The 144,179-nt window shown below is 37.1% G+C and overlaps 5 protein-coding genes and 1 pseudogene across 8 annotated transcripts; 4 read left to right on the top strand and 2 right to left on the bottom strand.

Annotated features, from left to right (window-relative positions):
* LOC132095927 (E3 ubiquitin-protein ligase TRIM21-like) overlaps positions 1-3,335 on the top strand; it is a 5,609-nt pseudogene extending 2,274 nt beyond the window's left edge.
* A 25,038-nt stretch (positions 3,336-28,373) lies between these two features.
* On the top strand, positions 28,374-58,181 carry LOC132096838 (GREB1-like protein). 3 transcript variants are annotated; one of them, XM_059502479.1, is made up of 33 exons: positions 31,434-31,499; positions 32,443-32,602; positions 33,704-33,880; positions 34,106-34,282; positions 34,920-35,096; positions 36,497-36,619; positions 37,147-37,263; positions 38,663-38,803; positions 39,707-39,817; positions 40,259-40,399; positions 41,152-41,337; positions 41,527-41,829; positions 43,070-43,198; positions 43,890-44,024; positions 44,109-44,306; positions 45,347-45,527; positions 45,617-45,806; positions 46,963-47,099; positions 48,061-48,400; positions 48,482-48,597; positions 49,550-49,800; positions 50,314-50,840; positions 52,168-52,270; positions 52,351-52,506; positions 52,786-52,931; positions 53,099-53,260; positions 54,099-54,303; positions 55,035-55,203; positions 55,289-55,495; positions 55,584-55,725; positions 56,375-56,575; positions 56,838-56,976; positions 57,952-58,181. In XM_059502479.1, the coding sequence occupies exons 2-33, from the start codon at positions 32,446-32,448 to the stop codon at positions 58,113-58,115; spliced, it is 5,808 nt and encodes a 1,935-aa protein (XP_059358462.1). In that variant the 5' UTR covers positions 31,434-31,499; positions 32,443-32,445; the 3' UTR covers positions 58,116-58,181. The 3 variants fall into 3 exon arrangements, with proteins under 3 accessions (XP_059358461.1, XP_059358460.1, XP_059358462.1); XM_059502478.1 differs by lacking the exons at positions 31,434-31,499; positions 55,584-55,725; positions 56,375-56,575; positions 56,838-56,976; positions 57,952-58,181 and adding an exon at positions 28,374-28,618 and having other exon boundaries at positions 46,966-47,099; positions 55,035-55,489; XM_059502477.1 differs by lacking the exons at positions 31,434-31,499; positions 55,584-55,725; positions 56,375-56,575; positions 56,838-56,976; positions 57,952-58,181 and adding an exon at positions 28,374-28,618 and having other exon boundaries at positions 55,035-55,489.
* Positions 58,182-63,205: 5,024 nt separating this feature from the next.
* LOC132096836 (phospholipase ABHD3-like) lies at positions 63,206-76,634 on the bottom strand. Its single transcript, XM_059502476.1, has 9 exons — positions 76,355-76,634; positions 73,839-74,002; positions 70,066-70,248; positions 67,301-67,346; positions 66,724-66,836; positions 65,505-65,678; positions 64,551-64,599; positions 64,303-64,468; positions 63,206-64,157 (listed from the first exon to the last, which is right to left on the bottom strand). The coding sequence occupies exons 1-9, from the start codon at positions 76,514-76,516 to the stop codon at positions 63,976-63,978; spliced, it is 1,239 nt and encodes a 412-aa protein (XP_059358459.1). The 5' UTR covers positions 76,517-76,634; the 3' UTR covers positions 63,206-63,975.
* Positions 76,635-82,032: 5,398 nt separating this feature from the next.
* On the top strand, positions 82,033-92,106 carry LOC132096835 (RNA-binding protein RO60-like). Of its 2 annotated transcripts, XM_059502474.1 has the most exons (9): positions 82,035-82,291; positions 84,527-85,113; positions 85,906-86,126; positions 86,207-86,353; positions 86,538-86,675; positions 86,757-86,873; positions 88,051-88,167; positions 88,375-88,518; positions 90,651-92,106. In XM_059502474.1, exons 2-9 carry the CDS (start codon positions 84,546-84,548, stop codon positions 90,801-90,803), a joined length of 1,605 nt encoding a protein of 534 aa, XP_059358457.1. In that variant the 5' UTR covers positions 82,035-82,291; positions 84,527-84,545; the 3' UTR covers positions 90,804-92,106. The 2 variants fall into 2 exon arrangements, with proteins under 2 accessions (XP_059358458.1, XP_059358457.1); XM_059502475.1 differs by lacking the exon at positions 88,375-88,518 and having other exon boundaries at positions 82,033-82,291.
* Positions 92,107-92,831: 725 nt separating this feature from the next.
* Positions 92,832-136,223, top strand: LOC132096834 (parafibromin). Its single transcript, XM_059502473.1, has 17 exons — positions 92,832-93,007; positions 94,051-94,156; positions 94,371-94,440; positions 94,526-94,588; positions 94,742-94,794; positions 94,870-94,958; positions 95,364-95,577; positions 96,324-96,422; positions 98,718-98,796; positions 99,174-99,238; positions 121,629-121,686; positions 127,281-127,316; positions 127,651-127,738; positions 134,304-134,465; positions 135,441-135,541; positions 135,631-135,772; positions 136,033-136,223. Exons 1-17 carry the CDS (start codon positions 92,877-92,879, stop codon positions 136,067-136,069), a joined length of 1,593 nt encoding a protein of 530 aa, XP_059358456.1. The 5' UTR covers positions 92,832-92,876; the 3' UTR covers positions 136,070-136,223.
* Positions 106,782-112,646, bottom strand: LOC132096833 (beta-1,3-galactosyltransferase 2-like). The gene is made up of 2 exons (XM_059502472.1): positions 112,144-112,646; positions 106,782-108,055 (listed from the first exon to the last, which is right to left on the bottom strand). The coding sequence occupies exons 1-2, from the start codon at positions 112,214-112,216 to the stop codon at positions 106,818-106,820; spliced, it is 1,311 nt and encodes a 436-aa protein (XP_059358455.1). The 5' UTR covers positions 112,217-112,646; the 3' UTR covers positions 106,782-106,817.
* Positions 136,224-144,179: the final 7,956 nt, after the last annotated feature.

Below are 144,179 nucleotides of genomic sequence, written 5' to 3'. Positions count from 1 at the left end.
TCTGAACAATCTACCCATAATTATTATTTTTTGAGTCTCCAAGCTTGACCAATATCCATTCCTAATAGTTAAACATTTCACTATTTTGGTAGAATGCAAAAAACATAAAAATCATGTAACTCTTTTTCCAACACTTTTGAAGCCAAAATGTTACCCCATACCAGGAATGACCCACATGCTAATAGTAATGCTAACATTTAGCTGCAAGCAGCAATTAAGGGGGCACCAAAACAACTGCAACAATGAGTAATTAAAGACATTTTAAGATGATTTTATTAAAAAATCATAAATAAAAGCACTATTAATATGACTGGTTTATTCACTAGTTTAATGGTTTATAACTTATAAAATTTACATGGGGTGTTCAGTGCAAGGTGACAATGACACACAAAGTTTGACATCATGTCATGAAATTCAATGATTCGTTAAACACAAACCGTTTCATCTATCGACACAAAATCTGAAATAAATTTGGTGAAAATCTGACCAATGGACTAGGAGTTGTGTGTAAACCATAAGATGGTGCTCCCCTGATTACCTTTAGGGCATGATGCACATACCAATGCAAATGCATTCATAAAATACAGCATAGCCATTTTTCATATTGCCCAACCACTAGGTGATGCTGTGCCAAAGCTATGCAGGTACTCTCAGGTCATGGTTATAACACACACAAAGTTTGGTCTCGATACTCCAAAGCATTGTGGAGATATAGTCTCAGAACCCTTTTTAATTAAATTTAATGACAGAAAATGTCTCTGAGTGCAGTTGAATTATCTTGAGCCAAGAAATCAGAGCAAAATAACATTGTTTCTGTCCTTATGGTTAAAAAATTATTAGCATAAATGTGAGTGCAAATTTGAACTGTTGGTGTAGCGCTAGAATGTTTGAGTTAGAGATTCCAAAATTGCTTTTTTGTATAGTTGAGACTGTCCTCTCTCTGAATGCCCAATTTCATAACTTTCCTGTAATCGGTTCTATGGGCTGCCACATGCAAAATCCCATATCATAATCATGAAAGCATTAGAAATGTACTTATTTACTGATTTGGTGTCTGAGATTATGCAGCCTTTAAATTTTCCTACAGAGGCTTTTGGGAGAAAAACAAAGAAAATTCCAGCAGGGAATTCAGGAGAGACTGAATCAGCTCCAAGAGCTGAGAGATGCTGTGAAGTCTCAAAAGGTGAGTTTGACTTTGATACCCATTGAAGCTCACTGTGTCTTTCAGGCTGTGTGATGCAGCAGTAAGTGCTGATTGTGATGTGTGTTTGACAGCACTCTGCACAAGCAGCAGTGGATGACACTGAGAGGATCTTTACTTAGCTCACCTGCTCCATTGAGAGAAGCCGCTCTCAGGTGATACAGCTGATCAGAGTTCAGGAAGAGGCTGCAGTGAGTCGAGCTGAAGGACTCTTGTTGCAACTGGAACAGGAGATTGATGAACTGATGAGTAGAAATGCTGAACTGAAGCAGCTTTTACACACAGATGATCATGTCCATTTCCTGCAGGTAACAGAGACCTGAAACACAAAACAATGGTAGTGAGTCTTTTCTTTAACTTGGTCTCATTCACAAATTATTATGGGGACTATTTCATATTTTTACATGCAGGAGAAACATTTCCACCTAAACTGCAAACTACTCCTGCTAATATAATTATCATCTTACCATGATTATGTGCTTTTACATACTTTTGATTTCAGTTACATTAGAACTTAGAATTGTATATTAAATTATGCATTTTTTTGGTGAATCTATGATAGAATACTCCGGGACTTTGTGAAAGATCCAAGTGCAGCTTTAAATAAGAGTCACGTAAGACAAAAGACTGAGAGCACCAGCACAGGGTACAACAAAAGACATATGCCAGAAAAAACCCATCCAGAAATATGGAATTACATTTGTTTCAATATTAATAAACGAAACTTTGTAAAACTGAACGTAACTTTTTCAGAAACTATCAAAAATATGACATTACAAAAGAAGAAAAACACAATGAAAATGAAAAAAAATGAACTCAGTCGCACAAATTTAACATGCTCTTCAAATATGCTTCATTCTTTGTTAATTTTAAAAAATTATTATTTACTCATCCTCATGTCGCAAACCCATATAGCTTTTAATTTCTTCTGTAAAATTCAAAAGATCTACAGTATATGTCAGAATTCCTAGGCTTCTTTTTGAATAGGGTTTTGTAATTAATGAGTAAAATAAAGGTCTGTGGTAAATACAAACTGGTGATACTTGCATGTTTTGCCTTACAACATAAATTACACACACATTAACAAAGTTTAACCTAATTGTGTTTTATCTCGATTAGATTCCTGCCAGCTCACTCTGGATTCAAACACAATGAATCGATTCATCCGCTTGTCTGAAGAGAACAGTGTGGCAACTTGCACCGACACACCCCAGCATTATCCTGCTCATCCAGACAGATTTGATGCTTGCGTGCAGGTGTTGTGTAGAGAGAGTGTTTGTGGACGCTGTTATTGGGAGGTTGAGTGGAGTGGGAGGAAAAGTGTATGTATATCAGTGTCATACAAGAGCATCAGCAGGAAGCAATTGTTTGGATTTAATAATCAGTCCTGGAGTTTGTTCTGCTCTTCCTCCAGTTACGTATTCAGGCACAATAACATAAAGACCGAGCTCCCTGTGTCCCCCAGATCCTCTAGAATAGGAGTGTATGTGGATCACAGTGTAGGAATTGTGTCCTTCTACAGCGTCTCTGACACAATGAGCCTCATCCACAGAATCCAGACCTCATTCACTGAGCCTCTCTATCCTGGGTTTGGGTTTAGTAGTGGATCATCATTGAAACTGTGTATATGAGGAATGCTGCATATGTCTCCTTCACATACTGGATAAAAATTGTGATATAAGAATGAAGAATGCCTTAGCTACTGAATTTTTTTGGGATGACACAGCCTTGTATTTTAAAAATACATGCAGATAATAAGACCTTTTAAAAATGTTAAAGCAAACATATTTTAATAGTTACATTTATGTTCATGCGATTCTGCTGTTACATAAATCTTATCCTAAACCCCCAGCAGTGGGCATTCTCACTGTTTAGTCCACATTCCTCCCACATATAATACAGTGATAGACTTAATTTGGTATCACTTTGTGTTTGGGTCAGAAACACTGTGGGTGTCTTTTGGTGTCCTGTACATAAATAACTCATTTGCCATGATAACATAAAAATGACTATGTTATATTAGGCTAAGTTTTTATATTCATAACAAAAGCATTACTTGGCTTTTTAGATTTCTTAGTTTTTTGTTTAAGAGAATGCATGTTATTTTGCTATGTCCCATGCACCGCTCATTAAATTTGAATGATAGTAGAATATTGTCAAAATTATAAAAAATTGGTTCTCCTATTAATATTTTTTTAAATAACAGATTAATCAGTTGGAGTGTTTTGATAATTTGGTACACTTTTTTTTTTTTATTTAATAAAAAAGAAGAGTTTGTCCATGGTTCTCCACCCTGTTGTTTTGGGAAATCCACCCCTTTAAGAAAAGGCCATCCCCTTTAGTGACATAAGGACAACCATTTTTTGTCTCTTTGGTGGAGGGAATTTCAATTGGATTTTAATGTTTCTTAACCATTTCATATTTTGTTCTGATTTTTGTGTCCACCCCGTCATGTGATGGTCCACCCTGTCATCTTGATATTTTACAATAATCTTTGAAATAATAATTCAATCATATCTATGTAATCCAGTGTGTTCAATAACTAGGAGTTTCTTTAAAAACACATGGTTTACATAAAATATTTTATTTATTTATAATTTTGAAGCAAAAAAATAACCCTGCTCAAGAAAGAGACATCATACCCTTTTCACCTGATTCAAACTTCTTTGTGCGCTTGCATCCATAATTAAGACTCAGTCACTGACATTCACATGATTATTTTGTTTAGTGCACAGTATTTATTTATTTTATGCATTTATTCATTTTCCATAATAAAGCACAGTTCACAACTTGTAAAGTCCTCAAAAACATTCCACTGTGTTAAAGAAATGACCACTGAAGGAGAACGCCTTAAATCAAAAATAAAATAAAAATCTAATAACACCGTTATTTCACTTTATTGTACAATTTAAGAATAATCTGATTGAGTTTATTTAAGATCATGCATTGTGATTTTAACTTTTTTTTATTTAAAAAAAAAAACAACATGAAGAAGGGTAAAGGATGCACATTAGTTGTGTTATGTAATGTGTCTTTTTGCATTTTATACATTCTTGTGCTGCCACAAAGGCTGTGGCTGCACATATTTGACTTGCTCTCTGCTTAAGGAACTGGCTTCAGCTTGAGTTCTGGTTTCAATTACCATTTCAAAAGACTACTGATGCATAGCAGATGTTTATATAAAGCAATATACATAAATGAAGGAGTTGGAAAGATGGTAATTCGACTGACAGCAGAGAGTGAGAAGCAGCTGATTGCATACTTCAATTATTTGAAAGATTACGTGCTTGTTGCTCCCAAATTAACCTTCGTTAAATGAGAGGCAAGTTTTACCATTTTTGTTAATATTCTCGATCATTTGCACAGACCTGAAATTTGCTTCAGTTAAAATATTGCACCTACCGGAATAATGTTCTTTGCCAATGCCAAGTCCTTTCATTCTGTGCCGTGTGAGCTCCAATCCAGCATGGACCCTCTGGGTAACTTATGTTGCCATTTATAGTTTTAACATTCAATTAAAAGACTCTGCATTCTGCATTTGAGTCCTTTCCCTTTCCTAAACTCTGCATGTGACACAGCAATCTGGCCACTAGAAGACTCTTCCCACCTCATATCTTTTAGGGATCAGATGACCCGGCTTGTCTCATGACAGCAGAAACTCAGCCTTTTATTATCCTTTTATTTTATCCTGTCCTTTTATTATCGAGAGATCGATGTTATTCTCCCCTTAAACTGTCAACTAGTATTTCATTTTCACACTTACACGGGTCACAAAAATCTGAATTTAGCTCTTTGTGTGTTCTTATTGGTGGATTGTGTGCAATCGCCGTAATATTTAATTTTTAAAAGCTATAAAACAAGAATAAATTCGTTTGTTGTGAGCTCGTGACTCCAAACGCTCGTGATCAGAGCGGTGATTTATCTCTCGTCTTTCTCACTTATCTCTGGCCAGACATCGATTATTTATGAGCCCTGAGCCGGTAATAATCAGATATGTTGGTTTAGCTTGTCAGTGTGAATTAAATCTAAGTATTTATTTGTATTTTCAACCGATTTAAAAGAGAAACTAAGGGAGTCTCCTCCCTTTCAGTCCGGGAATTGCACCTGTAGGGGCGCTATTTCTCTCAGACAATGGAAGTCTAAGCACATATACTCAAACAGAGGGACAGAGTGAGATGAGATGTCTGACAGTTTTTTAATGTTCTGTTATCCAAACAGTGTTGTAAAGTCGTGAAACTATGCATATTTCCTCAGAATGACTTGTTATCTGTATAAAAAAATGTTTTTAAGTGTTTGGAAGGTGCAATTTAAAAATAAAGGACAATTAATGATAATGTGGAGTGTGACGCCTGTACTGGGAAGAACTACAAAGCGGTCAAGTCCTGTGTGGAGTGTCTGAACTCTTACTGTCAAACTCATCTTGAACAACATGAGACTCTCTTTAAAGACAGGAAACACAATCTGATGGATCCCATTAGACCAGGGATAGGCAACTCCGGTCCTAGAGGGACACTATCCTGCAGAGTTTAGCTTCAGCCCTCATAAAAACTCACTTACCTGTATCTATCCGGAAAACACTGATTGCCTTGTTCAGGTGTGTTTAATTAGGGTTGGAGCTAAACACTGCAGGACAGTGGCCCTCTAGAAGCGAAGTTGCCTATCCCTGCATTAGACGACTCCGTGAGATAGATGATCTATCTCCCATAGTAACATGCACAGAAACAACTCCCACTAATGACCCCAAGAACAGTTCCTTCAGTGTAATGCATTAAAGCACGCGCACACACACACACACACACACACACACACACGTGCATGCTGGTACACCTATCATAATGAGGACTTTCTATAGACATAATACATTAAATAATGAGGTAATGCTATTTTCTATCCTTTAACCTCAACCCATCCCTTAATATAACCCTCACAGAATACTTCCTGTATATTTACATTTTAAGTAAAAATCTGCTATGCATTTTGCAGTCTCATGCACTTAGAAAGCAGTATTCATTCACAGTCACAAACTAACAATACAAATGAATTGTGTTTTATCCCCATTAGATTCCTGCCAGCTCACTATGGATTCAAACACAGTGAATCGTTTTCTCCATTTGTCTGAAGAAAAATGACAAAGTGCAGAGAGTGTGTGTGGACGCTATTATTGGGAGGTTGAGTGGAGTGTCACATAAGAGCATCAGCAGGAAGGGATTGTTTAATGAGTCTATATTTGGATGGGATAATAAATCCTGTGGTTTGTATTGCTTTCCTTAAAAATTCATTCAACATAACGACTAAAATCTCTGTGTCCTCAAGATCCTTCTACAGCGTCTCTTGACACAATGAACCTCATCCACAAAATCCAGACTACATTCTCTCTATCCTGGGTTTGGGTTTAGTAGTGGATCATCAGTGAAACTGTGTCATTTAAAGATGAAAGATTGTATATGTGTTAGATCGGGAGAAAAAGTATGTTTTAGAGTCTCTTGTATGTGTAATTGAAATACAGAGTAAAATTAGACTATTAGACTATTATTAATTATGTATTTTCTGGATGACACGGAAATTACACATATTTCTTGCAAAAATCATATAATTAAAGTTAATACCTTTTAATTGTTCATACAGTTTCTGAAAGCCGTTACACCTTGATCTAAACTTCCAGCAGAGAGCGCTGTATTCCCGTCTGTATGAACAATCTGAAGTGAAGTGTCACCTAATTAATGATGAACTATTTTTCCTTTTTAGCTTTTTTGAGCAATTATTTCAAGAACACATGTACCATTTTTTGTCACTGATGCTGCCTTCTTTATCAATATAAAAAATATTTTATTAAATATTTTTTTTCAGCACATGTAGGCAGAGTTACAGAAGAATAATGAAGATGCAAGAAATAAGGAGATTACGTTTTATTTATTTAATTTGAAAGAAAAAAAACAGTACGGTAACAAAGTAACACCAGTGACACAATGTATCACAAGTGACATACATGAGACCTGATAAACTGTTCTTCACTGGTGTTATTACCCATAAGGAAGGTAACACCAGTAACAATTTTCATGAAAAAAAATGCATTTTACAAAATGCTGCTGTCAATTATATAAAATAATAAAAATATATAAAATATATAAAAAAATTATATAAAAATAATAAAATAACATATTTTCGTCAAACGGCAACACCAGTGACCACTGTTTTCATTATATATTTTATAATATTTACTCAACATTTTGTTTTATTATGCCATTTATATCATATATTTGATAGTTATGAATACATTACTGTATTTAATTGGTAGAATATATATATATATATATATATATATATATATATATATATATATATATATATATATATATATATATATATATATATATAATTTCACATAAATGGCAGTGAATAGGTTCTTTTCATTGCTATTAAAGTGAAATTACTGAACTAAACATTTTGAATGCATTTCCAAGTAAAGCTTCGTTCACGAATAAACAGTTTGTCCCTGTGTATTTCACGGACTGGATGTTTTTGGCAGGTGTGCACACTTAAACACAAATGGAAGCCTACGTGACGTGAAGGAACATACAGTCAGTGCTGGTGACGTCACGAGCTCCGAGCGGCAGGCAGTCAGCAGCGCGCGAGCCTAGCTGAAGAGAAATGCCCTAAAGCGGAGCGGAGAGAGAAGAACCCGCGCATCTGCTCAGAGAGATCGGTAAGTTAGCACATATTCAAAAACTGTATTTAATATCCCCGTGCGTGATACATGTTAGGTCAAGTTTGCGTCAGGATTGATGCCAAACTAATTGAGTTCGGTTCATTCTTAGGCTGCTGCTGTGGATTGACAGCTCGACTCTTCTTTCTGAGCTCGGTTTACTAAAGTGCAATGAAGCTTGATATGTCTAACTTGATCAGCATCATGTCTATCTGAAAACACTTACTGTACAGATGCTCACAATTTGAAAAGATAAATATTAGTACAAGCTACCGCAAACGTTCCTCAAATACTATTAATGTTGTTAAACCTGTATGCTTTCTCAATGAAATAATCTTAATGTGAGTGAAATAATGCACAGTTTATAAAACGATCTTGTGTTTTGGAGTAATGTGTCAAATTAAACCACACTGGGGGTCATAAAGTTGCTGTACAAAATAAACTACAAAATACAAAATATACTAGCCTGTTTTCAGGACATTTGATGTGTTTATAAATACAGCAGCTGTCATTAATATGTGGGTATGATAATAATAGGCATATCAACTATATATACAGGCTATGGGTGAGTTTCAATCAGGGTTCCTATGGGTCTCTAAAAAATCTTAAAATGTCTTAAAATTACTTGAATTGAATGTAAGATCATAAAAAAAAATCTTAAATTGTACAAGGAAGTCTTATGATTTCAAGAGGTCTTACATTTGCGCTTAGAAATCCTGCAGCAATCCTGTCAATAAGGATTTTTTTTAATAATAACAAAAATAATTCCAAGACGAGGAATAGATGAAGATTTTTTTTGTCTGTAATTACTTACCATATTATTTAAGACTGTTGAAAGCTGTAAAACTAAAAAATCAGCTTGACATAGCTGTCAAAAATTGACATAATTTTTTTTAACAAGATATTTGGTGATTTTAGTCTTGGTGAATGTCATATTCTCCAAAATAAAGGTTGATTATTAGCATCGATGGTCCCACGAAGAACCTTTAACATTCATTGAACTTTCCCATTACACAAAAAGGGTCATATAGTGGAAAAACATTCTTAATATTATTAAAATATTTTTCACACTAAAGAAAAAAAGACCTGCTAATATAGAAAGGTTCTTTAGGGAACCCGAATGGATCTTATACTGGATTGCCACAAAAGTTTTTGAAATTTTGAGTATTTTATTGTGACCGGTCACCTTTTCATAAAATAAAACTGACAATTGTTAATCACCTTTTAGCTTTTGTCCAATTAGCCTATTTTATGTATTTGCCATAAGGCCATAAAACTAATTATAAGCAAAATGATTATTATAGAAGATTTAGTATATATTGTTTAAAATAGATTTGGATGAAATATATCATATTACACCAGTACTTCTGTCACTTTTTGATATGTTGTCTTATTTGAGGTTTGCAGCGCAACACCGATAATGGTCTTTCTATTAAATCCTTTAACACTAGATCGAGAATTGGACTGGATCCAGTTTTGAGTTTGATCGGACTGAGCATACTGTGTGTGACTAAGTCACGAACTGGACTGAATTATATCCTCTAGAGGTTTTAAAGTGTCATATTCAGTCAGTGGTCCTCAGGGAATCCTAGGATGCATTCCTGGTGCAGCACCTATAAACCAGTCTATCTTGACCACATTCCCATCTAAACTGGACATTCATCTGATGTCCTTCGAGGTCCCATGACCTGAAGGTTTAAAGGCAATGTTTTGGTCACATTCCTGTGTCCTCAGTCTTTCCCACCCCCTGAACATTTCTGCTCAGTGGCCTTAGAGGTCACAGACACTTCGGAGCCTAAGTAAAAAGCCAGCTATGAGAAAGCTGGACTCCCAAACATGCATTTGGTAATGAAGCTGAAAGTATACCTCAGAAAAAAAGGCCAAACTGTCAGCTGTTGGTGCAATCATGCAGTTGACTTTGGTCTTCTTAATAAAGTCAAGGTGAATGAAAAAAAAAAAGATGACCTAGCTGAAAACTATGATGCAATACGATAAAATAAAAGTAACTTTTGGTGACGTCTTCATGAACAACATGTGTAACCAAATGTGAAATTCTAGAGTAAAAAATATGTCCAATGAGGAAAAAACAAGATCTAAAAGAAGATATCACAAGTGATGAAGTAAGTTATTACAGCTTAAAGAATGATTACATAGAATAGATAGTGATAAGCATTTTTATAGTTCACAATCAGTTTTTTATGTTTTTGAAAAAAGTAATTTATTATAACCTAATATTGTGAAGTACTGCTACAATTTAAAATAACTGATTTCCATATTAATGTTTAACATTTTTATTAATTGTATTTATTAAATGAATTCATTTTTAATTTATTTTATTTAAATTTTATTTACATTTTTATTTAAATTTAGTGCTTTATTCCTGATGCAAAGCTGAATATTCAACATCATTACTTCACTCAGTATTTCATGAAGAATATTTTTGTGGAAACTATATTTTTTATTTTTTATGTTTGTATCAGACAGATTTTTTTCCTAGCAAATAAATCTAGTAGGCAACATGGAGAAAGACATATGGTACTGACACATGTCACAATAGAAAGCTGGTTGAAAATTGGCAAAGTTATGTTCATGTCGTTGCAAACCTATAGCACTTTCTTTCTTCTTCTGTGTTCTGGAGAAGAAGAAGTCAAACACGTTTATGATGACTAGACTGTTTAAGAAAGCAGATGTTCACTTTAAACACGAGTGACTGCTTTATAAGTTTCTTTACTAAAGCCACATTCAGTCAAATTATTTTAAAAGCTACTTTACAAAAATGTGCTCGAAAGTGGTATGATTTATTCCCAAACAGCTTAATAAAGAATAGTCCTTTACAATCGCCAGCATGCAAGCTTCTTTAGGTAGGCCTCTCTGAGTCATGAGAGGAACCGAGGCTCAAGTGAGGTCAGGTTTTAATCATGATGGCATTGGTGTGGTATTACGTTATACACTCTCAATGCAATCAGGCTTTAGTGGTAATTCAATCTGGTTCCTCCTGCTTCTAATTTACCACTGGGGTGATTAGAGAGCCAGACCAACTGGCTAAGCTGCCACTTTTTCAGCACGAGCTTAGAGCTTATGAAAAAGTGTGAGTCCTTGTTTGATTGGCTGAAAAGACGAGGTTTGCTGGGTGGCCTTTTGGTGCTGGAGGCATGTGCTGTTGTGTCCCCTGGCGGAGCCTTCAGGTCAGGGGTCTTGGACGGTGACCATCTGGACCTTTAGGGGGTGGTTTCCTAAGATGCTGCCTTTGTTTGCCCAAAACAATTGGAAGTTAATCTGGAGGAGATAAGAATAGCCTCTGTTACATTGCCGCCATCGGCCAGTCTTCATGTAGTGTGTGAGGAGACATCTCTTTCTGCTTCTGTCTCTCTCATGAAAGAGGTTTTGACTGACTGGCTTCCCTTTTATATAAAGGGATGGAGGAGATGTTACAGAAACAGTGCTGCTTTCCAGGAGTCAAGGTTCTGGTTCAACTTTAGTTTGGCAGCTGAGCTAGTCTTGATATTTTTAGGCCTCAGTATCAGTTTATATGCATTTATTCAGAAATTACTTGAAATTGTGTTTTTTTCCCCCTCAAAAGTAAGAAAACGCCAAATGTAGGGTGGGATCTTAGTTATATCAGTCAAGGTTGGGGGTTCGATTCCCTGGGAGCACATGATAAGTAAAAATTATATCCTGAATGCACCGTAAGTCGCTTTGGATAAAAGCGTCTGCTAAATGCATAAATGTTAATTTAATTGAATTTAATATTACCTATACACACTTATATTATTGCCTTGAATCTGGGTTTGAATCAGTTCACTGAAACTGAGTTGAACTGATTCTAATGAATCATTGTGAATCTGTTGTAGATATTCAAAACATTATTAAGTCCAGCGCTAACTATTTTCACATACTGTAGGAATAACTTCCGTTATTCAAAGCATCATGTAAAAAATTGCTGAGTATATCTTTGGCAGCTGAATACTCTGCATAGAGTTGTCTTATTGTTCTTTAATAAGGCTCCAAGACATAATCTTCATACACATGCTTTTGAGACGACACTGCTCTTCCTGAAGCCCTTTTATCCCGAGTTTAAATTCAACATTTGGCTCACCCATGTTTCCAAACGAGTGATTGGAAGGAGAGCCAAGGATTGTTTGCTGTTTGTTGATTGCCAGCGAGTCCTTGGCTCTAAAGCTCGTGTCCAGGGTTATACATGAAACCCTTTGTCTCTGTGGGCCAGAAACCTGCAGGGAGCACACAAAGGTCCTGCTGAAAGCTGCTTGACATCTCCCACACAGATAACACAGCTCAATGTGACTTAGACACTTCATTGTTGATTGATTTCTTATTTTTAGTTTTCCTGTTACCACGGTAACTGTTTTACAAGTCCTTTCAGTCCTTCGGTGATCTTTCCTTCCTTCCTTCCACTCTTTTTTCCTTGGTCGTGTCACGTGTCATTGCTCTTAGTATGTTTTGACATGGCCATGTGTGTGCTGAACTTCTTTCTGTCATAACAGAAGGGGTTTGGAAGAAAATCTAATAAAAACTGCAATGGATATCAATAAAGTCAAGAGAGGCTGGCTTTCAGTGTCCAGTATTGATCTGCGTAACACGATGATCAATGACTGAACAAAGAAGAGCAAAATCAGCATGCAATTAAGTTTCTTAAATCACCATTAAAATGATAGATGCCGTTGCTCTAATTTCTTCCTGGTGTTGATTTATAATATCACTTTTCAGGCAGTTAATCAGGTGATGCTGAATGCTTGGAGTTTTAGTTTTTAAATATTATTATTATATTCAGCCTATTATAAGCAGTTATTTAGTCCAAACTGAAATGCAACCCCCTCCCCATAAATTGTGATCTTTAATGCAAGCAAAATACTGTATATCGGTCTATCAATAACCATATGTTTTCCAGTATAGACTACTATTCATAAGTTTGTGGTCATTAAGCTTTTTTTTTTTTAATTGTTACTCTCAATCTCCATGGATGCAATAAATTGATTTACAATGATAAACATTTATAATGTTACAAAAGATTTATCTTTCAAATAAATGCGTCATGGTTTGTGCAAAAAAATGTAAATAAACATAATATTAGGAAATGTTTCTTTAGCATCAAATCATCACATCATAATACAGCTGCACATCACAGGGATAAATACACTTGAACATATATCCACAAATAAAACTATTTCTTTTTAAATAACTACACTTTCACAACATTATTAATTAATGCTGCCACATAAGACACTTCTTTCAGAGACATCAAAAAAAAAAAATCTTACCCTCAACATTTTGAACAGTCGTGTAGAAATGAATGCACTCAAAAGAGTTAATTTTTAAGAGCTTATTTTGCTGTGGTCCTCTGCGTATCTGTTGTCTCTGTGCTGCTTTGGCCACTAGTGACGTGTGCAGATGGCAATATAAAAAGATGCTCATCTAGCTGTTAAAATCCCTCCTGTTGTTTGAAACTCTTGGAATAGATTGACCTCGACTCAGGCAGCAGGTGCTTCTTTCTCTAGACAGACATCTTGGTCTAATTTAAGCAGCATGTTTCAGTGGATTTCACTTGATCCAGGTTGAAAATAGCCACATTGAGCCCTACAGTGAGCCCTTAAAGTTTGCTAGCAGTGCTGGATTGAGCAGATCAGGGACCAGGTTTATATGTTTCAAAAACCTGTCTTGAAATATAAATGTGGGACATGTTGCATCGAGACCATTGTGAATGATAGCAGATCTAAAGGAGCACAAATAAATGCTGTTTGGCTGAGAGCAGGAGAAGGGAACTGATCTGTGCAAGTGCACTGTTACAGAATGACTACAGAATGCTGCAATGAGCAGTCAAAATCAGGATATTTCTGTACTAACCTCCAAGTCAGAATTAAAGGGATAGGAATGTTCAAAAAAGTCATGCATGTTTGGAATGACATGAGGTTAAATACATTTTTGACAAAATTGTCTTTAAAATAATAATGTGAACTGGAAAACAGTTGTTTTGTTCTATTTTTATATAAATAATAATTTGGTTAACGTCTCGTTTCCTTAACAGTATTCATTTGTGATTTACCTTACTTTTTTTCCCGGCACTTTAGTATAAAGACCAATTCTCACCAGTAGTTGCTTATTATCATGCATATTACTAACATATGCTTATAAAGCACATCTTCTGCATGACCATATTCTACATCCCTAATCCTACCCAATACATAAACGTAATAATATCTTACTAACTAATTATGAGTTTATTAAAGCAAAAGTCGTAGTTAAATTGGATCCTAAGAGTAAGTGTGACCCATTTTTCATATTTTGAAAGAATATGTATTAAACTCTTAACCCTTCCAAACAATCTTCTCCCCTAAAGAGTACAGGAATCTCCTGAGATACAAACATTTAAAATGTGTTTTCTAGGGATAGCAAATTTGGCTGCTTACCAACATCGAGAAGATCTTTAATTTTTTCCACAGTCATTTATGAATGTAGGCTACTGTATATAGGTTGCATATACATTTATGCATTTAGCAGATGCTTTTATCCATGACTTACAGTGCATTCAGGCTACACATTTTTGTTTACTAGTATGTGTGTTCCCTGGGAATTGAACCCACAACCTTTTGAGCTGCTAGCAGTCTGGGCCTGGATTCGACAATATCACACAATTGGATCAATGTAGCTAATTTTACAAAAGATCACGTCCCCTCCCCCCTCTGAATGGAGATGTCAAAGGTTGCTGACCTCTTGCTTTCATGTGCATTGATGGCTTCTCGGGAGGTGGGCTGCTCCCCTCCAAAGCCCTTCACATCAGCTAATATATCTTTGTTTGGACCTTTGTTTTCTTACATTTTGTCACCCTGTTTTTTTTCTCCACATGGCAGATTTTACTGTAGAAGATAAAGCTGCACCAACAGAAATATAAATTATGTGCAGCAAAGGACAGAAACGGTTCTACTGGATGTTATACTTTATTCTAATGATGTAACTTTTAGTAGTAAAACAACAACAATATATAAATAATGAGCATATAACATGTCTATGTTTATGAGATTTTTTTTTTTTATAAAAAGTAAAAAGTACTAAAAAGTATTTAGTAAAATGTCTATTTTCACCTTTTAGTTAGCTATGTTACCTGCATGTGTGACAAATTATTTATTACATTTGTCGCATTAATTATTCATTTATTTAAATAACAAATATGCCACAGTCTCTCAACTTAGAATTGGAATTTTTTTATAGGTTTACTAATATGATTAACAAAATACTTATTTGAAATGTCATTTTATATACTAAAACTTTAGTAAAATAAGATAAAATAACAAATAAAGATTAGCTAAATTAAAAATTTTAATATGAAGTTTACTAAAAACTATTAAATAACAAATAACTAAATATGAATTCACTATTTAGAGGACAAGAACCCCAGCATTACTATTTAATATTATTACTCTCTCTCTCTCTCTCTCTCTCTCTATATATATATATATACCGTGTCTTTAGTAGTTTTGGCTCTGATGTAGACTACCAGGTTGAATATGTGAACTTTGTGCTCCAATGTTTACGAGGACATCAGATTTCAGCCATGAATCACAGCCCCAGATGTTTTGGTGACTGGGCTGAGTTTGTTCAGTTTAAAGGGAAGGAAGAGCACAGAGGATAGTGTTGATGTGATAGGGTGCCGATACATGGCACAGATGGATGTGCGTCTCGTCGTCCTGTCCTGGTTATCCTGGGTGCTGATGAACAGGACGGCCCTTATCTGCAGCAGATGGGTCCTGGACCTCCTCCTCTCCTTCAAAAGGCTGATGTTTTCACCGCACACAGCTTATCTGCACCGGCCTCCAGTCATTTGTTAGGAAACATGTCTGGAAACAAATCCAAGGGTCTGCCAGCAGCTCGGCTTGAAGGAAGACATGTCACGATGAAGGACGAGGAGGCTGTGTGTCAGCGCTGTGCCACACAGCTGCACTTCTTCAACACTTCATTAGCAACACTGAGCTCAGCGTTTGGGCCAGGAGCATTTAGATAAATCATCAAATATGCACTTGTCTTTCAAAGACGTGCATCTATGTTGCTAAAGCTCCAACCTGTCCTCCAACCAATACGCTCATATAGGTCGTTTGTCCAAATCCCTGAAATATGACCCATCAGGGCGTATACTACAATTGAGCCCCTATCGGCAAAAGGTCGTTTTCATATTAATGTTTTGTACTCTTTTATTTGCACTCTGATTTGCGTTTCGTGTAGCTCAGTTGGTAGATTATTGCGTTATACCTTGATATGTAATCATGCTATCATGGGTTCGATCCCAGAGAACGGACGTGCACGTAAAATGTATATGCTCAATAAATCATAATTTAGCATGATTTCTGTGAGGGGTAGGTTTAGGGGTGGGGTTAGGTGTGCTCATTCGAACAAATAAGCCACCTAGTAAAATATGTACGAATTATTGTGAGATTGGTGTAAAAACTCCACACATTGCATTTAAATAAACGTGCATTTTGATTGGTAATGACGTTATACGTCATTTAATGACGACAGACGCAACACGAAACTGTCATTATTTTTACGCCCACTAGAGGCCGCTTAACTTTAAAACGTAAATATAGGTCGTAATAAGGTGCTTATATGGTCGTTTTTTGTTGAAGGACAGGCTCTAATGCTCATATATATATATATATATATATATATATATATATATAAAATATATTATTTTTATGCAGTATTTCTATAAGATATTGGAGTTTCTGTCTATCTAGCTGGTAAATTGTATTGTCTTCAGAACTTTAAAGTTTGTCTACAAACTTTACTATCTAGTCAATATAAAAATGCCTATGGAGTTATAAGGTTATATGGTCACACTTTGGGGACCGGTTCTTACTATCAACTTAATAAATTACTAATTTGCTGCTTATTAATAGTTAGCAAGGTAGTAGTTAAGTTTATGTATGGGGTCGATTAAAGGATCTAGATTATGTTCATGCAGCATTATGCACTTTATAAGTACTAATAAACAGCCAGTGTGTTAGTAATACGCATGCTAATAGTCAGCTAGTTAGAATCAGTCCTTAAATGTATTAGTTTTCATTACTTTTCTAAGTCTAGTTACCACACTTTGTAAAAGTGCTTATGAACATATTAATATATAATATTTAAGCACAGGTCAGAATATATGTTTCATTTTTACTGAATGCCAAGGTAACATTAGCCCATTACACCAATATTTCTTTTTGAAACATAAAAGTAGACAATTAACTTGCATCTAATAAGCGTTCTGTGTATATAAAATCACTTTTGTGAACTAAATTTGTTGCGAACACCAAAATATATTTTTGGTCTTTGAGCCAGGTATGAGTTATGAAGCTTTGTTTATTTTATTATACTTTTCCAAGTCTAGAAATCACATTTTTATATTAGTTTTATTGTAAAAGTGTATTTTTCTAAAATACCCATGGAGTTGTATGGTTTTATTAACTGGCTTGACTTTTCCAGGTCTAGAAATCACACTTTCTTTATTTGTTAAGTTTTATTTTTCGTGATCTATGGCTCTCTGGCTGAGAATTAAATGGTTAAATTGAAAAACAATTCTCATAGAAATCTCATAGACTAAAATGAAAGGAGGTACCTGAAGCACATCTAGAGATAAGGATATCATAGGCATTTGAGGGTGAGCTCTTTTGATGTCATAATGTAAGTAACCACCTTGCAAGCAGCTAGCATTGTGCATTATTAACTCTCATGGCTGTGTGTTATAGTTCATGCTAGTATGTAATTCTTCTCTCACCTGAATTGACCTTTATCTTGGCTTGTCTGCTCAAGTACATGCAGCTCACTTCAACTGAAAAATTGCAGGGAAGATTAACATGATTTACTTGTCTTTATAGAGTACAGAGTGTTTTCATGAGCTGTACCTTTTGTGGAAACCCGTTACTGACATGATATAATGCTTTTTATGTTATTATTACTTGATAGCATTTTTAAATTTACTATAATAGTGCAACTATCTTGCACTCTGCATTAATATACCTCCCGTTATCAAACACATGAACAGATACGGCATAGGTGTTTTTTTTTCTTTTTTCTTTTTTTCTTTGCATTCTTTGGAAGTACTGAATAAACCGGACAGACTTGGAAATGCTTCAGGAGATTCCTTCACTGAGGTGATAAACCTCATAAAAATCACGCTCTGTGACTGGTTCTCTTTCCACACGCTGTTTTGTTTCAGCCTGGAGCTCTGTAATGTTTTAGCATTCTTCTGACTCTTCTGCGATCTGCATGGAGCCGGTTAAGCCCAAGGTCAGATGAGGTGAGGGTTGGGGAGCAGGCTGGCCAAAGTCACGGTGACCACGACCCAGTGGTCTCCACAATCTAGCTGAGAGAAAAAGAGAAGAGCACTGGCTCTGAATCTTCCTCTGATCTCAAAAGAATACTGTCCCTGCTGATTGCATAAATGGATTCTGGATGAAACAGAGTTCAGTCTCTCTGTATGTAGCATACAGACTTTATTCAAACCACAGAGAGACACACATTTGGCCGAAAAATGCACAATGCATTCTAACAACCACTCAGAAACACTGTAGCTACCACATACATAACAACGCCTTACAAAAACCTATAAAAGAGGGGGGGGGGGGGGGGGGGCGTTATTAAGTTTGATTTGGTGAGGGCTACCTTTATTGATGGATTTGTGATTTGACTATTGTTATCTCTAAGAGTTGAATACAGTAAATACAAATCCACTGGACTCTTGGAGCTTCTGTGTTTTGGCTGGACCTCATCTGACCTCAGGAAGCATCCAGATTCGTGGCCCTGCTGCTCATGATAAGAAAAAGGGCAAATATTTACCCGTGAGGAACATATGCTTCTGTCTTGATGGACGCTTTTCCTCAGATAAACTCTCTGTATGCCACATTAGAAAACTTCTTTAGACCTGCTGCTGCCAAATAGTTGAATATTTGAGATATAATGGCATGCGGCATGCACATGCAGTGGGGCAAGCATTTGATTTCTTTAGCTGCTTTTTCTAGTACAGTGCGGTGCAGTCAATGGTCTTTAAAAGAGTAGTTCACCCAAAAAATTATAATTCTGCCATTTACTCACCCTCATGGGTTTCCAAGATATTTAGAGAAATGTTTCAGTTTTTCTTTGTTTTGTCTTTATTTTAATAAGTCAATGATAACCAAACCTGTTTGGTTACGTTCTCCAACATTTTTCTAAATATCTTATTTTATGTTCCATAGTAGAAAGAATGTGATACAGGTTTGGAATAACATTAGGTTGAGTTGATGAAAAATCCAAATATGAAGCTTTGGTTAGTCTTTGAAACACAATTTAAGATATTCTTAATGAAACATGAGAGATTTCCCATCACTGAAAATCCAAAACTTTGACAGTGTAATAAAGATATTGTAAACATAATCCATATGAATCGAGCAATTTAATCAGAGTTTTTGATGAAATACGGCCACTTTACAGGATGAATAGATTTGCTCTAGGCTTTATTCATGTGTAAACATTGATCAACGCTCATACACAGAGCATCAAATATGGTCAATGGCTGCTTGTACAAGGTTGCTTGATGCCAGTGTTCAGTAAATGAAATAAAAAAGGCATTAAAGTAAAGGGAAGTTTTTAAACAGTTCTTATGCTGTTTCATATGAGATTACATGTTAGATGTAATTGTCTGAAACCCTGGTGTAACATGGCTTTATGATCGATTACACAAAGCACATCTAGAGTAGACTTTTCCGGTCTAATTTGAGAGTGGTCTGGCTGTTCCCAGCTCAGTTGATTAAGAGAATGGGTTTGTGTCTGTGTCAGCACTGGACAATAGATTGAACCTGCCTTTGTTACATCAACAACAAAAAAAGAAGCAAGAGGATTTAAATTGTCAACCCTATCACCGTGTGCAACTCACTCGGCTATATCAGCATGACACTACTGTTACCCACACACACACAGCAGTCCAGATGTGGAAGAGGCTGCCTGGGATCAGGAAGAGGAGCATGATGGATACAGTTGAGCGCTCCACAAGGAAGTGGGGAGGGGGCGAGGACAGGGGTCTTTCCTGAGAACATTAAAGACCCTCATTGTTCATTTGTCACTCACTCATTCAAGGTGGCTTTGTGACTCTGAAGAGGGGAAAGCGCTACTTCTTTGCTCCAACTTACAGATGTTTTTATTTAAATTGACTACAGGTTGATCTGTTCAGTCGTACAATCATTAGCTCTTTTTTGGTGGGAATAGACTATATGCACATTTCATGTCAGAAATATTGTGACTATTCTTGAGATTTTGCTCTGAGCTGTTAATTGATTGGAAATTGTTTATTTATGTGGCTTTGATTAAAATCATGCATCCATGTATTTTTGATGACAGCAAAATACTTCATTTTAGTCAAGTAAAGAATGTTTTAAAAACATTGCACATCGAACAGACATTTACCATTTAGTCTTTTTCACTGTTGTCACAGAGGACTAATGAGAGATATAAGAACTTATATAAACTTAAGAGCTTAATAAAGTGTATCATGTGAAAACTTCAAAAGTTAGAACATTTAAATCATGTTTGACTAATGTTTTTACTCATTGGAAACTGGAGATGCTGTTCAAATTAGATGCATTCCTACAATGTATCAGAACTGTTACAGAATATTTCAAAATGTATATTTAGTGGTTCATGGTAATTTTCCATTATAATACATTCAGATTACTTCAGATGACATCTAATGGTTACTTAAAGTTAATCTTTGAAATCAAAACGCTTATAATTTCATAATTATCTCAGTAGACATTGTTTGACTAACAACCACCAACTACCAACACTGCATGAATTCTACATTAACATGTGGTTCCAACACTTTGGCTTTGAGGAAAAGGTGTAAAACTTTGGTTGACCTTTTCCAATTAACCAGATGTGCAAAATCAGTCAAGGGTTAACTCAAACAGCGCTGGAAATTGTTTTCCCACTTTTCCATTGTCGAACTCTGTACTAAAAGTGATGAAATACCCTTGTATTGCCATATATAATGTTTGTAATTTTCTTTTTTGAAACTATCACAAACGTTAAATGACAATACAAGACTTTATTCGCATCTGGTTGAACGACATGGTGAACTGTCCTGACCAGCGCTGCCATTCCTCGCCTGAATAATGATGGATGAAGCGTCAAAGCAGGAGGAATTGTGTCAGGAAGCACATCTGACCTCTCTTTGGCCCTTGTCACCTGATAACACTTGTCTGTTTTGATAATATGTGCTTCATGTGACACTGGGCTATTAAACAAGAACCCTTTTTGCACTGTAACAAAAATATCTGCCTATAAATTCTATTTAATCTTGAGAACAAGAGCAGGACAAACAAACCATTAGGAATCAAGAGTGAATGAGTGAGCTTACCGAATGTTTAAGCCAAAATGCAGTAAGGAGCACTTTTACTGAAACATAAACACTTAAATTTGTCTATTTCCAAATGTCAGCCAGTCATCAGCACATAAAAGCAACCATTTAAAAAAATCATACACGAAAAATGAAATGCATATAACCCATTAGTAGAACTATTATTGTCCCTAGTGAATAACAGCTGTGGTCTGTGTTGTAAAATGCAGGGTTGGGTTCATCGTCAGGTCTCTGGTTTATTGGCCAGAGCAGCCTTGCTGTTCTTCACCCAGATTGAGCTCTTTGTTTTGTTGTCATGGCATCAGAACACTTGATTTTCCCATGAACACCATAGATTTTGGAATAAAGCTTAGGTCTCACTGTTTTACTGTTGAGAATCCACTCCCTATAAAGGAAAACTAGTCATGTTGGTGCACATGAGTCCCAATATTGGTGCCATCATTGGTTGTTTGAGCATGTGGCTCCGACACTTTGGCTTTGAGGTGTAAAATTGTAGTAGACTTTTTCCAGTTAACCAGATGAACATGAAAAATTCACATGCAAGAATTAATACTTGTTCAGATCAATTTGAAGCCGCCTCAGATATTTTGACTTTACTGCTTCTCCATTTCTCCAGTGAAACTCCAATTATGATTGATAATATAATATTATGCCAATAACTGATACATTGCTGATGTTAAAATTAAAAAAAAAATTGTTAAACACTAAAAGCAAAATCATTGTTAAATGCTACAAGTTCATTTAGGCATGACAACATTATAATGTACAGTATGAAAATATATAGACTTTTGACATTTGCTAAAGATTATATTACTGTTATTAAATTATTAGCGTTTTTAAAGATGAACTTTAAGTGAACGCTACGTGATGGTAAAGATAATCAACATAAATATAAAATTATAGAAAGTAGTATGTGCTATTTAATATCAATACTGGCCAAAAAGTAAAATCTAATATTGGCTAACGACTGATATATACCTACTTTTCCCAAGTTTTCTTGCTTGTATTCTTGAATTGCTCTAACAGGAGGTTTCCCAAAGTGTCTTTGGTAATTACTGATGTAAAGCATTTGTCTGAGTGCAGGATTTAGTTGAAGGTTAAATTAAAGCCATTCACTCCGCCTCAATGTACGGCAAGGTCAACACTCTAATCAGGGCTTCGGTCACACAAAGGCCAGTTTCGACTCTAATAAATGAGCCCAGCACTCCCACGATCCCACCCCGCTGCAGTCTGCTGACCATATCTCGGGGTTGCCCTCTTGCCCCTCTCATTTTCCAGTCACTTTTATAACTGGACAGTAAACTTCCAGTGGCTTAATGATGATGAATTCTTCATCTGCCCAAATACTCCTTTTGTTGATCCTCCCAGGCCTCCACCCCCTTAAACCCTGGCTAACCTTGGCCCACCACTACCCCCGTCCACTGCTGGACTAATCCTCTCCCCAGGCTGTCACCTCCAACCCCACCCAAGCCAATCCCTAGCTGACCAGTCAGGGTTTTCTCTCTCTCTGCCAATTTCAGCTTTGGCTTTCAGCTTGTTGTGATGCCTCCCCCCAAGCCTCCCTTCCCCCTTTGGTTCATGTGGCCAAGTGGAGGAGGTTATCTCCATGGCCCTGGCTCATATTGGCCTTGCTGGAAAAGCCCCAATTTGCACTTCAGGACCCCAGCAGGAAGTCTGTGAGAGGCCTTTAATAGGCAAATGAACGCCGGGCTTAGGGAACAGCAACCTGCCAACAGTGTGACAAGTGGCGTGAGACCCCACGCCTCATGCCTGGAATAGCCCTTATGTGGTCAGGGAGGCTGAACGTGCCAAGGCAGCATTGGCTTTCACGTGACGCCGACATTGTCAGGCTGTTGTAATTTGTTTTTTCTGACACCGAGTAGATAGCTCCTGAAGACCTCGATGAGCTGTGGCAGTTGCCACCTCGATCTCTCCCTCCTACCCAGCTGATCCTCATTTGTCACTGCGTTAAAATCACGTTCTACTCTCACCTCATCTATGTGATTCTTAGTTTTTTTTTTTACAACCATGCGATGATGAAGATTTCATCACACTTCTAAAAACCCACACTCGATAAGACAATCAAGCAGTTCTTATTAAGAAGCCAACGCCACTCTTTTAAAAGCTTAGAGCACTCAATAATTGTGTACTGGTTTCCCCCAGCCTGGGATTCAGTTTGCCCAAATTTACATTGAGTCATTCCATTTAGACTAAATATGCGGAATTGGATTTGAATTGGAGTGTTTTGCAGCAAGAAGCTGAGAACAAGAGTCACACTTCTAAAACTTGCATTCTGTACTAAAAATCTACTCTGGTTTACCCCAAAATGCTTTTGTTGGTTCAAATTTAGATTAAGTTGCACCATTTGGATTACATTTGTGGCATTGTATCTGGAATTTGCATTTCTCCAGAAAGAAGCCGAGAAATAGAGTCATACTTCTCAAAGCTTGCATGTTACATGTATTATTTCTCCTTTGGTTTTTCTAAGCATTTGTTGATACAGATTTAGATTAAATTGCCTATATTTGGATTAAGTTTGCTACATTGGATTTGCATTGTGTGTTTCTCCAGAAAGAAGCCGGGAGCTAGAGTCACACTTTTCAAAGCTTGCATAACTGCATTCATTATTTCAGATTTTCTTACGTTTGTTAGCCAAAATTTAGATTAAGTTACAATTCTGAAATGAACATTCTGAACTGCTATTGTTCTGCTGCTGAAGCGCATGACGCTTGCAATAATGAGGACATAAATACACAAACAACATCACCAGAACTGTTCTGAGTCACTTCACAAGCATTTTACCGTTTCATTTGAGTAAAACCAGTGTCAATTTAAAGGTATTCACGGAAAACCATCAAAACATGTGAAAAAACATATGTGAAAAAAACATATGTGAATAAATTTTACTCAAGGCGACTAAATTATGTCTATTGTTAGCCATTGGCTAATAAATTCTTAGATTTTACTCGCCAGTGTGTGTGATCGAGGCTATTATAAGATTGGCGCAGATATATTTTCACTCGCTGAGTTCTGAGCGCTTCAGAGTTCTCTCTCCATCAAGCAATCTGTACTTTTCAATTCATCTCAATGAACGCACAGTACACCTGTATTTGCCTCTTTTACTGTCTATGGTATTTGCCGAACTGTAAAATCTGTGTGAAGGAGCACGACTCGCTGTCGCTTTGCTGATAGCTGTGTTTCTCACACATGCAAATAGAGAGAGCGAGAGTCTTACCATGCTGAATCGACATGCTACATGTAAACTATATTCTTTGTTGTCTTCTCCTGTCAAAATAATGGAGTTCATTTAGAATTATTCATATTTTCGAACAAGCAGAAGATAAGACGGTTTCTCCGGTAGTGGGCAGAGCTATAGCCAAGAAATCTAGACGCACCCTAGCGGCAGCAAAATGTATTTCGCAGCCTAGAGTACAGTCTAGCAACTCTCAATACACCTTCTAGCAGCAAAAACCCAGATTGGGTCAGGCCAATCACGTCGTGTACAGAGCAGGCGGGGCGGGCTTAACATATGACGACAGAGAGTTGCGACGGCTGCCACTTGAAAACAAAGAATGGCGGCTGCAGCTGTCGAACAACGATCTTTTGAATCGGCTTTGGCCGCGACTCTGGAGGACTTGGAGTTAAGTTTCTCTTTAAGAAAAGAGCAAAGAACGGCACTTAAGTCATTTTTAAAAAAGGAAGATGTGTTTGGAGTTTTGCCGACTGGATACGGAAAAAGTTCAACCTTCTTCGTTGCTCTGATTGGTTGTAGCGCTATCCTATTGCTTGCAGAGGGATTTTGAGAGACAGCCGTTTATCCCGCCCCTCGGAGTAAGCCTCGTCTATGGAGAGTTTCTTGACTAAACATCTTGATGTAAGTCTGGCTGGCCAAGGTAGCAGAGCTAATGCGCAAATGACAATTTCATTGGCTGGCGCTCATCTTTTACCGTCCCTGTTTTGATTTCAGCAAATCAGTTCAACCGAACGTAGACAACGTGATTAATATTCATGAACCCAGCAGCTAATCAATCCATAGTGCATTGTATTTACATTAGTATGATAGTAGAATTAGTAGTAGTATTATCTTTTAATAATAATTATTATGATCTATTACTATTTTTTTTTTAAAGAAACCCTTAATGAACAAAAATATCTTAAGCATCACCACCAGTCTTAAGTTCAGTTAAAATGACAAATATGCATTCATTACAAATTCATTTTTACATAAAGGCATTGTGATAGAAATATTACTATTATTTTGTAAAATGTATGTGATACTGCTACTACTGTTAATTAAAAATTAATCACACAATATTTCTTCCATGTTTTAATTTTAATAGCAAATCCCCTTTATTTACCAAAAAATAAAATGTGTTTAAATTTCATAAATTAAAAGACAAATTAAATTTGGGTGAAACTTGTTTACTGTTTTTCATAATTATATTACTTGTAGAGGAACTTTAAACACAATTGTAAATAAGTATAAAGAATGGCATTGGTTTTATTTTTAGTGATAAAAAGTTATTTTTTTTAATTAGCATATTTTTGTTTTTTGCTTTGGTACCGAAATTGGTACCGAGAACTGTGGATTTTCACTGGTATTGGTACCGAATACTGAAATTTTGGTACTGTGACAGCACTATTGCATTCATTATTCCGCTTTGGTATTTCTAAGCGTTAGTTGGTCCAGATTCAGATTAAGTGTTTGGATTAAGTTTGTCCCATTGGATTTGGATTGAGGGGTTCTCAGAAAGAAAATCAAGAGCACTTCAAAAATGTACATTCTGAACCCAAAACTACTTTGATTTTGCCCCAAGCTGTGATTTTGTTGGCCCAAATTGGGATTAAGTAGTCTCACTTGTATGATGTTTATTCCTGTTGGATCTGGATTGCATTCCATTGTAAAGAAGCCATTTCTTTCAAGAAGTTACATTTCTAAAAACTTGAATTCTGTATTCAATAACTCTTCTGTGGTTGACCTCGAACTGGGCTTTTGGTCTCACTGGATCTAAACAATGATGCTGTCTTTCTGGAATGAGGCAGTTTTGCTGTACCTTGGAAGAATGGGCACTTCTCAAAAGGAAGTAGAGAACAAGACAAAACAGAACTCCAAAAGATGTTGAAAGAGCTGCCACCACATGACTTGTCTATTCTCAGGTGGCAGTGGAAAAGATACTTCCCATTGTCAGTGCCCAGGGTTGGAGACTGAAAGCAGTGCTGAAGGATGGGCAAGAGGAGGGACAGCTCACTCACTGGTTCTTTTGTTTTACCCACAAGCTCAATTGAGCAAAGGAAACCTCTGCTTTGCTCTCTTTCTTCTTTTCCAGTGACCCATTAAGTTCTGATAGTGTTAAAAGCCTGAGACTTGAATCATCACTTCGGTACACCAAAAAACTGAACTTGTGCTGCATTCTTCATATAATTATTATTTGTTTTTTTTACAATCTTGACAAAGAGTACAGCAAAGATACATTTCTGATATAATATCCAGCATTTGTTGATCACAAGTCCTTACACATTTGGGGACATTGTGTGGTCCAAATGGTTTCTGGAGGAGAAACTTTGCAATTAAAATAAACAATGTTTAGACAAAGCCCCCAGATTAGGTGGAATGACAGCATTAATGACTTTGGGAGGCTAATAAAGCCCTCTGAGGGCGGGAGGTCATTGTTTAAAGCTGACTCCCATACTGCTTTAGCCCCTATCTACTAATTCTTATTAGTGTGAGAAGGAGTATATGGCTCGATTTAGACCAACTGTTTAGAAAGCAGAATAAATGACTGATTTGCTGTACAACCTGATCAAAATTATTTCCTTACTCTTCAATCTACAAAATGCCATTAATGCCATTTTTACAGGGTTATTCCATTTTTTTTGTTGGTGTTTATCTCACCAAGTGAGTTGCCTCTAATGCATCATTTTGTTGACATGGCTGTTTTGTTGTTTGCTTGATAAATTCTTTGTGTCTTTAACTTAGACAAATGCATTTCACTGTTGCAGTTCTCAGCACACTCTTTGAACCATTGCGTCAAGTCACCTTTTTGTTCCATGGACAAGGCTATTATCAATTATTAACAAATCCTACTACTCGCTGCAGACAAAACAGGATTGCGGATGTGTTGATTAAATCTACTGTGTATATTTACCCTCTAAAGTCATATAATAGGGTTGGGGTGATGAAACTTGAGGGAACACTTTATGCCAAAATAGAGTTAGATTATTGTTATTGGATCCATAATGAGTTGTAATGAATGGTAACAGTTCACAAATGGACCAGCACTGGTTTATTTAATTACCGTAAGGTCCTAAAACGAAAGGGTCAACCGAGTCACAATATTTTGTCATTATCTTGCGAGATAAGTAGAGAGATGGAGTCATTGTTAGTGAGAGCCTGGAGCACCAGGGGAACCCGATCCTCCCGTATTTGCATTCAAATCTCTTTCACTTCCTCTGAGCCACTTCTCTGTGGCACGCTGTAGGAAATGATCAATCCGGTAAAGTGCAAAACATCAATCTCCTATCAAGTTATTTAGACCAGATGAGTCCCCGCCACTCGGCTATTTACAATGGGCCTGAATTCTCAGTTAATCGTCAACCTCCAGTGAGGGGAGGGATTTGAGTTCGGGCAAGGCTGACAGACAAAATGCGGACTGACCCCACATTCTTTAGTAAGTGTCCCTAGTTTGCCATTGGTACGCCCTATCAGTAAAATGGCCCCAATAAAAAGGGGAGCAGCAGAAGGGAAGGGGAAAATGATCCTTCGCCTTACGTCGTACCCCCATCTGCGAGTGTGACACTTAGCGGTCTCCGGTGTCACGTTAAGAGATGGGCATCTGTGCATCGTGCATGGTGAACGCAGCACGCGTGTGGCGCGAGGAGGCGCCTTGCCTCTATTGTGCCGTGCTCTGCAGTATGGCCCTCTCCACAACAGCATCTGTCACCTTAGGGGGTCATCAAGGGCCAAGATGAATGAGTCCTGAGAGAATGCCCCTCTCACCCCACAGAGCAAATGGCCGAGAAGAGGGAGGGGGTGAGAGAAATGGGGGGAGGGCCTGCTGTTTGTGTATGTGAGTGTTGGAGGGTTTGTGTATCCAGAGCCACTGAGTACAGGACAGAGAAGGTAGCTCCACTGGAGTTCCTGAAATCAGGATTTTCCACCCCAACTCTGGACTATCATGACCAGGGAGCTGCTGGCTCGCAACAGGGACGAGGATTACTGTCACAGCCTTTGGATATCCAAACAATGTTTGCTATGGAAATAGCCTGTTTTATTAATCTGCTTTAAGGTCTTCAGTGGGATTTGAGGCACACTCCACACCCCGGCTGCTTATGAAAGGTACAGAAGCGTCATGTTAGTTTATTTGACACTCACCGGCTCCTGCTAAATTGGTGTGAATGACCATGGCTCTTAGCGCCCCATTTATTTAAAGATTTTTGCATTGGCTAATCTCTGTCCCATCCCCCTGCATGAAGTTTTGCTCTTTAAACTCTCTTACCTTTAGTTAATGTCTCTGGGTGTAAAAGAAAACTAAGTGTGAATTGGTCAGTGATGAGTGCTGAGTCAAAAATTGAAGTACTGTAGTGTTACTCTTTATGTAAATATAGGCAGGGAGTGTTGAAATCATGCAGTTATGCATTGCTTGTTTTAAGTCTAAACGTTTATACCTTATAAATGGGCTCTTTTTATCAATTTCACCTGGTATTTTTTGTTTTTGTTTGTGAAACTTAAGTAGAATTTGTTCACTGAAAGTCCACTGAAAGCAAGTTGTCCTCTTCCATTGTCATCAGTTTAATGTAATTATGCAGATAAAGAAGGAAACAAAAGAGGGAGTGGATTGAGAGAAAGACGGAAAGGTCTTTAGTGGTACAGTGCAGTATGTGACTGTAACCACATTTACAGTCACATGTGGCACATTTAATCTAAATCTTTTATTTGGCCTTTTATTGTACTCTGAAAATGTCCATAAAATTGCAAAGGCATAAACATATTTATCATGTTGTTCATTTTTTTATATGAACCAGATAAATTGCTTTACCATCTAAGAACATCTTTGCTAAATGTTTTTGTCCTTGTTGTTAATAAAATGACCAAAACAGTGACTGAAATCTCCACATGTTGAGTCTATTGGACAACATAAGTGTAAAATTGTTCATCTTAGACAAAACAAACGTTACTAGTAAAGCAAACAAACTTTTGTAACTGTGCCCAATTATGTCTTTGGGTTGGTTTGTTTTGGCTACTTAAAGTGTTGCGTTTCCCTTCATGGCTATTTCATGATCTCCTAGATTATATTTGTAGAGTTTTTGGTTTCTTTAGTTTGGATTGGACATCCTTGAACACATCATTTGAGTCACACCAAGTCCTCGGTTGTTGGTATACCCGTTTTGATCAGGGAAAGACACATGTAGCCTATGTTCATTGCGTTCAGTGTCAATATTAAAGCTTCGGTGATTGATTTTTGTTTTTAAGTGAGTGAGTGAAGTGACATTCAGCCAAGTATGGTGACCCATACTCAGAATTTGTGCTCTGCATTTAACCCATCCGAAATGCACACACACGAAATGCACACCAATTCCAGAATTTGTGCTCTGCATTTAACCCATCCGAAATGCACACACACAGAGCAGTGAACACACACGCACACTGTGAGCACACACCCGGAGCAGTGGGCAGCCATTTATGCTGCGGCGCCCAGGGAGCAGTTGGGGGGTTCGATGCCTTGCTCAAGGGCACCTAAGTCGTGGTATTGAAGGTGGAGAGAGAACTGTACATGCACTCCCCCCACCCACAATTCCTGCCGGCCCGGGACTCGAACTCACAACCTTTCGATTGGGAGTCCGACTCTCTAACCATTAGGCCACGACTTCCCGACTTAGAATTCAACTACTCAATTTCTTTGTATAAAAAAATGACTTGGTGCATTTTTTAGATGTTTCATGACAGCTTTTTGTGTTGTATGCATTGTAGATAATCAGTCAGAATTACAAAGCAAATTGAAAGCCTGTATGGAAGCAGTGGAAGAACAGCTCTTGGCCTAAAGGCAGGGCCCTCTGCAGGCATGTCCACATTAGCATTTAACACCCCTTATGTGTCATTAGCAGTCAAACTGGACCCTGAGAGCCCTAAAGGCAGGACAGAACTATGATCAGGTGTTGCTACCTCACTTTTCCTCTGTTTACCACAGTATCAAGACGAGTGATTTGCTGAAACTTGACCCAACAGGCCTCCAAGTGCTGTTTGCAAAACAGGGTGTGCTACTTGTTTTTTGAGTTATTCAATGCTGGCATCAATTGCTGTGTCACACCAGCAAACTTCCATGTCAGTCTTCAGAGACTTGATGACTTTTTTTTATCTGAAAAAATAAATAAAAATAAAATGGATCTGATGAAGACACTTCATCAATACTGACATATAATGCTATATTTATTGCTGCTGCGGTATTTATTGTGAAACCAATCATAGTATCACCTGGTGGAAGTTATCAATATATTGTTTAAATCTAAACAAATCCATTTTATCACCTTGATTTTAAAAACTAATAAAAGTTAAGGTCATTCATTTTCTGATTTTCAAAGTATGTAGGTCCTATAATCTTTGCAAATTTGGGATACTTTTGGATGAAGTATTTACTGACTGATTGATGGCTTTACTGCATTTCACTCTTGTTTTAACCAGACCAAAAGCACAAAACCTGTCCCATCAGTCTTTGTGTAATCCTGGAAGTAGGAGACGTGGAGTTCCTTTCCCCTGTGTGTTCCACAAACATTCCCTTGAGGTCATAGTGTCATATAACTCATCCTTCAGCGTTATCAGTTAACAGCTACATATGTTGAAGATCACTGCAATCTGTTCGGCTTTACAAACAACTGTCTGATCTGAGATAACGCTTGGATTAATACTCACCACATATGAATCTTACAGATTTATTCCACAATAAATTGTCCATTCAGTGTTTTTAAATCAAAATAAGCCCGTTGCCAATATCTAATTCTGCAATAGTTGGATTTAATCGCACAGTTCAAGCGACTCAGAGATGATTCCCAATGTATTGCTCCAAGTTATGTACCATATGATATTTTACATGTATTTATACTGTCAGTGAAGTTCTGATTGTTTAACTATTGTTTTGTAGGTGCAGGAATACTGCGGTTCAACTTTGATATACCATGGAGAAGAGGTGATCCGGTCCTCTGCAGCTAAAGAAATACTATCAAAGGTATATTGGTACAATGGCAAATATTTAGCAAATTGAATGTTTTGTGTATTGTTGCAGCTGTATAATTGCATAGAAGTAGTTAATTGTCAAATATGAGATCTGTCTTTGAGGGTTTTTTTCAATGAACTTACCGTGGCATACTCATATGTCATCATTTGCTGTCTTGATTGTCAATCTAGTTCAGTAGAAACCAATACTGAGCTTTTATAGTTTCACAAAGCAAACTAATCAGAAATACAAATGAATGCATCGGTACAGAGCAGATGACCTAACAGATGAGCTGCTTATACTTGGCATGTAGCTCAGTGGTATACGTTTTCTTCATATCAGTATTTATTACATGACTCTCTGGAGTACCTGATTTTTATTGGTCAGTTGTACCTTTCTGCAGTCAATTATTTCTGGGAATTAGCTTTGTTGTTATTTCTAAATTCACCCCTTAAAGTGATATAAGTCCCCTCAGATTAATGTCAGGGTTTTGATCATTTCATCAGGGTTTATTTCACAATAATGACCAATTGACTGTACATTATCTTTTACTAGTTAAGGGCTGCTGAACAAGAACAGCTCAAGGAGTGTACTTAAAAGTCATAAAAATGGTTGTTTTGGTGGCTCACGTGACATTTTTTACAATGTAGTTGATCAGGTCTCTCTCGATTTCTTCCGTGCTACTGTTTTAAATCAGGCATTGTAACTTTCTTTTCACAGTATAGCTGTTCTCGTGCTCTGAAACATATGCCTGGACTGTCTGTGCTAGTAATACAACAGAAACGGTTTCAATGGCTATTGAAAATAGCCTTGTTCAGGGTGGAATTAAAATCTCGTTCATGCTGTCCATCAGAACACTTGACAAAAGATCTACTATGTGAGTTCAAAACTGAACTGTATGGTGTGTATTTATGCAGGGTATATTTAAACAAAATGAATGTGTGTTTCATTTCAGATCATGGGGAATTCATACGCGGGACAACTGAAATCTGCCCGCTTTGAGGAAGCTCTTCACAACTCCATAGAGGCCTCATTAAGATCGAGCGGCGGTGACCCACAGCCCGTATTCACACAGCTGTATCTCCAGCCTGATCAGTATCCTAGCAACCTGCAAGGTAACCCTTTGCCTTCAAAGGAATTGATTTTAATGTGTTCTTAATAATAAATTACATTTTAAGGAAAAACATATGGAAGTGATCTTCTAAAACTTGGTCAAAGAACCTTTATTGCATTCATCAAAGCGCTTCGTATATGGCTCAGTCTATCTATAAATTAGGGTACATTTCATGTCTGGCAATGATTATTCTTTTTTTTTTTTCAAAATCATATTTTATCCAGTGTAAAGAGAATACATACTATAATCTCACACATATATTTTCTTCACCCTTTTTTCCAGTTTGCTTGAAATTGCCTTTAATGTCCCTTAATCAGTTTTTGCAATGTCTGCTTTTTGAATTGAGTTCAAAATAATGATTAAAACAATTTAAGTCAAGATTATATATGTAAAATGTATTTCTACAATAGAAATACCATTAGAAAAATAGATTGTTTCATTAATATTTTCTTTCATTGATTAACCAGCTGTCTTTGATTACTTAATAATTGTTTAAGAGCACCTGTTTGAACAATTGATGTGTATACTGAAGAAATCTTTGAAGCCGAAATGCGTAGATCTACCTTTTTAACTATTCTAGTGATTGAGGCCAGCCAACTAAAGGCAAATTATTATTATTATTTTTTTTTTTTACAAAGAGTGCCTTGGAGTAAATCATCTCTCAAGAAAATATTTCATTTTACTCATGTCCACAAAAATTGTCAACTATGTTACTTATTAAACTACGGAGCCCCGCACATGGCATGCAGGAAAAAAATAGTAAGCTAATCGTGCACGATATACAATTTGCTTCCCTCGATTTATAAATTGTGTGCACAATTTGCTATTTCGTCCCCTCGATTGTGCACGATTTAGAAATCCAGAGAACAAATTAGTAAATTGTGTGCACGATTTACCAAACCAAGGGAACGAAATAGTAATTGTGTGCATGTTTTAGTACATCGAGGGAATGAATTAGTAAATCATGCGCACAATTTTTGCACGCCATGTGTGGGGCTCTGTACCAAACACCCCTGAAAACACCCCCTATAGATTGACTCATATGCATGTGTAAGTGTGCAGGTATAGCAATAGCACACCTGTCTCTGGTTCTGCCCTCCAGATATTAAGCCCAAAATGGACCTGAGCATTAGGCCCGACCTGTCCAGCCATGTGCTGGTGAATTGCAAGTCGTCCAATTCCATTGAAGATATGGATGACGAGGATGATTCAGACACCAGCAGCCCTCCGCTGCCGTACCTTCAGGGCCCCCCTCCTGACGGCTGCTGCACTGTTGACGGTAGAGAAATTAATAGATTTATATTACAGCTTCTGAAGTCATATGAAAGCATGGTGTTACGAATAAAGTTATTTTTATGTGCCACGTCAGTGTCGAAGTGAAACGTATGGTAATCACATTGCAAAACTATTGAAAAATAGTGTAAACACTGATTCATGGTGCGTTTAGTTACATCAGCACAGATCGCTTTTCATAATATCGCTGACCTGAGTCATCTGTGCCCAGGGTTCTGTCAAGCGGGAAAGGATCTGCGCCTGGTTTCCATGGCAACAGAGTCTATCGAGGTTCCCATGGGGTTTGAGCTGGTTGGTGCCAAATCTCCCAGCATCCCGGAGCACATCCTCGTCTGTGCGGTGGACAAGCGCTTCCTGCCAGATGAGAACGGGAAAAATGCACTTTTAGGTTGGTATTCCAATACAATTCCAGGATTTATATAATCTGTATTATTATATAGTTACTAATTATTAGGGATGCACAGATAGCACTTTTTCTAGGACAAGGACGATACCGATGCTTTTATTTTTGGTACTTTTCGTTAACGATACCTGTTTTTTCATTGCATATAGAATTTAAAAAACATAATTCTGGGTACAGAAACCAAAAGAATATGTTGTATAAACACCATTTGAATTGTTATTTAAAATAAAAAAATCTGCCATTCAGAAGCAATACTGAATATATTTTATTGCCTGATTAGGATGCATTGAGATGCACCGATACCGATACTAGCCCTATACTGAGCTTCTGTATTCACTCTCCTACTCATAAAAATGCGTCGATACCAAACTAAGCCAACTTATGTTAAACATATTGTTTTGGTTTCCGTACCCAATATTTAAAAAAATTACAAATGCAATGAAAATACAGATATCGCTACTTGATATCGGCAAGTACCAAAAATAAAAGTATCGGTATCGGCCTAGTTCTGGGAAAAGTGGTATCGGTGCAACCCCGGTGCAAATCTTGGTCAGAAGCCTTTCTGAAGTGAAGTGAGTGTCATTTGCAGCACGTAGTGATGCATGTCTGTGTGTTTGTGAAGGGTTTTCGGGGAACTGTGTGGGCTGTGGTGAGAAAGGGTTCCGATACTTCACTGAGTTCTCCAACCACATCAACTTGAAGTTATCCACTCAGCCGAAGAAGCAGAAGCACTTGAAGTACTACCTGGTGAAGAACTCCCAGGGTGCTCTGTGCAAGGGAACCCTCATCTGCTGGAAAGGTACCACACTTGTTGCATAACAAAATGTTGCATGGCATAGACAGTGGACTGTCTTAAAGTTCTGATGTTGTTCATCATTAAATTAACTTCTTAGCAAATGGATTAAAATGTTGTATTTCAAGATGTTTTCCAAATTTAATTACTGTCATTATTAACTAAATAAATACAAATACATTTTTGTTAAATATTTTGCTTCATTTTATACTGAAGTTAATTGATTCAAATTGTATTTATTTTAAGTTAAAATGTATCTGATTAATTAAAATATGTATTTAACTGATAATTTAATTTAATAATTAAATACATTTTGTATTAATAAATTGATAATGGATATTTTTTTATTATTTACACAGCATACATACAATTATTTAAACATAATTTACACATTTAATTATTATTGTTTTATTTAACAAAAAAGTTACATATTTTCTGTACATTTCTCAACATTAAATAAGGCAAAATATTAAATTTAACAAATTAAATGAGTATGTTGGATTACAGTTAAAATGTATTTGCAATTGTATATTATTTTCAAATGAAAACATTGATAATTAATTATTTCTTACATAAAGGTTTAGATCAATTATTGACCGAGAATATGTTGTACATAGAATTATTTGAAGATCATTTCCATTGAATATTATTTTTTATAAATTAATAAATTGATAATTAATGATTTCATCCATGAAAGATAATTTGTTTACATACAATATAATATACATAAAATTATTTGTTTCCAAATTTAATTTTCATTGTTTTATAAAAAAAAAAAAACAACCCTTTTTTGTTAAGTATTTTGTTAAGCAGTTTTGCTACATTTCTAAACATTAAAAAGGTAGAATATTAAATGTTTTTTCAATTACAATTACAATGTATATGCAATTGTATTTTATTTTCAAATGAAAACATTGATAAATAATGATTTATTTCATAAAGGTTCAGATAAATTATTGAAAGAGAATATACTGTACATAGAATTATTTGAAGATAATTATCATAGTTATTTTTTTACAAAAACACATTTTTGTTTTATATTTTGATGTATTTCTAAACATTAAATACAGTTAAAAATAAAAAGCTAAAATTAACTCAAATCAAATGTCTGTTTAATTACAAATAAAATGTACTTTCATTTGCGTTATATTTTTAAGTTTACAAATCGATAACTGATACAAATTATTGAAAAACTTGAGTTCTGTTTAAATTTGGAAAAGAGATCTTACTCTTATTCCAGACCTGTACCAATGAAGAAAAAAAAAATGCAATGGTCCCGATATATTCTGCATCCTTCCCATCCATGTATTATACATAACATTGTTACTGAACCTGTTTGATTTGAAAGAGACAGATGGTTCACTTGACATAACCTGTGCATTATTTATTTATTAATTTTTTCCCAGATTGTAAGACGAGGCCATTCTCGGGCAGTGCTTCTTCATCCAAGCCTAGTTCCTCATCCTCACTAAGCAGCAAAGAAAATGGAGACACAAATGGCCACAGTCCATCTCCATTCCCCCTCTCAGGTGAATGCATGTGTGGACCATCAAATATTAAAAGCCTTGTCACACAATATTCAATTTTCTCATGTAAAAAGCACGTCATTTTAAATCTCACAAGTGCAGCTCTGGAGCACATAAGAGGAGCTGCATCTGTCCAGTGGAGGATGACCGTCTTCTGCTGGTCATGTTCTGTCCTGGGGGAGGGTCCATACGGGGGTAGGGAGGGAAACCTGCGGTCAACGAGGGGTGGGGGGTACTCAGCATTTGCTGACATCTGGCTGGAGGCCACACAGTGTTTACCCAACAGTGTTTGGTGAAAGAAAGCAACTCATTGTCTCTTTCTTCCTCACAACACCATTCAGAAAGCCGTGCAGCTGACAACAGAGTGCGTCCATTGGTGGCCATAGCAAGCTTTTACAATGCACAAAAAAGGTTTAGGAGAAGGCCTCATTATTGCAGAACAAAAGTCACACATTTTGTTGTTAAATGCCACATCTATAAGAGGAAAAAAGTATTGATGCATTGATAAGAAGTTATTGTCTGATCCACAGACTCGCCTCCTGCCCGCATGCAATCTGGCTCATCCTCAGGGATTTTTGGACCCCCGGAGCTGGGCTTCCTCAAACCGTTGAACACACCGACCCACGGGACCAAGACTTTACCGATCGGTACAGGATATTGAATCTCAAGTAGCAAAGATTTCTCATGATACCAAGCTAAAAAGCCATATATAATTTTATATTAAGGTACAACTTGCTTTTGCATTTAAACATTCAGTGCAAGCAGTTGTTCAATTGATTTTGAACAATTTCAGTTTGCTTGCTAAAGAAAATATCACTATATTCTATACATAATATTCAGTATATACTATTTCTCAAGTTAAACAAACCACACTGTACTTTCATAACATTAAGCAGGCAACCAGTTATTATAAAATAGATAATATAAAAACATGTTTTTGTTAAATATTTTACTATTTTGTTTTAACATTAAATAGGTTCAAATGTTAAAGTTTAAAGTGTATCACATGACTTTAAATTGACAGTTTGGATGTTTTAGCATTTTTAAATTAATACATTGATAATGTTTCTTCCATAAAAGTTATTAAATTGTTTAAATAGAATATAAAAGGCAAATTATATTTAAATATAATTTCCAAATTTAACTATCATTGTTTCATTAAACAAAAACACATTAAACACAACAATAAGATCGAATATTCAAATTAAAATGTATTTGCATTTGTATTGTATTTTTTTAATAATAAATGGTCAACAACCAGTTATGGTCAACTTTGTGTTTCAAATGTTGTTTGTTTTTCTCCACAGAAGGATAGAATGAATCCCTTCTCTGAAGGTCATTTGTATTGGCTGCTTACACAACCCCTTTTACAAACACACACACATTAACTCGCTCCAAATCATCAATATAAGACCAGAAATTCTCTATTAAGGCCTTTAATGTCAGCCCAAGCTTCAAGTTCCCTGCAATTGACATTTAACATATATGTGCTCTGTTTATGTGTGTCAGGAATATTAGATGTAAAAGTGGCCAGCAGTTCATTATCAATATGCCATCAGTTAAAGGAAATCAATGAACTGAGCTACGCACGACACATTCTCCTTCAGAAACGAGCGAGAATGCTTTCCTCCCTATTGAATTTATATGTAGGTTGGGGTGTTTGTCACCAGAAAAGTGGAATTTAGCCATTAATGTGTCAAACATGACACCCTTCTGGGCACTTGGGTAATCCCTAAATACATTTTAGCCTGACAAAGTGGTTTACGAATGATGCATATACATATATATTTTTTTAAATCTGCATATTTCAGTGATTCCTAGAGGATCATTCAGAAAATTCAGCTTTGCATGACAAGAATAAATTGCATTTTAAAATATATTCAAATAGAAAACAGTTTAGAAAACAAATAGAAAAAAATTATTTCACAGTATTACTGTATTTTTGTGATTCAATTAATGCAGCTTTGAAGACTTTGAGACCCCATTGTGTGTAAATGGTTTTCCACACTGTTTTACTGACTTCCAAACCTATTTTTTGTTGTTCAGTTCCCACTGCCCTGCGAGTAAACAGTATAACTAATGGTCTGAGTATAGACGGACGGTCCAGTCTACTGAGCCCGCCTCATACAAACCCACTGGCCACCCCTACTCATGGCTATAGGGCCATAGAACCAGGAGACAGTCCAGGTAAGCATTAAACCAGCCAATCACAATGCAATCAAAGTTTATAGTTCGGATAGAAACATTGATGTCTGTGGTTGCGATCGAAATAGAGAAATTCCCCTTTTGAAAGTAACTGGTGCTTCAATTAATTGCATTGTCTCACCACTAGGTGGCGACAGGTGACTGTTAAAAAATGCAGGCCTATTTGTCATTGAGTCATTCATTCAAGAGATTTGTTCGAAAACACTGATTCTTCCTATAATGAAACAATTGAAATATTTATGAGTGAGTCACTGAATCATTCATTCAAACCACTTTTTCATAATATGTGACCCTGGACCACAGTCATAAGTAGCACATTTGTAGCAATAGCCAAATATTCAAAAAATCATTAGAATATTATGTAAGTAAATTGTCAATTCCCTACCGTAAATAAATCAAAACTTAATTTTTATTAGTAATATGCATTGCTAAGAATCAAATTGGACAACTATAAAGATGATTTTCTCAGTATTTGGATTTTTTTGCTCCCTCAGATTCCAGAGATTTAAATATTTGTACCTCAGCCAAATAATGCCCTATCCTAACAAACCACACACCAATGGAAAGCTTATTTATTCAGCTTTCAGATGATGTATACATCTCTTCAAAAAACGCCCATGGACTGTTCTGTGTTTGTTTTCCTCCCCCACGTGCTCCGTGTTCTCCTTGACCTAGTTTTTCCCTCATGTCTGATTTTACAATCGTGTTTTCTTATGAGACAAAAAAAATTGTGATTCTCAGATTATCCAGAATCGTGCAACTCTACTGCCTGATCATGCATATCATTAGTGGTCACACTCATCAGATGTTTTGAGAAGGCATCGTGAAATACACTGTGCATCTTGATGATAACAAGCACGTTCCATCCTGCTCTCTTTCTTGCAGCATCCTCTGCTATGTCATCCGGTCCACCTAAAAAGCGTCACCGCAGCTGGCACCCCACGTCTCTCGTCCCCGTCCCTGTGCCAGCCATCCGCCCGCTGGCATGCAGCCCAGGTGGGTCTGACTTCATCCTCCTCCTCCTGATGTTTGTAAATGCTGCTGTCGGTCAGTTCATCCAGGCTGTTTATGCTTGGCCCTGAGTGGAAAACAGCCATGGATTTGATTACCTTGTTTTTGGTTTTTAACAAGTACATGTACAAGTACGTGACATTTTCCATCCACGAGGATGATTTATTCATTGTTTTGATAGAAACAGGGGTGAAGGGTCATGCTAAAGCAGCAGATTGGAGGGTTTTGCTTTGGAGATCCTTCCTCTGTGATCCTGCAGCTCAGTTATCTTGTCCTCAACATTGATTGGAGTGTCATGTTAACAAAGCATGGGACTGAAGCGATCCATCCAATGTATTATCAGCTTTCCACAATGGCTTGACAGCACATTCTGTGTGTTCCAATACAAAAAGTACATACATGTAATGTTTTCCTCCTTCGTTCCAGGTTCTTTATTGTCCCTGACCAACCAGCAGCCTCCATCAGTGTCAGGGGTCATACAACCCCAACCAATCACAGCAGGAGAAACTGTCATCATCCCTGACAACCTTCTGAACTCCTCTGGGGTCCGACCAGTCCTTCTCATTGGTCAGTCTTCATAACAGGCTTGTGTATTAAAAGCTCATGTAGTTATATTGACTTTCATAGTATTTTTCTCATACTGTGGAAGTCAGTGGGGAACATTTTTGTTAATAAAAAAAAAATAGAATTAAGTTTAAAACAATTAAAACAGCTATTAAAGAAATATATTATTTCTATATATATCTTTTTTTTATTTTAACAATATATTAAGATAATTATTTTTAACAAAACTGATTTTAAAGTACGTTATCTTCATATTAAATAGATTAAATAACAGACAGACAGACAGACAGACCACAAAACCAGTAATTTGTTAGGACAATAATAAAGCTGCCCAAATGAAATTCTTAGCAATGCATTTTACTAATCAAAAAATAAGGTGGAATATATTTAGGTAGGAAATTCACAAAATATCTTCATGGAACATGATCTTTACTTAACATCCTAATGATTTTTAGCATAGAAAAATGAATAATTTTGCCCCATACACTGTATTTTTGGCTATTGTTTTCAAATACACCCATGTACCGTATATACAAATATACAACTTGTGAATGCTTTTGTGCTCCTGGGTCACATATGTAGATAGAAAGACAAACATTGAAAAACATTGTTAACGAAGATAGCATAATCTGAAATACTATTTTTCATCAGAAATAGGTTCATCACAGTACACAATATAACCAGATCTCGAGTTACTTCATCTTGAAGTTTTTGAATGTGTGTGTGAACTTGTTTGTTTGAATGTTTCTCTCCAGGTCAGGGCACTTTGCCGTACTTCTTTGGCAATGTGGGTGATCTGGTGGTGAGCCCCCTGCTGGTGAGCTGCTATAAGGGCCGAGAGCTCAATGAGAAGACCCTCATCAGTCTGGGCATGTCAGCAAGCCAGTTACTCACCACAGAGACCATGATACTACTCACACTGCAGTACCTCGCTCGGCTGGGTAATCAACACTGACACACAAGACATATTAATGCATGTCAAATGAGTTTTAATGCATCAGCAACATGGAAAAGAGTGCACAGCTTCTTAAATGTCTTATTTCAATTGCATCTAGCTCAAGTATTACGCAAGAGCAACGAGTGCTCTCTTTATAGTGATGTGACTCTTCCTTTTCCTGTGTTCAATGCAGGTACGGAGCAGATCCCGTTACGGGAAGAGTTCGAGCAGATCATACTGAAGGCCATGCTGTGCGGTCCAAATGGCCCTCCCGTGTCGCCCGCACAGCTGCCCTGGTTAGCTCGAATGGAGGCCAGTGTGTCAGGGGGCTGTGTTCAGGTGCTGGTCAGCCACAGCTCTCTGGGCGAGGGCATCTCTGAGTCGCTGCGCTCGCTCAGTGAAACACCGCCGCAGCAGCAGCAGTGTCTGCCCAACTACGTGCTCATCATCTGCACCTCCAAAAGTGGAGCGAATGAGTTCTGCGTGCTAGTGTTGGGTATGTTCTGCTGCTCTTAAAGACTTAAAGGGGTCATCAGATGCCCATTTTCCACAAGTTGATATGTTTATTTAGGGTGAAACGTTTATAAAATACTTTGGTTAAAATTTGTCAGAGGTAGTGTAAATAAACACCATGTTTACCCTGTCAAAAACAGCTCTGTTCACAGCGACCCATTTTAGTGCATGTCCCTTTAAATGCTAATGAGCTCTGCTGACCCCGCCCCCTCTCTTCCATGCCTTTCTCATGAGACTGTAAACTTTAGGCATTCATCGTAAAACTTGCTAACTAGCACATTATTAGGAAAGGTCAATTTGCAAAGATTCATAAAAAATCTTATAAACACTTTTTCTGGAGGTGAAGCTGGATCAGGTATGATTCACGCGAACATAAACACATTTACAACTTAATTCGCTTCAATGGCTAAGATTTCGGGAGTAAATGACGACTGCTATGTTCATTGTTACATCCAACAACAGAACACCTCAATCGCTTAGGAGCCATTCTTATCTACCCCTGCTCCGGCGTCAAACAATGGCGGACTGATGTCGGCGTATTCAGGGCGGGTCTATGCTAAAACAACAATGTCAATCAACAACCGTGGGATGGGCCTGTGCAGAACTATGTAATTCTGCCAAAAATCTCTGTGTGTGCCGTAGTAATTATGATGCAACAACCCGAGTTCGAATCCGCCTTTTGCCAAACTTTCTTTTCTCCCTTTTCAATTCTCACATCACAAAATGCTATTTATTTTCAATAAAGATTAGGGAAAATGTATAAATAAAGTATCGGGTAGGGTTAGGGTAGGTGTAGGGAGGGCTTTATTGTCCCAGTAAGGTGGTATCCATTTAAAAATTTCAAATTTCAAATGATAATTTACACTTAATATGTTATTATTGCATACTGTTGTATAATGTAATACAATACTGAGGTGCAGATAATTTCCACTATTTGCAATAAGTAAACAATTGTGTTATTTTAACAATGTGAATAGAATATATAGTTATTTGCACTAGAGTAAATTGCATCAATCGGTAAGAAAATATGCTGTTTTCATTTAATGTAAATAGCATCTATTGCTATTTACACTTGATGCAAATAGCTGCTGCCAGGGTTTAATTTGAGTCCATTTTCATGCTATGAATGCCATTCAAGGAGTCTAAAGTCACACTCTGTTGGCCTATTAAGAAACAATAAAGCTGAATGTTTTTTGAACATTGTCTTATATTGTTTTTCTCAGGTAAATATCAGTCTCGAGCCTTGGCGGAGAGCATGCTCACTACCAATGAGTTTCTGAAGGAGATCAGCTATGAGCTCATCACAGGGAAAGTGAGTGTGCTCGCCTCACACTTCCAGAGCACCTCATTAGGTGAGTCTCAGTGTAACAATTCAGTGGATCCTTCGGTTTCCATCATCTTATCATTGTCCTTTATTTAGAAATTGATTAAGGAACATAGATGTTAGCAGCAGATTTGTGGCTAAGCATGTAAATGATACATTGCAATTAGTGTGGTCATTGTGCCCTCTTTGGTGATTTTAGGATGTAGTTTAAAAGCTGAACATAGCTGAGATTATAAATTATCTTTTGGACAATTTATGATTCTATGCCACAATCAGATTTAGTAAGTTATTCTGTTGTTGTTATTTTTGTGCAATTAAATGACTGTCTCTACTGTGCCATTGCTGCATTTTTGATCAAATACACAGTAAAAAGGTAACATTATGAAACGCTATTACAATCCAAACTAATTTTTACGATGTTCATATATTTGAAAATATAATTTATTACTCTTATGCCAAAACCAAATGTTCTGCAGCCATTACTCCATTCATTGTAATATGCTGATGTAGGGCTCAAGAAACAATTATAATTATCCGTGTTGAAAACAGTTTAATATGTCTGTGGAAACAGTGATGCACTGATGAATAGAAAGATCAGTTGAACAGAATGAATTTGAAATAAACATTTTGTAACGATGTGTTTACTGTTACTTTTTGAAGATTTTTGAATTGTAGCGTGTGCATGTGTCTCCTTTATTAAATTGATTGTGGCGTTACAGGCGACAACATGGACAGACAGCTGGTTCGGTATCAGCGTAAGCGCAAAGAGCGCGTGGTTCAGCCGTTTCAGGGACATCTGACCGAGTACATTCACTCCCAAGAGGCTGCAGCCATGCTACCAGAATCAGGGCCAGGTTAGCCAATGCTGTCTCCAGACACCATGATAAAACTTCATATTTGGCTCTTGAAAGTGCTGACTGACTTTGGATGTGTTGCAGATCTGCTGAGTTGTGGCTTTCAGATACACCCTCCGCAGCTGAGCGTTGCACGCAGCCTGTTGTCTCAGGTGTGTGCCATCGCCGACTCAGGGAGCCAGAGCTTAGATCTGGGACGCTTCTGTAAAGTGGACTTCCTGATTCTGGTGCCGCCGTCACACGTCCTGGTTCACCAAACTGTCCAGCGAATACAACAATCAGGTACGTCACAGTAGAAGAGACGATTCTGCCGATTTGAAGGGATATTCAACTGGTTTTCACTGTCAAGCCCACTGTTTTAAGAAACTTATGACAGTTAAACGGATAGCTCACTAATGGAAATTTATCATTTAATTACCCTCATGTTGTTCCAAACCTGTATGAGCTACTACTTTATTCTGTTTTGAGTCTATGGCAGCCCATTCTGCGGGAACATTAGGAGATTTGGCACACAGATAGAGGACAGTCTCAACACTCACCACAGCAAGTTTGGAGTCTCTAATGCAAACCCTGTAGCAACACCAACAGCTCAGATTTACGCTCATGATTATGCTACTGACTTTTGAACCGTTAAATAAATAATAATAATTTAACCTTGGCTCATGCCGAGTCAAATGCACACCGAACTTTACATTTCTAATGGCCAAGATTTTTCACAATTTTTAATTATTTGAAAACAGCACCACCTTCTGGTCAAAATTTTTAACGAATTATTTAAAAATGCTAATAGCTTTGTATTATTTTTGATTTTGATTTAGGTTTTTGATTGACCAAACCGTTCTCGAATAACGCATCAATGAAAATGTTAACATATTGTTAGCAACACTTATGATGTATGACTGTCTTGAGTCGCTGGGGTATATTTTTAGCAATAGCCAAAAAAATTTATGTCAAAAATCTTTAGGATATTATGTAAAGATCATGTTCCATGATGATATTTTGTAAATTTCCTTCCGAAAATATATTAAAACCTAATTATTGATTAGTAATACGCATTGCAAAGAACTTAATTGTAACAACCTCAAAGGAGATTTTCTCAGTATTTCGGGTTTTTTTTTTTTTGCACCCTCAGATTCCAGATTTTCAAAAAGTTGTATCTCGAACAAATATTGTCCTCATAAAAAACCACACATCAATGCTAAGCTTATTTCTTCTGCTTTCAATTGATGTATACATCCCAATTTCAAGAGACTGACCCTTATAACAGGTTTTGTGGTCCACGGTCACATATATTTGATGTTTTGTCCTCATGTCTTTGCTAGGCGTCCTGATTGATCTAGGTATAGAGGACGCCTCATTAGCGCTGCAGAAGTCTGACAAGTATGTGGTGCGTCTGGACGCAGAGGTCCACACAAAAATGGAGGCTTTCATGAGGAAAGTCAAGCAGAACCCTTATACGCTCTTTGTCCTCATTCACGACAACTCACACGTCGACCTGACCAGGTGAGAAGACAACGACGAGCGGTTTGTAAAAGCGTCTGTCACAAACGCCGGAGTTAAGACGTCTTGTCTTTCTTCTCTCTCTCCGTCAGCGCTCTGTCAGGGTCGGTTTGTCACGGGGAGTTGCAGGGATTGGCCGACCGCGTGGTGAACTGTCCGGAGGTTCTGGAAGCAATAAACTTGCTGGTTCTGCAGGTCAGCTGCTTCCCGTTCACCCTGCAGAGCCGTCAGTCACGCATCAGCACCCAGAATGAAGTGCACTGGCCCAGCACTGACGACCTGGTGAGTGTCACTGACCCCGAGAACAACTGGGAAGGAATTTATGGAGGACAGATGAGACTGAAATGAGATGATTGGCAAGCAGTATGTGTGCACACTTCTGCTTAAAGTGTTGAGGTCAATAGTATGTTTCTTTTTTTAAGAAATGCATGCTTTTATTCAGCAGGGATGCATTAAATTGATCTGATTATAAGACATTTGTAATGTCAACGATATTTCTGTTTCGGATAAATGCCGTTCTTTTGAACTTTCTGTTCGTTAATAATCCTGAAAACAGTTTTCACAAAAATATGAATCAGAACAACTGTTTTCAACATTGATAATTATCAGCAAATCAGTAGATTAGAAAATGCAGCTTTGTATCACTGGAATAAATTACATTTTAAAATATTTAAAAAAATATAAACCAGTTTTTCAAAATTGTAATAATGTTTCAGATATTAATATATTTATTTATTTTTATTTATAAATGTTTATATATATTTTTTAAAGTAATTAATGTAGACTTGGTGAGACTTCTTTCAAAAACATTTTAGTACATAAACACATTTCATGCACTAATTTAGCGGCAAACTGTCTGAAGGAAACATTTAACCATATGAAATTTAATTTAAGATTTTCTTGAAGTTTTTCTCATGTTTCTTTTTTGTAGTTTTATCGTGGGTCTCATATTTCGAGCAAAGCAATCTCCAGAATCATATTCAATCAGTATTTTGTTGTTTCGTGCCTCATTTTTAAATATGTGGTTTCAGTCTTGAAGTTTGATGTTGGATAGTTCAAGTTTTTTGGTTTACCATTTTTGGTGTTTTGGCAGTGGAGAGTAGCCATTAATGTTTGCTTTCTTCTCTGGGAATAGTCTTTCCAGCACATTCTGTGCTCTGTGGCTCAGTTTCCAGGAAGTTTCTAACTATTAAAAAATCTTTACAATCAGAATTCACACGATCTGTAAAGCAATCACATCTCTAACACACTTGCGGTATGATATTAGTGACAGAGATCCATATTCATCAGACATAAAAGTATCTGGATTATTGTATAATGACCGTGATGTGTTTAAAAGCATTTGCATGCAAGAATAAAAGAGGTAAAAAGGGACAACACTGTGTTTTGCTCAGAGAGGTAAGATGGGTGTGGCTTTTCTTCTGTTTCCATGTGACAGCAGGCTGAGGCTTCTCTGAAGGACCTGGTCTACTTCGGGCTGAAGGACTACAGCAGCTCGCTGCAGTGGGGAGTCGCCAGTCCCATCCTCAGATGTGACGACGCTTTCGAGCGGATGGTCAAAACCCTGCTGGAGAGGTCAGGCCCACGTTCATGCTCACTCACAATCAACTTTTTATTGAAATCAGTTTCTCAGAAACACCTTTCTTTTTCTTTTGTTGTTCTTTTAGAAGTTTATGTACCCATTTAATTATTTCTCTCTATCTCTCTCACTTTAATTTTATGTAATTTTTTTCTCTCTCTATAAACATTCTCAGCACAATTGTCTCACACACACACACTTCACATGTGTTTTTGCATGTTTTGTATTGATGGTTCGTCTAAGTATGTTCTGTCTTATGTACTGCTTTATAAACTCATTTCAAAAACACAAGAACCAAATGAGGATTTAAAGCAAATAACCTTCCTTTTGAACTGCTTTTACATTGTAAATGCATAATTACATCTTTTATGTTATTCTCAGACCACTGTTTTTTTCTATAAATGGTGTATTATTTTAGTTTTTTGTCTTTTGTTTTTATTCTAATTTTTGTCATTCCTATTTTTGTCATATTTCTGAATATATCTATAGTTGTTTTTGAGTTATTTTAGTACATCGTATAAATCAAAATAAAACCAAGAATTATTTCAACAAACGCTTTAGATTCTGGAACGCATATCTTTCCCTGAATAAACTCCTAATCAGCTGCGTATGTGTAGTAAGTAAATAAGTGGTTGTTGTAGTTATGTTCAGGTATTGGGTCGAGTTGAGGAATCTAGAATATGGTCATGCATTAATATGTGCTTTATAACTCCTAATAAACAGCCAGTATGTGAGTCATATGCATGCTAATGAGCAGCTAGGTAATAGTGAATAGCGTTCCCTAAAGTAAACCTTTATGGAACCTATTAAAATAAGAATGTTTTTATTTTTTTTAATTTTAGTTAACTCCCTGTCTCAGACTCATATCCACGTCTAAATTGGCAGCATTTGTGCATTTCAAACCATATGCATGTGCCGTCTCTTTCCATTTATATCTCTCTTTGTGTTTTTTTTCAGGCATCCACATTTGCACAGCATGGTGATCCGCAGCTATCTGTTGATACAGCAGTACACAGAGGCCCTGATGGCCCTCACAGCGGCCCCGTCGCTGCGGGATCACGTGACCCCTCAGACCCTGGCCATGGTGGAGGATCTGCTGAGCGTCCCGGGCCGCAGCAGACACGGGTGCGGACACATGCTGCTGGTGCGTGTGCCCTCTCTGCAGCTGGCACGGCTGGCACAGGAGCGTTTGGAGGAGGCCCGGGATAAGCTGGGTCTTCAGTACCGCTTCGCTGTGCTGCTGGGGAGCCCTGCTGCTGAGATCAGCCTGCCGCTTCACTTCTGTGCACGTCTGCGGGTAAGAACCAGATGCCCTCGAGAATATGGGCTACTTAAAACCACCAGAAGCAGGCTGGAATAAACCATCTGTGCGTTTCAGGCTTGGAAGGGCTGTAAGAATGAAGAATGGGTCCCACACACCTATGAAGATCTGGAAGGACTCCCGTGCATCGTCATCCTCACAGGAAAAGATCCTCTCGGAGAGAGCTTCCCAAGGTACTGCATGTGATGTTGTTCTTTATATAATAATCATCGAGAGCCTTTTTTCTCAGAAAATGACATATGGTCAAAATAACAAATGTTTCCATTCGTGGTGATTGAAAATCAGGCTTATTTCACCAAATATTGATTTGAAAACTTTTCTAAAGTTTAAACATCGGTATTGTTTTGTCTAAAAATGAATAGAAACATTGCATCTTTTTTTGTTTTTGACCAATTGTCATTTTCTGCAAACAATGAATTTTTTTTTTTAAATTTAGGAGAAATGTAAGCAGTTTACAAAATATATATATATTTAATTTGTATTCAAATAGAAAACATTTACTTTAAGTTGTTATAATATTTCGCAATATTATTATTTTTACTTTATTTTTGTTCAAATAAATGCAGCCTTGGTGGGCAATTTCAACAGTGGAGTGTATTTATATATATATTTACAATTTTTATACATATAGTTATTTATATTTTAATTTAAATTATTTCATTTTTATTTATTCATTAAATGTGTTTAAAATAAATTAAAACAAATATTTGTTAACTACAAATATATATACAAAATTCTGTTAGTGTGAAAGTATTATTTATTTTTAGATTTAATAATAATAATAATGTATTGCCTTTAATGACAAACCTCTTCTAGAAAAAAAACATGAAGTTAAAGATGAAATCTTCAGGCTTGGTAAGTTAATTATCTGACACTATATGATGGCCTTGATAAATAAATAAATGCTGCTCAGTGACTTCCAGTCTTTTGGTTTCCTCTTTATTTTGTTAAAAAGAGCACCTCCTAGCGGTTACTACAGTTGTTACAGCTACAGCTCTAAAATCTTCCCCATGTTCATATATTGTTTTAACTGTCCAGTGGCATTATTTCAATACAGTTCATGTTCGTCTTTCGAGTTTCTGAAGGGACACATGAAGAGTGTGTTTGCGTGTGATGTTTATGCAGGTCGCTGAAGTACTGTGACTTGCGGCTGATCGACTCCAGCTACCTGACGCGTACTGCACTGGAACAGGAAGTGGGTTTGGCCTGCTCGTACGTGACACGCAGAGTCATACCCGAGACGAAAACTCCAGCGGGTAGAGAAGAGAGACCGACAAATGACGAGAGGATCTCGGGAGAAACAGCAGACCACGACGAGCTCCAGATGGAGCTGGAGAGACCCCCCAGCAATGCCAGCGCTGCCACCAGGACGTCTGGTGAGGAACCAGGCTCAAACACCATCAAAAGCACTCTCAATTAAAGATGTATTAATGGCTTTCTATTGCACATCTGGCAATCTGTCCAGTGCGCTCTGGAAATCGGTTTCTATTTCAACGTGCAGTTTTTGCAGCATTGAGAAAAGTAGCTAATCACAGACATATCTGTTGATTTCTTGAATCACAGGAGTTTAAGTCAGAAGCAGCTCACTGCTCAAATTGTGTTCTCCATGAATCATCTCATTATAGCAAAATGTAGACGTGACGGAAATAAGAGACTCTTTGTGCAGCATAGAGAACGTTAATGAAAATAGCGTATCTTTGTGAGATTGTGATGAACTAAGCTATATATTATATACATATATATATATATATATATATATATATATATATATACATAGTTAGAGCACCCTCACTAATTTAAGAAGCACCCTCAGTGAAGGACTCTGGACGCCTGATTCTGGTCTGGAGTGGTCACATGCTCTAATATCATTCTTCCTCGTTCTCTTTCAGGCTCCACCACAGAAAATGGCGTCAGTTCTTCAGGTGTACTGGACAAAGCGTCCTCGCACAGCGAGTCGTCCAGCAGCCGGAATATAATGAACTCTTGCTCGTCTCCGGTTGGCTTCAAACAGGAGTGTGACTCCCAGGCTCCCAGCTCTTCTGCCATGTCCTCGTTCTCCTCTGCCTCCTCCTCCTCCTCTTCCTCCTCTCCAGGAGCTCAGCTGCCGAGCCAGTCCACTCAGGCCCCGCGTGAATGCAGCCGGGCACAGGTGTTCCCCCGGACGGCGGTGCTGTCCCGGGCGGCGTACGCCCTGCTGGCCCCTGAGGCGCTGGGTCAGCCCAGCTCGGCGTCTCTGCTGCCTCACGCGGATGTGTCCTGGAGCAGCCCGCTCAGACCACCAGTTCCTCACGCTCTCGGAGGGGTGGAGATGTCCCTGTACTACCGCCAGTGGACCACAGCCAGGCAGCACCACGCAGATTATGACGGGCCGGCTGTGCCCCATCCCAGAAGACTGCTGCTGAGCGGACCACCACAGGTGAGGAGTAGCTCAATCACTAAAAGAGAGTTTTTTTGTTTGTTAAGGTGAGCATCACTGCTGGTGCTGTGTGTGTTTCGACTATACAGTCATCAAAAATACAGCTGGAATTTTTTTTTTTTTTAAATAGACAAAAACAATATGAAATACACATTTAAAATACACAAAATATACAAAAATATTTAGAATTAATCGTATTTTTTTTATATTTTTCTAAGATTAAATATATAAAAATACTGAAAAAAATGCATATTTTAAATACAACGTCTAAAATAAAACAAAAAAGTACAGAATATGTGTAAAATGCATAGTTTACACAATTTACAAAAAAAAAAAAATTACATATTTTTTTTTAATTACTATACGGAATACAATTAAAATGCTCAAAATATTTTAAAAAGTTACTTTTTTAGGAATGTTAAAATGAATACACAGATAAAATACAAACAAAAAATATTTGTAAAAACTTAAATATACAAACAAATGTACAGAATACGTAGTTCATGCAATGGATAAAAACGAAAAAATATATACCGTATTTTCCGCACTATAAGGCGCACTTAAAAGCCTTTAATTTTCTCAAAAAATGACAGTGAGCCTTATAATCCGGAGCGCCTTATATATGGATAAAGGCGCTCTGTCAAAATGTTGACATACCCTTTAGCACAGCTCCAACTAGTGGATGCATAACGCAAACCCACTCAAACGTTTGACTACAGTATCTTCTGTTCTATGCGCCTTATAATCCGGTGCGCCCTATATATGAAAACAGTTCTAAAATAGGCCATTCATTGAAGGTGTGCCTTATAGTGCGGAAAATATGGTAATTTAAAAATGATAGTTAAAAGATACAGAATACATAGTTAAAATGCACAAAATATATATAAAAAAGTGACGTATTAAAAAAAATTGGTTAAAAATGATAAAATATACAAAATGTGCAAAAATATTTTTTACAATTAAATATGAAAAATATTTTAAATACAAAAAAATATACAGTTAAAATACATAGAGTATACAAATTGATTTTATATAAAACTGTAATGAAAAATAAAAAACCGTTTGCATTCTATACGATACAATAAAAATATATACATACAATATAAAATATTTTACAAACAGTTCAATATTTAAAAGTACAAAAAAAAGATTTTAGCTTTCAAAAGTATTTTAAACATTAAGTATTGAAATAATAATAAATAGTTAAAATATACAAAGATACCCAATGTCTGTTTCAGAGCCACATCCATTTACAATGACCTGTGTCTCATGCTATTTGTTCGCCAACAAGCATCCAGTGTCTCATTTTCTTTCTTTTTTGTTTAAGGTTGGGAAAACAGGTGCGTATCTGCAGTTCCTGCGAATCCTGTTCCGTATGCTGATCCGCCTGCAGGAGGTGGACGTGTATGATGAAGAAGAGCTGGAGGAAGGTGAGAGAGTGCTTTCACATTACTCCACCCGATGCTCCATCCCTTCACCTGTTTTAATGACCCTCAAATTCAATCTCTAGATGTGCAAGACAAATCCAAGGCTGCCCCTGCCAGTGGACAGCAGTGGCCTGACGTGGAGGACATCCGCAAACTGCCCTTTGACCTCTACCCCCGTGACCCCAAGTTCATATACACGAGTCCAGTGTATGCAGACAGGATGCCAAAGACACTGAATGGTAGTAAACTGCTCTCTTAACATTGAGAACTGGGTTCTGTAGAATCCTTTTTTTAAAACACACTTTTAATTAACAATATGGTTTGGCTGTTTTTGAATTTTGTAGTATTTGTACAGCTGGTATTTAATTTGTTCTCATTTATTTTTTACTGTAAAGCTTTTTGTGACTCCTATGTGCTATATAAACACATTTTACTTACTTTTATTATGGTGTGCCTACATGCCCATGCATATAGCAGGTATGCTTATGTGCTGTTTTGCATCCTCGTATGAAACACAGGGGTTAAAACAGAAAGGCTGGAGGCAGAAGGGGAGCTGCCGAAGAGAAACACAGTGTCTGTCAGACTCAGCCTGTTTGCGGCCCACAATGCATTTCACCGCTGTGAGCAGTGCCACCATTACAGCGAGCCTGCTCCTGCCGCTCAGGTGACGACATATGTGATGCATTAACACTTAGTGCCATATTTTTAAATGACATTATTTCAAAACACCTCAAACATATGTAATAGTATGTCTAGATGGGTATATGGCTGCTGTAAGATGTTCTGTGTGTGTGTGTGTGTGTGTGTGTGTGTGTGTGTGTGTGATTCTAGCTGTCCGAATGCACCTTCCATGCCTTCACGTTCTGCTCATCCATGCTGGGAGAGGAAGTCCAGCTGCACTTTATTATTCCTAAAGCCAAAGAGCCTCATTTCGTGTTCAGCCAGCAGGGCAGTCATTTAGAGAGCATGCGGCTCCCGCTGATCTCAGACAAGGTGAGTGGCACGCTTATTAATAACAAGCACTGAATAACTTTAAAAGTCTGTAAAAGTAAAAAAGATAAAGAAATATCCTGATGTCAGGCGCACCTGGAGACCTGAGCAATGCCAAAAGTCCTGTTGGTTGCTGTTTTTTACATTATGTTTTCTGGTCTTATTGCACAAGTTGTCTTAAACATACACAAAATATACAAAAATATTTAGAATATATTGCATTATATATAAGATAAAATAAAATATATAAAAATACTGAAAAAATGCATATTTTAAATACATATATAAAATAAAATAAAAAAAGTACAGCATATGTGTCAAATGCACAGTTTACACAATTTACCAAAAAAAGTTACTTTTTTTTTAAATGTAAAAAATAATACACAAAATATGCAAAAAATATGTGTAAAACATTAAATATACAAACAAATGTACAAAATACATAGTATTTTGATACATAGCAATGGACAAAAATACAAAAGTTAAGAGATACAAAATACGTATTTAAAGTGCACAAAATATACAGAATATTTAAAAAGTTAAGTATTAAAAAAAAAAAAATCTTTTGAGTTAAAATACACAAAATGTGCAAAAATCTTTTTTTAATTAAATATGAAAAATAGTTCAAATACACAAAATATACAAATGGATTTTGTATAAAAAAATATATATATATAAATATATATAAAAATATTTGCATTCTATATAATACAACAAAAATATATACATAAAATCTAAAATATTTGACATACAGTTCAATATTTTAAAGTAGTTGAACTGTACAAAATACAGAATAATCAAATGTCTCAAAGTGACCGTGGTGCTCTGTTTGCTGACTCAGGAGTCTGGCATGCTGAAAAGTCCCATCTTCACCCCCACCACGGGCCGTCAGGAGCACGGCCTGCTCAACATCTACCACGCCACGGAGGGAGCCCAGCACCTGCACATTCTGGTGGTCAAGCAATATGAAATGCCTCTCTACAGGAAATACTGGCCCAACCACATCCTCCTGGTGCTCCCCGCCATGTTCAACAACTCCGGAGTGGGTGAGTGATGATGAAGAAGACTGTGTGTTCATTATTGTGACTGAAACAACTCAGCACTACTCTACTGCTGTTTCTTGTTGCCTAAATTTACTTTTACCAAATTATAGTACTTTTAAGAAGTAAATGAAATACTGTAATTGTGATGATTTAGATAAAATAGTATACTATTTTAATTATGCACGTTTGTCATCAGCCACTGCATAGTGCATAACAGTAATTTGTGGCTTTTGTATTTTTATTGCATAAGTAATGTTTCCGCAAATTGATTAAAACAAAATTAAAAAATAGTTTTTCTTCCCTCAGAATTGTGTGATAGAAACTTGCAACTGCAAGTGATAAAGTTAGTTAGTGTGAGATATGAACTGCAATTGCAGGACAAAAAAAACGAATAATTGCATGATACAAAAAACTCGCAATTGCAAGTTATAGTAAGTTAGAACTGCGTGATATTAACTCACAATTCTGACTCTTTTCTAGCAGTATATTTCAGTATATCCTGCAATTGTTCATAATTGTGAGATATAAACTTGTAAATTTATACGAAAATGTCAGAATTGTGACTTTATTCATCAGAGTCAGACTTTGTAACTCGACTGTGAGAAAAGAAGTGTGTATATTGAACTCAGTATAGCAAGCTTATCCCACAATTCTGAGGAAAAAAAGGATTTGCAAAATTGCGATTATTCAGTGCTTTCATAGTTGAGACTGATTGTGTTGATGTGGCGTTTCAGGAGCGGCTCGATTCATGATCAAGGAACTGTCCTATCACAACCTGGAGCTGGAGAGGAACAGACAAGAGGAGCAGGGCGTCAAACGACAGGACGTGTGGCCCTTCATCGTGATGATGGACGACTCCTGCGTCCTGTGGAACGCCCATCAGCCTGGACCCGAGGGCAACAGGCATGTAATGATAAATGGATCCGTGGACAGATTTGTTGGATTGTCGTTGTCTAACATCTCTGGATTCTGTGTCTCTCTCTCTCAGCGCGGTGATGAACGTGTCACTGAAGAGCGTCCTGCAGCACATGGAGGCCACTCCTAAGATCTCTCTGTATGCCATGTGTGGCCTGCGCAAATGGAACAGTGCTTTGTCTTCTCAAGCACCCACAAGCCCTTTCTCTCGCTGTCACCTGCACGACCTCGTCATGCTGAACGTCGACCTCACCCAGAACGTCCAGTACGACCTCAACCGGTGAGTGTTTGCACATGTAGTTTTGAGTACTAGACTTTAAGTCATTAGTGATGCACCAGTAACAGTCTAAATGTGTGTGTGTGTGTAGGTTCACATGTGAAGAGGTGGACTTTAACCTGAGGGCAAACAGCAGTGGTCTCCTGCTCTGTCGGTTCAATCACTTGAGCGTCATGAAGAAACACATCCCCATCGGAGGACATAAAGACTTCCTCATCAAGCCCAAACTCATGGTGAGCTTCAGAAAGGACTGCTTCAAAATGCTTCATTACATCCAGACGCTAATATTAGCTTGTTAGCATGACATTAATGGAGACTGCAGTTATAGTATACATTCACTAGTGGGCGCTATGAAATCATATTGATTCTGGATTTCATGCATTTTAAAAGCTTTCTATCATCCTAAAATTTACATTCACTACGTATGTCTGCGAGATTTGTGCAATTTCTATAATTAAATATCGATATATTAATCAATAAAATGAGTAGAGTTACAATACCATTCAAAGGTTTGCTGTCAGTAAGGTTTAATTTAAGAAATGTATAATTTTATTCAACAAGGATGCACTAAATTAAATCAAAAGTGACAGTAAATACTTTTATGTTGTCGCAAAAAAAAAAAAATATATATATATTTGAAATAAATGCTGCTTTTTTTGTACTTTGCAAAAAAAAAAAACATATCACAGTTTCCACAAAAAACATTTTAAACATTGAAAATAATCAGAAATGTTTCTTTAGCAGCAAATCGGGACATTAAAATGATTGCATTAGATTAGATTCGATATTTTTTGGATTTGACACATTTCTGGGACTGTGAAAATGTTTTGACAGTTTGTAAAGAACGAGTGTAATTGTAAGACTATGTGTTTTGTGCCGCAGAGGTTGGAGACCCCGGTGCGTGTGTGTGTGTCTCAGTATGTGTGCGCTCCGGACAGTGAACACACACTGCTGTCTGCGCCGGCTCAGTTCCTGCTGGAGAAGTTTCTTCAGTCCTGCAGCCACCGGCTCTTTCCTCTGGCCCTCTGTAACAGCGCTAACCCCGTGCTCTCCATAGACAGCTACCTCAACCTCGGCCCACAGGTGCAAATAAATGACAAGTCTCACAATTCAAGAGATAGTTCACTCAAAATCAATGTTTTGATTATTTACTCACCTTAAAATAACTCCAAACCTGTGTGCTCTTATGTATGTGTTTCCTGGAGCACAAAAGGAGAGCTTTTGAAGAATGTTCACGCAGCTCTTTTCATAAAACAACAGCTAGCTATTATTGAATAAGTATCGACAGTCAGAAAATGAAAACAATTACTTGAGACACAGTATTGACAGTTTATTGTGTTTCCAGATTCAGATGTGTTACATGAGCTCCCGGCCTCACTCGGTGAACGTGGATCATCAAGGCGTGATGTTCGGTGGACTGCTGCTCTACTTGTGTGACTCCTTTGTTGTTTCAAGCCTCCTGAAGAAATTCAACTTCCTCAAAGGTGAGGCCGGGTCCCTTACAGCTGGAATGTGAAAAAAATAAAATAATGATTATATAAAAAGAAAAATCCAAAATACACTCACACTGTCAAAAAGTTCAAACGGTTTGGAGTCAGTCAGGTTTTTTATTTTGTTTTATTTTTAAATACGTTTTTTTTTCAGCTTACCATGGCCGCATTTATTTGAACAAAAATCTATAATATTATTACAATTTTATATAGCTGTTTTCTATTTGAATATATTTTAAAATGTAATTTATTCCTGTGATGCAAAGCTGTATTTTCTGCATCATTACCGATCCTTCAGAAATCATTCTTACATGCTGATATGTGATATAAATTTGTCTAAACTGAGATGTATACATCATCTGAAAGCTGAATAAATAATCTCTCCATAGATGTTTGGTTTGTTAGGATCGGATAATATTAAGCCAAGATACAACTATTTGAAAATCTGGAATCTGATGGGGCAAAAAAATCTAAATATTGAGAAAATCACTTTTAAAGTTGTTCAAATGAATTCTTAGCAATGCATATTACTAATCAAAAATTAGGTTTTAATATATCTACAGTAGGGAATTTACAAAATATCTTCATGGAACATGATCTTCAGTTAATATCCTAATGATTTTTGGCATAAAAGAAAAACGATAATTTTGACCCATACAATGTTTTTTTAGCTATTGCTACAAATATAGAGACTTGAGACTGCTTTTCTGCTTCAGGATCACATATGATATCTTTTTAATCAGTTTAATGAATCCTTTCTAAATAAACGTAATCTCACTGATCCCAAACCTTCCCATTTCTATCATCTCAAACAGAAAACCCTGTTTTTCTAACTAAAATAGCTCATTCAAATTTCTAAGCTCCGCTCCACATACACATTGAATATGAAAGTTCATCAGAACAGTAACAGCACATTGTGCTCCTGTGAGGAGATTGAAATCATGATCACTTCTGTCGCTGGTCTTGCAGGCGCCACGCTGTGTGTGATCTGTCAGGACCGCAGCTCTCTGCGTCAGACTATTGTGCGTCTGGAGCTGGAGGACGAGTGGCAGTTTCGTCTGCGGGACGAGTTTCAGACGGCCAACTGTAGCGAGGACCGTCCCCTCTACTTCCTCACTGGCCGCCATATCTGACCTCCTCATCTCCTTTTCCCTTCAACCGCTTGGCTGTTTGTTCTCCAGCATCGTAGCTCTCCAACACCGGCCATGAGGATAGATCCGTTGAAGAAATGACAGATGCAGATTTTGCGTTTCCCTTTTTATATTTTGGAAAAATGTGTTTGTTGGTGATTGTGCTTGTCCTAACACACGAGGACACTGCGAAGGATATGTCCTTCTACACATGATCTCAGGGAATTATGTTCATAAGACTGCTATTCTTTCTTTCTTCTTGCCTGCTTTATGTACTGCTCACCATTAATGCCGTCCACCAAAGACCAAGGAGCGTTTCACTGGGAAATCTCATCATGGTGAAAAGACAAAGGATCTTCTATAATCTTTAATCTTGCCAAAGATATCCAAAAAACATTCCTTGCTCCTCAGAGTTGTCAGTCACCCAAGTTTCAATTACTGATGTCAGCAGCCGCCAATGAAAGCCATTTCTGATCTTATTGATTTCGGCCAGAATGATTGTAAATGCCATTTGGTGCATGTCTCAAAAGTGTTAAGGCCATGTTGTTTAAAGTTAGCATCGATTAATCATATTCTTCATTGAAACATTGCCTTTATTGAAGTAGCTGGGGATGTTTTGGAGTTGCACACTTGTTAACGTTGACACAATCCCAAACTCCACTCTGGAAGAGACGATTAAGATCAGTGAAACTGGAAAAACAATGGCCATTTCATAATGATAGCTACCTATATATGGTATGTTTGAGAAGATGAATGTTCTGAATTGTGTTTAGGACTTTGTTTACATTTTAAGAAATGCCGATATTAATATATATGACAGACTTTGGTTTTGGATTCTGGCTAGTTTTACCGAAGAGTCACTTTGAGCCGTATGTGTCACGGATCAAACCATGTCCTTTTGTTTTTCCATGGCACAAAGAATCTTCCTAGGACCCATTCGTTTCTGTCTCGGGTGATTTATTTAAAATGAGAAAAATGGATCCCTTTTTTGAGGGGTGGTTTTATTTATTGAAAAAGCTTCTTGGACTGATAATCATTGAAATATCAGGAATGCTTTGCTAGGTCAAGTCCTTGAATTCATCACCAAAAGCTTTGCACACAGATGATGTATTAGAAATCGATTAATGTGAAGCATACCAGATGTATGGTTTACGTTATTATGAACCAACTGGAGTGTTTGGAATAAAATGCACCGGTTCCCATAATGATATTGAATGTAATGATGAAGAAAGCCTAAAACCCACTGGACAACCTTTCGAATGTGTCTCATTCGTAGCTAATTTGATGTGCACATAAATGATGCAATTTGCTTCTCACAATCTCTGCATCTTTCCTGTCAGCTGTGAAATCTTCTACCTCGTGATCTACTGCTTTAGTAAACATTTGATTTCACAAAAATGTTGTTGTTGCTGTCGAGATAAATGAATGTAATAAAGTGTTATCTACGATTTATGTGAAACTTTCTGATGTCAAAAATGTTCTTGTTCATTGTCATGTGCAGGTTTAGCTAACTGTATAAGGTATACTGTACCTTACTGTGTTGTATCTATTGATGATAAGCTGTTTCCGTAACACAGTCTTATATGTTTGCTGTGTTTATTTGCCGAGTCAGACCGTCAGTCATCAACCGATAATGAACCTTGTATACAGTCACTTCTGTGCTCAATATTGCAGGACTCTGTATAAAATCACACCACAGTTCAACCCAAGAGAAGTAGTGAACTTTAACCCTGTTAAAGCAGCGTGACACATTATCAGTCCACTCAGCTCGTCGAGATATCCTATGATGACTGCCAAGGGTGAAAGCCTGTGGGTGGTTTTCGAGTGAGGAGTGAACCGCAGAGTCCAAAATAAATCTGGCAGGCGGTGTTTTGATGCTTTGCTACATCCTATTATAGTCAGAAGAGCCCAGATGCCCTACTTACATGCCCAAACACACACAAATTCACACTGAGATGCAGACATATGCTCTGTTAGAAACATATACTGGCTAATAATATAAGGCTGAATATATACAGTGAATGTATCCTGCAGAAGCAAAAAGAATTGAAATGAATCATTCGTTTAAAAAACATACTATGCTACAGTAATGGAATCGGATGGTAATACCATGGTTTTATATTAGTTATGTGTCCAGAATGCCTTGTATTTCAAAAAGTGCATTTTCTTTTGGTGAAACATTATGTTTTACATAAACCCTCTGGAGTAAACATATATTTTGATAATGTTAATGTCTCACTCATCTTCTTGGTAACTACTTCTCCATCTGGTTAGAGGTTTATAATGAGATTATAATTAGTGTATAGCAGATATGCTATACATTGATGATCTTAGCAGTCTGCCCTTCCAGTCTGGATGGGAATTTAAACAGAAAAGGGCTTGGAATGTGGGTCAAAGTTCCTTCAAACAATGTCTCTTATCGAGCTCAAATTAAGTTTATTAGCACAAACCTGGCTTTATCCGATGTTTAAAGCTAATTATTGCATATTTATTTAGCTTTATTAAGCTTTCTTTTATTTAGCTTTTTTAAACAAAACATTTTATTTATTTATTTATTTTACTCTTGACCTCGGATGTGTTGCTTTAAATACTTTTTTCTACAGCATGACAGGATGTAGTAAATCATTTAGTAATGAATAAGTATTAATAATAAGTAAATAATTGCATTTTCTTAGATTTTGTACAGATTGTTGACTGCATCAAGTCAAGTTCAAATATTCAGCTCTGTTAGTGTGAGAAAAATGAGCAATCAAATAGTTTAGTATCAAGCATGTTCAGAAATAACTAAAAAGCAATATTGAATCCCAAACTAAATAATCTTTACTGAGTCGCAGATTGATTTAGAAAAATATCAACCCTGTGATATTAAAGTTTGTAGCTGGAAAATAACAAATCAAATAAATTTAGGATTTTAGGTTGTATGCATGTCCCAAATTGTGGTAACAGAATTAAAATTAGAGTTGCAAAGGGGTGGAAAATGTCCTGTTAATTTACGTAAACTTTCCAAAAATCCCTGGAAGAATTTCTGGAACATTTTCAGAATTTACTGGAAATGTTTTACCTTTTTGCAGCCCTAGTTAAAATTATGCACATTTATTAATGAATAAATATAATCATTTGACTTCCTAGCATTTAAAAAAGAATGAAAATGAACCTGCAAGGTCTGTTGTATACTGTATTCGTGGAAAATGCATTTTATTAGGCTATTTGATATATGACTGTGAGATTCAGATTACAACAGTGGCATAATTAAATCATTGCCACATCAATAATATATTTACAAAACAAAAAAAACTGTACAGATGAATTCCATAATTTATTTAAGTACATGTGCATTTTATTCTACATAGACATAGATCTGGTATTAAAATCTTATTGCTGCACATGTTAAATACACAATCCTTTTATAAATCTATAAAAGGAAAGACGTCTTCATGGAAAAATGTCCGTTGTGCTACAGGTTTTGTGATGCATGTCAGTACAGTTACTCAATGACACATGCTACTCAGAAACAGGATGGAAGGGAAGCAGAGAAGAAAGCGTTTTTAAAGTCCACAGAAGCAGATGCGGCTGACAGTCAGAAGCACAATATGAAGCAGCACCGTCATTAGAGCAGAGAAAGGTCAATATACAACACATTGCTAGGCGGTTTAACTAACATCTAGTTCTGGACATCATATCATTCCTCCATGAAAATCACTACATACAATTATATTGGGGTGGATTTTTACATCATTTATAAAGAGCTTCCTCATAAAATCCCTGTCACCGCAATGTCATACATACATCCTTCATTTCAGTTTGAGCTATTCCTGTCATTCTCACATAAATATTGACTGCTCCTGTCCATTTTTTCTCATTTTTTATATAATTTAATTAGCCGTGGGCAGGATTTCAATGGCGCCATCATATAAAAAGCTATTTGAGTCTGAAGTAAATTCAAAGCAATGATATTTTAGTTTAGACAAACAGTAGCTCAAGTCATTTTCATTTTCACAGAATCCTTGAAGCCAAGTCCGTCTGGTTCAAGAAAACACACTTGACTTACAGGGCTACACAGGTAAGTGCCTTCAACTAAAATCAGTGCAATTTTCACATTCCTAGTCATAAAAAACAAAAACAATTAATTTACAAGGTTGAACTAGTCAATGTCAATATAACAGTACTGAATGAGGGAAAAAAGTGCATGCGGTACATTCATATGAAAAATAATAACTGATATGATACAATCTTTTCTTGCCTTAAAAACACAAATGGGAAACACAAAGAAAGTGGGGTTAGTCCCTGAGGGCTACAAAGCTACAGACATTTAAGATACTTAAACATCAAGTTAGGGAGAGAATTGGAAAGATACTGTCTGTAAATACGTGACAAGTCTCTACTGGCTTCACACACTTCAGTGATACTTCAACTGATACTGTAGAGTACCAGTGGTTCCCAACACCGATCCTTGAGGCACCCCAACACTGCACATTCTGCATGTCTCCTTTCTCTGACACACCAATTCTTGAAGTCTCTACCTATGAGCTGATGAAGCATAGGTTTCAGCCTACACCTTTTCGGTTATTATGTATAACTTTATTTATTTTTGTATGATTGATTGTCTGTGAGGACCGAAATTAAATAAATTTACAAAAATTTACAAATGACCTGAATCAGGTGTGTTTGATTAAGGAGACATGCAAAACGTGCAGTGTGGGGTGCCTCCAGGATCGGTGTTGGGAACAATAATAATGACAATAATAGTGAAATCTAACGTTGCTGAACTGGGAACTCTTTACTTAGGTGTGGTTTTACGGCATCTTTGAATCATTATTAAAAGTTTAGGTAAAGCCTCTGCAACCAATTTTCAGACTTGCACAAAACAAGTGCACAAACGCCCTCCAACATTCTCGGGTCAACCATTTCTACATTAGTGCAATTTGACAAAATCTCATAAAACATCTAAAGGCATTTTGCATAAAAAACTGACAGTTTTTGCATAATTTCCATGACAATTAACCCTTGTTCTGTGTTTAAAACACTTTAGCTAATTTAGTGTTCCCAGTCGAAAATTAGCAGCCTTTTAAACTGCTTGGAAACATGTCATATTGGAATTAATCTTTTTGTCAGCTTGACAGCTTTCAATTAGCACAGGTTTGGTATTTATTTTTGGAGCCCAAAAAGCATAACAATTCTCAAAATATTTAAGGAAGTTATTATATCCTGTGTGAACGAAGTCGGCAAGCTTTAGTTTTAGTCCAATGTGATAACATTAAATAACATTTCGGGGAAAAAGAATCCAGGTCAAAATGACTGGAACACAACATTTAAGCCAACTGTCATCTATTTTTTTTAGTAGCCTTGTGTGGATGTTCACTGTCTTTAAACCAAAATGGCCTAAAATATTTATATACCCGTTGAAGCACAATGAAACTAATGCTGATTTTGATTTAGTGGTGAACCTTGACATTTCTTTGTGATATTGTACCAATAGGTTACAAGGCTTGTTGTTTTTTTTGTTTTTCAGGACAATCTCATCGTCGTGTGGATTCATGTTGAGTAACATCACCTGATGAGTGATTCAATGGTCCAGGTGGATGCTTCCTTAAATCACTTTTAGAAATACTTAATTAAGCGAGTCATACGCAGACATGCAATTAAGAAACAAATAAGCGCATCAGTGGATGGACGGATGGAACATGCAAGAATTTCTAGGAAGAATTTCAGTTCCATGAATGCAAATGTGCTTAAAACTACTAAAATAAAGAAATAAATAATAATAATATTAAATCCTGGCCCTCAAGTGAACCTGTGCACTTCATTTTGGAAATGTATACAGATTTTTTTTGCTCATGGCTGTAGAGGGAATGGAAAGAGAAGGTCAGTGGAGATCATCCAGACCGCTGCCATTCTCAAACACGGCACTGGTGAACTGGTGAAAGACCCGGTCCATGTAGGTGCTCTGCCGTGGCCACAGACCCTCCAGGAAGCCAATATGGCCGCCGTGACAGGTGATGAGCAGCGCCACATTGGGGTTCTGCTTCACCGCCTCCACCGGAAAGGCTGAAAATGAAAGACCATTTTTAGCTCAACATGGATGGGACCTTTTCAACTTGCTGGGCCAAAATCAAGTTTCTTTCGCTTCACCCCTAAATGTAAATGTCACGTTTTCTTAACAATAAGGAAATAATGTGCTGTAATCTCTCACCATGATTGGGGGAAAAGACATCGTCCGCTGCATTGAGGCACAGCATTGGCACCTGCACAGACTTGATCTTGTGAATGGGGCTCGCGTCTAGATAGTAGTCGTCATTGGATGGATAACCGAACATGATGGATGTGAAACGTTCATCAAACTCTCGGATTGTTTTAGCCTGTGGAATGCAAGCAATAATACGAAATACTACATTAACAGCATGTGACACGGCATTGTGCAAGTCAGAACGACTGACTCACCTTCATCACGTGGTCTATGTCATACTGTTTTTCAAGAATGGTTCGGTGACTGCAAAAAGAAAAGAGGAAAATGTCAGGTTTTGGTGGTTTGGGATCATCTTTATGTAAACAAGAACTCTATTCATAAGAGTGACATGCTTTGTAATTAAAATAGTAGTTCACCCAAAAATGACAATTTGCTGAAAATGTACTCTCCCCCAGACCATCCAAGATGTAGAGGAGTTTGTTTCTTTATGGGAACAGATTTGGAGAAATGTATCATTACATCACTTGCTCGCCAAATGTTACAGGAACCACAGTGCAAGCTTAATTCTCAAAGTTGGTATGCCTGACAGAAGCTATTTAACTTTTTAAATTTCATTTTGTGTCAAAACTTTTAGCTGCCCAATTAAATGAAAGAGATGTCAAATTTGTTGGTGATATTAATTCTGGCTGATCCATAACACTGCAAACGGTAGGTCAAGTTGATCGCATAGCATTGTGGGATAGCGTACCCAGTGTAGTGTGCGTTGTTGCAAACATAGAAGGTAATTTGGTTATTATATGCAAGAAGAAAAGTGCATAGTGTACTGCATACTACAGATATGGTAAGAGTAGTACATCTATTTCAGGCAGCCGTTTAGTAGTTGCATGGTATATATATACTATATCAAACACAACTGTAGCATTTTTTGTAAGTTGACGATAAGCGGCTTAAAAGTTCATTAAAAGTAGAATAAGCCCCATATGTGCAAATTTTAAATTCAACGTCCTGTTCTGGAACTCGGTGTACTTCAGCATAATACGTAACAAATTCTGTTTAATCTTATTTGGCACATTTGGTAACACTCAACAAGAGATCAAACCCAAAAAGGAGGCAGTCGAGGACAATGTCCTCTGCGACGGGACTACACACACACAGACACTAAACTGTGGTGATTTAAGCCCGGTTTAACCCCCTGTGACTCCACTGACCGGTCCACGGATGCCTGCAGGCAGCTGGTGAGGTAGGAGTTGAAGAGGAAGCGGTCCAGGGGCTTCTCCAGTGAAGCCGTGCACTCAAACACATCCCAGCCTGCCGAGAAAACCACCACTCCCTTCAGACGCACCTCCGAGCCCTTCCGACCCAGATAGTTCGCCAGCATCATCCTATATGATGACATTTAGATATATAACATTTACCACAGTGGCGACAACATATAGCATCTCACATATCCAAATTAATTTGTCTCATCATCATGTGTGGCTGCTAGTTTTTTTGTACACAAGCCGTGTGAAGCTGACCCTTTTCTTTCTGTAAGACAGAGTGGTATAGAGCGCCGCTTTTACTTAGAACCAGGTATAAATTTAGAGTGAAATGACGCTGTGAGGATCTGGGAAATTAAATGTCATCTGGGGAAATACATGCATGAACAAAGCATGAATTGGGGACACTTTATAATACCAGTCAGGAATAAACATGTTAATATAACGCTTTTCAGGGAAAAACGTCCATTTTTCAGTCGTGTATGGGTTTGTTTCCTTCATAATAGATGATGTTTTAATGAAGTGCAGTATGTGTGGAGGTGAAACTGCAGTGATTATTCACATGGATACATGGAGGCTTCATATATCAATAACAGTCTTTTCCTGGTTTAATAATCACAAACACCAATCACGGTTTGATTATGTAAGTTTGTCTGTGTTTCTCGCTTCACAGAAATTTCAATCAGTTTTCCCAATAATTTTAACCAGCACAACTGTTTCCAGCATTGATAATAATAGTACATGCTTCTTGAGCAGCAGATCAGCATATTAGACTGATTTCTGAAGATCGTGTGACCCTGAAGACTGGAGGAATGATGCATCACAGGAATAAATTACATTTTAAAATATATTCAACTCCAAAACATTAATTTTACATTCGAAAAATATTTCACTATATTTAGAAATAAATGCAGCCTTGGTGAGCAGAGGAGACCCCAGACTTCTGAATGGTGGAGGATTTCACACAGACAACTGCATGCTGACTCTCTATTTAATTAAAGGCCCTGTACAGTTCGGATCAGTGGAAAACACACTGCTAGAGTGTCCTGGTGTGTGATGTGTGATCATAGCAGCTGAATTCCCATTAAGGGCAGGATAAAACCCTGTGTGTGTGTGTGTGTGTGTGTGTGTGTGTGTGTGTGTGTGTTTGTGTGTGTGTTAAACCCACCCGCCCATTGAAACCCCAGCCGCCATGAGCGGAGCTTTGTCAATGGTCTTCTGGACATGTTCGATGACCACCTCCAGATCCTCTGTGTTCGCTGCGCAGTACGTCCTAGGCGTCTAGAGCACAGTGAGCAGAGGATATAGGACAACCACAGACACACACCAGAGATCTGCATTTATACTCAGGGAATCTTTCAATCTGACTCTAAGATCAAGCATGCATTTACTGATTTTTCCTACAATTACATCTATTTCAATGGGACAATATCATGCATCTGCAAAGGTTTTTATGAAGATTCTCTTCAAACATCTTCAAACATTTTATTACTAGCTCTCTGAGTATCACAGCAGGGATTTTAAGCGTCTTCTGTTGGACGGAAAAACCAACAAAGTTCTTGAGTCAGAGGAAAGGATTTATCGACAGGCTCTTGTATACAAAGCTTACAAACATTAAATAACTTTAATTTGAATAACTGATACTCATGCTGGCAGAAGTGTGTGTTGCTTATGCCAAAGCTTAACGTGACAACATTTTGGTTTAAGTTACTGAACAAAACACCGAGATAAAAGGTTCTCTTTACCAGTAGCTTTTCACCCGATACTCCTCTGTTATTGAACACCACACATCTGAAAAACACAAGAAAGGATTCCCAGAACGTTTTGTAGTTGAATTCTTCATGTTCTCAAGGCATTCATTCATTTGTGTAAAGTATAAAGTACTTCCAGTTTTGTTGACTACATTATAGTTCTATATCACTACACCACACTCGCACACACACAAGTTCAAATAAAACTGACATTTCATTAGTAGTTTAAGGAAGTACATCCCTCACCTGTAAGTCACTTTGGATAAAAGTGACCTGCTAAATAAATACATGTAGTTCTTCCATCTACACAAGCATTTTAGAGATCCCACACAGTGACAGTGTTTGTGTCATTAGGTTCTCCTGAATCTCAAAGTCATGTCCTACACCAAATGATATTAATTGTTGTGAACTCAATCATTTCCCTTTGAGGAGGGCAATATCTTGTTTCACTGCATGTGTATCACACACATTACATGTATGGAGCTGATAAGAGCACAGCCAGAGTTATCTGATATAACATGTAACTCTGTACAGTCAAACTACATTCCTACTTCTGCTCTCTTCCTTCAAACAGGTTTGATATCACTCCATTTAAGCTACTTTCTTTCTCTACATTTCATTCTGGATTTCTTGGGTACTCCTCCAAAGACAAACTGCTGTTATATCATCAACTAAAACTAAAAGGGGCTCATTTACACGACAACATTTTCAGCCAAAAGCTGGACGTGTTTTGCCGGTTCATTTACATGGCATCTGTGTTTTGGGGACTGAAAACACGTATTTTTGAAAACGGGTTTCAAAGTGCTTAAAACTTGCATGTTTTTGGTAATATGAAATTTTAGTTTTGTGTCTCTGTTTTATATTCAATTATAGTTAAAGTTCTAGTAATTCTGATGTGTGTTTCTGTCATTTTAATAGTTTTTTTAATAACTATATGTATTTATAATTTTTTTAATTATTAGTTTTAAGTTTAGCTTTTTAACAAAAAAAAAGAACAGTTCAATCAGGCAATTAGATGAAATCAAATAAGTTTTAGTTTTTAAAATATATATTTCTTTTCTTTTGAGTAACTAAAATGTTTTTTAGACATTGTACACACGGAGTGTAATAAATGGCAAAAACTGTCAACCCTCTTACCTTTCTAAAGGCATCCCTGGACATATTATTTCACAGATTGGTCAATTATTGCATTATTAATTAACAAATATTTTTGTGCAATGACTGCTAAATCGATAACAGACCACTGTCTCTGTGTTACTCTAGTTGTACATCTCTCATATCATACAGCTGTCTCGTTCTTCTCCAATAACTCATGTTCATTTATTGATTTATTTCTCATTTGTTGTCTAATAAGTGCTGCATTGATTTTGACTGCACGTCATTACTTAATGTAACTTAAAATACCACAACATAATTTACTAAGTATACTGTAAGCATTTTGAAATGAAAAAGACCAATTTCAACATCTAAACAGCGGAGATCCCGAAATCCATCAGTCGGTACACAAATGGCTCATTAAAACTTCACGAGGTTAAAATGCTCAGCTGCAAAACAAAGTTAACATCTATAGCACATGTCACTGATTTTGTGTTAGTGTGCACAAAGATGTTACAGGGGTATTGTAAGCTACTCATGTTCTGGTGCAGGTGTGGCATAAAGCTAACAAAAGCATCCATTCAAGCCTTTCTGAATCCCATGGTATAAAATGTGCACAGCTAATAGAAATTGCTGCTGTTGAAGTGCACTACTGCTGCGGTTAGGATTCAAGTTGAAGGGGAAGGAGAACACAGTTGTGCATTAAAAAAACAGAAATTGTGATGATTGTAAAATATCTGATATAAGCAAACTTGTAACGGCACATCAATTTATCTATATTAATGTGCTTTTAAGAATTTAAAATTCACAGGAATGATGTGTAGGTCATAAAAAGGACGCAAGAGCATCATAAAAATATTACACATATATCATAAAAGTAGTCTATTCAACTTGCTTCTGAAGTCAGTGAGTCATTGTGCCAGTAAGGTGAAATTGACAGATAAATTGAGTTAGTTTTTTCCCCAGAATGATTCAGTTTTTGAGATTTACAACATTTGATAAAAACACATTTGAATTTTTTTTTTTTTTTTTAAAGAGACAGTTTACCCAAAACTGAAACTTCTGCCAGTTGAGCCAAACCTGTTTGACTTTTTCTTCTGTTGAGCACAAAAGAAAAATGTTGGTAACCAAACAAACTTCTAGTAGCCACTAACTTCCATAGTACCGGGAAAAAATACCATGGAAGTCAATGGCTACCAGCAACTGTTGCAAAACATCTGCTTTTGTGTTCAACAGAAGAAAGAAACGAAGAAGCTATAAAATGCACACATCCAAAAACTTAAGGCAGGTGCTCGATCACATGAAACACTTCACTGTCAATAAACAAAAATCAGCACTGCCTTAAAAAATAGGTTTATTAATTAAAAATAAGTAACAGAAGAAAGAAACTCATGCAGATGTGAAACCAGTTTAGGGTGAGTAAATTGGGACAGAATTTTTGGGTCAGCTATCATAGTTTTGGGCTAGTTTTGTTCGCAGACCTGGCTACCCTTGATGTGCTATTATTTCTCACTGTGACTGAACTGGAAATGGCTTGATTGGGATGTGTAAATATGGATTATTGAGTTCCATAGTATAACAAGCATTCTTTATCAAGAGAACAAGTACATAGTGAATCATCATGACCCTTTTCTAAATGAACGGCTGTGAATCAGGCTGCTCACCTGTAGCCCAGATCCCGGCTTTGCTGTACCATATGCAGAATGTAGGATTCGCGACTTGTGCCCGTCAGTCCCGGGAGCAGCAGCACAGTGGGGCGCGTGGACTGGTCCGGGTGGGACGCGCTGTCATCATTGTCAAACCAATCCAGAGAGATCTGGCCTCCATCTGGTGCTGTAATGAGCTCACTGCCGGACACACAGAACAGCTTAATTTAGGAACATTCAGTCAAACTGTAGAATTGTGTGTTAATACTAGCTTAAGCTCTCATAAATAGTACAAAGAGAGAAACTGTTACAGGAATGTTAGTCCGCTTACAAAAGTACCATAAAGTACCATTGCAGTACAACAGTTGTATGGCAATCCGTATCACACCACAGCGGCCTCTTAAGCCACTTAAAATGTACAGTATGAATGTAATTGGATTGAACTGCAAACAAAATAGTGTGCTTGGTTCTTCTATGCAAACTCCGTTTAAATAGTTTGTGCTTGTATAATGAAAACCAACTTTAATGCTTAAGCATGTAAAATGTAAAAGTGATTGAGATCCTGATTGAAATTACCTTTAAACTATCAAACGAATGTACTTGCAGATGACTGAGAGCATAACATATCTGATATTTAAAACAAAATATACTAGTACAATATATATATATATATATACATGGTGCAATTTGGTCTATGCCTCTGGTGGGGATAAAAACACTCGCAAACCCACTCAGACGTCCCGATCTGAATCTAATTATTTGAGATACGCGATCCAATTGGAGCGCTTCTAAACAGTGGATCATTTCGCGACACAAAATTGCGCAAAATTCAGTTCCTGTTGATACTGTGTTTTTTGCTCTCTTTGTCTACATAATTTCTTTGTTTGGAAATTAAATCATTAAAATTATTAGGGCTAATGTACAATGTTTTTATTACACTGTGATCACGTAAAATAATTTTCCGTCGTGTTAAAAACATTTCATGACATACCGCCTAAGATTATTATCTGGTGCTTGCCTAAAAAGTTGGGTCAACCTCTGCCTTTAGAGTTTTATACGCCTATAAAAAGTTTTCAAAAGCACCCCCCCGTATATAGTAAAATATAATCATAACTACTTAAAAGGATGTTTGATTAAAAAGGATTAATACATAGAAATTCAAAATACAGACACATCAGTATTATTGTAAATCACTTTATTTTGATTAGTATAGTGATTATTAAAAAAAGTGCTTTTTCGTCACAGAAATAAATAACAAAAAAATATATATATTATAAAATATTTTAAAATAAAACAAAAATAATATATGTATTTCACAATATGCTTACTTTTTAACTGTTTTTTATCAAATAAATGCAGCCATGGGGATCATAAAAGTCATTTTTTTATTGTACAGACCTCAAACTTTTATTAAATTGTAGAAACTGATTGTTAAACAAACACTTATCTGACTAACTATTTACTCCAAATTAGTTGAGATAGAAATGTTCTCTATGAAGGTCAGGCAGAAATTGGCTGAATTCGGCTGATATTTCTGAATGAATGGACTCTTCATGACTCCTCCAGAGACTCTCGTGTTGTTTTACAGCTAGCTTTCTCAGAGACCAGACGTCATGTAGAGCTACATGTGTGCGATGTCATTTCAGAGCCAACATTGAAGATGCACTCTAGACCAAGTCTGTCTGCAGTCACTGCGTCACTCTGAATGTGGGAAAGTTTTTTATAGACATGTAAATCCCACCCTTCAAAACGCCAGACATTGAGAGACCAATCTGTCACAGATCTTTTTTTTTTTTGTAGGGGTTCACAATTTGGCCAAGAATGTTGTGGTCATGTATTAAGATGATGATGATAATAATAATTTGTTATATTTATCATTAATAAATCAAATTTGAAAAAAGAAAATAGGAAATATTACTAGTGCAAAAATCTTACAATTAAAATGCTATTTTAAAAAGATCCAGGTTTGCTTTATTTCTTTAAAGAATAAAAATAATAATATATTTATTTTTAATAAACATATAAAATACCATCTCTTTAAAATAAAACATTGTGTATTTGAGAAAAAGCTCAGCTGTAAATTTCAATTTTAACATTAATATTTGTTTCATATTCAACTGAATTTATTTTATTATTTAAAAAGATATGCAACATTAATACTGTATATTACTGTGAACTAAATAAATAAATCTGTGAAAAAGTGAAAAAGATAAAAGTGTGAATCACCAAAGCCTTGCTCTATAGACTTCTATTGCGAGTGCTGTGCTGCAAACACAGATCAGACTACTTTGATTATTTAGTAAAACTACTGTATGTGGCCTTCAACCACCTAGATTCCTTTAGTACCAAGACTTTAGACACTAAATCTGAACAGAAAGCTCAAACCCTGCTGGTATTTGATGTTGCTCTATCCCGTCTGGATCTGTATTCCCAGGACATTCTGTTTCCAAAACAGAAGCTCTAATTTCACACCTGACTACATGACATTGGCGGTGTCAGAGACGGATGACATCACACACCAGAGCATTCAGTGCGTCCCAGCATGCATCACACCCTTCCTTCCTAACAGGAAAGCGCAGCTGCCGGGGCGGTCAAACTCAGACGCCCTTGACTTCAAACACTGTCCTCGATCGTTGCACACAAACAGCAGGATCCGTAAGCAGATTTGCTCGCTCATGCCGGCTGCATATTGAGACGTAGGACACGGATTAGCTATTGATTCCAATCCCGTTAAAAGCAGCGCAGGTGACGAGTCGAACAGAACGGATGCAGAGGATACTGCATGCATGCATCTTCTCTGATCGCTGAGCAGAAACACACAGGAGGTGATTTAGCCTCCAGATTGGTTTAGTGAGAGATGCACTGCAGCACTGAATCAATAACTAACAGTTTCTACCATAAGATAAATATACTGCCATTCACCACACAAAACACTGTTTCACCAGCTAACTATTTTTTTTGCAGCAAACAATGTTCAAATCCCAGAGGCTTTAAAGTTGCAATGTAAACGAAGTACAAGAGATTTATTTCCTGTACTGTGATGGGAAAATTATGATATTTCTTATTACTGAATGAATTATAAAACAAAATAGGAAACATTATTATTGTGAAAAATACAATTTCACTCTAAAATACAATGAATAACAATAATAATCAAGATATTACATGTTAATTAAAATGACAAAGTAAAAATTAAATAAATAAATAATTATTTTTGCAATAGGGTCAATAACATATATCATATAATAAAATATAAAATGGACTGTTTTCATTTAATGCTGTTTGCAAAAAATAATCTGTGAATCTGCATGAGGCTACTCTCTCATCAGACAATCACTGCATCAGAAAATCAATGAAATGAATGCTGAAAGAAGCTCTCTGATCATCTACCAAGGGCTCTTTTATATGTTAAAGAAGGCTAAATGTATCCTCAAGAGGAGAGACGGTGGCAACTTCAGTGTAGATGAAGACTCAGCTTTTGGCAAATTAACCTTCAGACTGCTATTCTTATACCTTTAACCTGTTATTAGGCAATGGCAAATTAAAAATAGGAGCTACATACAATGCATATTCACCAGCGTTCAGAGAAAATGTTCATTTCCTGTCTAAAGCAAGCCTGGTATTGTGATCAACCACTTCCTCTGACTTTAAGGCTTGTGAAATGGTTTGATAGTGAAAGATGCCGGAGTAATTATCATGCATTACCAATAATTGTGCATTTCTTTGAAAACTTTTATTGGCTTGGTGGAGTGAAGCCTGACACATTCTGACTGTGAGGGAAGTGTGCTCACTTTCTGTAGTTGACCCAGGGCTTGGCGGTCACGAAGGGTCTGAGCAGCGTTTGCACCCGGCTCTCCCAGCACCAGAACGTGGGGTAGTATGTCTCTGAGACCACGGGGCATTTGTCCCTCAGGAACTGATGAAACTTCTTTCCTCCAGATATCAGTATGGGCTTCTGCAAGACAACGAGCAAAGGGACTGGTGGTTATCTCAGAAAGCAAAACTAGAACTAGGGATGGGACGGTATGAAAATTTAATATCACGATTATAGTGACTAAAATTATCACGATTATCAATATTATCACGGTTTTGTTGAAACGAGATGAAAGTGTTCAAAAATAGTTGATGCTCACACTGAAAACATTTCAGCAAGTTTTATATTTAATAATCAACAAACAACTAATAAAACTAGCAACTCTATGCACTTAATTTAAAGAAAGATTAAATTCTGTGGCATTTCCTTCCTTACAATGAAAAGTGTAGAAGCATAGAAAAGTCACTGACTTTCGCCATTCCTTCTCGAAAAAAAAAACAAAAAAACATTGTGCGCTGCGCTTGCGTCAGACTGTTGCTGGCTGGACATGATTTAATAGCGAGTTATTAAAACCGCGATAATCAAACACGGTTTTAATGATAATTCATTTTTAAACGATATTACTAACCTTCAGCACATTTTATCACGGTTATCAATAAAACCGGTTATCGTCCCATCCCTAACTAGAACAGTTAAATATTTCTGTGAAAAAGAAAAATAGCTAAACTATTCATTCATTTACCCCCTCCTTATCCCCTTTTCATTTATAAATTCACTCATTCAATCATTTATTCATTCATTTATCCACTCATTAATACACTCATTAATTCATTCACTAATTCACTCATTCATTCACTAATTTATTCATTCAATCACTCATTTATTCATTCATTCACTAATTCACTCATTCATTCACTAATTTATTCATTCATTCACTCATTTATTTATTCATTCATTCACTAATTCACTCATTCTTTCACTGATTTATTCGTTCACTCATTTATTCATTCACTCATTCACTCACTCATTTATTTACTCATTCACTCACTCATTAATTCATTCACTCATTCACTAATGCACTCATTTATTCATTCATTCAGTAATTCATTCATTAATGCACTCATTCATTCATTCATTCATTCATTCACTAATTTACTCATTCGTACACTCATTCACTTATTCATTAATTCACTCAATTATTCATTCATTCACTAATTCATTCAATCATTCACTCATTCATTCACTCATTCATTCACACACCCATTCACTCACACACACATTCATTCACTCATTCATTCACACACCCATTCACTCACACACACATTCATTCACTCACTCATTCATTCATTCACACACCCATTCACTCACACACACATTCATTCACTCATTCATTCATTCACACACCCATTCACTCACACACACATTCATTCACTCATTCATTCATTCACACACCCATTCACTCACACACACATTCATTCACTCATTCATTCATTCACACACCCATTCAATCACACACACATTCATTCATTCACACACCCATTCACTCACACACACATTCATTCACTCATTCATTCATTCACTCATTCATTCACACACCCATTCACTCACACACACATTCATTCACTCATTCACTAATGCACTCATTCCCTCGTTTATTTATTCACTCATTCATTTATCCACTCATAATTTATTCACTCATAAATATATAATTATTATAATTATGATGAATAATAATTCAATTAATATTAACAAGACAAATTTTATATAGATGTATTTTATTGACTTATTACAATAAAGAATATAATTGTGACATAAAAATACAAAACATTTTTAGGTCAAACTTCAAGAAAATAAACTGTTTAGCCTAAATAAACTTAGTCCATAGTGACTTCATGAATATCCTATGAATAATTGTTTAATAATTTTAATAGTTTAATTGCCGTAATTTATCTTTGTATAGTTTTATATTTATTTGTGCCATTTAGATCTATTTTGTGACTGTTACAAATTGTGACAACAACAACAAAAAAACAATCACCGAAGTTTTATTACCATTATTTTTATCCTATTATGTTTATCCATCACTATTTAACAATAAATCAGTGTTTTGTTCAGTGTGATATAGATTAGAACACTAGTGAATTATAATACAATATGCAGTGTCACTACCTTAAAATGTATTTCCTCGTCTAAGCTTTAAAATGGGGAAATATGGTTTTAAGGCACTATTTTTTTCTACCTGTGTATATGTTTCAAATGCAACAAGAGAGTAGAATAAGACCTATTTTGACAAATGGAAGCTTTAATGCGTATTTCAAAGCGCATTATGACATTAATATCTGTTCTGCACGGAGTGACAGGACTACGATGACGTAATACAGTCGCTTGCGTCTTTATTAGCCGGTAGTCCGCGCGCAGCGATAGGCGTGCACGAGCATCCGAATCACGCCATTCATTTGTACATTAACGTGAACGGACAGACAATGTCCTTACCTTGGCCACAGAGAGCAGGTAGTAGCAGGCATAAGCGGCGCTGAATCCGAGCACCACTGAGAGTCCCACCCCAGAGCCGAGGAGCCCGACTTTGACTTGGTTTTTGAAGTAATGTGAAAGGTCACTCGTAAATAAATTAAAATTAAGCTCCAGTGAGATCATGGCCCTATAAAGCCCACGGTTCCGGTCTCTGAGATACTCGAGCTGCTGCAGCTGAATAAAGGATGCAGAGGTGAACAGAGACAGGAGTTTAAAGACGGAAGATGGGTGGCGCTCTGCGAGGCGACTCTGTGCTTCTTTTATGGAACAGACCGCAGAAGGAAGGCGGAGGGGGTGGGGCTTGTGACTCGGCGTTTCTTATTGGTTGTTTGATTGGATTGCGTCAATGTCCATTTAAAGTCACACACAGAAGCTGTAAAGCCTTCACACGAAACGTTGGTTTAATTGCTTTTCAAAATATTATTAAAGAGTATATAAAACACAGATATGACGAAAGGGGGGATAAAATTGCATTTGAAAACTAAATTCTAAATTACAGAAATTATTTCAATATGTATTTATTTAATACGAATTTTACATTTACATTTAGTAATTTAGAAGACGCTTTAATCCTAATCGATTTATAAATGAGTACAATACAAGCAATCAAAATCAACAAAATAACAATAACGTCTCAGCCTAACGCAGTATGCAAGCGTATGTATATATATATATATATATATATATATATATATATATATATATATATATAAATATATATATATAAATATATATATATATATATATATATATATATATATATATATATATATATATATATATATATAAATATATATATAAATATAAATATATATATAAATATAAATATATATATAAATATAAATATATATATATATATATATATATATATATATATATATATATATATATATATATATATATATATATATATATAGACACACGAATAGAATTAGAATAGAGAGTGGTAAAGTTTAGAGGGTCAATGCAACCTTCTGGAGGGCAAATAAGCCTGAGTAGAGAATTTAGGTTAAGGGTTGCAGAGCCAGTGCTGGTTTTGTATGCAAACATCAATGCCTTGAAATCTACACGAGAAGCTATTGGTCGCCGATACAAATTGATGAACAAAGGTGTGACGTGCGGTCATTTTTGTTCTTTTCTTTCTTGTTAAAGACTAATCTTGCAAACTGTATTCTGGATCATCTGCAGAGGTTTGATAGAACTGACTGGAAGCCTTGCCAAGAGAGCACTGCTGTGCAGAACAAGAGCTTGAACGGGGAGTTTTATAGCATGTTTCGAAAGAAGTCAATGTAATGCCAAAATAAATGTAAATCAGTTTAGGCTAAGGCTTAAATAGAGCCTGTATACATATGTCTGAACTGCTTCCTGTAATATGGTGTCACGTGATGAGTGTTCCTTTACTCAACGCGGAAGCAAATAACCAATAAGAATCGTTTGTGGTTCCATGAATTTATATTGTATATGCGTGTTTTACTCGCGCTTCTTGAGTGGATTTCCATTTGCGTGTGTCAGTGTCGAGGCTCTTATACGTGTGGATTTAGACGGTGACCCTCTGAGTCGTAATTCGACAAGGAATTAAAAATGTTTCCGAGTTTCAAATGTAAGAAGAGTGAGGATGTCGTCATATCACAGAGCCCCTCCCCTCGATATCACAGTCTCCGCCATGTTGGCAGGACACCGGCGGCGAAACAGGATTGTTTACGTGTGTTGTTAACTCGGTAGTAGAGGAGGTTCTCGCAATTCTTCACTGTTTTAAAATGCCTGGAAGTTACAGCTGCGTTAAAACCGCTCCAGTACCTCACACGATACATATGGAAAACATAGGAACAATGGAATACAGTTTTTTTTAGATTACACCAAGCGCAAAACAGCGGTATTTGGAGAAGCTCTCAGGCATCCAAAATATTGACCCATACGAGCTCCCTGCATCTTAATGGCACAGAGATCTGGACCATACCTCCATGCACATATATGGACATTGTGAATTATCTTGTTTTTGGTGCAAATTACTACACAATGCAGGAGTTTAAAAGCCTCAAGTCTTTGGAAAGTTACGAGGCTTTCTGCAGGACACTACAAGCCTCCAAGTGATGAAAACAAGCGTTGTACTGGCCAAAGTACGTTTCTTCACATGCGTTTTAGCGTGTTGTAATTATACATTGCATTTAGCAGAAAATTCTTGACCAAAATGACAAAGTACCTTAAATAACTGCCACTGTTTCGTAAACACTAGATTGTAACGAGATGGTCAATGGTCCAGGTCTCTGTGCCGCTGCAGGGGGCTCTTATGGGTCTATATTTTGGATGCCTGAGAGCTTCTCCAAACACCGCTGTTTTGCACTTGGTGTGAGCTTGTTCCTGTAAGGTCCCCTTTCTTTCGCCTTATCTTTTTGCATTGCTTTACTTTCTTCTTTTCTTTCTCGTATTCGTAGATCCGTCTCTGTTCCGCCGAAATAATAAATGTGCAAAAATGAAAGAGCTCTGAAATGTTTAGTCGCGCCTCTGTGAAGTTCTGAAGGCATTGCCCCTGGCAACCATAGACTGTATAAAAACCTATACAGTCTATGATAAAAACCGATAGCGTCTCCTACCATCATGGCCACCCGGCTCAGACCCCGCCCAAGTCAACCCGCTGCGGTCTTAGTCATGAATATTAATTAGGGTACGTGAGTGGACACTCAAGGAAGGTTACTAAGCAACGTCAGTCCAACCTAATTAATATTCACGACTCACGAGTGTCGTCCCTCGGGTGTAGTCCAGTTTTTAGCCCCTCTACTGATTTTAGCTCGTTGGCTGTCTTTATATGGAGAACCAGTGGATTATTTTGAGATTTGCCTGTACGCAATTAAGTATCTGCTAATGTCTATGTAAGCAGACTTACTCGCAACACTGGAAAGCAGCGATATAAAATGCGATGGTCACTTCATTAATAATAGTATAAAATAATGACCGCAGTTTTATAAGAAAGTTTGTCTGCTTAGTAAGTTTTTAATGGAAATAGACAGAAAAGCTGCAGGATAGCGCCCTCTATCGAAGACAAGACCCACTCGAACACAGGCGCTTTTGACTTAATTTTAATTAAATTAATTAAATAATTAATTACATTTAATTAAGATTTGTCTTAATTTTAATTTCAGTAAACTGTCTTTCTCGTATGATTTATTTTATTTATTTTTCTTTTTTTGTTCTGCTGAACTGAAATGTCCTTCACATTGCGCAGTAGCCTACTGGTTTCTTGCAGCAACAACAACAACAACAACAACAACAACAACAACAAAAAAAAATATATATATATATAAAAACACCTCAAAAAAACCTTTTTTATTACTATAATCATAACCGTTATTTTAACAAAAAACAAAAAACAAAAAAGAGAGTCTGACAAATTACATCCATCAGTGACACAAAAACAGACAAAATTAAATAAATAATAAGAAAGGGAATCAATAACTAAACCAGTCAAAGCATTTACAACCAGGGGGGTATTCCAGAAAGCAGGTTATGTGACATACCCGGGTATGTTTAAGAGTAAGTAAATGGATAACCTCAACTTTCGGTTCCAAAAACGGAGGTAACTTTCAGGTTATGTTAGTTGTCATAGCCACTCACTCTCTGAACATAACCTGCTCCAGAGCAGGTTATGATCCACGATTAGTTCACTTCAGCGAGCCTTCAGTGGGCGTGATAGATACCGCACAACATATGTATATATATATATATATATATATATATATATATATATATATATATATATATATGTTAATGAGGAAGCGCTAATATAAGTAATAAATAAGGTAATATATTATTCTAATATGATTATTTCTTTTATTGGCATATATAAGAGTTATCTGTAAATTATGTATTAAGAGGTATGTATAAATTACTATGACAAGGTAATGTTTAACTTATATATATTTATATATTTTATTTATTATATGTTATATCTCAATGCATGGAGTGGCATTTTTCTATAATGTCTAAATTCTAAATCAAAATACATATCTGATATGACTTAATGTATAATTAGCATAAAACAAACAATATAATTCACATTCTCAAGTATTAAAGATTAAATGGAAAAAAATAAAAATGATTGCACCGCCATCAATTAGGTGGAGATATGCTCTAAGCATGTAAACAACTAATTAACAAAAGAAGAAGAAAGAAACAGCATGGCGCGTGTTTTCTTAGCGCCCGTTTCTATAGTGACTCGTCGATTCGTCGCTCTGTTGAGAATGTCTTGAGTCTTAACCAGGAACATACTCTGAGTTGAATTAACTTACTCCCGGACGAGTTTTTGGAACCACATACGTCGAGTAAGCAAGGTTTGGGGTTAATCAACCGAGAGTTCAGGTTTTAGTTCACAGTAAGTTAACCCTGCTTTCTGGAATACCCCCCTGATATTCTCCATACAATATATATTCTCCAGTCTCCATACAATTTAAAATCACTTCAAAAACATCTAATGAGACCAGCTCTCTAAATTTCAACATTTAATAAAATGTTATGCTACAAATAAAAGATGTGATGAAACATAAAAAAATAAAAATAATAAAATGTAATCATTGTGCATTGAAGAAAACTCAGAAAAATGTTGTAACATAAAAGTCTCTAAGATAATCAGATTCAATAGAGATCCAGTATCCTATGTTTTGCATTTAAACATCTGAATCTGTTTTTTCCCCAGTAAATCATTACTGTGTCATATGTACACCTAAAGACAACCATTTAAAAACATATCATGTTTGAAAATTATTATTATCATATTATTTATATATATATATATATATATATATATATATATATATATATATATATATATATATATATATATATATATATATATATATATATATATATATATACTTTTATATATTTCTTTTGTATATTTAATAGAAAATTACCATGTACTGTAAAGATAAAATATTTTCAGAAAACTGGATTTCGTTAATTTCAAATCAGTCAAAATACTGTGTCAGCATAACTACAGTGATTTTTCTCTTTTAGTGAAGTGAAGTGAAGTGACATTCAGCCAAGTATGGTGACCCATACTCAGAATTTGTGCTCTGCATTTAACCCATCCGAAATGCACACACACAGAGCAGTGAACACACACACACACACACTGTGAGCACACACCCGGAGCAGTGGGCAGCCATTTATGCTGCGGCGTCCGGGGAGCAGTTGGGGGTTTGATGCCTTGCTCAAGGGCACCTAAGTCGTGGTATTGAAGGTGGAGAGAGAACTGTAGTGTAGTGTAGTATAGCCTACAACATTATTCTTTTTTCAATAATAAAGGTGCTATAACACTTCACAAGTGTATATATACATTTTATATTTTACAGTTTTTATTATATATTATGTATACAGTTTTTATATATTACTGTTGTACACTGTGATGAAAGAATTAAAGGCTTCAAGGAATTAAACATTAAACAATCTGTTTCTACAATATTGTATACACACACACACACACACACACACACACACACACACACACACACACACACACACATATATATATATATATATATATATATATATATATATATATATATATATATATATATATATATATATATATTATATATAAACCCTAGTGAGAGAAATCCTTTTAGAGAGCATTAAATGGCGCGTTCAGAGTCAGAAGAGCGTGCACATGATATCTCATGATGCTATTAACTAGGACAGTTCAAATCCTTACTAAAACAAAGTTTCGGAGCGGGTTCCAGTGCTCTCCAGTGATGTCTATCTAGGTGTGTCACTAGGATTTGAGACGCGGCCTTCGTGTTGCGCTCAGTCAGGAATCTTCCGTTTTCTTCCTCCCCAAGTCGGTTTTTTTAGGGAGGAGCTGTGACTCTCGGGAAGATCTAGAGATTCGTCTGAGGACAAGAGCAGGTAGAGAGCTTTTTGGATTTATCAAAAGTGTTCCAGCAGCATTTTGATGTTCTTTTTCACACGGCGGGAGAGTTTAGTGATGTGTGTTAGCATGAGGCTAGCCGAGCTCCTTCTACCCCTCCCTGCTTCTTCATGTGTGTGTGTGATTTAAAGGTTGTGTTCTCGATGTTGTTGATCAGTGATGTAGTACGGATGTGAAGAAGCAGTTCAGTGTACACTTTATGGACTGGATGCGTGTATTTTGAGGAGGTTTTGTTCGCTCTGGCTAACCGGCTAACAGGATTAAAAGCGCTAACGTTAGTGATCTGAGCCTCATAAAGCTGACCAAACAAAACAAACTGATGCGCTCAGACTGACAGGCTCTAAACAGCCGAGTCATACAAATACTGGTTTATTTAACGGTTAAAAGCTACAGTGAAGTATACTTAGAGTTGTATTACAGCAAGTTGCACTAAAAAGTCGTGTCATTATTATAATATCACTTAGCATGTATTATCAGACTGAACAAGTACACACTTGATTGTATGTTATAACTTAACTAAACTATAACACATGAAACCCCTAAGGTAGATATTTATTTCTTTTAAATGTTTAAATTTAAAGATATATATTTATTTTATATATTATTTTTTAATTTTAAGTTAATGTATATATTTTTATGTTATAAACGCACACGTAAATATAAAAAAATATATAAATAATATTATATTACTTTATTATATAATATATTAGTTTATATAAGTATACATGTTTTATATATTATATTTAATATTTATCGTGTGTGTGTTTATAAAACTACACATATCTAAGTTAATATAGTTTGTATAAATTATAAGTTATGAATATATAAATATTAAAAGTACATTTTAAATATATCTGTACATCTTTATTTAATGTGTTTATAGTTTATATTTAATATTTCTTTATTATATATTGTATAATTGTATATACCATACAATGTATTAAACTATACATATCTAAGTAAATATTTAAAGATAGATATGTATTATATATCTATATATTAATTGTATGTGTTATTTGTTAATTTATTTGTCATACATAAACATACAATAGCAGTACATATTTTTATACTTATTTATTATATATAATATAGTACTGTAAATATACATATTTATGTTTAATATGTATGTCATGTGTGTGTATATAAATAAACTATATATATATATATATATATGTTTTTTTTTTTTTTTAAATGATGTACAGTACAGATAAAAAGTTTGGAAACATTACTATTTTTAATATTTTTGAAAGAAGTTTCTTCTGCTCATCAAGCCTGCATTTATTTGATCAAAAATACAGAACAAACTGTAATATTGTGAAATATTATTACAACTTAAAATGATAGTTTTCTATTTGAATATACTTTTAAAAAAAATAATTGATTCCTGTGATGCAAAGCTGTATTTTCAGCATCATTCCTCCAGCCTTCAGTGTCACATGTAACATCCAGTCTGTCACATGATCATTTAGAAATCATTCTAATATTCAGATTTATTATGAGTGTTGAAACAGTTCTGCTGTCTAATATATGTGATGAATAAAAGGTTAAAAAGAACTGCATTTATTAAAAAAAAAAAAAGTCTAATATATATTCTAATAATATATTTTCTTTACTATCACTTTTTATCAATTTAACACATCCTTGCTGAATAAAAGTATTGATTTTATAAAAAAAAAAAAAAAAAATGCTTCTTATTTAAATTTTTTTTTTTTACTTTTTATTCATCAAAGTATCCTAAAAAAGTATCACATGCTCTGAAAAAATATTAAGCAGCAGAACTGTTTCCAACTTTGATAATGAATCATCATTTTAGAATGATTTCTAAAGGATCATGTGATAATGATCCTAAAAATTCAGCGTTGCATCACAGAAATAAATGATAATTCAAAGTATAATAAATTTAAAAACAATTATTTTAAATTGTAATAATATATCACAATTTTACATTTTTTCTGTATTTTTGATCAAATAAATGCAGGCTTGATGAGCAGAAGAAACGTCTTTCAAAAACATTAAAAATAGTAATGTTTCCAAACTTTTGGTCTGTACTGTATATATGATCTTCTGTGTGTGTGTGTATGTGTGTGATGTTGTTAATGGTTGTTTATATTTCCAGTCTCGCAGCACAGAACAGAATGCATGCTTGTCTCCTCACAGTGTTGTTGATGTCCAGTGCTCAGAGTGTAATGTTGACCGCTGTGCTCTGTCTGCAGGACTGAAGGACAGTTAAATATGGATCCAGCATCTCCTCCAGAGCAGCTGTCAGTTGTTAATCAGCAGTTGCTGAACTCGTGGGGCAGATCGGAGAGCGCAGCTGTAAGTCTGCGCCGCTTCCTCTGCTACGGCTCTGAGAGCGCCACCTACAGCACTAAAGAGTGTGCTCTGGGCATAGAGAGCGCCCTGGGCTTGATGCGGCTCATCGAGGGGACGCGGGGCGTCGAGGTGGTAGACGAGATCAGACGCTTCAATCTGGAGGGCCGTGCTGTCCGTCCCAACCCCAGCCTCTTCGCTCTGGCTGTCTGCTCGCAGAACGCCGACTGCAGGACCAGGCAGGCCTCCATACGGGCGCTGAAGGACCTGTGTCGGACACCCACGCAGCTCTTCACGTTTGTACAGTATAAGAAAGAGCTGAAACAGGGCTCTGGGATGTGGGGCCGGGCTCTGCGGAGGGCCGTGGCGGACTGGTACAACAGCCAGGACGGGATGAGCCTGGCGCGGACCGTGACCAAGTGCAAGCACAGAGCAGGCTGGTCCCACCAGGACCTCCTCAGACTGTCCCACATGAAGCCGACCGATGACAGTGAGTGTGAGCTGTGGATGGTGACCCGCCATAGACTTGTGTTCGTTATTGAAATAACCTGTGTATTACCTTTTGTAATGACTATTAAATGATTTGGAATGCCATAACGCAAATAGAACACATATGTAAATAGAAGAATTATCAAAAAAGAAAAATTACTAGAAAAATATTACACATATATATATATATATGAAAGATGCAAAAGCCTCACAGTGCTGTCTGAAATGTTCTTCTAAAATGAGCACTTTTATCAGGCTCCTGTATTTATGTTCAGTTATTTCACTTTAATTGTGTGCGTAGAAAGGGACATATTCAGTGCCATTAAAGTAAAATTACTGAACCTAAACATAGGATTCTAATGACACTTTTTCTAATGACACTTAAATTCTAATGACACTTTTTGTAACATCTAATCACTTCGATATGCCACAATAAATAAATTATAAATATGAATAATGCAGTTATCAAAATAATGGTTTAGAAGTGTATATTAATAATATTAATAATTGATAATAATATTATTATTTGCATAAGTGGATATAAATTCTAAAAATGCAATGCAGTAATTTTCAGCCTACCATGTGATTGCATTCTGTACTTCTGAGCTCTCTTATTAATATTTATTATTAAAATGATCTCGCCAAAGAATATTGTTTGCTAGTATTATGCAAAATAAATGGATAACTGTAATCAGTTTAAACTACAAGCTTTATCCGCTTTTATTTTGAAAAGTTCATCCGTGTGTCAGAAGTCACATGATGAAAGCTGAGCATGTGTTCTTGTTCTTTACAGCTGTTGCAGTGGTTTGCAAATACATCACGAAAGGCTGGAAAGGGGTTCAGGAAGTGTACGCTGATCGAGAGAACTCCGAGGAAGTGCAGAAGGTGTTTGTGTATCTGGAGGCAGTGGAGAAAGCCAAGCGCTGCACTGATGAACAGGAGCTGATTCATCTGATCGAGGAGCAGCGGCTGGAGAAAGAGCAGATCCTGACCAGCCACCTCAGGTCCAAAGAGGTCTGAACCACATTCAACTGTAATAACATCTTCAGTAGAAGTTTATGATGATGATAGTTTACTTAATGGTCCTTTTTTAGGTGTGGAAAGCATTGCTGAAAGAGATGCCCATTGCTGTTTTATTGAAGCATTTGGGGAAGCTGACAGCAAACAAGGTTCTGGCAGCAGGAAGTGCAGATGTTGCAGCTGTTTGTGAGAGGATTCAGGATGAGAGCGCTCTGAAAAAGGTCAGCCTTTTAAGACAGTGGTAGCATCCAGTTTTATTTCCATTACATGTTATTATTAGTTTTAGAAATAGCATTACATGAATGTCATTGCATTAGAAAACAATTGGTGTCTTCAAACGAGTGACACGAGAGCTTTTATCAGGAAATGCAAAAACAAATTGAAATGATTTTTGACTTTTGACAGGTCAAAACACACCCCTTTAACATTCTTGTGGCGTCTGAAAACTATAAGAGAGGTCACGGGAAGCGCAGCAAACTGAAATGGGATCCGGACAGAGACATTGTTCAAGCCCTGGATTGTGCCTTCAGCAGAAGTATTTCAGTGAGTGCCGTCGTGAAATAAGTTTCCACTGACTACAGAAGCCATGTTGTGATGTTAAGCTGAGGCTCTTTGTGTCTCCAGACTGTGGAGGCCACAGGAAAGCGGTTTCTGGTGGCCGTGGATGTGAGCTCTTCTCTGAGCAGCGTGACTCACGGCAGCTCCATCAGCTCGGTGGCAGCGGCGGCAGCCATGTGTTTGGTAACACACAGCACTGCACACTTACTCCAGTACTGTTACACAACACCATGAAGTCTGTGAAGACACTGATGTCATATTGGAAGCTAGTATTTTGTGTGTGGCTGTCGGGGTCCGTCCTCCTCGTATTTCACATTCCATTGCTTTCCTGATGGGACGCTCTGGTCCTGTAAACATGGATGGATGGCCTCTCCAGTGCACTGCTCTCATATACGACTCATTCTTTAAGAATAGTGAAATGGTGATTATAACCAACCAAGAATGTACAAACCCCGTGAGATCAAGACTTCTGGTTAGCTTTAATGCTGTCTGCATGCTAGTTCATGTCTGAAAGTAGCTGATATACACCTCTGACCCCGTTAGTATTTTTTAAATGGAAGAACATTTAGACAAAACATAAACAGAAATCTGAAAAAGGTTTGCACATGTTTTAGTTTGTTTGTTAAATATTGTATTAAACAAAATAGAATAGGGTTTAAAGCTCATATTTTATGATATAGTAAGAATTTTGAATAATGATTTTATTTAGTGGCCCAGCTTGAGGAAAATTTGGTGCATTTGCTGATATTCAAAGTAAGATGAATTTCTGATTGTTTGTGATGTAAATCAATCAAGCCTTTATAGTAAATTAGTTGCATAAAATCCATATAAAAACCAAGTGGCGCTCTATATCCCCCAGTAATATAATGTTTAAATAATATGATATTTTTAAAATCCTAGTTTTATGCACTGAATTGAAAAAAAGTACTGAATAAATCAGTGCAATACAATGATGCACAAATAAATGTTTCTCAAAAACCTGATACATCATATTTGATACATTTTAACAGTTTTTTATTTAATTATTTTAGTATGGCTAATCAAGTAACCCTAAGTTGTTTTATTACTGAGAATATTAAAAGAATATTCTAATATTTAGTTTATAAAAATCTGTAAAGATTTCACAGCAAAACACATTTAATTTATTTGGTATAAAAGTATAAAGTAGATGACAGAAGGCATGCAGTTGATTGGGTACAACAGGTTTTTCAACAAGTACAAGTTTTGATCATGTTGATAGTTTAGAGCCTTACTTATTTGTGTATTATTTGATTCTTCTAATACAATAGGTTTTATGGGGTTAAAATGTACAATCATTTCAGACTTCCTGTGTAGTTGATGGTCTTCATTGTAACGGCAGGTGATTGCTCAGACGGAGCCAGACGCACAGATTGTGGTTTTCTCTGAAGGAAGCGTTCGTCCCTGCGCTGTCTCTTCTGATATGACATTTATGCAGATAGCAGCACAGCTCATCCAGGTAACACGGCGCTTGTGCTATAAAAATCTTGCCCTCATTTTCTTGTGAAAATGTAGAGAAATCTTGCTTGCTGTTAATGCTGCGAGACCACAACATAATAGCAGAATCCTAAGTGTATTCAAACAATAAAAAAAATTCAATTCATCAATCCCCCTTGTGATTGATTAGATCTAGTTTCCTAATAATTGATATGTGACCTCTCTCTAGACACCTGGTGGCAGCACAGACTGTGCCTTACCCATCACCTGGGCCTCAGAGAATGATAAAACTGTGGACATCTTCATCATTTTCACTAATAATCAAACGTCTGGGAGGGAAAATCCAGCAGACACACTGAAGACTTATAGACAAGTGAGTGCACCCTGAATGTGAAACCAGAAGTCATGTGACTTTTATTAGGTAAATCTTGTCAAAAATATGCTATACTGAAGACTCTCATGTTCACCGAGGCTGCATTTATTTGCAAAAAAAATACATTTAAAAGACATAAATATTTAAAATATTATTACAGTTCAAAATAACTGGTTTCTTTTTCAAATATAATTTAAAATGTAATTTATTCCTGTAATGCACAGCTGTATTTTCAGCATCATTTCTCCAGTCTTCAGTGTCACATGATCTTCAGAAATCTTTCTAAGATGCTGATTTGCTGATCAAGAAATGTTTCTGGTTATTATTAGTGCTGTCAGACGGTTAGAAAATCGAATCACACATTTGAAAATGAAAATGAAGCCATAAATTACTCATCCTGAAGTCATCCTAGGTGTATATGACTTTCTTCTTTCAGACGAATCCAGTCGGAGTTATATTAAAAATGGTCTTTGATCTTTCAAGCTGTTGATGCAACTCAGCGTGTGTTGCACTGCATCAGTCCAAAAGAAGTGAAATAAAAAGCTCATCCATTGATAAAAAGTGTCTTTCACGGGTCCAGGGGATGAATAAAGGACTCCTGTAGTGAATCAATGCGTTTTCGTAAGAAAAATATCTATATTCAAAACATCACTTTAAAAAAATAATCAAAATAATCACTGTGATGTAGCTTGCACTCACAGTTGTACACAGAAGAAGCTCTGGGAGGATGATGTATGAGGTCAGCGCTGCGCTTGTGCTGCTGAGTTTCGTGAAAACCAACATTTGTTACCAGAAGGAAAGGAAGCAAAGTTTCCTTTAACAAAGGAAATCCAGTTTCATCTTGGCTTATATCGCAATCCTCCGATATTCTTCTTTACAAATCCTCATTTTGTACTTCTAATTAGTAACCATTGTTTTGTTTTGATCTCCGCTGTGTTTCTGCGTGCATCACTCCTGACATATGTAGCAATTGTAAGTCGCTTTGGATAAAAGCGTCAGCTAAATGAATAAATGTAAATTGATTATTACGTTTTAAATATGGATATTTTTCTTACAAAAACGCATTGATTCGCTAAATAAGGCCTTTTTCACACCTTTTTTTTAATGGATGTGCTTTATATTAAACTTATCATGGACTGATGGAGTGTAGTAGACTGAAGGTCTGGAATCTATGGCAGCTTTCACTGGCCAAGCACCGCCCACGAGGCCGTTTGACTGACGTGTCAAACAACCAATCACAGTTTGTTTCGTTCATCGTCACGTTTCCGTGCGTGGAAATGTCACCACAATAACAGACCGGTGTGTAATACTCCCAGTGTTTAATTGATCCTGATAAGTGCTCGGTGTCACAGTTGTCAAACTCTGCAGCTTTCTTCTTTCGTGAGGGGGTTTGGCTCCACGGTATCTTTGTTTCCAGGAGGAACGTTAAAGAACGCGACGCACACGTCTCGCGTAAATCCTGTAGAATTCAACCAATCCGATGTCGGCTAATGGTTGAGGCTGAGACTAGATGCACCACCTTAAGAAAGATCAAAGACAATTTTTGAAATATCTCCGACTGGATTCATCTGAAAGAAGAAAGTCATATACACCTAGGATGACTTCAGGATGAGTTATTTATGGCTTCATTTTCATTTTTGGCTGAGCTAACCCTTTAATTACAGTAACACGTTACACCCAACACTGATTAATATAGTATATTTATATTATCGTAATTACAAATTGAATCTCCAAATTCATCAACATTAAGATGGTACATTTTAGGTATGTTTCTAATGGCATCTTTTAGAACCTATTATTAATGAATTATTGTTAATTATTATTAATGAATTATTTTTTTATTATTATCATTATTGAATTATTATGAATAATCATCAATACCAGTACCAATACAGCTACTGATTTATCTACATTAAAAAAATAAATAAAACAGTATTTACTTGAAATAGTTCTTTTGTAACATACATTTTGTACTGTCACTTTCGAACATGTCCTTAATAAAATAAAAACATTTATTTCAAAATAAGGGTGGCTTATCATGTCATAATTAAACTAATTAAACATCAATTGGAGATACTACTTCTAGCACAGTTTTCTTAATTTTTTGTCCTGTTTGTGTTTTCTTTCTTCAGAAAATTGGTTTGTTTTCCAAACTGATTGTGTGTGGATTGATTGCCAGCTCCCTGTCCGTGGCTGACCCTGAAGACTGCGGCATGCTGGACATCTGCGGCTTTGACTCGCAAGCAGTGGACGTCATCCGTAACTTCGCACTCGATGTCATTTAAAAGCCGATTGTTTTGTAGCATGCAGAGAGTTTTCTGAAAGGACAAGGAGACATGGATGCACCCCGCATCAGCATGCAAAAAAAAATATATCAACATTATAATTTGGAAATCATGTTTTTGCAGTTTGGAATAGAGGTCAAATCTAACTGAATATCCAGCAGGCTGGATTAGTTGCAGTGAAAATCACAGAGAGCAAATTCACGAAATATTCATTCAGTGTACTGTATGTTTTTAACCTGGTCCAGTGAAATAACGCTCATTTCTGAGAAGAGCATAACTGAAGGACATGTTTGAGAAGTTCACGTGTGTCTCTGACCTTCATTGGAAGTAATGTACTATATTTTTAGAGGCCAATGTCTCCACTCGTGTTATCATGAGATGCTATAAAATATCTCACATCAAGCTGAAAGTGCTCCATAGGTCTTCCACAAACATCAGAGAGAAATATTAAGCAAACTCCATTGAAATGGATGTTCTCTGAAACCCATGTAGACTCATTGGTAATGTTTTAATGTTGAAATACCTCAAGTGTTCTGTAGTCCAGTAACTTGATATTTGATATACGATCGCAAATGACCATTTATTATGATTCAAGAGAGGCTTGACACTCAACTCTGTTGAAGACTAACCTGAATGTTTAGCAGTTTGCTCTTTGGCACACTTTTGATGAACTAAATAACATTTCAAAAAGAAGAGGGGAACAGATTGAATTTTTGAGATTGTTAAAGGATCTTGCTTCTAGATTCATTTTATATGTGTAGAAAGTTACTCTTTTGCATTTTCTTTTGCTTTTTTGTGCCTCTTAGTGTCAAATCAAGGTTGTATACATCTGCTAACGCTGCTAAAATGAGGATTACGCAAGAAAAAGTAGGCACAAACTAACAAACACTAAACTTCTGTAGACAATTACTACCAGTTTCTTTTGAGATACGATTCTGAATGTACCTATTTGTGTAATATTACAGATAATTTAGATCTAAAGTTCTTGAATTATGGGATAATATATATGGCAAATAATGAAAGGCTGTGCTCTCATGTTACAAAATTGGGATACAAATTGAAATGTATTTGCCATGTTTTTATTGAATTTGTTTCTATAGTTAACACGATAGCGAGTTACCAAAGTTTATTTTAATTTTTTATATATGTTGCTCAATACATTTGTTTCATAAGATGACATCATAAGGTTTATTAACACTATTAAAATAATAAAATAGTCTTTGAAGCCAAAATTGCTGTTCAAATGTATACTACACATGATATTTCCCCTTCCCAACTAGGTTCTGTCAAAAAAAAAAGAAAATATCTATATATATATATATATATATATTTATATATTTATATTGTGAATAACACATTAATTATCAATTAATAAAGAGCCTTTTGAGAGTGATTTCTTTGTGATGCTTGTCAATTCTGTATTCTATTCACAGTAAGTCTGTGTGATGCAAAATGTGAATTTCACCCTACTATTATTATTATTAATATTGAATTTATTATAAGCGTTAATAGTGTGTATATATGTATGTATATATATATATATTTTTTTTTTTGAGAATATGATAGGCTGAAAATATTTGAATATAAGAATAAAAAAATTAGACACTTAGAAAACAATAATCAAATAAATACAAGTGATACAATGATTTTTTAATTATTAAATTAAGTTAAAAAAAAATGTTAAATTGAAGTTATGTAAAGTTAAGTTTAAACTATTTTGTCTAATAGAATAGAAATTACAATTATTTTTTCTTATATAAACATAAATACATATAATATATCTGTATGTTATATCTCTGTAACAGTGGCACCTGAGGCTGTTCTGTTTAGCTGCCCCAGATTTGCCTGAGCTGTGCATTCGACTCTTAAATACTTCTTAACACTTTACTTTTATCCACCTATAAACATTCCCTTTACTTAATCTGCTTATATTCTCTCCATTGCTGTTGAAGCTCAACATAAACGATAGTAAAAAAAATAAAATACATTTTATTTCAATAATTTAAGATAGGCGCTGTTCGAGGCGAGCCCCAGTGCTGAGAAGTTGCTGGGTCTTAATGAGGAGGCGCGATCATGGCGGACGTGTTGAGTGTTCTTCGGCAGTACAACATCCAGAAGAAGGAGATCGTTGCAAAAGGGGATGAAGTTATTTTCGGAGAATTCTCCTGGCCTAAAAATGTGAAGACTAACTATGTGATCTGGGGGTAAGTGTGCGCGTGTCGCGCTCAGCTCCGCGTGTTGTTTTGAGCGGAGCAGCTTTAGCTGCTAATGAGCTCCTGAGGCTAAACTCGTGTTGTGTTCAACTGCTCTCGAGCAGTTCATAAAGAGCTCTGTGTCTGGAAGTCACTGTGGACACATGTAGAGACACCTGGAGTTTGTAACTAATCTGTTGTCTGTAGTATAAACCCACTGAGCTGTTTGCACAGAGACTGCACTGATGCTGCTCGCGAAACATCATCTCGTTTGTCACTGTTGAATCAACATTCATCATCTGCTCTTGAGAGTTTAAAACCCTGTCTGCAAACATTTGTACCACAAAGTAGATCTTCAGTGTATGTTTTTAGGCATACTATACTTTTAAGTACACTGGACTAACGTAAATAGTACTCGTATGTTAATCATAAAGTAATGTACCATGGAACCACAACAATGACTTTTTATTGGCTTGCAGGTTCAGGTAGTTATTCATTTGTTTTGCAATTAATCAGAATTAGAATTACTTGTCTAAAATATGTTGGACATAACGTTATACAGTAGTGTTTTTTTTACATGCAACTTTGCATAGAAATTATGCTGGGGTGATTAGATTCAGAATAAACTTTTAAACATTGTTGTTTCATCGATCCACAAGAATCCTTTTTTGTGTTTGTGTTTGGAAGGTGCTAAAACTGTTCTGCACATCATGTTTTCTCGTGAAGCCATCTGATCTCGTATTATTTATGTTTCATATTTAAGTTTTATCCAAGGTTGCTCTGTTTTGTAATGCATTTTAATGAAATGCATCGTTTTAAAAGGGGCCGAAATTATTGGCTTGCTGGTTCAGTTAGTTATTCATTTGTTCAGTGTGTATGTGTGTGTATATATTTATTTATTATTTTATAAATATGTTGGACATACAGTAGGGTTTTTATTTTTTACATGCAACTTTGCATATCAATTATGCTGGGATGATAAATTCAGAATAAACTTTTAAACATTGTTTTATTTATTTATTTATTTTTTTACATGCAATTTAATGTAATTACAGAACTGGGAAAGAGGGACAGCCTAAAGAGTACTACACCCTCGACTCGATTCTTTTCCTGCTCAACAATGTGCATCTTCCTCACCCGTCCTATGTGCGCAGAGCCGCGGTAAGCACAACATTTAATTCCATTTAAACCCTCCCTCTCCCAAAATTCAATTGTCTGCTTAATGCAAGATCTTTTTATATTCACCCTTTAATTAAAGCTTCGTTTACTGTCTTTAAACAGGAAATATCCTTATCTTTATGGTTTTCTCTTACAATGTGGTTTGTGTACACAGGTGTTTGGAAAGTAAAACGCAAGCCTGTTTTTGTGATTGCAGACAGAGAACATCCCTGTTGTAAGACGACCCGACAGAAAAGACTTGCTGTCCTATCTCAATGGAGAAAGCTGTAAGTGTGATGGGGAATCGCAGACATTGCCGTGTCTAAAACATCATAATTATTAACCCGTTTGTCATTTAATCAAACTTTACAGCATCATCAACGAGTATCGACAGAAGTGCGCCCATTGAGATCGGTTTACAAAGGCCAACGCAAGGTGTGTGAGCTTTATTTTGATTTGAGTGTGTTCTTATGGTTAAAATAAACACAAAAGGACATAATAAGATATTTATTTTAGAGCATGTCATTTTTTCAGTATTTAAAGGAGTGTTCACCCATTACCTGGCATTACATTGCATTGTTTTAACAGTTAAAAGGGCAGCAGATGAAGTGTCTTCAGAGGCTAAAAAGCCTCGGGTTGAGGTAAGAGACATAATAAAAAAAAAGAAATGCTGGAATGCTTGGACACTTGTCGTGATTTATGCCTGTGGTTCTCAGGATGAAGAGCGTGTTCGTCTGGATAAGGAGCGTCTGGCCGCTCGTCTCGAGGCTCATAAAGAAAGCATCGTGCAGACGGATCAGATCAGGTATGATCTCACTGATCGAACATTATATCACTGGGTAGCATCGTATAAAAAGTTCATAGAAGATGCAAGTAGTTCTTTATGACTGGGAAATATTTAGAAGAATGTTGGGAGTGAGACGGTTTCATTCTCAATTGACTTCTATTGTATGAAACTAAGAATAAAGAAAGCCAATGGGGACTAGAACTGTCCGGTTATCCACATTCCTCAAAAGATCATCTTTTGTGTTTGGAACTTAATGTTGTGTTTGTAATGTTTGTGTGTAGTTACTGTTGTATTATTCCAATAAAGCCGTGGATATAATCAGTATTGACGGAATTCTGCATTGTGCCCAACACACAGCTTGTCTTGTCTTAACTGTTTAGTTCTCCTAGATATGACTTTAGCTGATTGTTCTTCTGATCTTAGGTCTCTGTCGGAAGCCATGTCTGTGGAGAAGATCGCTGCTATCAAGGCTAAGATCATGGCTAAGAAGCGCTCCACCATCAAGACTGACCTGGACGATGACATCACCCAGAAACAGAGAAGCTTCGTGGACGCTGAAGTGGACGTGACCCGAGACATTGTGAGCCGAGAGCGAGTGTGGCGGACGAGGACCACCATATTACAGAGCACCGGCAAGGTGGGAGGAAACACAGAGTTTATACGTTAACATTTAAAAACAATAAATAGAAATGGCATCATGGACGTTAAACTTAGCTACCAATGTCTCTTCAGTAATTTACTCTGCTGCCATAATTTCAATGAACAAGTCAACATTTAATCAAACTGTATATCCAGTTAAAGTGAATTGTTTTAGATTTGCAAACTGTTCTTGGCAACAAAAATACAAAACAATTATTTTAATTTGTTGGACAAAGATGAGTTGGGCCATTGTTTTCCTTTTAGTTTTTTTTTTTGAATAAACATGCATTTATATTTGTTTACGTTACAAACTATTTACTGCCTAAATTAAATCATTGAAACTATTATTATTTAATAGCATAAGAAGAAGAGTAGTTGCAACAATTGTGAAATCCAGATGTACATCATTTTTATTAGGCGATTAAAAACAGTTTATTGCTTAATTAAAATGATGTACACCTAGATTTCACACTTGTTGTAGCTAGTGTTTCGGTGGTTATGAAATATAAAACAGTTGGCCAGCAGGTGGTGGTGTATTCTTGTGTGGCTTATTTGGTTACGGTTTGATTTTGATCGGTTAGTTAAAAACTTGGAACTTGGTTGAAAGTCATGTTTGTGATGTTTGTTCTTTCTTCCCCGCAATACTTTCTTTTACAATTAATTGTGCAGAAAGAAGGTAAATGTTGGCTACGTTTAAATAATATGAACTCCTGTCCTGAACATGATGATCTTTTGATGTTGTAGAATTTCTCCAAAAATATATTTGCCATCCTACAATCAGTGAAGGCTCGGGAGGAAGGTCGAGCCCCTGAACAGAGACAGACCCAGAACCAAACTCAGGTGGTGAGTACACAACAGAGCCGCTTTATCAGTGTGTCAGTGTTAGTGCTATCGGTGTCCTTGTCAGCTGGATATGAAAATGATGTTGTTTTTTTGTTACTTCTCTCAATACTTGTTCAAAACTCTTCAAACAGCTCTCCTAACCAAGTTTCAGCTTTGCACAGCAGTTAATTTTACATTTTAAATTTGCCATAAACCAACAAAACGCTTGGCAGTTTACAATGGTTTCTTTTGTAAAATTTCATTACCAAACAAGATTGACGTATTCTTCTGATCAGAATTCACTGCAGTATATGTGACGTTGTCCATGTTTACTTTATAGTCTAAAATTATTCCTAATTTGAATAGATAATCGTTTTGTAGACCGTCTGGTTCCTGCAACTTTCACTTGGGAGCAAAAATCTGTCTATAAACTTGCAAGAAAAAAGAAACATTTAGATTTATTTATTTAGTTTTTTGGTCATGTCACCCACCCCTAGTTTAACAGTTTAGAAAAGAGTATATAAACATGCAAATTTGCCTGTGGGTACATAAAGTTTGTCTGTGTTTGTGTCTGACAGAAGAGTTCATGTAATTTAAAAAGCTGTAGTCATTGAATGCAATGATAAATGATTCCTAGTCTAACCCACATAGACTGCTGTTGTGCTCTCTGCGTGAAGAGATTTTAAAGTGAAAAATTGTGCTTGTAATTGTTAAATAAAAAGAAAAAACTAATGACAGAAGAATGTGAGCTGGATGAAGGCAACATGCGTGTTATGAAGCACATGTATAATATTACATAAAAGAAAATATGTCCAATATTGCCAAGTTTAATAATTGTGACTTGCCACTGCCAGTCTTCCAAAATATTTTTCAATATATATTTATGAATTCAGAAGTTAATATTACTTCAGAAATTTCATTTCCTAAACATGTTCGAATGCATCAAATTAAGTGAAGAAGACCTTCAGGACTCTTTAGTTTTCTCTGACCATTTGACCTTTTTTTTTATCTAGAGCCAAGCTCACCTTACTGAAGGATAGAGAGCACCATGTTAAGAGCTGTGAATTATTCCTTTTATCAGTCATATTAGGGGTGGGCAATATGACCAAAACCATGTGTCACAATATGAATAATTTTACATCACTGTAAATATATATTATATATCTCACAATATAGTTATTTTTGCTTTAAATAAGGTCTTGATATCAAAATTCTTGATACCATAGAAATTTCATAATTCTTGTCACCAGTGTCAAAAAAATAAATAAACTAATACTAGCATAAAAAACACTCACTGAGGTAAACAGTCAGCGAATACATTAGAATAAGAAACTAATTACTAGCAATGAGACAAAAACTACAGTAGAACAAATAAGAAATGCTACATAGATTGTATAAAGTAACTAACTGTATAAAAACACTGCAGGTTCTTCAATGTGTAAATGAAACATTTCTTCTTATTAAAGTGATTTAGTCAAGAGCAGTGAGAGATTTGATCTATTTTGTTGTTTGATTAACATGAATGAAAGGCAGCAGGAATGCTGGACTGCTGTCACTTTAAGAACTGCCCGGATCCAATATACTGTTACACACGTTTTCTTTCTCAGTTTGCTTTCACTTAAGGTCTGTGTAAAGGCAATTCGAAGAATTGTAACTAAACCTATTATAAATGTTAGAAATGTATTGCTGAAAACACGTTACGAAGACGGTTAATTATGTAGTACTGAATTGTGGAGTTAGAGCATTATACAGTTTTTCACTTTCAATTTTCAGGATTTTTCACGATTAGCATAGCATCAATGGTTCGCCCGCTCAATCACGAGTTACTGTCATTACCGTTAGTTACTACAGCCTACAGTTCACTTGCTAGCTATGTCTTTGTCACGTAATGCATTGTTAACATGGTAGTGATCATTTACAAAACAGCTCGGCATCCTTATTTAAATTTATTCGTGTTTGACAGTTGAGAGACGCGGCAGCTTTCTTGTGGGTGGGAGTGGCTTCATCGCCAACAGCGGACACGCCCCCAGCAGCATTTGATAGCAGAGGAAGCTTTTTTCAAGAAATTGATAACTTATTTTATTTAGTTGGTGTTTTTTGTTTTTTTATAATTCATATTTGGCTGGGTGGTTAATAACACATTTTTCGGTGGTGCAAGCAATTCTAGCATAGTAACGTCACATGAGCGTCAAAATTAATTTCCTCTTTCAGTTCATTATTACTATAAATAATAGTTTTATTGTGATTGATATTAAATTAAAATATAAAAATGAAACGAACAAATATGCAATTAAATAAACAATTTTTATCCCTTAGGATCCGGCAATAAGAAATAAACAGCCCGTCCCAGCGGCCTACAACAGATACGATCAGGAGCGATTCAAAGGAAAAGAAGGTAAGTTTGATTTCATCAGCTTTAGTTTTGACATTTGATGCAGCAAATGTGATGAATAATTGATAATGCAGAAAATAACCCGTGCAGACAATAAAAAAAAAGTTCCTCTTTAGTTGTAGATGTAGAAGTAGCACTTGTAGAAAAGACGTAACCTGTTTCAGAATAAACTCAATTCAGGAAATTCTAATTTTGTTACAACCAGCATGTCATTGTTGGTGAACCTGCGAAGAGATCATTAAGTGCATCATCTATTTATTATGATGATGAAGTCCCCCAAAATGGAATTGAGGATTATTTAAAAAATGTTGTTTTAAAGAACTCTTAATGATTTGGAAACTTAGCTCTAATGTTTTTGTTTGTTTGTTTTTCTCCTCTAGAAACGGAGGGTTTCAAAATTGACACTATGGGAACTTATCACGGCATGACGCTGAAGTCGGTGACGGTGAGTTCATATTGCGTCCTGTATGTCTCTGTGCCAGAGAACCGTCAGCAGTGAGGCCGTACAGTTGTGGAGCAAACAAACTGGTTTATTCTTTGGATTTATTTATTCCAGTTCATTGGAAATGTAAAAAAAAATTCTAGGATCATCAAACACATGTTTGCATAGATTTGCTAATCTGTGCTATGCCTGTTTCTTTATTTGTATGCAAGTTTTGGGTTTTCTGGCTATATATATATGAAAATGAATTGGTACTGTTAGACTATGCATGCTGTGTATGACATGTTGCCAACTGGACTGTTTTGTCTCACAGTTAAAATTGCAACTTGATCCCATAATACTCTAACAAATGTTTCACGGTTGCGTAACTTGTAATTGTCATCGTTGGTCTGATTTCTCTCAAAGCAAAATTATCATCAAAGTTTAATCATTGCTCTTGTTAAACATCAGTGAATGACAAATATTGTTTGGCCTTAAAGTGCATATTCCAGGTTGGAGACCCTTGTGAGTCGATGTGTAGAAAAATAATGTAGGAACTAGATTTTCTTTAAACTATACTTAAAAATACACTATTAAGACAGTGTAACAGAGGGCGAGCGGTCCATAAGAAAACAATGGATGGCAATGACAGTTCGGATGCTGAGAAGATTTTAAATGTTTGTTTACACTTACGATGGACCACAGATACAATTATGAGCCTGCTATGCAGCCAAGAGAGCAGGGACAGGCCAGGATTAGATCGAACAACGGTCAGACGAGACAAATTGAGTTGTGTGAGGAGAAGATGGTAGGTGTCTTGGTGAGAGACCAGTGTTATCCTACAGATATACACACGTTTGCTAACGATATGTAATCGGGCAGTAGCAAAGCTAGTATTGGTCGTCCATGAGTATTGATACTTACCAGTAACAGAAACTAATAAGCGTTGACCAGGCGTGTCACACTCGTTAATATCCTGACACAAACGTTACGTGATTATAGCAGTTTCTCATCACTGCAGGAGAGAGATAAACACATTTCATTACTTGTCATGGTCACAGCCGAGGAAAGTCAGTGCTGCAGGAAGTGAGATGCCTACTGGGTCTCATTTGAGTTTGTGACGCCAACACTTACTGTACATCGTCTGACTCCAATAAGCATTAATCCACAAATGACTTAAGCTGTTAACTTTTTTTAATGTGGCTGACACTCCCTCTGAGTTTAAACAAACCAATATCCCGGAGTAATTCATTTACTCAAACACTACACTGACTGAACTGCTGTGAAGAGAGAGATGAACACCGAGCCGAGCCAGATAACGAACAACAGACTGACTCGTTCATGAGTGAAGAACCGGTTGCATCGGTTTTCTGATCACCAGTACTTCTTTCGGACAGTTCGATTCAATAAACCGGTTGAAGAAAACGATACACCGGTTCTTTTGCGCTCGATGTAATGTCGTCATTTGCGATGATTGCCCTTGATTCAAGCCTTCTGTTTACCCGCGCTCATAACATTAGCACAGAATCAGTTCAGAATCAATCACCAAAAGAATCAGTTCAGTTCAGACGCTCTGTGTGTCGGTCTGCTTCACGCTGTATCACACATGCGCAGTATCATCAGCTCCTCGGTTCTCGGACACGTCTGACAGAAATGGTTCTTGACTCAAGAACGAGTCAGTCTATTGTTCGTTGTCTGGCTCGGCTCGGTGTTCATCTTCAGTTCTCGCTTTACAGCAGTCCAGTCAGTGTACTGTTTGAGTAAATGAATTACTCCAGGATATTGGTTTATTATACACCCGGAAGAGAAGACAATGCTGAATAAAGTCGTAGTTTCTGCTATTTTTGGACCAAAATGTATTTTCAATGCTTCAACAAATTCTAACTGACCCTCTGATGTCACATGGACTACTTTGATGATGTTTTTCTTACCTTTCTGACATAATGACATAATTATGATTTTTAGGTGAACTAAACCTTTTTTAAAAGTATTTGTATCTATGGGGCTGTGTGGGCCTCTTACCACGTGCTGGGGCGCCTCTTCCCCCGTGTGTGGGGTAAAAGGCCACCTCATACATTTATAGGATTTTTAAACAAAACAAATACCTTGAATTAATTATCTTTACACTAAATCAGTTTCTCCGTTAATAGTCAATACAAACATATTTTTGTATTATATTTTTGTATTTATTATTTTATGTATTATTTTGTAATATATTTTAGGCGCAGAGAATAGAGCAGTTTTTCTTAAGGTGTGTCTTTAGCCCCGTTGTACCCTCCCTGCAGTGTGTGTCCTGCTCCTGTATGTGGTATATAATTTTCCACATCAGTGAGCAGCTATCAATATGCAGGGTATTTAAATAGGCAAATCCCGCGGTAGCGGGGGGGGGTTTACCCTAACCGCGAGATTTGCGTCCTGCGGGAACCCAATCCCAAAGTCTAGCACATAAACCTATGGAGAAGCAGTGCAAGTCTCAATGCCGGGAAAGAGCAAATTCAATGGGATTTACAATAAAAAGAGATTTACAAAATAATTGACACATCTCCATAATTTCACACTTAACAGCTTTTTATTAAAAAAGAAAAGCTGAGACAAATTCATTCTTAATTTAAAAACTCTTTAAAAACCAGTGTAATGCATTTTTTATCAATATTTCAGAAACTGCATTTGAATATTACCAGTATTGAATTTAATGGATTTCAAGTCCTTTAAACACGACTGTCTAAAACAGTTTAATTTTATAAAACCTACACATTCAAAACATCATTATTACTCTGACATTTCTTTATATAAATATTAAGTGTAAGTGAAATGGTAAGTACAGTAAGGACTTTCATGATGTTATGTGCTGGGGGTGTGAATTTCAAAGGTGCTTGATTTAATAAAATAGTGCTTTAAAAAGTCCTTGAAAGTCCTTGAATCTGGTGTTCATAAAAGAGTGGGAACCCTGTGTATTATTCAACAAAGACAAGCTAAAAATATTATTTCCTAGCACTGTTAATACTTAACTCAAAACACAACACTGCAACTGTTGATAACGAGTGTTAAATGGTGAATGCTGTGCTAGATACACAACAACAGCCTCATCTTGTTGATCATCTGGAGGGATCTGGAAAGAGGAGCAGGTGTAGTGGAAGACAGTGCTGCGTTCTCCTGGAGCCTGTGGTGACCTCAGTATTCCTCTCTAAGAGACTCCATGAGTCCTGATGCATGCTGGGTGAAGCTTACATACCATTCACTGCTGACCATACTTTTCCACTTGGCCTCCATCACATCTGCTTCTCCATTAGGAGTGGAAGCTGCAGTCCAGTCGAGGTGGTTATTAACAGCTGACCCTCACTGCTTCAGATCTTCACACTCACTCATTACTTGCAATGTTTCCCAAAGCCTTGTAAACACACCACATGACTAAAACATTTCCAATTAGCTGTGCAAACAATGTCACTAAGTTGTAACTAGACTTGATGGTTATAATATTAGCAAACTGAAGTTAACCTACCAGCTACGTCTTCTCATATGCTAACGTTTTTAAATGGTATATAACGTTATTGCTAGTGCTTACCTATGCATATCTTGTAAGATATGGGATACCGCTTGGTTCGATACCCCACGTTGAACTGTTTCACATCGCCGGGATGAAAATCCTCTGGTGTAATGTGATTGCTAAGTTACACACCATCGTGTTTCTTGAAACAGATGCATTAGTGAAGTCCCATCTTTTCACCCGCGCAAACGCACCAAGGCCAGAATATACTGTCCTTTTAAAACATTCAGCACCTCCCAAACTTAGGGGAGTGGCGTTTTAGATGAACGGTATATGCGACACTGTCCTCTCAAAGATGATTTGATGAGAAAAATGCAGGTAAAGCATCTGATTGTACAGATGTCGGTGTTTGCACCAGCTTTTCAATTCGGTGCTCCATTCATTGAAGTTGTCATGTTTATTTATATTGTGCTTCATACAGTAGGCTACAGGTTGCCTCAAAGCAGCTTAGATGCAGAATGTATTTATTTTTTAACTGTACTAAATCATAAAAATACTATATGTGTGCAGAGATGTACAAAATATCCCAAGTTGAAAAACAGTGTTACAACAAGTTATGTTTAATGTCTCTCCTGGGATGTAATGTCTGTTTTTAGTTTTGGTCCATGACCCCACCCAGTACCAATTTTGTCCATCGTCCTGGAAAGCCGGCAAATGAATTGGCTCCGAGCTGTCAGATTCTACCTGACCTAAGGTTTGACCAAAAGCATTTTAATATGTAGTTAAGATGCATTTGGTTGATGGAGACCGCTTAAAAAAAGCCCAGAGAGACTTGCATTTCTTCCTGTTGCGTGTCCTCAATCTGGCAACCCGCATGAGCTTTTAGTCTGGGGAAAAGGGGGAAGGGGAAACCATGCTGTCTAATATTTTAAAGTTAAGGTGAAATACACATTTTAACCACTTACAGTAAATATATTAAAGCATTTGTCCCCAAGAAGCTGTGGTTTACATTGAATTTATAACATCTAAGGGGCATTGTTAGGCATGGAGTGGAGTGCCTATAACCTCCTTATCTGTTATAAATTCACTGTAAACTATGGCTGCACAGGGCTTATAGCTTTTATAAAATGATTACTGCATATGTAGCAATGTTGCACTAATTAAAACAAAGCAAATAAAATATAATGCTATTACTAAAAACATTATTCTGCCAAACAAAGTAGTTCCTCAGAAACCGTTGTGGTTGCAAAAAAGTGGTTGCAGAGCAACACACAGATGCAGAAAAATAAGAGGTGTATGATTATAGAGTAATATGCAACAGCTACAATTGCGGCTCAGCCATATAGAATCAAGGACCAAAACTATCTGTTTTATAATGCACTTTTTAAGTATTAAACAAGAAAAAAAGTGTTGCTGCTTTAATTTCAGAAATCTGAACTTCAATTATATTTACAACCTCAATTTCAACTTTTTCAATTTGGTGCTTTATGCTGAACCAGTGAAACTTATTTTTTGGTCTTATATTGAGTTTGAAATGACGTCACATTCATTAGTTCTTCAGTTTCACTGGAAGTATATTGAGGCCTTTACATGTCACCCTAGTGGTTTCCCAACTTAGATTGTTTGGTTTGACTTATTTTATATAGCCATTTTCAGGTCTCTCTTTAACCATGTTGACCATTATGTATAAGAGTCTTCAACCTTTTGTGCATAAAGTGCCGTTTAAAATGGTCAACTACTGTGCCAATAATAATCTTTCTAGAGCTGTAACAGGGCCATAAAAGTTAGGCCTGACAGGTTTCGGCCCGAGCCCGACAAGTACATTTTGATTGACAGCTTTTTAAAAGCCCGAAACCGTTTACAGCCCGACATTATTCAAATGTGCGCACACACAGCTCTTTTGCCTTTTGTCAAGAATGAGTCAATTATACATGTTTTAACATAATTTATTCATAACTAACGTAGACTAGACCACTAAGAAGTTGGATTAAAGAAATAAATCCTCTGTGACATCTTAACATCTCAGCACTCTAAATAGACATAGGCTCTAAATAGACCAACGCACCAATAAAAACGAGTCTATTTTAACAAATTAAGTTAAGATACATTTTAAATTAAGATGGGTATTTGGCAATAACGAAATTAAGATAAAGGCTCCGCCGGATTTGCTTCGCCACTAGCAGCTGACATTTAATAAAAGAATAATGCCAACATTAGCATATATACTCTGTCCACATTATGCATTTAAAACTCAATGAATATTTAGTTCTCATTTAAAAAACCTTTACTCACAGAGATTAGGCTAAGTCTGCATGTTTTTGTGGAGGAAAATGATTGAATCCACTGTAGATGTCTTCAGCGCGTTCCTGCGCTCACTGATGGTGCGTCATTATTCACTCATTATTATCATGGTCAAAACCTTTCCACACCTCAGACTTTGCTTTAGTTGCTGGTGAAACCAAAACATAATCGCCAGAGGCAAGCCTCCATTACACATACTCAGCATCCATTTGCACATCTGCACAGATGACCGCTCGTTTACCTCGCAAACCCAAGCCCAACCCGAGCCCGCGTAAGATGATATAAATTAAGCCCGAACCCATCGGGTCCTGTCAGGTTCGGGCAAAGATCTTCAGCTCTAAATCCCTCCCCCCTAAACTAAGTAACTAAACTCCACTTCATTGTTTGTAGAGAGAGACACACAGACCAAGGTAATTCACAACACATTCTCGTAACTTTAATCTTTAACCTCCGGTGTCACTGTGGGGTGCAGTGTTGAACATGAAAAGTGATGTCTCTGTTCATCTCTTCTCTTCAAAATAATTGCTTAAGCCAGGGGTGTCAAACTCAATTCCTGGATGGCCACAGCCCTGCAGAGTTTAGCTCCAACCCTCATTTAAAAATACCTGATCCAGCTAATCAAGTCCTTCAGGCTTATTTGAAAACTACATGGTTTGTGCATTTAATTAGGGTTGGAGCTAAACACCACCACCCGGTGCCCATAGGAGGAACAGTGAACGTTGGGCCATATGCTTATAAAATAGCAAATATTTGTGCTACATTTCCTGCTGCCAACAGGTGGCGCTATGATTATAACTGAATATCGACATGTAAATGTCTTCAGGCCAGGACTCTTACCAAACATGCAACGTTTCGGGCAGATCAGACATCTCGTGTTTAAGTTAGTATAAAATAAGTCATTTCCTGTTGCCAGCAGGCAGCGCAATACTTATAATTGAATATTGGCCATTAGTAGTGATCAGGCAAGTATTCTTATAAAACATATGTTTGGGTCAAATTGAGAATTGTATGCATGAGTTACAACAACTTCCTGTTTCATAGTATTAATAGCATCATTTAGCACATAGTAAGTGTTGCTAGAATGTTTGAAAATATTTCTAGCATGATTTGCACACAATGGCATATTTTATTGTGTTGCAAATAGTGCATAAAAGTGTTAAACATTACACTTCCTGTTGCCAGCAGGTGGCGCTATGACTATAAACAAATATGGGCATGTTGATTTATTTAGGACAGGACTCTTGTCAAACGTGTGAAGTTTGGGGAAGATCAGACATTGCTTGCCTGAATTACAGCAACTTCCTTTTTCACTGCATTAGTAGCATGCTTTAGCACTTAGCTAAGTGTTGCTACCATGTTTTATCAAGCTTCTAGAATGTTGCCAGCCTATTTAACACTTTTTGACACTTTTTAATTTGTTCCTAGGAGTCCATAACAGTGTTAACCTTGGCACTTCCTGTTTACAGCAGGTAGCGCTATGACTATAACTGAATTTGGTCATGGGTGTTTGTTCGGAACAAAACACCTCACACGTGTGAAGTTTGGGGAAGATCAGACATTGATTGCCTGAGTTACAGCAACTGAATATTTTATACCTATTCAAACGGGCAGGCTTGTGAAGATCATTAAGATTACAGTAACTAAAAAAAAAAAAGATAATCAAAAAAGTCCAGCTAAGGTTGTCCAGAACCCTCAGAACAAGAACTTTAATCTGTTGTATTTGGCAGAACGTGAAATGTCCCAGGTCTTTTTAACCTGATAACCTAACCTTTTCACTGATAAAACCTCCAAGCAGAACAAATCTGTTTATTGAACTTTCTACCCAGTCGCTTGGCAGGGATTGTGCTTGTTGCTCTGCAGGTGCTGCCAGTACTGGATGATCTCATTGGGATGAAACCCATGAGAGGTGATCAGGTTGCTGTACCTACAGCTAGAGTAGGGCACTCGCCAGTGATTGAACAGATGTTCATTTGGTGGTGGCGTTGGCTCTATCTTTAGTTTAGCTAGACATATACCCACATAAACATCTTCTAAGTGCAGTCTAGGTATGGTCAGAGATGTCACGTATATCCTTTGGGCCATATCGCCTGAGAAGACGTACCCAGTCCCAGAGCAAAAGGTGGGGTATTGCCTACCAGGGTACACTTCTTCAGGCATGTACCATTTACTCTCTTTGTTTCGGTTTGGGGAGAAGTCTGACATGTGAAGTCCTGTGAAATACTTCTGTGTTGGTTGCCCTCTGGGTTTTAGGAGCTCTTCAATGAGGTATTCAGTGTTGACAAACATGTCACTGTCTGTCTTCATGACGTATTTGGCCTCGGGACAGTACTTTGTGATCCAGTACATCCCCATCAGCGTTTTCAGGGTAAGGTTGTTGTAAGTATCCCTGTAATCTTGCTGAATGATATCATGATATCGATGACTTTCTTCCTCTATTGTATGCTGCAGTTTGCTGCCATCAATTTGGGTGTCTTTATTAACACCTATGAAAAAAAGGCGGATGAAACCCAAACCCCCAGCCACACTTTCATTGGCCCACGTTTTCCTGATGGCATCCCTGGCGTCCGTTTTCTTGGGCTCAACCTCAATCAAAAGCACTAAGAAAGGAGCTCGCTGCAGACATGTGTTCGGCTCGTTGAGGATGTACTCATAAGGCTCCTCTTTAAGTATCCTTGCCACTCTCATCTCTTCACCCAAACTGATGTTCGAAAGCAAGGAGCTTTCCAACCCCTGCTGCAAACTTTCATCCAAAACTGAGATGACATTTTCTTTTGAATTTAATGGTGACTCTTCAAGCTCCCGCAACCTGGTTGGATTATTCATGGTTAAGTTGGGGAAGGTTTTCATGGTTTGGAGTTCTTGAGCAGCAAACATCTCCTTGGTGAAATGACAAGGCCATTGAACCTGAATAACGAGGCCTCCTGCAAACACGAGCACTATGAGGAAAAGGGCCACACTGCAGTATCTGTGTCTCCGCTTCCATCGCATCATCTCTTTGGGTTCGTTGGATTTGTCAGGCCTCCCAAAGAAAACAGCCAGTCCAGATAGGTGGAAACCTGCAAATAAAAATGGGACATTTTTTTTTACTTATTGCTACCGAAGAAAACGTTTCAATTTGTATATGATGGATTTAATATTTTATGCATATTTCCATTTGCATGATTGTATATGGATCTTGGTGTGCTACATTCTTTTTGGTAGCTGAAAGTATGGCTAGGTTGAATGACTGTAAATAATGCCTGATAGCCCTAAGGGCAGTAACTCTCTTTAGATTTTTGTAGACCACAAACTATGATGGTTATATTGCGTGACATGTATCGTCATACTGAAAGCAACTATAGATATTTTTCCTCCGATCTTGAAAATAAAGCAAATGCATATGTTAAAACTTTGTGCTCAATGGGAACCAACAAGTGTTTTCCATGACAAAGATGGTATCCGTCACTCATTATGTAGTTTTAACAATTTTAAAAAGATTTCATATTTATTAATTAGATTATAAACTTTTCCATTTCGTTGGGTTTGCAGTGTGCTTCTCGCTTCTGAATGGGTGTGATATAAGTGATCCTCTAGCGTCGCAGTGTTGTGTAATGTCTGGAATCTTGTTGCATTACGTCTGGTTAGGACAAGGATCGTGGAAAGTGAAACTTAAATCTGTCATGGGGTGGTTGCCTATCGATCCACTCCGCCTGCCATACTGAGACTAGATATGCAAATGCATCTTATCCGATACGTATCCGATCTTTTGAAATGCGACCTCCGTCTGAACGGCCAGGTCTAGGCTTGGGTATCGAGTATCGAGAATCGATTAGAACCGGGACTAGCTTTGCGATTTTCCCGGAATCGTTCAAAAGTTAAAATTTCGATTCCTAGTTTCGATTCCTAGTCCGCCGACCAGAAGAAGAAGAAACCGCTGAACACCAACAAAGAAGCGTACACCAGAAGTGTTCGCATAATCGAGTGAGTTTAAGTGTGGTTTCACTTTCCTAAACAGAAAGAAATCTCGGCAAAATGCAACATTTGCATTAAGATTGTTTCGTGGGAGGGTGGACGTTGAACATGATAATGCACCTCCGAGTTCATGCAGTAGAAATAAATATGTGCCCCGTCTTTGACGTGCTGCGCCGACCGTCCTCCGCTGCCTCTTTTTTTCTCCTGTTTATGCGTTCAAGCTTCTTCTACAACACAGCAGGAGATAATAAAGTTATCTGTCCAGAACGCTCACGCATCCTGCCTGAGAAGGCAGATATGATAATTTTCCTAAACAAGAACAGTTTCTGATTTTATACTGTACCTGCTGCTAATCTATACTGGGTTTTACAAGTTGTTTCTTATCGTAAGACCCTATGATTTCCGCGATGCAGAAAATGCGGATGGAATCGCGGAATCCAGTCATAAAAACGGAATTTACAGTTTAACGCGGAATGTCAGATAATTTGCCAACTTTTGAATGAATTAATCAGAGGTTGGTCATTGCACTTAAATCAAATAGCGATATGGACTAGTATCTGTAAATATTAAGCCGGAAAAGTCTATTTAAATATGAATCCTGCATGTTCTGCGTGTCTGTGTTAATGAATGGCGCAGAAGCGCGTCGTCATTCATCACACACACGGAAGCGCGCGTAACGCTCGTGGTGATTTCAGAGTCTGTCGTCTCTCTAAATAAGTGAAAAAAAAAAGTCTAAAGTTCATAGGATTAAAATTGATGAAAAAGGTCAGACTATTTCCTTCAGAAAGACTGTTGGTTAGCTAGATCATTTAAAATATCCTAAACTTTTTTTGACCCTGCCTCTTAAAAGAATCGGAATCGAGAATCGTTAGGAACTGGAATTGAAAGAAGGAATCGAAATCAGAATCTGAATCATTCAAATTCAAACGATACCCAACCCTAGCCAGGTCAAATGTATCCGACCCGTACGTCATTGATACGCTACAAACGTCATAATTCTGCGTTGAAGTAGGCAGTAATGAGAAGTTAAACAACAACCATGGCGGACGATGCTGCTTAAATAACTTTAATATTGCTAAACGAGCTCCGCTGTTGCCTACACTGTTGTTGACATCCATGTTTAGCTACTTCCACAAACAACGAGTGACGTCGTTGGCCGTTGAGTACTCTTCTGCGCATGCGGATCACTTCTGGGTCATTTCAGGTTCACACAGGAGATCACAGAAGGTTGCATTTAATTGGAATTTTTTTTTCAAAAAATCGTAATTGAGCATTAAGCCCTGCAGTGTGAACGTAGCCATAGTCCTCAAATAACATTATCATCCCGTCTCATTTTGTTGAATGTAGTATAATGTATATTTCCATCGCAGCTTTATTTCTTAAACTTCACATAATGTGGTATTGAAAAAGTCTTAACAGGTCTTAAATTGAACTTTTATCATATGTGTTAAAACCCTGAATTAATAACAAGTGTGTGTGTGACATGGATCACTTCTATGGCACTTAAATTAATTTAATTGGGGCAATAATTATTAAATTTTTGTTTATGCCATTTTGGACCTTGAAAGGCTCAGTCTTCATAGACATATTAAAATCAATTTTTGTAAGTAATTCTGAGAAATAACGTTTTCTGTTTTAAGTCATTTTGGATTGACATGAGAGTAAATTAATAACAGAAATTTTATTTTGGGGGGAAATATTCCTTTGATCTTAATCAGTGATGCCCAGTATAGAGAGGTTTTGTTCGGCAAGAAAACTATCCAGGAGCTTCTTTTTAATATCAGTAACTTTCCATCTGCTAATCAACTCAAAAGCAGCTGCGCTACTTTGTTTCAAACAGTCATTTATATTTTTATTCCCTTTAGCCTTCACCAAAGAACCAAATCATTCATACTTAAAGACTTAAGTTGTTTGTTTTCTTTTAATCTAACCTAAAACATGGACTGATTCAACATTATTGTCTGGTAACAATTAACAGGTTCCATTTAACATTAGTTAACATGAGATAACACTGACTGCATTTATTGATCTTAGTTCATATTAATTGAAACTTTTAATACATTATAAAATCAAAGTTATGTCTGTTAATATTATTTAATGGAGCTAACACGAACTAACAATAAATAGTTGTATTTTTTATTAACCAACAGTAACAAGTAATATTAACTACTGCAAAAATTAGCAATTGTACATCGTTAATGTTAACCTGCTTTAACTAAAGTTAACTAATGGGAGCTTATTGTGAAGCGTTTCCTATTGTTCTTTGGTTCATTTGAACTTTAACACTTGTTTACAATATACTTTTGTGTTTTTTCTGTCTTTAGTAAAATATCTATAATAAAGTTATTTAACCTTAGGACTTAGGACACTTTTTTTATTTTATTTTATATAAATTAAAAAAAATTGTTTGTAAATGTCTCCTTATATGCCCTTATTAAGCTAAAACACATAATTTGAAAAATTTACATTGTGCCCCAAAAATATTTTAATGTGCTCCTTGGGGAAAAAGGTGAGTGTCAAGCCCTGAGGAATCTAAAGTATGGCCATGCAGCAGAATAAGGCATTAATAAGTGCTTAATAAGTACTAATAAACAGCCAGTAATCTAATAATAAGGATGCTAATAAACAACTAAATGATCGTGAGAATCAGTCTCTAAACTAAATGTTACCATGATAATGTATTGCATTATTTTTATTCCATTTTTATCATTTATTTATTTATTGGTCATTTTATATTACAAGACACCTTTGCTGTTTACAGCTAGTAGCAACATGAGTTGACCATCTGTGAATCACTCATCCTAAAATGAGAATTCAGTCATTTACTTGCCTTCATAATTGTCCAAACCTGTATGATTTTCTATTGTGGCACATGAAAGATACTTCAGAAAAACACCAGAGACGGCTCTCAAAATGTCAAAGTCCTCTTTCAATACCAGCTGTAAACATGGGCAAAGGTGACCCGTGTTATTTCTTTTCCCTTCTCTGCTGTATCTATATTCAGCCATTATGTTTCCACTAGCTAATTGTAAGTACACCCCAAGAGACTGAAATGCATTTTTGAGCAGATTCTTGTTCGCATCCGAATCATCAAAAAAAGCACAAACACGCTTTGAAACCTGGATTGCAGGAAAGAATGAAACGCATCAGAACAGCTTCGGATAGGAATGTGCAGATGTTTGGCTGGACATACCTTTCTCTTGGACTGAAAGAGATGCTTGCTGTTCATCAGTCCTGTTGCAGATAGATGCAGTGTGTTCTGCCATTGCACCTTTTTATAGCTCCTGCTATTCTAGTCTGTTCCTCCTCCTATGTCTCGCCACTCCTTTGCTTCTCATCTCTTTGAGTTGCAGAATTTGCATTTCCTGTAGATTTCATCGAGGATTATCTCTCCCGGTTTTGCCCATTCATTCAGACATTTCCTCATTCCCAGTTTGAATTCCTGAGACCGTTACCAGCCTCTCTTTAATCAAATGCTGTCTGAGAGGTGATGCGATGCAGCGCTAGACGAGGTGGTCCACACCTATTCCTCAAAGACTTTCATTCTGCTTGTATGTATAGTGATGCTGTGCAGCTTTCTTCTTTTGTGCTGTTTCGCTCTGCTGTTCTGATCATTAGGGGTAAAAAAAAAAAAAAAAAAAGAAGCTGCTGGGGGAAGGGAGGTGAAAATGTGCGATAGCACTGGTCTGCCAACATCCTGAAGTGCACACACACACAAACACATGCACCGCTCCATCCATGTGACCTGCTTGAGCGAGCTCCCTCCCTCCTGACAATTAAAGATACCCAGTGTGCATTATGCTGCTGACACACTTACTGCAAGACTTATGATAATTAACGATTCCTGGTTCTGTTAATCAAGCTTATTTTGCAACACTTCCAATCTTGCAGGAATAGATGTACTTGAGATTCATGCAGAATTTGCCGCTTCGCTTTCAAACATCTCTTGAATGCAAAGTTATGAATCTTCAACAGTAAATGGGAAGTTAAAGGGGTCCTATAATGCCATTTTTGTATACGTTAATATGATTCTTTAGGGTCTAAATGAAAAGCTGTAACAAGCGACTGCAGTGCAAAGTACACTATGGGTTACTGATCAACTGTAGTGTAATTTTTATAACCACTTAACATACCATTCAGCATGAAATATCAAATAATGATAAGAAAAGATAATATTTTTTGGGCGCAAAGCGCAGAATTACGCTGTGGCATGCCTCCAGTGATGAGGTGTGATGATGAGGGCTCAGGTTTTCAACATCTTTCAGAATTCAATATATGTGGTTTTTTTTATACTTCGATACCACTTCTGCAGTCTTTGTTCTGAGCAATCCTCAGCAGTTTCTTTGATACTCCTAATAATATATAAACAAACAAACAAACTGTAAACCAGCCATGCAGAAAGACACAGTGTGTTTATTGAACACAATATAATAAAAAGGAAGTTCTGGTCAAAGGTATGGTTTTGTATCATAATGCATTGTAATAAAACTTTACTGATCTGTTTAAAAAATAACCAGTCTGTGAGATTATGACAGTCATTAGGAACATAAACAACACATACTCAGACTGGAGCTAATACCTTTTTCAGTGTGCCATGCATCGTAATACTGTGTGATGTTGGCCTCCCGCAGGTATTTTTCTATTTGAGGGTGCCTGTCTGTAACAATGCTGTCAAACGTCACACTGTGTGTCCTCAAGAGATCAAGGCTCCTCCTTCGGTTTCATTGCCTGGAATATCTTAGGTCAGAAAAGAGGATTCCTTCATTTAGCATGACTTCAAGGAAAGTATGTTCATTTATTTATGTTCAGGGTTGATCTTTGTGATATTACTTGCAATAGTAAATTATAGGCTGGACAGTAAAATCCTCACTAACCTACCTGTTTAACTTTGAAGAAAAAGGCACCATTGGCATACACCGCAACAGAAAGCTGGAGGTTCCCTGCAGGAGTGCTTTGTATAATTGGCTGACTATTCCATTTTCTGAAGAAGTCACAGTGTGGGCAGCATTGTTCCACAGAGAGGAATGTGCCAAATACTGTTATCTGTACATTGGTAACCTGTTGACACACAGGCCACTTCTCAAAGAGCAGGCAGTTTCCATAAACAATGTAAGTTGCTGTCTTGTGATCTGGCTTTGAAGACTCAAATCTATTAGAATAATAAGTAGTTACTTAGAAAAGTTCCAAATTCCACATAACATAATAATAAAAAAATTAAGACAATCGAACAAAAAAAATAGTCTTGTCACTTACGTCACATCTGTTTGCTCAGTCAAGGTTGTGATAGAGTCAGCTGGATCATATGTGGAATTAGGGTTATCAAAAAACCCGGTACTTTGGTACCAATTCGGTACTAAAAAAATGAAAATGTGAGTGTACCAGGTTTCTTTAAGTACCGGTGGTACCGAGTACCCGATCAACCCGGTTATTGACGCATACAGCGCTATGATTTCCACGAAGCAGAAAACGCGGACGGAATCTCAAAATCCAGTCATGAAAATGAAACTTACATTTTAATATGGACAGTCACCGAATTTGTCAAAGTTAGCATAAATTAATCAAATCTCCATATGGACCAGTATCTGTAAATGTTAAGCCACAAAAGATGGTTGAAATCTGAATCCTGCATGTTCTGCGTGCATGTCTCTGTGTGAATGAATGAATGGTTTGTTTACTACATAGACTGAAGCGCATGACGCTTGCAGTAATAATATGGACATAAATACATAAACAACATCACCAGAACTGTTCTGAGTCACTTCACAAGCATTTTACCGTTCCATTTGAGTAAAACCAGTGTCAATTTAAAGGTATTCACGGCAACACGTCAAAATAAGTTCATTTTATATAAAGTCATTGTGCTGGATATATTACTATAATTTAGTAGAATGTATGTGATACTGCTACTAATGCTGAAAAAATGTATAAAACTTTATTTTTTTTTAAGAAATAAATCGCACAATATTTCTTCCATGTTTTAATTTTAATAGCAAATCCCCTTTTATTTACCAAAAAATAAAATGTTTAGATTTCTTTAATTAAAAGATTAATTAAATTTGGGTGAAAGTTGTTTTTCATAATTCTATTACTCGTAGAAAAACTTTAAACACAATTGTAAATTAGTATAAAGAATGGCATTGGTTTAATTTTCAGTGATAAGTTTTTTAGTTTTTTTTTAATAAGCATATTTTTGTGTTTTGCTTTGATACTGAGAATTGTGGATTTTCCCTGGTATCAGTACCGAATACTGAAATTTTAGTACCGTGACAACACTGTGGAATCCATAGGCTCTTCCACATTCATACTTGAGCTGGCTCCAGAAGGGTCCTCCTCTTCCTCTTCTGACCCCAAGCGAGATCTCTTATTTGGTATTGAAGATAGCAGTGGTATTGACGTCAACTCCAATATCCAGGTATAACATAGTTGTCTGTGTGCCTGTTGACATTTTAAGACCGGGGAGTAATATAAAATGTAAAAAAAATATTATTACTGACAATACCACAAAAACTGAATATGTGACTTCACACTATATATGATCTGGATCAGCAAACCTGCACTTTTGTAGTGCGGACGTAAAGTCTTCATTGTGAACTGTTCACACACAGTTTCTTTTGGCTGGCCACATGTTGCACCATGGTCAATTCTTCAGATGTGCTTGCCTATTCAAAAGCAAATTAGTGATCAAATAACTTAACTTATTCCTGCACAATATTGAAAAGCATCAGAGTATTTATAGTCTTGAATCATATGCATTTGCAGGATGTAAACAGTATTTTGCAGGTATTGTGTTCCCATTCAGCTTCATGCAGATATTGTTACAACAGGTTTTACTTAATCAGTAACAGACACCGTTATAAACCATCTACAGAAGTAAGCTTAATGTAGTGTTACCACGTTAACTTGACCACCAGCGTACACCGTTTTAAACTTGGGATTAGTGTTTCACGGTGCACCGATACTTCAAAAGTATCGCGATTCTCGGAAATTAAAAATGTCATGATACCTAAATTTATTAGTATCGATACTTTAAAGAATGATTGCGTTCCAGATTTGTAAGAGACGTATTTCATGTTGGTGTGTGCAACGCACGCTTCCAGTGCCTCCCTATGGACGTCTGTTTTTTCTCCTCATGCAAGCAGCAAAAAAGCACTACAGCGAGATGGCTGCATTAGTGGCTTTACTAAACTGATTTGGCTTTACTAAAATGTGTGCATAATTGCATTAAATAGTTTAAATAAGTTGTTCAGAAAGCACAAACAAAGCACAAGTTTTTCTTGCATAATTAACATTTTAATTGTTTGGTCAGACAGTTCATATATAATATTCACATTAATCGGGGATTAAACGTGGAGTTATGTTCTGTATGCTAAATATGAAAACGAGCGTATGTGCACAGCACCTATAACTGCGCTTTGTATCTGCTGATTGCTGATCAAGATTTACATGCTTGGCTCACTGACCCTGTATAATCATTCATTTCGTTCATAAACGAGATGTATCAGTTCACGAATGAGAAGATCTTTCGATCTCGTTCAGTGAAGGGCGTATGGGTTCACTACATTCAACAAATCACATGCTCCGTCACATCTTGAGTAACTCTTTGACAGGATGAAACCGTTCACAGAGCTGTTCACGAGCTGCGCATGCACTGCTAATAGCGCCGTGCTCGCGTGCTGCTGTGGAGGGAGGAACTTCAGTGAACAAGAAATATGAGTCAGTGGATTACCTGAACGAGAACGATTCGTTCACCTAAGAGATTTGTTCGCGGACTAACCATCACTAGTGCAATTTCATATAGCCTATATTAAATATTTGGAATATATATTTTCATATTTTATTAGGTTCTTTGATAACATTTATTCACTTAGCTTAGCTAACACTTTTATCCAAAGCGACTTACAATTGCCACATATGTCAGAGGTCACACACCTCTGGAGCAACTAGGGTTTAAGTGTCTTGCTCAGGGACACATTGGTGTCTCACAGTGGATTCGAACCCGGGTCTCTCACACCAAAGACATGTGTCTTATCCACTGCGCTAGCACCACCCCATGATAAGGTTACAATACGAAGGTCTAAGTAGCAACGTATCTTCCGTGATGTCCCCGATGCGTGGGTCGGGGTGGGTAAAGAAATTGTACTTTATTTGCGGGCTGGGGCGGGCCAAATAATTTCATAAAAGCGGGACCCGCGGGTTGGAAAAAAACCCGACCCGCGCGTCACTAGGCTGCATGTGCGAGCACAAGTGATACTGTGGCCGCCGGTCCACGACTGGTAGAAAAAGATGACGCTCAAAGATGACGCTCATTTAAGCTCACTGGCTGAGTTTTCTCCTCTGAAAGAGAAGGTTGCACAACTGACAGAAGTTACCTGAGTTATCTGAGATATTGCTGCTAAATTTTATTTGCTTTTTTTTTTTTTAACTTGAATGCTATTGCTTAAATTGATATTATTTATCCTTTGACATTTAATCTTCTGAGTTCAGAAACATTGTTTAATATAATCGCTGTTCATATTTTTATTCAAAGTTCAGAATCAAGATAAATTTATTACTCTTATGTTCCTTATGATAACTGAGATAATGCTGCTAAATTTAATCTTTCTTTACCTTGAATGTCATTGCTCTAATTTATTTTTTATATTTTGATATTTCATATTTTGTTCAAATGTTTAATATATCTGCTGTTCATATGTTCATTTATTTGTGTGTTATATGATTAGAATGTTGTCCCGGTTTTAAAATAAAGCACAGCGATATTTGAGAGTGTATTTTCCCTTTTCAGGAAAAGTATCGAAATCGCATTCTTGATTAGGTATCGGTATCAAAACAATAATTTTGGTATCGTGACAACACTACGTGGTATTATGAATTATATTGAAAACTTCGTACATAGAAAACATGCCGTAATGTACCCTGAGTGTAAAACTTATTAATTAAACCAAAGATTAATATAAAATGTTACACTCCGTTATTTTGGAGGTGTAGCAGGAACACGAATAATTGGTACCGATCCTTTTTTCAGGAGGAGCTTCTTAGCAAAACCAGCTTAATACTGACACTCGTTTATGAAGCAGTCTGGTGAGAAACGATTCGCAAATGAAAGCATTGACGTTGATCGGGGGGAATATTCCCTTCGAAAACAAAACTCAGCTACTTAGCATATTAGTTCTTTATCAGTACTTAATAAAGCACACATTAATGCCTTATTCCAGTGGTTCCCAACCTTTTTCAACTCGCGGCCCACATATGTTTGCGGGGCCCACTGCAAAAAAATTAACTGACCCCACTATTAGTAAGTTAATAATTTAGTACTCAGAAGCTACATTGTTAACTGTTTTGGCACACACATATATGCTAAATGCATTCAGGATGAATTTGAAACATATTTCCAAAAGAAAACCAATTAGAGCTTTATCAAAAAGTTGTAACGTCTCTAGAACAGACATTAGTCAAAATAATCACTATAGTAAAGGTGTAAAAAAAATGTATAGACTTGTGGCAAAAAAAATATAAATAAATCCCTGTCCAGGGACTTTTTTCTTTTCTTTTTTTGCCATGCATTGTTCATAGAGCTCATTAATTGTAGCAGTGCCTCAAGTGTTGAAATAGATTTGTTATACATTATACAGGTTCACACGTACTCCGTTTGCAGTGTGTATACAGTATGTGTGAGCGGTGCAGAAGCAGCAGCGAGTTATTGTAATGCGAAATCACATTAAAATAATGCACGAGCGCGAATCTCTCCACTCGCACGCAGATTTCCTTTGCTCTGTCACAAAACCAGACGCGCTTGCTCCGATACACGCTGCTCTCGCGTGGAGTGTGCGCACTTAAAACGTGTCTACTCTCACTTAAACTGCGTCCTGTGCACTCACAACTCTCTATGCTCATTTGCTAGATTAGATATTATTTTTGCATGTTTTTATTTCTAGCCTTTTACCGCGTGCAGTGTGAACGATGTGATCCGTCATGGGCTCGGAAAAAAGGTGCATCACAGACAGTGTGTGAACCTGGAGTTAGGCGTATGCCCAGTCTGTTCTGTTCTCACTCTAGGAGCGCTGCATTCTTATTGGATGGGATGGCATACTGCGAGAGGTCAGGGCCGTGGAAAATGGCGCTATAAAGTGATTTAGAAATCGCACACTCTCCAATCGTTATTTTATGGCGATTTCAATTAATCACACAGCCCTAGAATGGACTGTAAATGAACAGAAAATAACTCTGGAAACGGGAAAACCAGATCCAGACAGAGCTCGGCAGCGGATAGACAGTCAGCGGAGCAAGCAGTCAGGAGGGAACATACTAAAAGCCATTTATGCATGTTTGAATTTGTTGTTCTGTAGCATATGCAGCAAAAATATCTAAGATAAATTGGTGGTTTATTCTTAAACCAATCAGCGAGCTCAAATAGTGGAAGCATAGTAACAGTTTAGTATTTTTTGTTATTTAATTATATATATGAAATGATGTTATGGTATGACTTAGACATTTTTACATATATTAACAATATTATCTATTTTAAAAGTAATTGGCGGCCCACCTGCAATACCACCGCGGCCCACAGGTTGAAAACCACTGCCTTATTCTGTGTATTTTAGACCTCTTAATTTTACACCATACCCAAACTTAACTGCTAACTTTATTGGGCAGCGAATTTATTGAGGTAAAAGTAATAGCTAATGATGAGGCTGCCCTAAACTAACACTGAACCAAAATTACATTAGATAAGTATTATTTGTTTAATTGTTTTGTTTATAAAAGCCAGTTATTGTGTAATACTTTGCAGTAAGATTCAGTTTGTTAAACCTGGTGTCATGAACTAAGAATTTTTTTTTTTTATTAATTACTGGGAAATTCACAGCTAGGTGTGCACCGTGGGTGAGGCACATTATGGCCATCCGGTAATGTTCATACACTGACAATAAGTGAATCACCATAAAAGAAAATAAGAATAATTAATAAAAAGCTTACTCACCAGATTTTTTTGACCTGCACATTTGAATACAGGCATACATAAAGGCAAAAATTGCTTGAGTTATATTGTTTTAATTTGTGTATTATTATTTGTATATGATAATTAAATTGAAATTGAATTCCCAGTGAAATCAGCTTTTTAAGAAGATACATTAATATTTGGTGTAATTTGAAAGCATAACAAAAACAAACATCAGTCAATCGTGCATTTTTTTTTTTTGTTAGAAGGCTAGACAATGTTAGAACTTAATTAGAACTAAAACATGGCAACCGCATATGTGTTCATATTCATTGTGTTCACTCAAACTGCTTTGTTGAAATCAAAATATAGTGTGATAAGGGCTGCAACTAACAATTATTTTGATTATTGATTAGTAGGCCAATTATTTTTTTTAGTATTAATCAGATTAAAACCCCTATTTTCTTTTGTTTTAATCATCCTGACAAAAACGCACTATTCCACATTCTGCCCAATGTCCTTAAAAATGTGCCAACTGAATACTATGAAAACATAAAGTGCTTAATTTATTAGATGACCTGTCATAAGTCAAAACAGAAATATTTAAGAAATGTGTAAAAAAAAATGTAATTCTAAAAATGTTATTGTAATTTTTGGACAAATAACCAACTGAGGCCTTGTTGACAGTATAGTATCCCCATCACTACACTGGGGCGCTAGGACCCACACAGACCACAGGGTGAGCAGCCTCTGCTGGCCTCACTAGCACCTCTTCCAGCAGTAACCTAGTTTTCCCAGGAGGTCTCCCATCCAGGTACTGACCAGGCTCAGCCCTGCTTAACTTAAGTGGGCAACCAGTCTTGGGCTCCAGGATGATATGGCTACCAGCCAATATGAGATGCGCATTAACGATTGGCCGATCGTGATCGGAGCACCCCCTAGATATGACCATTAACTAGAAGTTTTTTGTGCCGAGGATGCACACACCTATCAGTAAAGGGCCTGACTGGCAAGTCATTACGCTAATACATCAGCTTGAATCTCAAATTAAAGATTGATCATGTTTTGGGAAGCTTGGATTATGTACTTACTTCAATATTTGTAGGAGCATTTTGTCCATAGAAATGTCTTATTCAATGCTGTAATTTGATGCAACTGGCTCCAGTTTGATGATAATGATAATCGTAGGTGATGATTTTCATTATCGATAATAATCGATTTTGTTGATTAGTTGTTGCAGCCCTAGCTGTGATAAGTGGATAACAGCAAATATGACTGCTGCTGCTTGCGTTTAGTTTTATTGAGCGTTTCAACATACTTTTAAACTACATTTCATGACATGATAACAGTAATATTTAGAAAATTATCCTATCGTTGAAATCACAATGCTGCGTGAACTCAACTGGCAGAAGCCCCTCCCATGACATGAATTTGCGTCTATTGTGAAGTGAATTTCATGTGCAAATGAAGTGAATTTCACATGCAGATGAAGCGAATAAACGCAATGTTCAAGCATTCAACTACGTGCGAATAGCGCAATTTATTCGCACAGGTCGCATCAGGTGTAAACGCACAGTAACAAAGCTAGCTGTTTCACGCCACTGCGACATGAAGGAAGTCATCAAATTGTATCTTTGGATGAAACCATTAAAAATTGCTTTTCAAGGACTGATTGGCCTGTGAACCAACCTGAAGTGCCTCTGACTCACCATTACCTTTTCTCTCGTTTCTCTCTTTCTCTGTAGGAAGGTGCATCGGCTAGAAAGGCCCAAACACCAGCTATGCAGCCTGTTCCCAGACCAGGTATGGATGATCTTGAAGATTACAGGAATGTTTTGTGCAACATGATGCACCTGTAATAATGCAAATGTGACGGTATTATTATTCCCTTATAATTTTTTTTTTCCAGTTTTTTTTTCTTCAAAGTTTCCGTGCTTATAGCTCATGAAGTATTAAAGATATCTTAATGCCCTTATAGATATTGGTTCTTAACAAACTTTCCTTTTGGCATTTTCATTTTTAAAGCCCTAAATGATTTAGTTCCAGAGACATAGAGATCACAATATGACTCTAGGGGTAAATCATTAAATTTGTACACATTTGCAATGGTCATAAACCAAATGTGGGTTAATTTGCATTAGGGCTGTGCGATTTGGAGAACATATCTAATTGCGATTATTAATTTTTTTGACACAATTGTGATTCGCAATTTGATTTGATCTATTTTTTTTAGCAGGGAATATTATAATTGTATTACTACTATTACAGAATTTGCTTAATTATTGAATTTCACAGGAAATATTAGTTTATTTTGTGTAAATAAAGAACTGTTTTACTTAGTCAATTATTAAATAAGTTACATAGGTTGATTTATTCATTTTTAAGTTTTTAAGTATTTGGGATTTTAAAGGGTTAGTTCACCCAATAATCAAAATGATGTAATTAATAACTCACCTTCATGTCGTTCCAAACCCGTGAGACCTCCGTTTATCTTCAGAACACAGTTTAAGATATTTTAGATTTAGTCCGAGAGCTCTCAGGCCCTCCATTGAAACTGTTTGTACAGTATACTGTCCATGTCCAGAAAGGTAAGAAAAACATCTTTAAAGTAGTCCATGTGACATCAGTGAGTCAGATAGAATTTTTTGAAGCATCGAAAATATATTTTGGTCCAAAAATAGCAAAAACTATGACTTTATTCAGCATTGTCTTCGCTTCCGTGTCTGTTGTGAGAGAGAGTTCAAAACAAAGCATTTTGGTGATATCCGGTTCGCGAACTAATCATTCGATGTAACCGGATCTTTTTGAACCAGTTCACCAAATCGAACTGAATCGTTTTAAACGGTTCGCGTCTCCAATACGCATTAATCCACAAATGACTTAAGCTGTTAACTTTTTTAATGTGGTTAACACTCCCTCTGAGTTCAAACAAACCAAAATCCCGGAGTAATTCATTTACTCAAACAGTACACTGACTGAACTGCTGTGAAGAGAGAACTGAAGATGAACACCGAGCCGAGCCAGATAATGAACAATAGACTGACTCTGAGTCAAGAACCGGTTGCATCAGTTTTCGGATCACCAGTAGTTCTTTCGGACAGTTTGATTCAATAAACCGGTTGAAGAAAACAGTTCACCGGTTCTTTTGCGCTCGATGTAATGGCGTCATTGGCGATGATTGCCCTTGATTCAAGCCTTCGGTTTACCTGGGCTCATAACATTAGCACAGAATCAGTTCAGAATCAATCACCAAAAGAATCAGTTCGGTTCAGACGCTCTGTGTGTCGGTCTGCTTCACGCTGTATCACACATGTGCAGTATCATCAGCTCCTCGGTTCTCGACTCGGCTCGACTCTGTCTAACAGAAATGGTTCTTGACTCGAGAACGAGTCAATGTTTTGTTTGTTATCTGGCTCGGCTCGGTGTTCATCTTCAGTTCTCTTTTCACAGCAGTTCAGTCAGTGTACTGTTTGAGTAAATGAATTACTCCGGGATATTGGAGTAATTGCGATTTGATTTTAAATTAATCGCACAGCCCTAATTTGCATAAATATACTTCCTTTCTTTTAAAGAGGAATGTCGGAAGAATAAACACTGTTGAAAATAGAGAAGTATCTTGTTTACTTCTGTCAAAACAATTGCATTAATCATACCTGTGTGAGTGCCATAAATATAATTTTTTCCAAAGTTTGTGTCCCTATAACTCAGGATTTATTAAAAAACGTGGCCATATCATTTAAGATTCAAGTTTTAAACGTTTAGTTTGGAATCTTCATTATCCAGGCCCTCTATCATTCAGTCCTGGAGATACGGGGATCTCAATGAGGCTCCATTTTCAGATTGTTGATCACTACCCATTTTCAGTGCTTGAAAACCAAATGTTGGTCACTTTGTGTACAGCTGAAACTTATTGTATTTAAAGCGGACTGTCTGATGTGTACAGCTGAAACTTATTGTATTTAAAGCAGACTGTCTGATGTATAAGTAATGTTAAAACAAGAAAGGTATGTTGTTTCCCTCTAGGACATACCTTTGAAGTGTCATAAATATAATTTTTTCTATAATTTGCATTAAGTATTGAAGTTATCTGGGTATGATTTTAGATTCCAGTTCGTAAGAAACTTTTCCTTTGGATTCTTCATTTTAAGGCCCTGAATGGTTGATATTGAGATCCCAGTGCAGCTTTGTTCAAATTGTTGTATCTGTTAAGTAATGTTTTATCTTCTGTGCATGTGCAAAGAGCACCATTTTGGGTTAGCACAATACTTTTTTTTTGTAGTTCAGTTCAGTCATATTAACGGAGCTCCTGTGGTTGAATGTTTTTGAGCAGTAAAGAGTGTTATTGCGAAGAACATTTGTAGTTATAAAGTTAGCCGTATTCTTCCCATTTTTTTCAGTGGTCAAAAAATAAATGTGGGTTTGTGTTTATCTAGTCATCACTGTTGACACTAGGGCTGTCACTTTTGTGAAAAAAATCATTTTCGATTTTTAAGACATCAGTGTTCATTGAATCAGCTGTAAAATCGATTTTCCATGTCTAAAAAGTTTCCTTTTTCAACGTCAAATAACGGACGAACGTAAAGAGAGCGCTGCAAACGCACAAGTCAGCAATATTTCTTATTTATTGGCATGAAGTTTCGTGCAGAATAACAAACGGCAACAGGAGTGCAACATTCTCAAAAAAATATATATGCAGAGGGGATGGCTGCCATCAGGGGCGCTGCAAAAGATCCCGGGCCCTATGCATAGGCAGTCCTAATGGGCACCCCTCCCCTTGAAAATATATATTCCAGACTTTTCAAGGGCCCTCTCTTCCCTAAAAAAAAAAATATTTTTTTTTACCACCTATCAAACATGCTCTCCTTTATATATACCCTTTACAGTTCCTACTCTCATAAACTGCTTGCTCTGCATGTTGACTTTTAAACCTAAATATAAATGTTAAACAACAGATATTTCAGCACAATTAATGTTTTTGCGTTGAATGTTGTCTCTCTCGTGTTTCATCTGATTAACGCCCGTGCCTGCATTCTTTCAGTAAAGATTTCAACTTAATGCAGCATGACAGAACGGACCTTTATGCAACAATGGAAAGGTTTGCGTGAATGTGACATTTACATATAAGGATAGGACCGTTAACTGAAAGTTTTTGCACTGAGGACGCACACACGTCTCTATCAAAGCGACTGAAAGGCAAGCCATTACGCTAATGTATCAGCTTGAAGCTCAAACTAAAGATTTCTCATGTTTTGGGCAGCTTGGATGACTTAACCTGCAGGAGCTCATTCTGTTTCCTCCGCTATTTTAGATGCATTTTGTCCATAGAAATACAGTTGTTCAAAATTATTCAACCCCCTAGAGACTGCAGTACTTTACAAATACAAGCTTTCCTGAAGATCCAGGATATAATAAAACTTGAATCTATAACAATTCACTGGCATATTAAAAGTGATATTGTCAATATATAATGTAATATATTTGAGTTATAAGATTTTTTAATAATACTGCTATGTCATAGCATTCAACATTGCTGTTTTTAAATCACTTATTTTTATGGTGGGGAATAAAACCGTCTCAAAACACAATTAAGCCTTTAGAAACTCTATTAAAAACAGAATTAGCTTGAGCTGTTACACATACAGTTTGGCCCATGCATGTATTGAAGTTGAGTAGCAAAAATGTCAACAGAGATCTCACAAAAGCTAAAGAGAATAAATATCGTAGTACTTTAGAAAGGCTAAGGCTATATGAAGATTTCCAAGACATTGAAAGTTCCTAGAGACACAGCTCTCAGCCTTATTCCTTAGCTTAAAGTGTGTTTTACCAGAAAATCTTTGAGGTTGTGGAAGAAAAAGCACAATATCATAAAATGTTTAATCAGAGCAACTGAGAAAAAAACCTGCAATTTACAGCCAAAGACTTGCAAGATGACCCGATGAAAGGAGGAAAACAATTTCAATGCAGTGTGTAAGAAAAACACTAGACGAGTATGGCCTTCATGTTGAGACATCTTGATAAATACCACTCTTGATCAAGAAGAACAAAAAGCCAACTTGAGCTTGATCAAATTCATTTGTGTGGACCTGTGGAGCTCTGGAGGAATGTTTTATGGAGTGATGTGACCAAACTGGAACTTTTTGGACCCATGGATCAGCGGTATGTCTGCTGCAAAAAAAGGCAAAGCTCATAAGCAGAAGAACACCATCTCCATCCTCAAACTTGGAGGTGGATCAGTCCTGTTATGGGGTTTCTTTACTGTAGAAGGAAGTGGAAATCATGACTGTATGATGGATTCTTTAAAGTGTCAGGCCATTTTGACAAGAATTGTGATGCCTTTGGTGCAAAAACTGAAGCTGATGATCAATGGACTTTCCTGCAGGCCAGTCAAGTACACATCCAAATCTACTACTGCTTGATTCAGGGATCAGTCAAAGAATGTACTTGAGTGACCTGTTCAGTCTCCAGGCTTAATTCTCATTTGAAATATCTGGTTGAATTTGAAGAAAGCAGTGGCAATGTGAAAACCAAAGATTATCAGTGATCTGAAAGCTTTTTCAGGTGTGGAATGGGCCAAAACTGTAGTAGAGAGGTGACCGAAGCTTCTAAACACTTACAGACAGCGTTTATAGGTAATTTTAAAGAATAAAAGATTCTGCACAAAGGGGGTTGAATAATTTTGAACATGAATGTTTAGAGCCAATTCGAATTTTATCATGATTCATCAATGTTCCATTCTCAGAATCACTCAAAAGTGTATTAACAAACTTTCTCTAATACTTTACTGATGCCTTTGTTAAATTGATTTCATAAAATGTTATCCTCCACAGCAAATTGTCTTGCAAGTCAAGGGGGTTGAATAATTTTGAACACAACTGTATGTTATTCAGTGCTGTAACTTGATGCGACCGGCTGAAACTGTACTTGTGCTGTGGGCATATCCGACTAATCGATAATGAGAATCAATGTCGATGATTTTCATTATTGATAATAATCTATTTTATCGATTAGTTGTTGCAGCCCTAATTTCAGTTATGTATTATAATTCAAAATGCTTTCTTCTACATTAACGCCAAGTTAGTCAACTAAATCATTAATTTTTTTTCAGTGTAGCTGAAAAGCTTATCTTAATGATCAGTGATTTTGTTGTTTAACTGAAACTCACGTAGCACAACCCAATCCAATCAAACAATCAATGCTCTTTTAAGCTTGAGATGGCATTGCAAAAGACAAATTGTCCTGCATCATTTTAGACCCGTATGAAATGTTACAAATGTTCATCTAATGACTATGAATATTCATAGTAGTATCTTGTGCATAAATGTATTTATAATTTATTTTATCAAATAATTTCTTTCCAGATTAACAATGTCCATATTTGGTTTTTGTTTTGTCTTTAGTCTCTCAAGCAAGACCCCCGCCTAACCAAAAGAAAGGTATGTCTTTAACAACATGGATGAGGAATGGAAATATACTGTTTTGAACAAGCATGTTTTTATAATTGGTCTTTATCAATTTATATGGTTTTATACCACTATATAGCGTAAAGTATTTTTTTTCTCTAGAATGTATATACACGCACACTAAATATATATTTAGTTGACTAGATCATCTTGTGTCAAGTAAAAGCTTATTTTTTTGTGTATTTTTTAAAAACCTACCGAATTTCAATGTCTAATTTTTTTAAATGCATTGATTATGCATTTCTCATTGTGTAGGATCACTGCATTTAGCTGGTTTATTTTTAACAACAACAAATGTTTTTTTCAGGTTCTAGAACTCCCATTATCATCATCCCTGCAGCTACAACATCTTTAATCACAATGCTCAATGCCAAGGATCTCTTACAGGACCTCAAGTAAGTGCTGATTAGATGATTAATAGGAAAGTTACGACTTAATTCAAACGGCTGGTAAATTTAGTTACAATTTTTATCAAAAAACAAATGTCCTTCATTCCTGTTAGAGTAATTCAAATGTTTTTAGTCAAAACTGACATGAAGCCATTCTTAAAATAGCATAAAGTAACCAGGTCACCGTGTAAAGTTAACCAACTCTGACCAGCCAAACCAGTTTTTTTCCTCTGCATCAGGTTTGGCTAAAAAGGCCATCAAGTAATCTGATCTCATTGGCTTTATAGGAATATATTCTATATTTAGTCTATTAGTGTAGCCCGTGAGATCGACGATACACAATATTATCGAGCATGGGTGGAGCAAGAGAGAGACTCTTTGTTCTTGTCATAGCATAACTATTTGGTGTTTTAAACCGCGCAGGTGCGCGAGAGAGAGCCTATGGAGTCACCAATAATAAATAAAAAAATTACTTTCAAACATACTGACTGATTTAACTAACGTTAAATATAAAAATACTGTATTTAAAACAGCTAGTTCACACATAGTCGGACGCAACTGTCATATCGCATGTCCGCATCTGCGCAGGGAAGTTATCAGTCTAAATGTTCTGCAAAATCAGTCAACGGTGAAAATCAATAGCAGATTTCATTTAAAGTCCAACAGTTAAACACTAATATTGGGCATAAACGAACATTTAAATATAAAGTATTTAAAACAGGAAAGTTGATATATTTGTAGTAAAGTTGAATTGAACTGATGCATCAGTCATACAGCGCTCATGAGTCTGACGCACCGTCACAGAAACAAGAATGAGATGCAGTCTAACATAACTGTGGCATTAAACTCAGTGAGGGCTCGTTTAATATATTGCACATACAGTATATAGGCCGTTTAGATTACTTGTTAAAGTGCAATGAAATACCTTATATCTGTAGACGATGTACGTCTGTTTGTGGATAGAGACTTTGTAACGGCCAAAACTACGTATTTTGCATGCATCACATTATATGCGGTGTGCATGAAAATAATAACAAGGCGGCAGATTTAACTTATTATCCATAGTGGTTCTCACGTAGTCCTTCTACATCATCACCACATAGTGTGTTTTATAAGTTAAGTGATCAGTCTTTAAGAAAAGGACTACATGAGAACCATGCACTATGGAGAATAAATTCGCTCTGCCGCCTTGTTAATTATTTTATCTTTACTTTATTTGTGACACCAAGAAAGAGGTGTCACAAAAATCTCTCATGTATGAGAAGAGCGGGTTTGCCGTATACCAGCCATTAAATGTGTGGGACACCAACTCGACGTTTTCTATCTCTTTCATTTCATGGATTTAAGGAATTATCCGAGTCAAAGCGTTACAACTTCACCGACCACATGCTGTAATCCTCCTGCACGTGCGAGGTGTGTGTGTGTGTGAAATGCAGGCAGTGAAATAGCTGGGCAGTTTAAAAGCCGAATTATAATAAGCAGCCTAATAAAAATAAAAATAATAGTTATTATTATTATAATCTAATACATTAATAGGAAAATGAGCCTAATATCGTCTTTATAAGAATTCTGCTTATGTCGATATTTCTGACGATCGTCGATACACGATACTATCGTCTATCGGCACAACCCTATGGTCCATATGTCTAGACATGTGGCAAAAAAATAAACAAATAAATTCTGTGTCCAGGGAATTTTTTTTCTTATTTGCCAAGCATTGGTCATAGAGCTCATTGTAGCGGTGCCTCAGGTGTTGAAATATATTTGTTATACATTATACAGGTTCACACATACTCGGTCTGCAGTGCGTATACAGTATGCACATTAAAATAATGAGCACGAGCGAATCTCTCAGCTCGCATATGTATGTATATATGTGTGTGTGTGTGTGTGTATTCCAAAATAGTTGGGACACTACAAATTGAGTAAAAAAGGAATGGAATAATTTACAACTCTCATAAACTTATATTTTATTCACAATAGAATATAGATAACATATCAAATGTTGAAAGTGAGACATTTTGAAATGTCATGCCAAATATTGGCTAATTTTGTATTTCACGAGAGCTACACACAGCTAGCAATAAGAGGCCGGAAAAGTTAAATGTACATATAAGGAACAGCTGGAGGACCAATTTGCAACTTATTAGGTCAAATTGCAACATGATTGGGTATAAAAAGAGCCTCTCAGAGTAGCAGTGTCTCTCAGAAGTCAAGATGGGCAGAGGATCACCAATTCCCCCAATGCTGCTGCGAAACATAGTGGAGCAATATCAGAAAGGAGTTTCTCAGAGAAAAATTGCAAAGAGTTTGAAGTTATTGTCATCTACAGTGCATAATATCATCCAAAGATTCAGAGAATCTGGAACAATCTCTGTGAGTAAGGGTCAAGGCCGGAAAACCATACTGGATGCCAGTGATCTTCGGGCCCTTAGACGGCACTGCATCACATACAGTCTGTAATGGAAATCACAACATGGGCTCAGGAATACTTCCAGAAAACATTGTCGGTGACATTCGCTGTTGCCGGCTAAAACTCTATAGGTCAAAAAAGAAGCCATATCTAAACATGATCCAGAAGCGCAGGCGTTTTCTCTGGGACAAGGCTCATTTAACTCAGACTCAGATGTTAGCACCATGTCTGGGCGGAGAGAAGTGGCTGTGGTGTTGCCTGGGAACTTAAGCTGTCTTCCAAGGTCAACCTGAAGCTGCCAATCACGAGCAGTGGAGAGGAGCCCCACCGTAGAGCTAGGCCGGTGGAATTGTTCCTTCTGCCCAGCTCTAATGAAGGTGATTGTTTGTTTGGGGGCTACCTGGGTCTTGCTGAGCTGGCTCGCTGTGCAGACGGAGTCCGCCAAAGCCTTTAGCACCTGGACGTGGCGCCAGCGGTACGGCCTTTCCCCTAGCGCTCTTGAGCAGCTGCTCAAAATGTGCTCCAGTGTGCCCCTCTTCTGGCACAGCTTGCACTCAGGAGTGTCTGCCAGGCCCCAGGTGTGCAGGTTAGCTGGGCTTAGGAGGACGTCATAGACGGATTGGACAAGAAACTTAATCCGAATTGGCTCTGCTTTCCAGAGCTCTGCCCAGGTTATTCTGCGTGGATCTGCATGTTCCCACCTGGTCCACGCTCCTTGTATGGACATGCTGGCCATTTTGGTGTAGCGTTCTTCCTCCACCTCTGCTCGTATCTCGTCCTGAATCAGTCTGCACCTCTCTTTTCCACGAGCCAGATCGTAACGTGGCTTGGGAAAACAACCAAGACCTGCTCGTCCCATTGCCACGGAGCCCACCAGCGTTTTGTGCCTTAGTTGTGCCTCAGCTTTAGTGACGGCTTCTTGTGCCTGCCACTTTCTCCTGGTCTTCACGAGGATTCCTGCTGCTGCGACTTTTGTGTCTCTGGAGTCCCTGTACATCAATACCTCTCTGTAGCGGGTGACTTTGAACTCCTCTGATAGTCCACTCAAAGGAAGATGCAGTTTGGTTGAATGGCCGTAAAGGGCAATGCTGCTCAAGGACGGAGGGTGCCCCAGCCATTTTCTGAGGAACTGGCTGATAGACTTCTCTAAAACCTCGACTGTTGATGTTGGTACCTCGTAGACTAACAGGGGCCAAAGTATTCTTGGCAAGACTCCGTGCTGGTAGATCCAGGTTTTGAATTTTCTGGGGAGGCCAGATCTGTCAATCGCTGTGAGCCAGGTAGTCAGGTCGCACTTGGTTTGTTTTATAGCAGCTGAGTCCTTCAGGGAGCTATCAAAGAACTTCCCCACTTCCCCCAGATTACCTTCAGGATCTTCCAGAGACGTTTTAGGAGCTGCGGGCACTGCTTGTAGACCTTATAGGGGACCCCGCTGGGACCGGGAGCGGAGCTGGATCTTGCCGTTCTAACGGCTTCTTCCACCTTTTTCAGCGTGGGTTCAGCACAGTCGAATTGGGTCCCTGGTTCAGGTGGCGCCACCAAATCCAATGCAAGGTTCGAGGTCATGGTCCCTCAAGGTGTCACTAAAAGTGGCGTGGAGATGGTTGTCGATCTCCTCTACCAGGCAAGCGAGGTGGCCACTTGATAAAGCTGAAGGGGTTGCCAATGAAAGCACTACGTTCCCGAGCCCTTTCCTTGCCCTTCCTTCAGTGCCGTTCTGCTCTCCTCAGTGAGATGAGTCTCTTCCTTATGATGTTTGTGAGTTCTGACAAGGCAGTCCTTTCTTCTTCCTTGGCCATCTTGAACTGACGTCTCAGGGATTTTAGTTCTTGTCTCAGCTGACTGATCTTGGCTTCTCGCCGGTTGAGCTTCGCTGGATTCCTATCTCCTCTTCTTTCCTCGACATCAAACCGCTCTGCTCCCATGTTCATTATGATGGTACACATGGGCTGGAGCTTCTGGTCGACACTGCCCTTTGAGATGGATTCCAGGCACTTGTCTACATCCTCGTCCAGCTTAAGCCACTCCTTGTTGTTTGCGGCAGGCCACTTCACCCTGCGGTGTTCCGATTTCCTGCTTGGTGGGGGGATTTGTGTGGCTTGGAGGTTCCGGGTACTGTGGGGAGATTCCGGACCCGGCTCCTCCTCCGTCTCACCAGGTTCAGCAGCCGGCGTGACAGTAACTGCTGCCCCAGCTGCCGTACCTGAGCGTAGCTTCACTTGATCCCTCCTGAGGCAGGCCATCTTTGCTTGGTGGATCTTCAGGTTTTTGCAGACCTTGCCGCAAATACAGACTGCGCTCGTATTCCGTTGTCCATTTGCTTGGGTCGTTACCAGTAATTCCGTCCGATTGGGATGCTCATTCTTCCCCCCCTCTCGGGTATCCCTGGGGGTATATTTCGGTGGGGTTCTTCGTAGCTTGTTGTGGGTGCTCCCTCTCAGGAGCTGCAGGTCGGGGGGCTAGCCCTCCCTGCCCTGGTTGCCGTCTTTCCGAGCTGTCTGCTGTCTCTCCAGCCGTCGCCACTCTATTCGTGGATGTCATCCAGACTTTCCTGGAGGTCACTGGCTGTGCCAGGTAGGTTAGAGTTTGAAAACACCTTCTGGTGCTACTTGGACACGTCATCAGTGAAAAACCCGGGGTCATAGGGTGTTTCGGGTCTTTAATCTTCATACACCCTCACCCGGGCGACCCAGCCGGGGGTGATCAGTCCCCGGCTTATGTCCAAGTGGCATGTTGCTCCACGGATCCCCCCTACGGATCCCCCCTACGGATCCACAGCCACCGAGAAGCCCTCTCTGCGGCCTCTAATATATATATATATATATATATATATATATATATATATATATATATATATGTATGTGTGTACATGTGTATATATATGTATATGTGTATATATGTATGTGTGTATATATATGTATATGTGTATACATGTATGTGTGTGTGTATATATATATATATGTATATGTGTATACATGTATGTGTGTGTGTATATATATATGTATATATGTATATAAAATTTATGTACAGGTGCTGGTCATATAATTAGAATATCATCAACAAGTAGATTTTTCACTAATTCCATTCAAAAAGTGAAACTTTTAAAGAAATTTAACAGTGTCAAACATTTAATGAATTTTAAACAATGACGCTTTTGAATATTAATATTTTGGCTTTACATAGTGATATTATTATGAATAAAAAATGACAGTGACATAGATATGACAGTTTCTGCTAATATTTCCTCTGCTCTGACATCTTTTGGAATTGAATGTGTAAAGTTGAAGCTGCTCTCAGGCCTGTGCATGCACATTCAGAGGTGATTCAAATGAGAATGAATCAGTGTTTTATCCTCTGTTCATGTTAATTATGTGTTAGACAGTGTCTGGAGACAATTCAGTTCAAGTTTATATGTATAGCGCTTTTTACGATACAAAGCATTGCAAAGCAACTTTACAGAAAATTAAGTTTCTACAATATTTAGAAGTAGCTTGTAAGGGGTGACTGTCAGTTTATGTGGATATGACAGGAATTTTCAGAAAAATTCATACAAGAAATAGTCAGCCAGATGATAAACCCTATTAACAGCAATTATGTGATTGCATAGTAGCAATATTTGTTAGTTCTGTATGTTGTTTCAGGGTTAGCATAATCTGACGTCCCCTGAGGGGTCAGCACCATCTCTTCTCAGGTGTTCTGGAACCTGACTGGAGCTTGTGTAAATCCTAGTTACATGTAAATCCAGTGGCAAAACAGGGAAACGGAGACAAAATTAGTGTAGCTGCTGTTCCAACAAAGTAAAATTAACTAGTTTAACTCAAGCTAAAGGATAAGAATGTGCATTTTGATCAGATACAACTGCAGTCACAATTTATGAGATGCATTATTCGAATGTTTGTTGGAAGAGATATGTTTTTAATCTAGATTTAAACAGAGTGTGTCTGAACCCCGAACATTATCAGGAAGGCTATTCCAGAGTTTGAGGGCCAAATGTTAAAAAGCTGCACCTCCTTTAGTGGACTTTGCTATCCTAGGAACTACCAAAAGTCCAGAGTTTTGTGACCTTGATGGAAGCGTGATGGAAATTTAGTGTGGTATCAATGATGCAAATAAAATGTATTTTATCTGGCTGAAAAAAATTTTTTTTTTTCTTGGCAGGTTTGTCACATCAGATGATAAGAAGAAGCAGGGAATTCAGAGGGACAACGAGGTTCTGCTGCAGAGACGTAAAGATCAGGTTCAGCCTGGCGGAGCAGCCATCAGTGTCACAGTACCCTACAGAGTGATCGACCAGCCGCTCAAACTCGCCCCACAGGACTGGTGAGCTCATCTATCTATCTGTCTCTCTATCTGTCTCTCTATCTGTCTCTCTATCTGTCTCTCTATCTATCTATCTATCTATCTATCTATCTATCTATCTATCTATCTATCTATCTATCTGTCTGTCTGTCTGTCTGTCTGTCTGTCTCTCTATCTATCTTTCTATCTTTCTCTCTCTCTCTCTCTCTCTCTCTCTCTCTCTCTCTCTCTCTCTCTCTCTCTAATCTAACTTTGTTAATAATGACTGAATTGATTCTTTTACCAAGAAAAATAAAAAACAATAGTTTAAGTCAATTAAACAGTTTTTACAAATAATCAATGCTGAGCTGTAAACAAATATTTCAATTGCACTTTAAGGCAGTCTTTGTTTACACTTTTTAATATTTTCTACTCCAGTTCACTGTAATAACTTGTTTTCATGACAGATTTATTCAAACGTACTTTACATCCCTAACCGGTTAAGTACAATATAATGAATTTGTAATATAATGCAAATTTTAAGCAAAATCCTGTAATGCTATATTGTTGTCTCTTTGCAGTTAAAAGTCTTTTATAACGAAAGGCACAGAGCTTATTGCAGTTATTTTGATGGTAGGTGAGCTATGAGTAATGCTTAGTGATGTTTTATCACTCAACTTTTAAAGAGCAATTTTGTGAAGAATAAATATCGGATCATCAAAATGAAGATTAATTCAAATTGAGAAATCAATGTTGTCAGATTAGACCTAGCATCCAGACAGCAGACTTGTTTAGCTGTTGAAGTTTATCCGTGTTGTTTTCACGAAATAGATGCTCACAGTCAAACATGGCATTGGAGAATCGCTAATCAAATGCCACTGTTCTGTCAATGCTTTCACCCCCCAAACTGAAAATTGCAACCTACCAGCAAATTACCAATTTTGAATGCCCTTCATATGCAGTAACTCAGGCCTGAACAGTCAATTTGAGACTGATTTTGTCGTTGTTTGTTCACAGGGATCGTGTAGTGGCCGTCTTCGTCCAGGGTCCTGCCTGGCAGTTCAAGGGCTGGCCGTGGCTGCTGCCTGATGGATCCCCCGTGGATATATTTGCCAAAAGTGAGTTTGGTCAAGGAAAACGCAGCACATTATTTACAATGCATTTAAAATGGGCAAAAGAGTTTCATTTCATGCCTCTTTTCATTTAGTCCGAGCCTTTCACCTGAAGTATGACGAGGCACGGATGGACCCAAACGTGCAGAAGTGGGACGTGACTGTACTGGAGTTAAGCCACCACAAACGACATCTGGACCGGCCCGTCTTCCTCCGCTTCTGGGAAACACTAGACAGGTCAGGATTGCAGCGCCATGTCCTTTCAGTCCACCTGTAGCATGGCACACACTGGAGAGGAACATGTTCCAACAGTATTTTTGATTTTATATATGTTTACAGATGTACGTCTTTGATCACTGTGTAGCCTTTTGAAGTTGATCATGTGAACCTGTCCCTGGTTAATTAAATAATTGAGCAATGAAACGATGCATTTTCCAACCCTAATAGTAACCTCAATAGCGTTATATAGCTCATTATCATCTTCATCTCTTCTACAGATACATGGTCAAACACAAGTCCCATCTGAGGTTCTGAGAGCGCTGGCCGTCCACCGTCGAAATCTCCCCTCCCTAAGAGACCTGTCAAGATGGACTGCTGCACCCCTGATCCTCTCAGCCTCCCTGAAAGCACTTTGGATTTCAGTATGCTTTACCCTCTGCTGACACCAGTTTGATTTGTAGCCTCTTCCTCCACGATGTTTGGGTTGGTCCTTGTTGAGTTTTCTCAGTACATATGCATTTTTCTAATTTTAAAGCAGTTGGTAATCAAGGCAGATTTTTTTTCCTCTTTATTTGTAATACACAAGCTGGATGAGAGAACCATTGAAAATGGTAACTCATTGATATGAATACATGACTGCTGTCTAAAACTCTTGTAATGATATATTCACTTTGTTCCCTTTTTTTTTTTTTTTTGCCTTCTGATCTATGAAGCATAGAGTAGTACATTAAGGTTCACTACACAAATGCGAATAGTATATCTAAGTCAGATTAGAGGAAGGTTTAGGATGAGATGCCTTTCTTCAAAATACAGGCATTTAAATGACCAGAATTCTACGGTTATATGAAGTCTATACTTCAGATTGTTGATTGTGAATATGCTGTGTAATTCTGCAGTATATTGGAGATTGTGTTGGTTTTATCCAGAAACCCAAGTTCTGCTTACATTACATCAAATTACTATTTTTGAAATGGAAAATGCAGTTACTTCCATAACCCAAAGTCAGTTATCTACAAGGGTACACTTTTTTTCTTTTTTTTTCTTTTTGTATAAATGCATTTGAAATGTTGATGAATGTGGATTATTATTAAAAAAAATATTTAAAAAATATAAACAAATGGTGACTAAAATTATTTTTTCAGAAGAGCCTCTGACGATTTTCTAAGTTTGTGCGGTCACATTGTCTGTTGTCAGTAGTAAAGCATAGCTCACAACAGAAGTAACTTTGGCTGCGTTTACACTTGGAATTAACATGCAATTACAGTGATCTGATTAAGCAGATCGGATCATCAGTCAATCGGAACAAAGCGCATTTACACTTGGCAACATCAACTGACCTTTCTATCTGGATGACCGATCCGATCTGTCTTTCTCGTGCAATATTTAAATAAGTCTGCAAAGAATGGTTTGGTACAAAGTCAATTTGAAGTGGTAGTTTTCTTTTGAAAAGCGTTTTCAATCGTGGGACATTTTACAAAACAAAGGTAAGTGTAGGAGTCTCATTAGTGTTCCACATGGGTGTTTTCTGACAGTTTGCGAGAGGGGGCGGGGTTTTGCGTGATGTCGCTCTATGAATGCAGAAACGATGGCTGGATTGCGTTTACATTACACTGAGATCCGATCACAATGGGTCCTTGACTACATCTGGACCAGGACACGCTATTCGGATAACATTGCATTTGAAGTGTGTTTACACTTGTCTTTTCAATGTGTATGTGGAAACAAAAGCCTTTCAAGTTAACCAACTTTCTGCTGGTGAACACCGTATTGAAGTGACTCACTTGAAAATGAGCGAAATCTGCATGGGAAACTTTTAGCATTCACAAACAAACCTCAGTTCGCAGTGATTTATTTTTAATGTATTTTTGATTTTCGCAGAGCAACAATAAAAGTGATCGCACCTTTACACCATGTCTACTAGGACAAAAATGAAAGAACCCCCCCAAAACATCAGTGATAACATCTTCAGTGTGTGCACGTACTTTGCCTTGATCGAGTTCTGCAAATGTGTGCTATTACTGTACATGGCCAGATGTTGATCCTTCTTATCAACCGGTTTGATCCAGTTGACTGAAGTGACCATCTGATCTGGATACAGACTGGATCTGGTGGCTACGGTGACCTCAGAATAAGAAAGAAAATGACTAATATTAGCATAGATGCCATCTTCTTGGGATGTAACAAGTACGTTGGGTGTTATGGGAAGTGTTTCTGGAAAATTTCTGATGATATCCCCCAAGGGTAACATGTAAAGTGTGAAAAGCATCGATCCTAATACTGAGCCTTGTACTCCATATTGTACTTGTGATCAATATGATACCCATCCATTCACTGCTATGAATTGATGATGGTCAGATAAGTAAGATTTGAGCCATGCAAATGCAATTCCACTAATGCCAATATCATTTTGTAGTCTAGTCAAAATAATGTTTTGGTCAATAGTGTCATATGCAATAAGTTCCAGTTGTGCATATAGAGAGAGATCCTAATTAGAAACCTTCAGATACCATTTCTCTCTGAGAAGGAACATAGCTGTGAGGATACTGGCTTTTCTAGTACTTTTGACAGAGAAGATTTTTGGTCTGTAATTGACTAATTCTCTGTCCCTATGAAGTACAATAGATTCAGGTTCACTTACAGAAAGTCCTTCAGCTCCAGTTTCGTATCTGCAGACTGCTTGATTAAGGTTATTATTCAGATCATCTGGATGAAGAAACAAATGTTATTAATATAATAACAATCATCTTCTAGATGTAATCAGTCATTAAAAAGTGTAATTCTCCAGAGCCATTTTCTGGCAATGAGACGCTCAACTGAACATAGGAGGTATAAAGTGTCTGTCTGTCTGTCTTTCATTGCATTATATATTATTATATTAAAAACATTTTTTTACAAAGATGTTTTATAGCCCTGTAACTACATTTTTGTTTTCCCTTTTAAGAGAAATCCATGAAAAGTAATTTTTGTTTTAAATCTAATTATTATTATTGTCGTTGTTGTTGTTATACTCTATGTAAATATTTAACCTTATCAAACTTTTGTATCTTGACGAGAAAAATGTATTTAATTTCAAACTACGGGAAAAATTTTAGCAATAATCAATAGTTGGTATTGAGTGACTAATCAATTTTCCTGAATCTGTATCATTTCTCTAAAACAGATAGTGGTCAGATAGTGATGTACAACTTCTGGTTGGATCTGGCCAGTTGTTTGTATTTTTGGTGAAACCAAACACTAAACAGAGAATGTATCATTAATAATGAAGGCTATCTCTTGATTTATGAGGCACATGGTTTGACTTGTGGTTTTTTACACAAGCTCCAGTCTGGATCCAGAACACCTGAGAAGAGATGATGCTGACCCTCAGAGGACCCCAGATGATCCTAACCTTGAATCAACAAACAGAACTAACAATTATTGCTACATGTGTGACTGCATCATATAATTACTATTAATTAATAATATTGATAGTTCATCATCTAGCTGACTACGTCTTGTATTATTATTATTTTTTTTTTCTAAAATCCTGTCAAACGTGCACAAACTACTAGCTACTACTAAATATTGTAGAAACATAATTTTCTGTAAAGTTGCTTTGTAACGATTTGTATTGTAAAAAGCGCTATACAAATAAACTTGAATTGAATTAAATTGAAAAATTGAATTGACTTCACCTCTAGGGGTGCATGCTCATTCACAAGAGCAATGGCTTCTTCTCAGGCTCTCTTTAAAGGGTCTTTGTTAGAAGAAATCAGTGCTGCGGTGGTAGGATGGTTCTCTCCCAGCACTTTAAGTATACAGTCTTGGACGTAAGGTTGGCTCCTTGCTCCTGGGTTTTTTCGATGGAGCAAATGCTTTCCCTGGTCTTCCAGCTATCCGAGGTACATCATGCGTCATGGTATAGCGTTCCCATAGTGACTGCTGTCGCATCATTGAAGTGAACCTATTAAACCCTGAATATGGAACAAGATGCTGCAATGCTGGCCATTCTGTACCTTCGATAGCACTTCCTTGATGTAAAATCTGATGAAACGGTGCACAGCACACTGATATGAGCACACCAATTGGCGTGATGGCCTTCGGACATTCGTCACACCGAAGGTGTTCCCATAGCGACCACTGTCACAGTATCTAGTTCCCTATTCAGGGAACCAAAGTTACATACAGTACAGACCAAAAGTTTGGACACAACTTCTCATTCAAAGAGTTTTCTTTATTTTCATGACTATGAAACTGAAAACTATGAATTAACACATGTGGAATTATATATGGAATTATATAACAAAAAAGTGTGAAACAACTGAAAATATGTCATATTGTAGGTTCTTCAAAGTAGCCACCTTTTGCTTTGATTACTGCTTTGCACACTCTTGGCATTCTCTTGATGAGCTTCAAGAGGTAGTCACCTGAAATGGTCTTACAACAGTCTCGAAGGAGTTCCCCGAGAGATGCTTAGCACTTGTTGGCCCTCTTGTCTTCTGTCTGCGGTCCAGCTCACCCCTAAACCATCTGGATTGGGTTCAGGTCCGGTGACTGTTCAGTTCAGTTTCAGTTTCAGTTTATTGTCCCCTAAGGGAAACTTGTCTTACAGCCAGGTAAACACACAGGTAGCACAACAGGTAAACACCACATACACATACAAATAACAATACAACTACTAATTAAAAACACTGTTACACTACTACTCATCTAGATCAAGAATTATGCAAGTTTAGCAACCGAATTGCACTTGGTATAAAAGAGTTCTTTGTCCTATTTGATTTAAAACGAGGGACTCTGAATCTCCGGCCTAAGGGGAGGACCTCAAAAGAACAATGAAGGGGGTGATTTACACAATCCAATATGGCATCTGCTTTCCTCATAACCTGCCTCTCATAAATATTTGTCAAGGAAACCTGTGGGCAGCCTATTGACTTACCAGCCACCTTTACAATATAGCTGAGGTTATTTTTTTCCCTCAGGCTGATGCCCCCATACCAGGCAATAAAAGCAAAAGTAAGGACAGATTCAATAAAAGATTTATAAAATAAAGACAGGATAACCTTATCAACATTAAAAGAGTTAAGCTTCCTTAGGAAGTACAATCGTTGTTGTCCCTTTTTACAGATCATCTCTGCATTTATGTTAAATTTAAGTTTATTGTCTATCACAGTGCCCAGATATTTGTACTGCTCTACCACCTCTATGCTGATTCCTTTTATATAGGTGGGTGGAGGAGAACCAGATTGTTTTCTCCTAAAATCTATGAGCATATCCTTGGTTTTAGAGGTGTTAAGATGGAGAAAAGACCTGTCACACCAATTTACAAACTCATCGACCACTGGCCCATGCTGAGATTCATGTTTCTGCAGTAAACTGACAATAACTGTATCATCTGCATATTTCAGGATGTGTCTATTTCTATACTGACTCCTACAATCGTTAGTGTAGAGGATGTATAGTAAAGGTGAAAGTACACAACCCTGCGGGGAGCCAGTGGAAGAGACACGCCTTCCAGAGAGACAACCATTCACCTGAACTCGCTGTGTTCTGTTAGTTAAAAAGTCCATAATCCAGCACACAAGATTACTCTCAATGTTAAATTCTGATAATAATTTACTGGCTAAAACATGTGGCTGGATAGTATTAAAAGCAGAAGAAAAATCCAAAAACAAGAGCCTGTCATGTGTACCAGGACCCTCTAAATGTCTATACAGGAGATCTAAAAGTGTAATCTGGGCATCCTCTACCCCTCTGCTAGCCCTATATGCAAATTGCATGGGGTCCAGGGCCCCACCCACCCTGAACAGCAGAAGCCGCTTTACAATCCTTTCAAATGACTTCATGACCAGTGAGGTCAATGCCACTGGTCTGAAGTCATTTAGTGTGCTCACAGAGTTGCCCTTTGCCACTGGAACTATGATAGACTCCTTCCAAGCCATTGGGACCCTTCCCTGTTCCCAGGACATCTCAAAGATGTCGGCAAACACCCCACAGAGCTGCTCTGAACAGCACTTCAACAATCTCCCAGTAATTCCATCCGGTCCTGGACTCTTATTTACTTTAATTCTCTTAAATACAGACCTAACCTCCTCTTTTGTAATTGAGAAAGGAATAGATTTTACCTGAGCCTGTTCCTCGGTTAACTTCTTTAGTTTGTCTGAAAAGTCATGAATATCAAAACGTGAAAAAAAGGTGATCAATGCTTCAGATAACTCACTATCATTTGTATACATTGGCAATTGGACTGATTTTTTTTGTGTTTTTTGCAACCCTATCATTCTTTTCACCCCATCCCATGCTACCTTCAGGTTGTTACTGTCTTTCCTCTATCTTATTTTTATATTGCAATTTAGCCTTCTTGATTTCTGCTCGGACCTCCTTCGTTGCCTCCCTTATTTCATGCTCATCCCCATTATGAAAAGCACTATGCTTTTTCATTAATACTTGTTTCAATGAGCTAGTGACCCATGGCTTATTATTTGCATACACTTTGACATGTTTTTTTGGAATAATAGAATCCACACAAAAAGAAATATAGCAACATACAGTATCAACAAGCTCATCGATATCCGAAGCAGAGTCAATGAAAACAGACCAATCAGTGCAGTCAAAACAACCTTGTAATTTCAGAACAGACTCTTCGTCCCAGATCTCAATCTCTCTAGTTTTAACTTCCCCCCTTTTGAGTATAGGTCTGTACACCGGGATGAGATTAATAATACAGTGATCTGAAGATCCTATGGGAGCCAGAGGAGAGACCTTATAAGCCTCCTTAATTGAACCATAGCAATTGTCCAAAGTCTTATTTTTTCTAGTTGGACATGTGACATATTGATAAAAATTGAGGGATTTACTCAGTTTGCAATAATTAAAATCCCCCATAAGCAGACATGGGGCATCCGGGGAAAGAGATTCAAGTCTTTGAGTCACTTTACGAATAATATCGGCAGCAGTTTGTGTGTTTGCTTTGGGGTGAATATATATTACAGTCACAAATATCTGGGGAAATTCTCTCGGGATATAGAACGGGCGAACGGAGATGGAAAGCAGTTCGATGTCAGGAGTGCATATCTTTTCCCTGACGGTGATGTTGCTACACCACCGCTGGTTTATATATACACACACTCCACCACCCTGAGATTTCCCCGTGACTTCAGAGTCTCTATCCATCCAAATAGGCGCCCCAAAGCCGCTGATCGATAAGTCAGTGTCGATGTCTTTAGACGACAGCCACGTCTCACTGAAGGCCATAATACAGGCGTTCCTGTATTCCTGTAGATAGTTCGAATTTGCTTGTAGCTCATCAATCTTATTTCTGAGTGACTGAGCATTTGCAAATATTATTGAAGGAAGCGGAATACGTCGTATTTTTTGTTGTTTTAACCGGAGTCGTACGCCACCTCTCTTTCCTCGCTTCCTCTTTTTACGAGAGTTTTTGCAACCATTTCCAGGAGACCTGCGCCTAGAGATCTCAGCTAGAATGTCTTCAGATACAAGCGGGTCCCAGTATATATTTCCCGTACGCGGATTGTTCCAGCGCATCAAACATTCCCGAGAGTATGTCCTTACCGGCTCACGCTGCTGGCTGTGTTCGCCTTGGACATAATAAATCCATAAAGTCCATAAGATGACAACGTAGTATATCTCCATGGCGACTGCTTAAATGAACAATCGTATCTAGTCCATTGCATCAAACAACGAATCAAAACAAGAAACTTATTTAGCACTTCTTGACAAACAAACACAGACAACAACACACCTGCTGCTGGTCGCTACAACAAGAGTAGCGCCCTCTTCCCAGAGTAGCGCCCTCTTCCCTGTGGACTGTGGAGGCCAGGTCATCTGGCGCAGCACCCCATCACTCTCCTTCTTGGTCAAATAGCCCTTGATGCCTTCAGTGTGACTCTACAATTTTCATAGTCATGAAAATAAAGAAAACTCTTTGTATGAGAAGGTGTGTCCAAACTTTTGGTCTGTACTGTACGTAACGTGTTTTTTTTCACTTTTGTTTATTAGCCTACATTTGGCCAAAATCTAGAAAAGATGATGCTGTCTTGCAGGGGTGGGTAACCTACGGCACGTGTGCCAACAGTGGCACACAGAGGGATAATAGGGAAATAATAGGGAAAACTGCATACTTAAAAAAAACTTAACTTGTGCTAGTCTACGGATTCCCACGACCCTTGAAAATACTAGGCAGTCTAACAGTGCTCTTCAATGTCAAAATGACTGAGATGGCCAATCAAATCACAGTAGTAGTAGTATGTTTAATGTTTACAGAAGCAGAGTGCGAAACATCAGTTTAATGTTAAGAGAGCGAGGTAAGATGAAGGTGCATATCGTTTAATATTAGTCAACTTTTAATGATACGTTTTATGATAGATACAACATTAGGAAGATTAGACCCTTCTTGTCAGAGCAAGCCACCCAACTTCTTGTCCAA

This window comes from Carassius carassius, chromosome 20 (assembly GCF_963082965.1).
Source record: "Carassius carassius chromosome 20, fCarCar2.1, whole genome shotgun sequence".
NCBI lineage: Eukaryota > Metazoa > Chordata > Actinopteri > Cypriniformes > Cyprinidae > Carassius > Carassius carassius.
The sequence above is the reverse complement of the archived record's forward strand: the minus strand, read 5'-3'. Positions and strand labels throughout refer to the sequence as shown.

What these genes read in the sequence shown, in the direction of transcription:
- LOC132096835 (XM_059502474.1), top strand. Translation starts at nt 84,546, where the DNA reads ATGGATCCAGCATCTCCTCCAGAGCAGCTGTCAGTTGTTAATCAGCAG. An exon ending in ATGAGAGCGCTCTGAAAAAG is followed by an intron (nt 86,354 to 86,537) that starts GTCAGCCTTTTA and finishes GACTTTTGACAG; the next exon opens with GTCAAAACACACCCCTTTAA. An exon ending in CACTGAAGACTTATAGACAA is followed by an intron (nt 88,519 to 90,650) that starts GTGAGTGCACCC and finishes TTCTTTCTTCAG; the next exon opens with AAAATTGGTTTGTTTTCCAA.
- LOC132096838 (XM_059502479.1), top strand. Translation starts at nt 32,446, where the DNA reads ATGGGGAATTCATACGCGGGACAACTGAAATCTGCCCGCTTTGAGGAA. An exon ending in ATCTCCATTCCCCCTCTCAG is followed by an intron (nt 36,620 to 37,146) that starts GTGAATGCATGT and finishes TCTGATCCACAG; the next exon opens with ACTCGCCTCCTGCCCGCATG. An exon ending in CCTGGACCCGAGGGCAACAG is followed by an intron (nt 55,204 to 55,288) that starts GCATGTAATGAT and finishes TCTCTCTCTCAG; the next exon opens with CGCGGTGATGAACGTGTCAC.
- LOC132096833 (XM_059502472.1), bottom strand. Translation starts at nt 112,216, where the DNA reads ATGGCAGAACACACTGCATCTATCTGCAACAGGACTGATGAACAGCAA. An exon ending in TCTTTCAGTCCAAGAGAAAG is followed by an intron (nt 108,056 to 112,143) that starts GTATGTCCAGCC and finishes TTTTATTTGCAG; the next exon opens with GTTTCCACCTATCTGGACTG.
- LOC132096836 (XM_059502476.1), bottom strand. Translation starts at nt 76,516, where the DNA reads ATGATCTCACTGGAGCTTAATTTTAATTTATTTACGAGTGACCTTTCA. An exon ending in CCCTGGGTCAACTACAGAAA is followed by an intron (nt 70,249 to 73,838) that starts GTGAGCACACTT and finishes TGTGTCCGGCAG; the next exon opens with TGAGCTCATTACAGCACCAG. An exon ending in CTGCAGGCATCCGTGGACCG is followed by an intron (nt 64,600 to 65,504) that starts GTCAGTGGAGTC and finishes TTCTTTTTGCAG; the next exon opens with TCACCGAACCATTCTTGAAA.
- LOC132096834 (XM_059502473.1), top strand. Translation starts at nt 92,877, where the DNA reads ATGGCGGACGTGTTGAGTGTTCTTCGGCAGTACAACATCCAGAAGAAG. An exon ending in CCCAGAACCAAACTCAGGTG is followed by an intron (nt 96,423 to 98,717) that starts GTGAGTACACAA and finishes TTTATCCCTTAG; the next exon opens with GATCCGGCAATAAGAAATAA. An exon ending in AAACTCGCCCCACAGGACTG is followed by an intron (nt 134,466 to 135,440) that starts GTGAGCTCATCT and finishes GTTTGTTCACAG; the next exon opens with GGATCGTGTAGTGGCCGTCT.